The sequence below is a fragment of the Balaenoptera physalus genome (assembly GCF_965194825.1).
Source record: "Balaenoptera physalus genome assembly, chromosome: 10".
Taxonomy (NCBI): Eukaryota; Metazoa; Chordata; class Mammalia; order Artiodactyla; family Balaenopteridae; genus Balaenoptera; species Balaenoptera physalus.
In genome coordinates, this window is record NC_138889.1 from 39,950,252 (window position 1) to 40,071,287 (window position 121,036).

General features: G+C 36.2%; 1 protein-coding gene across 14 annotated transcripts; it reads left to right on the forward strand.

Annotated features, from left to right (window-relative positions):
• The first annotated feature begins 8,084 nt into the window (after positions 1-8,084).
• Positions 8,085-116,105, forward strand: MTMR2 (myotubularin related protein 2). 14 transcript variants are annotated; one of them, XM_082409933.1, is made up of 18 exons: positions 8,086-8,458; positions 9,623-9,699; positions 16,394-16,525; positions 16,938-17,008; positions 45,995-46,100; positions 70,730-70,805; positions 76,887-76,981; positions 77,136-77,246; positions 79,691-79,792; positions 80,865-80,948; positions 88,561-88,710; positions 89,473-89,661; positions 100,451-100,636; positions 103,334-103,540; positions 107,795-107,887; positions 111,550-111,663; positions 113,800-113,976; positions 114,702-116,105. In XM_082409933.1, the coding sequence occupies exons 6-18, from the start codon at positions 70,760-70,762 to the stop codon at positions 114,861-114,863; spliced, it is 1,716 nt and encodes a 571-aa protein (XP_082266059.1). In that variant the 5' UTR covers positions 8,086-8,458; positions 9,623-9,699; positions 16,394-16,525; positions 16,938-17,008; positions 45,995-46,100; positions 70,730-70,759; the 3' UTR covers positions 114,864-116,105. The 14 variants fall into 14 exon arrangements, 12 of the variants coding, with proteins under 12 accessions (XP_082266055.1, XP_082266059.1, XP_082266057.1 ...); XM_082409931.1 differs by lacking the exon at positions 16,394-16,525; XM_082409930.1 differs by lacking the exons at positions 9,623-9,699; positions 16,394-16,525 and adding an exon at positions 32,408-32,480.
• Positions 116,106-121,036: the final 4,931 nt, after the last annotated feature.

The following is a 121,036-nucleotide window of genomic DNA, read 5'->3' on the forward strand; positions in this document are numbered from 1 at the left end:
ATGGGGGTTCTTTACAATTTCTACCCAGCAGGATTTCATGACTTCTGTAGATCTGTGACTATTTCCCATCCTTTCCTCTTCTGAATGTGAGTTTTTATTGTAGTTATCCTTTCCTGATCCACCATCATATAATGGGTATGTGTATGTGTATGTGTGAGTGGAGAGGTGCATATAATATTTTAAAAAAATCTTATAGGATGCCAGACCACAGGAAGCCATATCTGGAAATGATGAAGAGGAATGCATTTCACTCACAAGTAGAGGACCTTGAGCTGTATAGAGTTACTAATGAGATTACATTAGGAAAAGAAACATGTTCTGTGTGTTATTAAAAGAGAGTACACAGGTTTGGGGGTTGCCAAAAGGGTGGATTGTATTAGAAACTATTAGTTGTTCCCAATATCCATTTCCTGCTTCTTCCACAATTAAAAACAAATTTTTTTAGTTGGACAAACAGGCAAGATAGACAGAATTCTAAGATCACCCACAAGATTCTTAACACTAGTGTACATACCCTGTATAACCCCTCGCCCTGAGTACGGCAGGATTTGTGAATGTGATGGGATTTCACTCCTGTGATTAGATTGCATTACATGGCAAAGGTGCAGGTATTTTGCAAGAACCTGAACCTGAATTAGCTTGGAAGCAGATTGTTCCAGTCAAGCCTCCAGATGAGAAGAGAGCCCAGCCAACACCTTCATTTCAACCTGGTGAGATCCTGAGCAGAGGATCCAGTGAAACCTTGCTAAGACTCCTGATCCACAAAAACTGTGAGATAATAAATATGTGTCAGGTTACGCTACTAAATTTGTGATTATTTGTTACACAAAAATAGAAAATGAGTAGAGGTACATATTTAAACATTATACTTCTAAACTTCTCTTGCAGTAGGTGTGGTCTGTGACTAAATTCTGGCCCATCAGACAGGAGCTGAATTCAACTGTGCAACTTCTGAATCATTATTGTAAAGGTAAATAATGGCCATACTTTTAATTCTTTTGAATATATACCCAGTGGAATTGCTGGATCATATGGTAATCCTATTTTTATTTATCTATTTTTTCTGGTAAAAAATATATAACATAAAATTTACTATCTTAACCACTTTTAAGTAGTGTTAACTATATGTACCTCATTGTGCAACAGATGTCTAGAAATATTTTCATCTTGCAAAACTGAAACTCTATACCCATTGAACAATGATTCCCTTTTCCCCATCCCTCCCAGCCCCTGGCAATCACCATTCTACTTTCTTTTTTTTTTTTTTTTTAATTTTATTGCATTTTTATTTATTTATTTTATTTATTTTTATTTTTTTTAATATTTATTTTTGGCTGTGTTGGGTCTTCGTTTCTGTGCGAGGGCCTTCTCCAGCTGCGGCAAGTGGGGGCCACTCTTCATCACGGTGCGCGGGCCTCTCACTATCGCGGCCTCTCTTGTTGCGGAGCACAGGCTCCAGACGCGCAGGCTCAGCAGCTGTGGCGCACGGGCCTAGGTGCTCCGCGGCATGTGGGATCCTCCCAGGCCAGGGCTCGAACCCGCGTCCCCTGCATTGGCAGGCAGACTCTCAACCACTGCGCCACCAGGGAAGTCCCACCATTCTACTTTCTGTTTCTAAGAGTCTGACTACTTTATTTACCTCATTTAAGTGGAATCATACAGTATTTGTCTTTTTGCGACTGGCTTATTTCACTTAGCATAGTGTCCTCAAAGTTCATCCATGTTGTAGCATGTGACAGAACTCCCTTCCTTTTTAAGTCTAAATAATATTCCGTTGAATATATATACCACATTTGTTTATCCATTCATCTGTCGATGGGCATTTGGGTTGCTTCTGCCTCTTGGCTATTGCGAATATTGCCGCTATGAACATAGGTGTACAAATATATCTTTGAGATCCTGCTTTAAATTCCTTTGCATATATACCCAGAAGTGGGATGCTGGATCATATGGTACAGTAGTTCTATATTCAATTTTTTGAGGAACCTCCAATGATGTTCTCTACAGAAGTTGAATCATTTTAAACCCCACCAATATTGCACAGGATTCCAGTTTCTCCATATTCTCACCAATAGTTGTTATTTGGGGGAGTTTTTGATAGTAGCCATCTTACCGGGTATGAAGTAGAATCTCATTATGGTTTTGATTTGCAGTTCTCCAGTAATTAGTGACCTTGAGTGTCTTTTTCATATGCTTGTTGGCCATTTGTATATCATCTTTGGAGAAATGTCTATTCAAGTCCTTTGCCCATTTTGTAATAGGATTATTTGACTTTCTGTTGTTGATTGGTAAGTACTCTTTATGTATTCTTAAAGTACTCTGGATATTCTTGTCCGTGGTTTTGAATTCACATCCAGGAAAACATTGCCATTTCTTGATGCTAGCCTAACACATATTTTCTGCCTTGCAGAAATGCCTGGAAGATGGTGATCCACTTGTTTTAATGTATAGGAAAAAAACACATCTAATTTTTCTTCCCTCACTTTTCATATGGACTGCTGTTCTCCATGCACTGGAAGCCAGTCACCTTCTCTTTCTCAAAGGACTTCTCACAGTTTTTTATTTTCTCAGGACCCCCAATCTCCTTCCTGCTCCTGCATGACTACAAGTGTTGAGCTGGAGAAGGAAGACAGAGTCCATGTTAGTTCACCATTTTGTCAAGAATTGGAAGTCCCGACCCTTTTTATTACTTTCTTTGTGGTGGAAATAATTTGGTCTGATGGGATCTAATCACAATTCCATGGGTGGGTTGGAGGTTAGGGGTTAATATGCTATATGCTCTCTGCCCTTTACAAGCAATATTAAATAGTGAGTAAGAGTGCTGGGAGAGAGAATTCTTATTAGAATTTTGCAGGCATATTGTATTGTGATAAACTTGTGAAATACAGCTTTCTTAGAAAAAAATTGTAGAATGATTTAATGAAGAATACTAGTATAATTTGCTGATCCCATTTGCCTCCTGGAAAGCTGGGGGAGAGTCATTATTTTTAGGGGACTTCCAGAGCAAAGAAGAATTGGACCAAGATTATAGAAGTATACTAAGCAAAGGAAATTTTGTTACCAGTCCTCAATGAACATTTAACTCAAAGGCTTGTTGTGAGGATTATATGAATTATTCATGAAGAAGCACAGCACAGTGATTAAGAAGATAGGCATCAGAGTTAAGTAGACTTAAATTGTACTTCAGGTGATCTTGAAATATTTAAACTTACAAAGCTTCAGAAATGTTTTACTCTGTAAAATAGGGATAATAATAATACCTTAACAATAAGATTCTTTAGAATTTTTTGAACCACTTCATGGAAAATACAGAAACTTTGCAATTACATAGTTCTATTTACAATGAACCCTTGACAGCCTTTATGCTCTGATTTTCATATATATTACATCTACATGCATTACAAACTCCACCAGAAAATGCTGTAAGTTTTGCTTTAAAAAGTATTATGTATTTTAAATAAATTAAAAGGGAAAATAGTCTTTTATATTTATCCAGATAGTTCCCATTATTAATCTTCATCCTGAAAGTCCAAGTTTCCCTTGTTATCATTTCTCTTTAGCCTGAAGAATTTCCTTTAGTGTATCTTGTCGTGTATGTCTGCTGGCAACACATGCTCTTAATGTCCTTCATCTAAAAATGTCTTCATTGCACCACCATCCTTGAAAGATGTTTCTGTGATATATATATATATATATATATATATATATATATATATATATATATATATATGCAGTTTTACCGTTTTTTTTCTTTAAACACTCTAAAGATTTTGCTCTGCTGTTTTCTATCACTCATAATATTTGCTGGGAAACCTGTGACCCTTAGAATTGTGCTTCCCTGTATATTAATGTGTCATTTTTCTGTAGCTGCTTTTAAGATTTTTTTGGTTTTCAGCAGTATAATTATGATGTGTCTAGGCATAGTTTTCTTTGAATTTATCCTGTTTTATGTTTTCTGAGCATCTTGAATCTGTAAATTTATGTTGTTGGTCAAATTTTGGTAAGTTTTTTTGGCTAGTTTCTTTTTAAAAAATTTTTTTTTATTTATTCATTTATGGCTGTGTTGGGTCTTCGTTTCTGTGCAAGGGCTTTCTCCAGTTGCGGCAAGAGGGGGCCACTCTTCATCGCGATGCGCGGGCCTCTCACTATCACGGCCTCTCTTGTTACGGAGCACAGGCTCCAAACGCGCAGGCTCAGTAATTGTGGCTCACGGGCCCCGCTGCTCCGCGGCATGTGGGATCTTCCCAGACCAGGGCTCGAACCCGTGTCCCCTGCATTGGCAGGTGGATTCTCAACCACTGCGCCACCAGGGAAGCCCCTGGCTAGTTTCTTTAAATAGTTTTCTCTGCCTAATTTTTTCTACTTCTTCTGGGCTCCAATTATTTGTATATTAGACCTTTTGATATTGTCCTACATGTCCCTTGGGCTCTGTTAATATTTTTTTCCTCATGCTTTTTCATATTGGATAATTTCTATTGATTTATTCATTTCTGACATTTTTCTCTGTTAAGTCCATTCTGCTGTTAGGCCCAGCCAGTGAATCTTTTTATTTCAGGGACTGTATTTTTCTTAAAATTTCCATTTGAATCTTTTATATTTGATTCCTCTGCTGAGTTTTACTATCTTTTCATTGATTACAAGTGTATTGTCTTTTATTTCATTGAACATAGTTCAATATTAGCTGCTTTAAAGTCATTGTCTAATAATCCTAACATTTTTGTCATCTGGAATTTAGCTTCTCTTTACTTTTTCCTTTGACACTAGGTCTCACTTTCTTGGTACTTTTAATGTCAAGTAATTCTGAATTGTGTGTTTGGCATTTATGAACATTGTTTTAGAGCCTCTGGATTCTGTTTTATTTCTCTGCAAAGTACCAAGGCTTTTGTTTAGCAAGAAATTAACTTGGTTTGAAACAAACTGAAGATTCTGTTTTGCTTGTAGTGGGTAACAACTCAAATCTTGCTTCAGTTCTTTTAACTGGAAGAGTAGTAGGTTTTTTATCTGAGCTGCTTGCATTCTGCCTTTATGTTATTCAAATCAAAATAGGGTTTTTAAAAAACTTTTGTTTTTATTGAATGATTTTTAAAATTCTATAGTGCTTTACAATTTTCAAAAGTTTCACGCAGATGATTCCATATAATAATATCATAATAACCCCCTTTTTTCCCCTACCCCTATTGCCCCTCTCCCTTCCCTCTCCCCACTGATAACCAACCACGAATTTGTTCTCTATATCTGAGTCTGCTTCTTTTGTTGTTTTACTCACTAGTTTGTTGTATTTTTTAGATTCCACATATATGTGATATCATACAGTATTTATCTTTCTCCATCCGACTTATTTCACTTAGCATAATGCCCTGCAAGTCATCCACGTTGCTGCAAATGGCAAAATCTCATCCTTTTTTTTATGGCTGAATAGCATTCCATTTTGTGTGTGTGTGTGTATATACCACATCTTCTTTATCCGTTTATCTGTTGATGGACCCTTAGGTTGCTGCCATATCTTGGCAATTGTAAATAATGTTGCTATGAACATTGGGTGTATGTATCTTCAAATTAGTGTTTTTGTTTCTTTCAGCTATACACCCAGGAGTGAAATTGCATATGTCTGAGTTTTTATACAGAGTTTAGAGTCCCCCTCTCTGGTTCTCTGTTTTGGAATTCTTGCCTCATTCTCTAGCTGCCCTGGGCTTCTCAGGCCAGAAAGATAGTGGGCTTTCTATGATAGTTTTTGCCACTCTGAATTGCACCACAATTTTGATCTGTCCATAGGTCAAAGCCACCAGAAAATGGGAAACTCACTCTCTGTTGGTCACTAACTCCACATTTTGACTTTGCCTGCTTCTGTTCACTCTCTTGACCCCTCAGGGTTTCGTTTTTTCTTTTTTCTTTTTTGGATTTTTTCTAGAGTTTATAGTTTTTATCTGTAGAAAGGATACTATACAATCAACTGTATGTAGAGAAAAACAACCCATTGTATGGGTATTTTTAATGCCATGTTAGAAATGAGAAAACTGAGTCTTGGTGAAGCATCTTAATCAAAATCACAGAGCAAGTAAGTGACAGAATCAGGATTCCAATTCAGATTTTTCTGGGTCCAAAATCTGTACACTTAACATTACTGTTCTTTATTAATCATCAAATAGACTCATATATAAATTATTACATCATCAGGCAGATGGTTTCAAGTGCTCTATTAACACAGTGCTAAAAATGAACTGGGTAGTAGAAAGTACATGGGTCTCCCGTTCAAGGATTCATCAGTTTCTACTAAACTTAGCTTGGAAAATCTATGTCAAGCTTTCAGGTGACAGTGAGCCAGCATTTTGGAAGGCAGGTAGGGATGGAGAAGCAATAAGATTTTTTTAATGAATCACTGTAGATGTTTATTCTTGTCAAGTGTTCCTGACTACGTATTCTCTCTGCCTATCAGGGGAGTACAGTTCTCTTTAAAAATTATAGAAATAAAAACCATCAGTTACCATCCTGTCCCTGCCAAGCTGAAGAATGGAACAGAAAGGCCAAGTCTTTCTGCTTAAACACATATTCATTCATTGTAATAGGTACTATAGTTTATACTGAACACAACTAGGCTAGTTGTTCCTCTGGGGAATGTACTTGCAAGTTAATATTTCAATTTCACTGGCCCTATGCTTTAAGATTTTCTTAAAAACATCAGTTGTCAGTATAAATTAAATATAGTTTAAATGAACATAATTCTATTTATCCTAGCAAGGAAGTGTTTTTTTTTTTTTAAATGACTCATTGTCTAATTTTTTCACAGAAATAATCTTTGCATACTTTTAAACCACATACACGAGGTGACTGGGATTCAGTCTCTATCAGAAAAATTCATTTTATGGTATCCTTCCTATGGCATTCCTTTGTCCTCTGTAACAGAAAATTACCAGCAGAAGCATTTCTCCTTCACCCAGTTCTGGTTCTCTTATCATAGTTCTATCCCTCTACCCTCCCTTCCTGCCCTGCTTGGGAATTTGAGAGGACAGGGAAAGATTACTAAAAGTTTGCCCTCTGTCCAACACCACTGCATCCAATAGTATATGTCTCTAATCTTTTCACACAATTAACAGGTCCTTCCCCATTTCCTCTTTCATACTGTTTTTGTGTGGACAATGGATTAATGCCAAAAGTGATTTTCCCCTTCAGACACTTCCAGACCACAGAGACTTTAATCCAACTCACAGTAGGACTGAAAGTTTCAGCTTCTGTTCTAGTGCCCTTTCTACAATGCTGGGCCAGGGGTGCAACGGAAATAGAATGATAAACATTAACTTTTTCCCTACCTGTTTTATACTTTCTCTATTACCCTTCCCATACCAATCACTTGCTTACTTCTCAGCCCTGCTTCCTATATCTTCCCCTCCTACAGCCACTATTTTTGAAGTTGTATTAGAAACTGTTGATATACATTAGTCCATTCCATCCTAACAACCCTTACGGAGACAGTAGTAATACTACTTACATTTGACTATTTACTATGTATCAAGCATTATTTTAAGCATTTAACATGTATTAACTCATCTAATCTGTGAGGCTATTATTATTCCTATTTTAAAGATAAGGAAGCTGATGTTCCATGCCTTGAATTACACTGCAAATAACTGGCAGAGGCAGGATTTGAATCCATGCCTGACTAACTCTAAAGCAGCCTTTAATTATGAGTTAATGAACAACTATTTAATCATTATTATTATTTTTTAATCATTATTTTCAGCCCCTAATCCGGTGAACATTTTGCCATCTCATCTCTCATATCCTTATCCTTTACGCGTCCCTACGTTCTCTTCCTCCCTTCCTCATCCCCCACGTCCCTCTGCCCCCTCATCCTACTGTTTGCCCACCTTCCTTTATTACCCTGTCCTCCCACTTTCCCTGACCTCCACATTCCTGTCACAGTCATCCCCGTCCTTAAGGTCCTTGTCTCTTTCTTCTCTTGAGACCCTCGTTCGTAATATTCCCTGTTTCCCCTCTCTTATTTTTAAAACGTCCCCTCCTGCCGCAGACTCCTGGTCCCTCCTGCCTCACGGAATCCCCTCCCCTCCGGTGCCACCCCCTCTCTTTCCCATCGACCAGCGGAGGCACGGCGGTCACAGCGGGTGCGGCGCGTGGGGGCGCAGGGGTCACAGCGTGCGTGGCGCGTGGGGGGCGGGCGTCTGAGGGCGCCGCGGGGTCCTCCGGCTCCCCGGCAGCCCCCGCGCGCGGTGCAAGCTGGGGGAACATGGCCGCTTCCGGTCTCCTTCCTGGGCCGGCGCGGGCCTGACCGCGGCCCCTGCCTGTCGTACTCCGCCCTGCGTTTCTCCAGCCCGGCAGCCGCGGAGGTCGCTGCAAGCTTTCTCTCCCGCTGCCTCCGCCGCGCCATGGAGAGGAGCTCGAGTTGCGAGAGTCTTGGCTCCCAGCCGGCAGTAGCGCGGCCACCCAGCGTGGATTCCCTGTCCAGGTAACCGGGACGCCCAGGGCCTCGCCCAGCGTCCGAGGGGGATGACGAGGGGCCGGGGCCACGCTGGATGGTGCCCCAGCTCGCCGCCTCTGGTTCCAGAAGACTGCGCCGGAATTCCTTCCCTAGGACTGGGAACGTCTTCTTTCTTCCTCTCTGGGGGTTAGAGGCTGGGAAAGAGGAGGTTAAAACTCACTGCTTCTTTTTCGGCTCCTCTACCTTTTGTATTCCGGGGTCGTTTTATCCGCGGTTGGGGAAGCCCCGGTTCATTACATTCTCTAATCTTTCATTACTTCTTAATTCATTTTTTGGATAGCCCTCCCCCCATTTCCTCCCTGCCTTTCTCTCTTGACCACTCTTTCCAAAATCATCCTCCAGTGTTTTTTCCATCCGTCTTTAAGTCTTTGCTTTTCGGTTTCTTGCCGACTCTTTCCTCTCTTTCTCTTCGCTTCACTTATCTCTTTTACTATTTTCCTTACATTCTGATCTCCACCCCCGCCCCCGCCCCCGCCTCCCCCCACAACTTTGCTTTAAAATGTAAGTAAAAATACCCACCACTGTGCTTCTCTGGTCTGAATCTTCCAGCTTAAAGTCGTTATTCCCGAGTAACTAATGAGTGGTAGTTTTCTTCCTTCTTGGGCTACCGGTTCTCCAGGTTATTTCTCTTGTACCAGATGGGATTTTGAGGAGGACTTTACTATGCAGCTTTGCAGAGAGCTGTTGTGAATGTTAACTACACGTGTTTCAGACGCAGTTTTTTCCTTTGGTTTTAAAATAGTGATTTAAAATTTTATTAAGAAATAATTGGAAGACCTGTATTTGTTATATGGCCACAATGAAATCAGGTTCTTTTCCATTGAAAAATAGTCTAGTTATTAGAGAGTTATTAGATACTAAACCGCTGTGAAAACACACTATTTTCATTTTTTCCTGTGAATAAATTGAAGTTGCTCTGTCTCTTTTAATTCATTTTGGATTCTGCTAGATATGGGTGATACTGCCATTTTTTTTCCTGTTGCTGTTTGGGACCTCATTGGGAAATCATTAGCTGATCCCACCGTTCTAAATTAGATTCTCTTAAATGCGTTCATAGCAACCTGCCCACGCTTTTTTCAGAGTCCTTAACAAGCACAGTGTAATTGTTGGTTTAATTGTCTTCTCTACTAGGCTATAAGCTACTTGAGGACAAGGATCGTATTCATCTTCATATCACCAGCATTAAACAGAGACCCTGCCTGTCAGAGGTGCTTAATAAATGTTTTTTTTTGAATTTGTATATTGAGTTATCCAGGAGAGAAGAACTTTTCTTTGTGTTTGGTTATGTACAGTGTACATTTGTTTCAAGTATTTTTTAGGTTTATGTTTATTACTTGGAAATTTAGAAAGCTGGGGATTTACACTCAGCTGTAAAATCATTCAGAAAACAGGTTGGAAAATTACAATTTTATGGGAGAATTACGAATGACAACTATGGCTCAGGATAGAATGTAAAGAACACAAATGAGGCAACTAGTAATCTCATCCAAGGGAGAGGATTTGGAACCACAGGAGGCAGCATAGTGTTGTTAGAAAGAAAGTACTGGAAATCAGGAGGCTCAGGCTCTTTTAAAGTCCTAGGCTCAGCTAGTGATTTGGCCTTTATCATTTAACCTTTCCAGTATGCAGTTTTTTCATCTTTTGAAATAAGGGGGTTGATCTAGAAAACCTGTAAGGTCCTTTGGAGCTCTAAAATTCTTTATCTTAATGATAATACTTGATGATGATAACCTTTGTTATGAATTTTTGCAATTACACTAAATAAATGTCTGTTAGTATTACAAACTAATGTACCTACCTGTGCCACTTAAGCACAATTATTTTCTTAAAAAAAAAAAAAGCCCAGCATCTTTAAAGCTTATACATATATATATATATATTTAACTTCTTAATGAAACATTATGTTATATATGAATTTGAGAAGATTAAGAACTCCTTGAATTTTGACTAGAGTATGTTAGCTTCATCCTCTCCAGACAAAAATATAAGTATGACTCTACTTTCACAGGAAAATGCCAGCTTTCATTCCTCTTCTCTAGAAGGTGGAAAAATAACGTTTATTGATTGTCTACTGTATACAGTCCACCCTGCTAAATTCTTTCATATCTTTTATTTCATGAATCATAACACCTGTTTGTGGCATTCTCTTTAATCAACATTATAGAAAAGCTGCATTGTAGACAGTTGTTAGAAAGCTTAATTTTAAACTTAATTTAGGGTAACAGTCACAGATGATTCTAGTACATGGGGGGCGGGGGTGGACAACTGTGGTTACAAAAGCAATGTTAAGTGGCTACCCAGATTAAGTTTATTACTTTTGTTAGCCTATAATAAAGCAAAATATTGGTGTTTGAACTGTATTATCTCAGCCTTTTGCAGAAATCTCACCCTTAAATTGTAGTTATGCTTTTGTTTTATACAATTAGGAAATTTTCATTTTCAAATTTTCGATTAGGAAATTGCCTTGTGAAATTGTTTTGATATCTCCTGTAGAATAATAGTTAATACTGTTCAGTGTGTTACAGATTGTCTTTTACACATTCGATTAACAAATTTCTGCTGAGTTTAGTTCAAAGGAAAATTGTTTATGCAAAAAATTATGTATATTTCCTATTTGTTTGAAAATGGAAACTATTAACGCATCTTCAATTTGGCAAAAGACTTCAGTCAGATTTATAACTGAAGTTGGTAGTATACTCATCTTTAATTTCTTCAAGTACTTCTATTAGATGAATTCAGTTTAAATATTATGTTTAAATGTGTTAATTTGTAAAATGTTTTACACTCTTCTGGGAAGTAGGAAGAATATAAATCTGAAAAATAGTACTGTAACCTGTGTGGTTGCCCATTGTTTTTTGGAAAATGACACACTCCATTTAAGTTGGGTGACTGGCTCTTGTGGGATCTGTAGTTCACACTAAGCATATATTGAGTCTTGATATCTATATATCTACTGTCTGTATGTATCTATAAATCTGTAGTCAGCTCAGAATTGCTATTGCTCTAGCTTTGCCTTCTAGGTCATCTTAGGCCTGATATCTTTGATCACAGAAGAACAGTTTCATTCTTAATATGATGTTCACATAGCAGTTTCCTAATCAGCTGTATATGATTAGGAATTATGTCATCTTGCATCCTTACAAAAAGTAATTTTCTTTGGTGAGTCCTGCTTGGTATTGTCTACTTAAGTGAGCTGTTCAGCAGCTCTTGTATATCCTGCTATTGTCCACTCATCACACGTGTCCTGCCCCGCAGAGAGAGAGTTGTGAAAAAATTCACTTCAGCACACTGTTTATCTGGCTGTATTCCATAATTTTCTTCTTGTTGGTTTTGCTCTGATTCTTGTGTAGGATATTGATAAAACAATACTGTAGGCTGGATATGGTAGCTAGGGTAGGCCTGAGCCTTAGAATTGTAGAAGTTATACAGCACAATTTGACACTATATTGGTACTATTCTGCCTTCTTAGTCTGGTTTTCCATTTTGTACACTGTTATAAAATGTACTGCTTAAGTGAGTTTCTTTGATTACTTTTTGCATTGCATAATCACATGCTAATATATCTAATGCTGAATATGTGCCCAGTGAATGACTGAATAAAGAAATGTTGACTGAATGTTCACCACTTGTCTTATTTGCTGTTTCTAGTCAAAGAATTAAAAAGGGTTTTCTTATGTGGAATTTGGCCTGTAAAGTCACAACTTCAGGTTCAAGCTGGGAAGTTACCCTTGCATGAAGCCTCCTGACACCCTGAGCTATTTTATTGGCTGCATTATCTTTTCTGTGCCCACTCCTATATGTCTTCATAACCTTGTTTCCTTAGCCTACCGGATTTTCCATCTGCCTTGATTACTTTGGTCTCTTTCTCTCTAATTTATTTTGTCAGTCATTTTATTTAATGTATATTTCTTTCATCCTATATATATCCTCATTTTCTAATTAACTCTGGGCACCACTTGTTTGTCTCAGATGATTTTGGGTTATCAGTTGATTTCTAGTCTGTATATTCATTAGTGTTTATGAGCATTCTGTATTTACGTTTAGCTTAGATTAAAAAAAAATCAGAGGGGAGGTGCACATAATGTAATCAAAAAAGTAGCTCCAACTAATTAGATTTTTGAATTGCATGTCTTCCTTAGAATTATCATCATTCGAAAACAGTAGATCCTGGATTTCTGTTTCCATGAGTTCTGATGGTACTTATAGCCTGAAGAGGTAGGAGAGTTTTTAAGATTTATAAAATACATTTTGTCATAAGGTCTCATTTCTAGTTTCAGCCCCAAGGTTACTTAGAGGTGATGTAAGTAGGAAATATCCTTTTAGGTTGTTTTTTCAGTAGTGGTGATGGATTTGTATCCAGTCACACGTTCTTACCAATACTCCTTTTGACTCTTGGCATGTCTTCCGAGGCAGCTGGCCCGATTGGTGGTAGAAACTATAGCTACAGAACAAAGTGAAGCTGATAGGTTGAATCTCCAACCTTGGCCTTAATATTAACACCTTGCATCAGACATGGAACATTTTGGTAGCCTAAAAATTACTTATTTTGGGTTTCATTATAACAGGACCCTAAAAGAACCTTAAAGTTCTGTTAGATAATATCCAGTATTCTTGTGAACTAATCAGTAATTGTATATATTTTTCTGGAAGAACATTTAAATTACTTACCAATCAAAAGTGTACAAGTTAATACTAAAGCCGAGACTGGGTCCTGTGTATGTTTTATCCATTCTTCCTTATGTTATCATCAATAGTCTATTAATATAAGTCAGTAGTTCCAGGACAGTACCATCAGCATCCCTTGGGAATTTGTTAAAATACAGATTTCCTGGGCCTACCTCAGATCTAACTGAATCAAAAACTTTGAGGGTGGAGACCACAGTTTGTATTTTAGCAGGACCTCCAGGTGACCCTGATGCATGCTGAAGTTTGAGAACCATTGTCTTGGGTCTTTTCCTGATTGTTGCCTAGTAACTCCATCAATATTAGTTGAAATGGACTAGGTTAAGGTCTGTGTTAGAACTACTGTAAGCCTATTACTTGAGAGCACTTTTGTAAAAATATCGACTGAAGTAGTGAGAGGTAAAAGTCATCTCTTGTGGATTTATTATATCTCGCTCTTTGGAAATTTCCTGAGCTCTTTTCTTTCATAGTCACAAGAAAGAACACCAAATCAAGAATATATGTTTTAGGCTTTTCTTAAAAATAGATCCTTGGTGAGATGCATTATTGGTAACATACATATTAAAAAAGTGTTATAAAGAATTCCAGGAGGCCATCACCTGAACCAATAAAGGATTATGCCCAAGGGAAGGAAATAACCCAGATACAGATGTTCAGTAAGCAGTGAGTTTATTTTGGAAAGCTGCCAGTTAATGCTATTGTATTCAGATTCATCAGGGACAAAGGTTGCATGTGATTCAGGACTTGACCATTCTCTAGATTAGTATAGAATATTTTCTCTTTTTAAAGGAAGTTAGTTTTGAATAGATAAAGCACTTGCCGTCTCTTGGCCTACTCTATAATTTAGTTAAATCAGTGGATAGGATTAAAACTACTGAGAGGTGATATGGGTAGGGAGTGATTTTATAAGCCTGCATTCCACAGGAAGTCAGGTTAAAAACGGAACTATATAAAATGAAAAGATTGATACAAGGTTCTTAAAATTAAAGGGACTAGAGAAGATGCCCTCTTAATGAAAATAATAACCTCAGTTCCCTTTCCTGTAGCTTTATTACACAGAACTGACTGTGCTTATCCCTCTTAATGTGTTTCTCTATATGTACCAATGTTGTCATCACTATAGACCACTAACGAGCAAGCTTCATAATTCTTCCCCTGGCCAAGTACATAGTACCCATGCAGTAATTGCTGATGAACTTTTCTTCTTTCAAAGACTCTTTACTGGGTGTGATTAACTCTTGGCCTCTTTAAGTACTTTTTAGTCTATATTAAATAAGGGCAAATGCTATGTTTTCAATATAATAAAAATTAACTTTTAAAATGTTTCAACCTATACACTTGAAAAAACCTAAATACACTTACTTGGAAAACTCTTCTTCTTTATTATTTTTTTAAAGTTAGGATTTAGGCTTAGAGTATAACAGAAAACCCAAACTAACAGTGGCTTAAAACAGATAATTTTGTGTTTTTTTCCCCCCACGGTAAAAGCCTGGAGATAGTTAATACAGATCTGATATAGTGGATATAAAGTATCAAGGACACAGACTCTTTCTAACTTAGTGTATGTTACATTCCAGTGTTACCTCAAAAACTGAAATTGCTATTGCAATGCTTTACCCATTGGATCTTCATTAGTCGAAAGGAAGGAGGAAAGGAAGAAGAAAGGCATGTTCCTCTATGTAAAGGATACTTTTTTTGAAATCACATACTGCCTTTAAGCTTACATCCGGTTGGCCAGATCATGGTCCCATGGCCATACCTAGCCACAACGGAGGCTAGGATACGTAGTCTCTTCTGGGAGGCTTTATTCTGAGCTGGAAATTGGAGGTCTATCTTTAAGGAATAGGAGAGAATGGGTATTGGAGATAGTCAGCAACTTCTCCCATGTATACACATATCTCATCTTAAAGCAAGGAAAATATTTTTCAGTTCAAGTGTACAACACTTAACTTATGCCAAAGGCATTCTTAGATTTGCCTGCAATGACCATAATAGAAAATGCTTGGAAAGAGAGAGATAATATATTGTAGCCGACCGAAAAAGAGAACTGTATCCTGGAATGCTCTAAACTTTTGAGTTTTTAAGCTTTTTACTTTTTTTTGTTTGTATTATCTTGGGCCAGATTTTTATAATCTTAATCTAGGACTATAAAGTAAAGGGGATAGACTTATTAATTGCCAGGTCATTAAGTGAAAGGCAAATAGAAATCAAATGAGGAATGATCAGCTATGTTATTTCATTTGAAGAGCTCAAGGAGTTGCCTGGTAAAGTAGTGGTGGTATGAGGATGATGGCTTGCACTGATTATTCCTCTGCAGTTTGGCGTTCATTCCCAAGCCATGTGTCCATGTGTTTTATCTCCCCCTAGAATATTGCATCAGGTCATACTTAGGTATTTTCTCTCATTTCAGTTCAAAAGCTTTGGTCTTCATAAGAGAAATAAAGCAGGCCATTTTGGGCCATGTTAATTTATGAATGCTTTTGCCAGTATCTTGTGTTTATTTTTACATCATCGACCTAAAGGTTTGATTGAAAATTCAGAGAAATCAGTGTTTTATACATTTTTGTGTCATCTAACTTAAATATTAATATTTTAAGCATGTAATGTCAAACAGAAGGAGTTTAATCATTTGGAGATAAGTAGAGGAGGGTAGAGGAGTCTCTTCTGGGTTGATACAGCATTATTCATTGTGCTCATAGGGTTTAATAGGCATGAGTTACAAATATATCCATCTCCTTTCTTAACAGAATTGCTATTACTGAAAACAGCAAGCGAATAGTTGTTCAACTAGGACTTTGTTAGGAGGTTGTGTATCAGCAAAAGGTGTAATAACTTTGGCTGATGATAGGCTAGTGATGATGAGCCTTAATTTTCTTGAGCCAGGAAATGCAGCAAAGGTCAAAAATAAAATTTTAATATGATATGAATGTCCTCTGTTACTAGTATTGGATAATACTCCTCCATTATAACCAAAGGCAGTACCTAAAAATATGAACATCTGAGATAAGCTTTGCTTTTCAAGTGGTAGAAAGTTGTTGTAGTTAACAATTAATAGTATTAATATCAACAGTCCCAATAATAATAATATAAATAATAGCACTTAACATTTATTGAGTGCTTACTATATGCTAGGCATAGTGGTAAATCCCTTATATGCATTTTCTCATATAATCCTCATAACTGTATAAAATAAACAGTATTATTGTTTCCATTTTACAGATGAGAAAACTGAAGATTAGGGAGAGCAGTTTGACATTTGAACCCAAGTCATGTTTAACTTCAGCATCTTCTGTGCTGTAATGAACTCATCATACCTGACGATCTGGTGCCCCAGCTCCAGGGCAAAACTTGGTAGTTAAGGGCAGTCCCAGGGCAGGTCAGTTGGGTTGTCTTGATGAGGAAATGAGTTTCCTTGACCAGCTATACTGCTGAGCAGGAGAAGGATAAGGTACACAATACATTAGTGAATTCAGAATGTCCATCTTTGGAGAGAATTTTCTCTAGCTTTGAATGTTTTTTTCTTCTGACAGAAAATAGGATTTTTTTTTCTTTGCCTGATGATTAAGAGGATAGTATCATTTTCATTCAGAAGAATAGTTTTACATTTTGAACATCAGATAAATAATAAAGCAAGTAAACATGATGCCAAAGCCTCTTCCCAACCCTCCCTCCCCTGTAGGCTTTACAGAATACTTTAGAATACTTTACTGTAGGGTTCCTTAAATATCTGAATTCCCCTAAGTTCCTTTGTGTTTATTTACAGTTAATGTGTTAAGAGCCATTGACATTTGAAGATCATCAGAAGTGAAGATAAAACATCTCAAAAATTATAATGTAAGTGAATGGGAAAATGGAAATAAAAAATGGACAGAAGGGAATATTGCCAACAATATTTCTGCAATTCATATATTACCCCAAATGCAATTTATGCATATGACTAACCAGTAACTTCAAACTTTAGTCCCAGTTCCAAGTCCTAGTTCTTAAAATTCTATTCTCTTCTACCTAGGGAAAACAATCACTAAGTTTTAGTCATCAGTAATTTTCCATTAGGATTCTTTTGGCTTCCATGTACTGTTTTTTGCTTTTTTCTCCTTAGTACTTTGCACTTTGACAAGGGCTGATGTTATATTTAAAATTGTATGTGTGTAGAGACTGAGGTCTTCGCTTTCTAGCTGCTGATGTATGTTTTGCAGAGTTTTAATTTTACTATCGTTCTGTATGTTTCTTAGGCAGAACTATGACCAGTAAGCTAGCTAGCCTCCTCCCTGCCTTCCCTTCTGTCTTTACCAGCTCCCTTCCTTCCTTTCTTACTCCCTGTAAGTATTTGTTTAACATAGATTATGTCCTGAACATTGAGCTAGATCCAGAATTCCTAAGACCTTGTTTCTGAAATAAGTTATGTCATCTTGCTATGTCATCTTTTTATACAGTTGGTGCATTAGAGATCATGTAGTTAATTTCTCAAGTGTGGCTGAGGCCCGCCTGCACATTTCAGTCCCTTGTGGTGCTTGGTGAGCACCTAGCTTCCTGGGTTCCAGGCCAGACATTCTGAATCGCTGGGAGTGGGCCCAGGAGTCTCTACTTAAAGTGAGAACCCCACCGATCCAGTTACTGTTTGGATTCTAGCACAGCTCTGTAAGTTTGCAGTTGAGGCAACAGACCTAGAGAAGTTTAATAACTTTACCCAAAGGCACCATAAGTGTTAGAAGGCCAGGAATGGTTGGTGGTGTTTTCTCCAAAGTCACGGAGATATTTAGTGCCAGAAGTGATCTGCCGACTCCTAGACTTCAAGTCACGTTGTGGGTTTTATTAGGCCAGACAGTGTATATATATATATAAAATCATAGGCAGTTCATCACTGTTCCTGAAAAAAGTAACTAAAAAAATAACTGAAGAACATCAACTGTTTGTTTCTTCATCTTTAGTCAGTTATATGACTGGTTCTAACTTTGAAATCACTGGGGTTAGGGGGGAACCCCTGGTAGTCCAGGAAGAGGAAAAAAACCTTTTATTCCCCCCATGGCACTATCCCTACTTGGTCTTTAAATTTTATGCTTCTGAAAAGGAAGGATCTGATTTCCTTTTTGAATGATGGTAGCTAGCATAGTGCTTTGCAAATAGTAGGTGCTCGATAAATAGTATGAACAGGTTACTGTTAAAACTTTGTTTTTTTCCTTTGTATTCTATAAGCTACTATTAGGAGTGGTTTTATTTGCTTTGTACAGAAGCTGATACTTTATATACCAAGCCAGAGACCTTAAATAATTGAAGTCATTTATATTTATGATACTCCATTGTTGTAGTTGATATTCACAATATCTCTGAGGGACTAAATTATTCTGAAGTATTTTCTGAACTATATGTATTTGAATTAATTTTAGTGTTGTATGTGTATTTTATATTGTATTGTGTATGGTATATTGATAGTTACTGAATTGTAACCTTACATTAGTAAATGTCGTTATCCACTTTTCTTTGAAATATTCTGTAATTCTCAAATTAACGACTGAGTTTAACTATAAAGTGCTATTATTCAATTTTCCGGAAATTTTGGTACATATTTTAACTGTAAGATTTTTAAAAAGACATTTTAAAATCACATATTCATTTCTAATAAGCTGTATTTTTGTAATTTAAAATTTTCTTCCCATCAAATATTTTTTTTTGCTCTTTTTGTAACCAGACTTAAAATTGTAAATATGGTGGTTCTAAAAAGGAGTCTAATTATGCAGTATAATTCCTTCATTGTATTCCTTGATACTTTCTTAGGCCTGTGTTTTTTAGTTCGGATTCTACTTCTTAACTATGACTCTGGATGAGTCCCTTGATTTCTCTGAGCCTGATTCCCTTATCTGGAAAAAGGGTAAAATGATTCTTGCTGTCCTATTTTTACAGAATTGTTGTGAGACCTAAATATGATGATTTATGTTGATGACAATAATTTAAAAGAATAGTTAATGCCTGTGTAGTGTGTACCATGTAGTAGGCACTGTTTTAAGTATTCTACATATTATTCATTTAATTCTCATAACAATCCTGTGAGGTATAAGAATTATCATTATCCTCACTTTATAGATGAGGAATCTGAGGCACAGAGAGGTTATGTAACTTCCTTGAGGTCACAACAGGGTGGTAGAACCAGAATTTACTACCAGGCGATCTAGCCGCAGAGTTGGCAATATGTATGGAAGATAAATGTGTATGAGAGCTCTTTGACATTTGTAAAGGGCTATGCTAATGTTAAGTATTATTATTCTAAAAGTACTTTAAAAGAGAGATGTTTTCCTCATCCTTTTTATACAGATAGACGAAAAAAAGGCAAAAACAAGCAAGAAAAAACAACCAGCTTAATCTGGTAAATAGCGAATAGTATTCAGAATTAAGGAGGGATAAATCGCGGAATGATGCCAATACATTAGATTTTTAATTTAACCATTGCAGGCTAGGAAGAGGAAGAGACGTTGAATGCTCTTATTTTCCTACAAAATGTTTTAGTGAGTGCAGGACAAAACAAAATAAAACACCTATGTCAACTTCACTTATATGACTGAAGTTTGTGCAGAAAAGTTGTATCTCATTATGCTGATGGGGTTGTGACCAATTAATAGTAATAATTTGTTTTTCTCTGTCTTGGGAAAACAAAATGTCTGTCTAGATAGCCTAAAGAATGGATATGTGACTTCATGGTTTTAATAATGAATTCAGATTTGCATAATGGAATGAGAAAATTACATGCAAGGTCATTTATCAAAGCATGAATTCCCCGTGCGTTTTCTATTGTTTGTCCAGGTAAAAGTGTTTGTTGAGCAAGCATTTACAGAATAGGTCAACTCTCCTCTTTCTAGTGTTTCTGCCCTTATACTTCAATTTGGATGGAAGTGTTCGTTTCTAAAAGGAAATGCAATTTCAGTGTAGTGCGCTTTGAGCTCTATTCTTACCAACGTTCAGTTTAGTGCGACATTTTTCTCAGCTAAATTGCTCACTTTTCCTCTCTAGGCTACTTATGAATCCATGTGAGTTTTAATTTCAGCTCTCATCAGAGTTTGAATCAGGATTTTTGAAGGGGTTCTTAGAAACTCTTTTAAGAAGTTGCTGAGGGTGTTGGGATTGGTGCTGGGACTGAAAGTCCCTCCTCCTCTCCAGTTCTCACCCCATTCCCCGTGGACACACTCCTTTTGGCTAGAATACTTTGGCTTTTACCTATTTATTTATATTTCTAGATAAGATCTTTGAAGAAATAATACTCTGCAGAAGAAAAACATGTATGTAAACCATTTTCTATACAACCTGGTTTTTCACACTTTCTGTTGCATTACTAAGTAATAATGCCCTAACTTTTAGTTAGGGAAATGTAGCTGATAGACCTGAAAATAAAATAATACAAATTAAACTGTATCCAAGGTCATGTGTACCTCAGAACCTAGGGATTTTCCAGACTAAGTGCCAACATGCACTGCACCAGCTGTCTCAGAGCTCAGATCCCCTTTGTTTCTCTGAAGAATACAAAATGTAGGCTCTCATCTGTCAGTCAGATGCCATGATGATAAGATCACTTATGTCATCTCTTTTATACTATAGATTGGTTAAGTTAAGAAATTCAGGTTTCTGGTGTAGCATTTAAAAAAATAATTACTATAAGCTGTAATTAATTTGTTTGGGGGAGTTGTTTTTCTATTTTGGAGATCCTGCAAATATTCTGACAATACGTCTTTTGTATCCTAAGTGCTTTATACACACTGCAGGCCTTTTTTTTTTTTTTAATAAAATTTCCAACAGAATGACTAATAGAGCATGAACAGTGCTTATGCACTGTAGTCCATTGTGTAAGTATTGACAGCAAAATTTGCATTTCTAGAAAAGCTCGTTCACAGTCAGAATACATTCTTTAATGTTCTTGGGCAAACATGCTATGTATGTGCTCAGGACATTACTTACAGGAGAATACTTTTTTGAAAAGAACCTTTTCTTTCCATGGAATACTGAAGAAAAATTGAATTGGCAGTAGGAGTGAAGCAGTTTAAATAAGGCAAGTGATTTAAATCTTATTGTAATGATTATAATCAGTAATGACTGGAAATAAAAGAAATTAAATCCTCGGGAGGCATTTGTTTACTAGGATATATAGAAAGATAGGTGACTTGTTTCCAGGTTGTTTTGAATTAAGAGTGTAAAATGTTGGTATGTTTATCTGCATCCCTAATTTTCAGACACACTTTTTCACTTTTGCTAGAAATGTTTTTATGGGATTTTAAAATGTTAAATCAGGAGAATTAAGAGGAGTATAACTATACTTTTGGCATCTTTTAGTGCTTGAATTTTATTTTTCTGTTCATTATCGTGAAATACCACCAGTGTTTGTGCAATTGACAATAAAGTAATGTTAATTCCATTAACAGTCCAGCAAACCAACAGAGTCAGAGAGGGTCAGTGCTTTGCTAACAGTTACATTGAAAAATACTGGTGATGGAATTGGTTTTGTGATTGAAGCTTTGGGCCAGTCTTCTGCTTGAATCTATCAGAAGTTACATAGGATGCATGTATGCATGTGTGTGAGGGGGTGTGTGTGTGTGTGTGTATGTGTATAATATGTACCTATTTATATATATTAAAAAATTTTCCTCTTGATATTTGTGCTTAGTATTCAGTGATTCATCCGTTAACTAAAACTTTTTTTTTACGTTTAAAAGTTTATACGTTTAGTTATCTTAGTCAAATGAGGACATTTTACAGTGTACATCTGAGTGAAAAGTACTTTTAGGGCCAAGGGCTTTGCTTCATTTTAATTTAATTAGTGGGTTCCTTTTTAAAAGGAGACCCTTATTTCTGATTTCATACTGTTTTCCTTTCTGACAAGGGTACTCTTGTATTTCCACGGTGCTATTCGTTGAACGCTTTCTACCAGTTAAGTATTTAGTACGAATTGCTTTCTACAGGTCATGTTTTTTATCCTTACTATGGTCTTAATAAGATATCATTACCTTATTTTATAAAGAAAGAAGTTAGATTAAGTAACTTGCCTGAATTATTATTTGCTAAGCGGGAAACCAAGTCCTTGTGACCCTGCAGCTCATATTTTCAGCTACTGAGCACTTCTGCATCTGTGCTCTATGCTTTGTGTTCTCTTCTGTGTTTCCATTGCGTCCTTTATATCCTTTCAGTCCCACATTTTACTATTATGAGATACTTAGATATCCAGCATCTTTCTTAGACCATAAGTCCCTTGAAGAAAATGAATCTGTTTTCAACACTGTCCCCAGTACATGATACATTGGTGATGTCAGTAAATGTCAATGAGAGGGGAGGGTATGAAATAGGAGACTTAGGAAGTTCCTGCCCTGCAAATGGAGGGGAAGAGTGTGAAGAGCCAGAGGGAAGATGGCTAGGAGGCCTTTAGTGGAGGTAGAGATTCTTAGTCTCCATCCTTGAAGAAGCTGAGGGGTACTTTGAGGCATGGGAATATTTGGAATTGATAAGTGACCCCTGCTATCTGGAGACAGGTTTTTCTGCCTTTGCAGCATTACCAGGGATGCATGTAAGTTCACTAGTATTGAGGCAAGAAATACTTTGGTGGTAGGGACCAAAATTCATTTGTTTAGACATAATTGTCATAATTAGCAAGTTTTTAGCCTGATTAATTCTCAGGAATAAGTATAACTTAAAAAAAAAATCTAACTGAAACAAACAAAAAAATTGAAAAGTAGAGAGTACCTTATTTAATACTATATATTTTGAAAAGCGTATAAAGAGTAATTTCTATCTTCCTACCAATAATTAGTTTGTATAACTCTGTTCGCCTAAATGCTACACTTTGAAATAGTAGAACTTTTGAGACCAGAAGGGTGGAACATTGCTCTTAGGAATAGTGTAGCAAGGGAAAAAGATATTCTGTTGCAATAACAGCAGACCAGTAAATGTGTGGGAATGACTAAGAGTCAGATGATGGGATTTCTGTTTTGATCTTGTGGTGGAAAGAAAACTGCATCACTCTGGCTGAGATAGTGGCAGGACTACTGAAAAATAGTATGACTAGTGCTGTCCTGTATTATGCCTCTCTTAGTCACTATAAAGCTAAGTTCTGTTCTTTCATAGGTATGTGTGTATGTTCATTTGGTTATTTTGTGGAGCCAGAAGTTAACATTTAAATAATATTGACTTGATTCCTTTAAATTAGGAATAAAGAGAATAATGTAGTTTAGGGTAGAATAAGAAGTAGATTAAAGAGGGGAGTTCTACTGAGAATGGTTTCCCATTTACAATGATCATGGCTCTGCAAATTTGGATAAGCACATGTGAGAATGTAAATTGTTTGCATGTTCATATAATCTTTAACTGGTCTTCCAAAGGATTATACAATGAATCAGAATTTAGAATATAACACAGTTTTATTCTGAGGTATTTTGAGCCTCCTGAGAAAAGCAGTCTACATATGAATAAGTATAAAGAATAATTAGTATTAGTAACAAGAGTATTCCTCAGTGCTGGTTATATTTTTATCAGTTTTGTAGCTTTTGAGAACATATTCTGTCTATAACAACTTTATTAATTTCTAAAATGTGTGTTTTATTTATACTTTTTTTTTTGACATAGCACACTTTTCTAAGTACAGACATTACTGCTCTTGAGGGCAGAAATTGTTTGGCCTACCCTTGAGGTATTATGATTGTTTTTGTTCCGAAGTACACTTACCTCTCCATTATTCTGAACCTTATTAATAACTTGCAGGTTATCCAGGGCCAGGGAATGTTGTATTTATTTATGGCTTAGGTATTTGAACCTTGTCAGTGGTTTTTTGTACCTCCATTAAAGGATTTATAGGAACAGAATGATTATAATTCGATACTATTTCTTAATAACAATTCTGATAAAAGGTTTGGGCAGAAAAGTGCCCACACTAATTGAAAATGAATAAAATTTCACGATGTTGCTGCTGTGTGACGGCCTTTTTATGGGGAAAGTTTATGCAGTATACGTAAGAAATAATGTTGACGGAGAAGTCTTTGAATCACATTTTCATATGGGACAATAGTTTATTTCTATGTATGTATGCATCTGTGTGTATAAGAGGGGAGAGTTGGCATTATGACTATCAAGAGCTGAAAGGGATATTAAAAATGGTAAGATCCAGTTTAGCAAATATTTCCAATAGTTAGAACCATAACTCTTCATTTGTAATCCTAGAATTTTATCTCTAGGATTTTTATGCTCTGAATCATAGAACCTTAGATTTGAACTTTGAGACCATCTTGTGTAGCAGCTCCACCCCTCAAGTCTCCCTTATGACTTGAATGTCATCATTCACAAAGCCTTCATTTCCTCAACACTTCCTGTTCCATTTTGGAGATTACTCTCATCAAAGAAAAGAGGCATTGGGTATAGGAAATGACCCTTTTGGTAGCCTGTCAATTAAATGGAATATGGATAATGGAGAGTGATTGCTTAGTTTGGAACCATAGTTGTATTTCTCATTTAAGCATACATTTGGAAAAATCCTTTTTGTCATTGAGGGCAGGTGACATTTTGTGATTAAAGCGGATACTATGGAATGGTTATAATTTAATTTGAATAGTAACACCAAAATTCTTTTCATCTTGACTCTTTGAAATCACTCTGTGAAACTGTTATGAAACTAATGGTCATTAAAAAAAAAGTATTTGGACCATGAACCTGTGACTCTCTATGTCATCTTTTCATTTGCATGCCCAAATTCTATCCAATTTGGCTTTTGTCAAAAATAAGATGATGTTTTTTTTTTTTTTTTTTTGGACATCTGGTGACTTTTCCACGAGTCTTTTACTGTTGGTCATGATAGATTTGATCATCTCAAATATTTCTTTATTTAATGTCTTTTCCTATAAATCAGTTATTCCTTTCCATTATTTTAGTGAAAATAGGTCTGGCTTACTATTTTATTGCTGTCATTTTAAATATAATGGATATGTCCTAAATGCTAATCTCCAAGGAGCTCTGATTTTTATTTGGGAAGTTTTCTTGGTACATAAGCATTTATTTTGTACATTTTACCTAACTAGAAAACGTAAGCTTGCTTGAAAACATGAGCAAAGAACTGTAAGAAATAGCTGTGACTCAATGATGAATGTGATGAGGGGGGTATATATCCAAGGAGTCATCCAGAAGGAATGGTGTTAATGTGGAAAGTCTTCCTGAGAAGATGCCTTGTTTCTTAGATAGCCCCATGTGTATCTTAAACATTTTAACGATAACTTCATTTTCCATATTTTAGTACATTATCAGCTGTTGGATGCTGGTCCCTCCCCGCCCCCCCTTCGTAGTGGTGTTTATATATAAAAGAATCTTAATGCTTAGATAGCATTTTCACATTATTTTAGAATTATCCAGTGAGATAAGAACAAGTATCAGTATTTTTATCCCTACTTTGCAGTATGAAATTGAGGCTCTGAGAGGCTAAATGACTTTCCATGATTTACGAGACCTAATTTTCCTTTCTTTTCTTGTAGCTTAAACTTACATGTCCTAGTTGGGGTGAGAGAATAGTTTATGTGTTAGCATCCTCCAAAGTGTCCCATGCTTCATATTGTGAAGGTGCTTTGCAGTATGGTTACTTATAATAATCCACTATTAAACGCTTAATGGTATACATCCCTTTTTGGTCATGAAATGACATAGTACACAGCATTTGTGTTGAAAGTAGAAAGGATCTTATGTTTCCAACAGTGATTTAATAATTGGAACTGGTTGCTAGAGGGGAAATATGAAATCTCCTTTTCCAGAAGTTATTTTTGCTTTCCTGTTATGTTTTAAATAAATTGTATTACATTTTCTCTGGCAGAGAATATCTGATTATGGATAATTTAGCTCCTTGCTTCTTTAAGGATAAAATTGTTAGAGTTTCATTTGTTTTAATTCTCCAGCCCTGTGTTTAACCTCATTCTGTTAAACTGGTGTTCTCTGATGACAGTAGGCGGCATCCCATTCCAGCCTCCATTAGATAAAAATAGTATTTTACATTGTTAAGGTGTTTCTGTCAGGTAATGTGCTAAGCTCTTTGCATGCATTATTTTATTTAATCTTTATCAGTATGTGAACTGTTCCTGGCATGTGGTAAGTAAGTACTCAGCAAGTATTAACTAAATGGAGAAAACAGAAAATAAATAAGTAAAACAAAAAGTATGTCAGATAGCAATGAGTGTTTTGGGAAAAATAAAGCAGGGAGGATGAATAGAGAATGAGTGGGTGGGTCTGGAGTTGTTTGCAATTTTAAATAGAATGGCCAGGGAAGGTCTCACTAAGTAGGCAACATCTGAGCAAAAAAGCTGAAGAAAGTAAAGGAAGAAACGGAATATTTAGGAGAAGAGAGTTACAGATAGAGGTAATGGAAGATATGAAGGACTTGAAGTGGGAGCTTGCCTGGTGTGTTTGAGGAACAGCAAGGGCTCCTGTGTTGTTATAGTGCAAAGGAGCGGGGGGTGGGGGGTGGGAATAGTAGAAGATGAGGTCAGGGAGGTAAGGGTGGGGGCAGATGTGAAAGCCTTTTGGGCCGTATTAAGGACTTTGGCTTTTGTTTTGAGTGCGATGGGAAGGTAGTGGAAGGTTTTTTGCAGAGGAGTGACTATGTCAGATGTTTCAGAAGGATCACTGTGGCTGCTGTATTAAGAACAGACTAGGATGCAGAAGCAGAGAGACTGTTTTTTAGGGAATTGGAATCATCCAGGAGGGAGATGATGGTAGTAGCCAAAGAAGAAAGAGAAGTGATTGGATACTGGACATGTTTTGAGGGTGCAGCCAATAGGATTTCCTGATGGATTGAACATGTAGTGTAGGAGAAGAGTCAAAGTTGACTCCAGAGTTTTTGGCTCAAGAAAGTATAGAAGGATAGAATTAACATTTACTAAGATGTTAGAGCTGGTTTCAGGAAGAAGAGCAGGAATTTGGTTTGGGGCATATTGTTCACCTGGAGGTGTTACATAAATAAGTTATTGGAATCTGGAATTCAAGAGAAAAGTGTGGGATAATGCTATACATTTGGGTTCATCAATTTAGAGATGTTAAAGTTGTGAGACTGGATGAGATTATTAAGGAGGGGAGGTGTACACAGAGAAGATAAGAGTTTCAAAGACTGAGAGTTTAGGGGTACTCCAGTGTTAGGAGGTTCAGAAGTGAGAAGGAATCACTACAGGAGACCTGAAAGGAAGAAGGGCTCGTGAGGTAGCCATAAGAGTACAGTGTTTTGGAAGCCAAGGATAGAAAGTATTTCAAGGAGGAAGGATCAGCTATGTCAAATGCTGCTTATAGATGAGGACTAAGTATTGACAATTGAGTTTAGCAAAGTGGAGGTTCTTGATGGCCTGACAAAAGCATTTTTGTTGGCCCGTTGGAAGTGGGTTCAGAGAGAATGAGAAGTGAGGAATTGGAAGCAGTGAGTAGACATCCGTTTCAAGGAGTTTTGCTGTAAGGAAGCTCAGAGAAGCGAAGTGGTATCTGGAGGGTAAGTTAAGAGAAATAATAACATGTTTCTATGCTGACTGGAATGATTGAGAAGAGAGGACAATTTTTGTGATACAGGAACCAGAGGGAAGAATTGCTGGAGAGATTTTCTTGTGAAGATGAGGGGAGAGAGTTCAGTGGAGGAGCTTTAGATGGAAGTATGGATGCTTTAGATGGAAGTATGGATGCTTTAGATGGAAGTATGGATGCTTTAGATGGAAGTATGGCTGCTTTAGATGGAAGTATGGCTGCTTTAGATGGAAGTATGGATGCTTTAGATGGAAGTATGGATGCTTTAGATGGAAGTATGGATGCTTTAGATGGAAGTATGGATGCTTTAGATAGAAGTATGGATGCTTTCCCTACAGTAAGAGAAAGGAAGGCAGAGTACACATGCACTGATGCAAAGAGGTTGTAGTTGAGGGAGCCTGTGAAAGATCTTTTTTGATTACTTCTATATTTTTCAGTGAAATGGGAATCTAGATCACCTACTAAATTCAAGACGGAGAGGATGGTAGAGGATGAGGACAGAAAAGACCATATGAAATAGCTGTCTGGAAGAATGGGAGAACATATGGATTAGGGAAATGTAGTGTGTTTGCTGGGCAGTATTAAGGGCTTGGTTGAGGTGAGTGATCATGTATTCAAAGTGAGTCCAGGCCGTATGGTTGTGTGCTTTTCTCTACACTAATCCAACTGTATGGGTACACATCTGGAGTAGGCAGAGAGTTGGCTTAACTAGCATTTGGGTGTTGCCAGGTAAGTACCATGAAGCAAGCAAGGACCAGAGATGATTGTAATTACAGGCTATAGAATTTAATAAGTTGGGGAAAGAGAAATAAGGTCATGAAATAGAGACAGTGAAAGGCAGTAGGAACAGTGGAGGCCTTGGTGGAATTGAACAATTAAAAGATGTTGGCTAGGGTCCTAGAGAGATGAGCTGGTAGTAGAACGTTTGAAATTTAAATTATGGAGGTCAGTTAATTGGGAATGCCAGTGTTTTAGGGTGTGATCCTGATCTGAGGTAGAGTGGAGGACAAGATCATTGGTGAAGAGGAGGTAAGGCACTGAGAGGCCAGGGTGTTGGAATATTCATTTATATGGCTATTGAAATCAATAAGAATTATGGCGATTGTGTTGATATTAGAAAGAGTCAGGGTGAGCCTGAAGCTAATTCTTCAAGGAGTGAGGGAGAGTGAGTTAGAGACTGGTCGTTGACCTCAGCAGGGAAGGGTAGAAGGTAGTGTAGCCTGATGACATAAGATTGAATGATTGGGGTTTTTAGACATGGAGAGGAAGAATAGTCTGAAGGTGGCAATGGAGAATAAGGCCTAATTTCCAGGCCCAGCTGTGGGAGAGAGATATTGGTGAGAAAATAAGAGGGCTTATTTTTCCATTTGAAAGGGCTGTAGGGAGAGCAGTGTTCTCAGGGGGAAAAACCAGGCTTTAGTTAGAGTAAAAGGTAAAGAGACCATTTAAGGGAGAGGAAGGTAGAGGATATTTTGCTGATGATTGACCTTGAAATTCAGAAGCACAGGAGTTGTGGGGGGAGTGAATGGAAGATGAGATGAGAGGAGGGAATTAGTCTGGTGGTGCTGACTTTTTGTGGGAACTGTTGTAAACAGAGATAAAGGGTATAATGAAGTTAGTCCTTACAGTTTTTAAGATGGGATGATGGAATGTAGGGAGACTGAGTACTGAGGGGGAGGGAAGGGTGAGGTCCTGTAGAGATCATTCACATTTCTGGGATCTACTCTTCACTTGCCAGTGATGTTGGGGAGGCTATGGAGAGATGGAGGCACACAGTCTTACTCTTCCAGAGCACTTGGATTTCTGATGTCCTTTCATAACTCCTACTGATGGGGGCTGGGGGCTGGGGGGAATGGGTGGTCTTATTTGGAACACAAGGAGCTGAATGAATGATCAATTATATGAGGTAGAGTTTATCATTTCCATTTTACACATAAAGAAACTGAGACTTAGTGAGGTAGAGCATCCGGCCCACAGCCACATGGCTGCTGAGTAGTGGAGTAAAAGGAGATGAAGCAGTCTTAAACAGTAAAGTAGATGAGTCAGGGAACAGTAACATTCTGAGATAATAGTAGATTGTCACTGGAGCTTTCATTTACTTTCAAGATCCTACAGTATCACTTGGATTTATACTGAATTCTTTTTTTTTTCACCTCATTATATATGTATATTTTATTTTTTAGTTTTGTTTTTATTATCACATCCTTTTCATACTGAATTCTAAATGGGAGATTTAATGAACAATCCAGTCTTCTCATATTGAATATGTTCCTTGTGTTTATTGTCCAGAAACGTAAAAAAAAATTATGGGAAAGAAACCCAAAGAAACTGCTTTCTGGTTGTTTTATTCTTAACCCACTTCTAAATCCAGTTCAGCTTTATTTTCTCCAGGGAGCATTCCTTGATTGGTCTCAGCTGAACTTCATCTTCATACAGTGAGCTTATGTGATAGAAATATTGGTGTGTGTGTTTGTGCGTGCGTGTGTGCATTTGTTTCATGTCCCTAGTTAGATAGTAAACACCCTGAGGGTATTTGTCCTTTTGGTTCTGTACTCCGTATCAGAAGCAGTGTGATTTAGTCAAAATGGGACCTGATGTATCTGGCTCTGCCACTTATTCGGTATCGTATTTCAAATCATTCACTTCACTTCTCTGGGCTGTATTTTATCTGTAAATGAGGGGAGTTTCACTAAAATCTTGGAGGTCCTTGAAAGTTATAATATTCTTTAATTAACTGGCTAATTATCAGAATAGTTGGCTAACTGGTGCCTATACTTGCATTTGAAAGGAACAATTAAAAACTATTATTTGGTATAACTGTGGTTAATTACTGTGCAGCTTAGTGTCATTGTAAGGTGTGGGCAGTAGCCAGACAGGATCAGAGTGAGAAATAGGACTGGAGAGAGAGAGGGTGGGGCCAGATAGTACTAGTTGTATTTGTAAATGTGGGACTGAGAAGACTAAAGATGTTTGAAAATCATTGGCACGGAGGTGATAACTGAAGCTGTGGGAATCCATGATATTTCAGAGAGAGACTGAGGACAGAGAACAGAGCCAAGGTCAGAACTTTCAAGAGAATCTATATTTAGGGGGCAACTGGAAGAAAAGAACCTGGAGGAAGCCAGTAAATTTTAATGACAGCGGAAATTTAGAGAGGAAAAGAATCCCAATAGGGAGGCAGTGCCAGGAGTGTCACATATTGCAGAGAAGTTAAGGAGGGCAAGAAGTAGAGAAACTTCCTGAAGTCACATGACATCCAGAGAGCAGTAGAGGGTAGAGTTATTAATGAACCTGACATAGATTCAGCAAATCATTGTTGAGTTTCTGCTGAATATCCAGTGTTGTATAAAGTCTATGCATGTGTATGCATGCACACACACACACACACACACACACACACACACACACACACAGACACACACACACTCACTCTCCTCTCCTGAGGATGACTGGATGGGGCAGGATGAAGAACGCAGGAGGAGGGACTTGCCTTGAACCTGAGAAGGGATGTGTTATCATCTAAGATAGGAAGAAAGAGTGGGTTTGGATACAGTTACATTTACTGAGAGAGAGACAATATGCCTTATTACCTCAATTTTTCATTCCTATTAGATTATTGTTTCTAAAACATACAGATCTTGTTGACATAGTAATTTATTTTACATATCTTATTAATAATTCCATTGGATTTTTCTCTTACTTTCCTTGACCTCTTTGTAGTATTATTATGTACTATGAACTACCAATTTAGAACACTCTTTTTGGCTTTCACTAAACTTTTTCTCTTGTTTCTTTCATCTCTCTGACCATTTTTTTCTGGACTTCTACCTCCAGTCTGTATTCTGTGAAAATGACTGTAGTTCTGTTCACTAAATCTCAAATCTCTTATTGCTTTATACATCCTGTCCCTGGGCTACATGATTCAGTTTCATGGATTTAGCTGTCACCTAACTGTAATCTCTCCAAAGAACTTCAAAACTGGAAAAGTTTTGTACTTCCACTTACTTAATGAACACTTGGGTACTTTGTAAGAGCTTCAAGTTCAACAACATCAAAATCTACTGCATATTTTCACATACCCCATTCAAATTTGCTCTTTCTTCTGTATTACCTGTCTTTGTCATTGTGCGGCCTGTTCCAAATGTCTATTAATGATTTCGTTCAATAGCCTGTTAACTAATCTGACTTCCTCTAGAGGTTTTCCCCCAGTTGGTGCTCCATCATGCCAGCAGACTCTCTCTCTGCACATAGAACTGATTATGTAACACATGCTCAGAAATGTTTGATGGCTCCCCATTGCCTACAGGATAGAATCTGAACTCTTATTATGGTATCCTTCATAGAACCACAATTTCTATGGTTTCTTCATAGAACATAGCTCAGCCTTTCTTGCCTCCACCCCTGCCATGATCCACAAAGCCCAGTCACATAGGTTTCCCCAAGTAATCTATTTACTTCTGCTGTTCTCTGTATGGAATGTTTTTACTTTTCCACTCTACCTTCAAATCCTATTAACAGGCCATTGTCCATAACAAAATGACACATTTTTCAGGTCAGCCTTAACCTTTCCCAGTTGCACTCAGTCCTTTGCTCTTCTACTCTATAGTATTTTTTAAACCACTCTTATAGCATTTATCACAGTCAGTTTCATAGATAGTTGAATAGGAGTCAGCCTCTCCCATGACGATTTAATTTGGGAGCACATCTAATGTTACCATATCGCATGTATCTTCACAGTGCATTCATCCAACACAGTGTAAGCAGTAAATCAAAATTACCTGAATGAATGGATGAACAAATGCATGACCAGGTAAAATATAAAATCCTTTGGCCTACTGCTGCATGGGGTGCGTATGTTTCCCTGTGGATGCCTTGATGCCACCTCAGTCTTAAAAATTCCAAGATGAAACTCATTAGCTCCCCAAACTACCTACTTTTCTTGCTCTCTAATTTGGCACACTGGTTTCTCAGTCAGCAGTACTTGGGTTCATATTTTGACCCTTTTCTCTCCTGCTCTCATCATGTCAAGTCAGTTGCCAAGTTCTATTGATTCTGTCTCCAATGTGCCTTGCATCCAGTCCTATTTCATTTTTCTGCTAGTTTAGGTCCTTAGTACCTCTGACTTGAGGAGGTCTCCTAATAGTTTTCGAACAGATTTTCCTGCTGTTGTCATCCATTCTTTGACCTATTGTTAAAATGATCTTCCGAAAGCACAGAAGCTTTCAGTGGCTTCTCACTGCTTTCAGAACTAAATATCTAGATATCAACTTATTTTTTAGAACTTGTACAGGCTAATCAAAACTTACCTTTTCTGGCATATCTCTGATTGAGCCTTACAAGTATCCCACACTTCAACCAAAGTGGTCTGCCTCTTATAATAGCTTTAATATGCCCTGAATTTCCTAATTCTTTCTTTTTCTTTTCTCTTTTTCATATTGTTCTTTTGCTTAGTGAAATTGTTGAGAAGGTGTTGAACCTCTTCTATAGTCTAACTTCAAATGCTACCTCTTTCTTAAAACCCTTTTCAAGCCCCTAAGTTAAAGCTGTATGTGAGCATTCCAATTTCCAAACCCCTAAGTTCTTTATTTCATTCATTTTTCATATTCTATATTGTGTTGTGATTTTTCTGTACTTGTATTAAGTACATTGGAGTGAAAGCTCACTAGGGGCAGCAACCCTATGTTATTTATCTCTGTATCTTTAGTAGTTCCTAGAACAGTAGTGTCTTGCATATAGTAGATGCTCGAGTATTGATGAAATTAAACTGAGATATGGGATAACCAAAAGAATATGCTAGTGAAGAGAGCTGAATTTACAGTATCAGAACTGAGAAAAGACCTTTTTTAAAAAAATAATCAGGTCATTAGCAACTATAGGAAGGAGCCATTTTAGGGGCTTGATAGAGGCAGAAGCCAGATGGGAAGGAATTAGGGAACGAGTGGGTACTAAGAAAATGGAACCATTGAGGATAGACCATTTGCTGTAATGTAGAACGTAGCTAAACTCTTAAGAAATGGAATATGGCCTTCAGATTTGGAAAGAGACTTGTGAAGGAAAACCACATGCGGTGTTTGAAAGAAAAATGAGTGTGCTGTCAGAAACGCAAGTGCCAAGATTACTCCAAGTCATGCGTTTTTGTTTTTCACCTTGGCAGAGGAGAGGCAGTCCAGTGAGTCAGGCCACTGAAGCTAATAACAAGTTCCAGTGTCCTGAGGCCACAAGGTTAGATTAAGTGTACGAATCACAGAATAAGAAGCCTTGTAACATAACCATGTTGGGCATTGGCAAGGGTGATGTTCCTGAGTCACTGAGTTTATATTCTTGTGTTCCAGTTCATTCTGATGAAATTATTTATTTAGAAGAGTTATTGAGCCAACCGTATGTGTATTTTTAAGGAGGTATCGCCCCCTAATTATTACAGGTATGTTTTGAAATGTATGACGTTTGAAATAGAATCATTAAGCTCAGAAACCCTAATGGTGGAAGCTGTTGATAATGTATGGTAGGGCCAGGGAGGCAGACAGTGAAGGTCTTTCCATTGTACTTGAAATGACATTATGGGGGAGACTTCTGTGGCCCATCTGTAGTTAGTTAAAAAAAAAAAAAAAAAGAAAAAAAGGGAAAAAGAATCATTACTTAGCTAAATTAGAATATTTTTCAAGTGTATTTTAAAAGATAGATATAGCTTCTGATAAAATCACTTAATATAAAACCAATGAAAATATTTAAAGAAATTGTGGCTTATATTTCTTTATAGGGTATCGTTTCTATTTATCTATAATCAGGGGCGTTGAATTTACACAGTGATAGCCCAGAGTTCCTGAAATAAGTATAGCTATTGGATTTAGTTTCCTTTTGACTCTGTTGTATGAAATACAATATTGGAATATTTCTATTTAGTTTATGAGTCTTAACTTCATATTCAAGACTGTGATTACCTAATTAGAAAAAACATACATATATATACACTTACATACACATATACCTTTTGGACAATCAGTTTAATTTTTCAGTATTTATCTAGATACTGTGTGAATATTTCAAAAGGCAGAATACTCATTTCTGAAGCTCTGGACTATGTTAGAACTAAAAGGAATAATCTAGGCCACGGTTCTTAACCTTAAAGTCCCTGACATTGTAAACAATACAGGGAATAGCTTTCATGAGATTTTTCAAAGAGGGATCTGACCATCAAAAAGCTAACCATTAAAATAGTCTAATCGGTACTTTTCACAGATAATGAAACTGTAATGGGGAGTGGGGATTAAGTCACTTAGCCATGGATACTGCTGTTAAGTATCCTTGTTTCTTAATTCCCAACTTTTTCTTTAATCATTCCAGTGGAAATAACAGTCAAAAAACAATTCCCACCAGTTGTTTAAGGATCATTTGTCGTTCACTTAAGACATAGCCTCCTTAACAAAATATTTGCTCCAATGTCCTAAGAAATTTTTCAATGGAAATGGAGTACTACATATGGTATATAAAGTAACATATGCACAGGAACTCCAGAAGGAAAATGAAACTTTCTGTTTATCTTCCCCTGCCTTGTTCTGTCCCCCTCCCCGCCCAGCCCCCCTTTGCCACATTTCTTTTTCATCTTGTCTTATGTTCTAGTCATGGCCTCTGATGAATTTGATTAGAATAATTCAATCTTTTGATCATTCTTATTTTTTCACTCATTAATTAGTTTGAGCAGTATTTCTTGAGTGCCTGTTCTATACCAGGTACCATGCTAGGTCTTAGGAATAGAATAGCGAGCAAAATTGACAGTTCTTCCTTCTTAAAGTTTGTAGTCTTAGAGGAACTAGTCAGGGAGTTTTGCAGAACTAGGCTCCCTGCAGAGGTGCCAGCTTATTTAAGGATCTCAAAGAAGGCCACTGTGGTTGGACAGAAGAGCAAGGAGAGAGAGAGATGTACAAGAGGAGGCTGGAGAAGGAGGCAGGGGCAGATCATGTAGCTACTTGAGGTTAAGGTAAGTAAGAGCAGTGGGGAGCCATGGAAGGATTTCAAGGAGGGGGATGGCATGGCGCATTTTAACTGTTTGGCTATTATGAATAATGCTGCTGTGAACATCCGTGTGCATTTGTGTAGTTTTTTAAGTAGGCATGTTTTCATTTGTCCTGGATATATGTTTAGGAGTGGAATTGCTATGTCATTTGGTAACTCCATTTCACCTTTTAAGGAACTGCCAGACTGATTTCCAAAGTGGCTATACCATCTAACATTCCCATCAGCAATGTATGAGGGTTCCAGTTTCTCCACAATTTTGCTAACGCTTGTTATTGTCTTTTTGATTTTAGCAACCCTAGAGGGTGTGGAGTGGTTTCTCATTGTGAACCCCTTGCCTTTTCCTAGCAAGGTTTTTAAGCCTGGCATTTAGGATTCTCAGTGTTCTGGTACCAGGCCTTTTATCTATTTTGTTTGAGTCAGTGACTTATTATTCACGAAATACGCCCTATACTTTCCAAAACTCTTTTTACAAATTTCTGTGTGTGTGTGTGTGTGTGTGTGTGTGTTGGGGGAGGTGGGAGGGGGTGCTTGTGATTTGCAAAGCCTTGATCTGTGCCTTGCAGTCCTTCCTTAAAGGCCCAGCTGAATTTCTTTCTCCTGCATTTGACCACATCGAGCCATGTGGAATAGTTGATATTTGACCATTTTACCTACAAAACAACAATTTCAAATGGTTCAACTTAATGTATTTCTTCTTTTCTCTAATCCTCAAATTATTACCATTTCCTTTGAGTTTTTTCTCCTTGTTTGTACCTCTCATGGTATTATTGATATGCTTATGTGGTATAATGCCTCTTATCGGGCTGAAATCTCAAGGGCAGAGGCTGTTCTGTAATCTAGTATTTTGTACATAGTCAGGGTTTGGTAATTGTTAAAAATTTTTTAAAGGTATATGTGCATTATACAGTGAATCAATATGGACAAAGATGAATCAGTATAAACATAGTACATCAGTGTAAACATAACTGAATACAAATGCAAAGGTGTTGGAATGACTAGACTTATTCAAAGGAATCAGTAAGAATAACTTAGGACTGGTTTATTGTGGAAAATGCACCTTCAAGATAAGTTTGAGGTGGTTAAAAACCAGAGTTGGTCAGAAGAGAAGACAGTTTGGAGACTAAATTAAAAGCTGTTCAGAGCGGAAACAGAGAAGAGTCTGATTCTCATGACCAGTGGCAAGGAACAGGTTTGTCTGGCTGGAGTGAAATGTAAACTTGAGCTAGAAGTAGGTATGTTGGAGAGCCTTGGCACTCTGAAAGCTATTACGATATTTAATTTGATTTGGAGGCAGTTGGGTACCAGTAGACGCACTTTCATCATAATGAATACAAGTGCTACAGGATTGTTGGAGTGATGCTTGAAGGACATTATTCTTGTAGATTTGAATATTATATATTACAAAGTGATGCGACTAACATCCCTGAGGGAATCCAGTTATGAGCTGATTCCAGCTTTTTTCAGCAAAAGTGTATTGAGCTAGAGTGAGACATGAAAATGGGAAATAAAAGAAGGGAAGAAGAAAAGAAAATATAAACTGTTTCTTGATGGAAATGACTTCATACAGTTGGAGTGTCTATCAAGTTGGGGTGAACAGTTTTGGGCAAGGTAGTTCTGTGGAAAACATAATAGGCAACGTAAACATTAATTTTTACTCATATTTTTCCCAGAGAAAGGTTATTTCTGATGACATAATTAGGTCTCTTTTGGTAGGACTGCCATGTCCTTTTTAGTACTTTTCAGAACTTTTGAGCTTTTTTTTGTATAAAAAAAAATTTATTTTATATTATCAATTTCAAATTGGAAATCTTTCACTTCTATCAGTATATCCAAGAGAAACTCCTTTGATGACTTTTATTCTCTATGACTGTATTAGTCAGCTCAGGCTTGCATACAAAGCAATACTATAGACTTGTGGCTTAAACAACAGAAATTTATTTCTCACAGTTTTAGAGGCTGGGAAGTCTGGGATCAAGGTGCTGGCCGATTCAGTTCGCAGTGAGGACTCTCTTTGACTGGCTTGCAGGTGGCTGTCTTCTTACGTGGCCTTTCCTGCTGTGTGCTTGCAGAGTCAGGTAGGGATGGGGGCAATGATAGGCTTTCTCTCTTCCTCTTCTTATAAGGCCACTAATCCTATTGATGTTAACTTATACCCCACCCTTATGACTTCATTTAACTTTAAGTATCTCCTAAAAGCACTGTCACCAATTATAATCACTTTGGGGCTCATAGTGAGCTTCAGTGTAAGAATTTGGGGGGGGCACCATTCAGTTCATGGCAACGACAGACTTCATTTTTAAATTGCGTCCACAGTGCCAACACACATGCCCTTATAGTGGGAAAAATAATCATTTTTCTAATACTTCTAACATAATGTTGTCCAAAAGACATAATTCCTTATTTTGTGAATACCAGGTCTTTAATTGTAGTTCTTGCTGTCCCCTCCGCTCCCCCAGTAAATCTGTGGGTGCAGTCACTAGGGGACATTTGTATTCTGACTTGTAATATGTCACAGCTGAAAGTAGTATTAATGAGAGGTGAAACAGCAACTTTGCTATTATAATTTTTAAATTTCTGCAGCTAATCTTACTTGGGGTGGGGTAATTTCTGTGTAATAACACTCATTTGTCATAAATAATTACAGCTAATATCGATACTTACACGTGGTGCTACATTTTTTTAGATGCTTTACATATTTTATTGCGAGCAAGATAGGGAAACGATCTGTGGTAAAGGATCTTGGAATAGTAAACAATAACAAAGTGTCTGAGAAGAGGAGCTCGTAGATGAGTAAATACAATACAGTGTTACAGGTATTATGATAGAAATATGTACAGTGTACAGTGAAGGAAGAAGTAGTCATGTTTACAAGATGGATGGGCAAAGAGGGCATGGAAGTGTATGAAGGACATTAGAGGCAAAGACAGCAGGGTTAAGCAAGGTTAGCAAAGGTGCAGATGCATGAAATAGCTAAAGAACTTAGAGAATCTGAAAGCCATTCCCAATGGGTTCAGATGAATAAGAGCTCCAGCTAGATGTGTAGAACAAAGGCCAGATCATGGAAGACTTCAAGTGTTGTGCTAAGGAGTTTGGGCTCGATTCTGTTGGCAGTGAGTAATCACTGAAGATTTAAGCAGGGAATGCAAGTTAAAACCACAATGAGATATCACCTCACACCTGTTAGAATGGCTCTTATCAAAAAGACAAAACATCACAAGTGTTGGTGAGGATGTGGAGAAAAGGGAGCCCTGATAAACTGTTGGTCAGCATATAAAGTGGTACAGTCGCTATGGGAAACAGGATGGAGGTTCCTCAAAAAATTAAAAATGGAACTCCTGTATGATCCAGCAATTCGACTTCTGGATATTTATCTGAGAAAAACAAAAACACTAACTGAAAAAGATATGTGCACCCTCATGTTCATTGCAGCATTATTTACAATAACCAAAATATGGAAGCAACCTAAGGGTCCACTGATGGATGAATTGATAAAGAAAATGTGCTACACACACACACACACACACACACACACACACAAAACGGGATATTATTTAGCTAAAAAGAGGGAAATCTTGTCATTTGCAACAACATGGGTGGATCTTGAGGGTGTTATGCTAAGAGAAATAAGTCAGAGATAGACAAATACTGTATGACCTCACTTATATGTGGAATCTGAAAAACAAAAACCGAACTCACATAGAACAGATTGGTGGTTGCCAGAGGCAGGGGATTAGGGTAGGAGGGAATGGGTGAAATGTGAAGGTGGTCAGAGTACTTCTGGTTATGAAATAAAGTCATGGGGATGTGATGTACAGCATGGTGACTATAGTTAATAATACTGTATTGTATAGTTGAGAGTTGCTAAGAGAGTTGATCTTAAAAGTTATCATCAGAAGAAAAATTGTAAATATTTATGGTGATGGATGTTAACAAGACTTAACTGTGATTATTTCACAATATATACAAACATGGAATCATTATGCTGTACACCTGAAACTAATATAATGTTATATGTCTATTATATATCAATTTAAAAACAAGTTTTAAGCAGAGGAATGATAGGATCAGATCTGTCTTTGAAAGGTCACTTTGGTATTAGTTTGAGATGATATATTGGATGAGTAGTTGAGGGAAGAGGTGTCGAGCTAAGACAGTAAAAATTAGGATAGAAAAAAGGATGCATTCAAGAGATGATAGGGAGGTAGACTGTACAGGACTTTGGATTGATTGGATGTGATTGGCTTGGGGAAAAGATAGTGATGGTTTAGAAAAATCACTTGGTAAGTGGGAGTGTTGCTGAGCACTGCCCAGGGCCTAGCTAATATTTTCTAACCATAAGTTTTAAATGGCCCCAATGTGAAGATTTATTCCATTAGCGCAGGAGAAGGTAGATAGTTATTCAATATATTGATCTGAATTTAGGGATTAGTTAGGGAAGTGATGGTCAGTGGATAAGGATATAAGGATACTGAGTGTTTGGCGAGAGAGAGTATAAAATGATACTGTGTATTCCAGGTTGGATGGGGAAGGAAGTGAAGGGGGATAGAGAGAGCAGTAAAGCATGAAGGATAATAATGACAAATGGAGGAGTTGAGGGATGAGTTGTCACCACCAGGTTGAAGATTAGATGAAGGGAAAGTTAAGAAAGTGAGATATTTGGAAAGAATAGCATCTGTGGTCAGATATTGGTTTCCTTAAGTTTAAGATTACAAAGGCTGGGTAGTTTCCAGAAATGATAAAGTACAGTGTGTGACTACAGAAGCACATTGCTAAGGTGGGGATATAGATGAGGGATGTAGGAAGTGAGGAATTTTGAGCTAGGTTGTTGCTAGTTTGCCCTTATGGGCATTAAAATTCCCATGATGAAGGCACTTTTGGAGTAGAAAGAAGCTTTAGAGAAGAAAGTGAGCCAGATTAGAAAGTTCTTACTGAGTGAGGAGGAGTAATTAAAAGGTGAGTGGATGATAGTTACAGAGAGGTTTTATACCCAAATCCCATGAACCTCAGAGGAAGAAGGCTTTTATATATGAAGATGGAAAAGTAATACTAGTGTAGAAGCATGAGAAAGGAGCTGGGGAAATGCTGGCTTCACCTTTGGGCTTTTTAGATGTGGAACAAGAAAGTTTTCTCTAGAAAAGGCTGCAGCGAAGTGGATTCCTGGAAGGAGATCTCAGTTGAAGCAAAGAGGTGGAGGGGAGAATTTGGTTGAAGATGTAAGAGAATTTATTCAGTATGGAGTAAAAAGTCTAGTATAAAGGTTAGGAAAAGTTAGGAGCTGAAGGAAGACTTGGGCAGGGAAAATGGATGGAGAAAACACATAGTCGGACTAGAAGGTCTGGCATTTTTGAAGAAGTTCAGGATGACAAGGATAGCAGGAATGTTTGGATTGAAATTTATGTAGTGAAGTTTATGGGCCTAGGAAAACCAAAGTGGCACTGGTTACTTAATGAGATTAGCAGACTGCAGTCTTTGCTCTGAGTTCAAATGCCTTGCCAATTACAAGATTCTTATTCTCTAGCAGTTTATAATTTAAAAAGGAGGAGGCTGTGTAACCAAAGAGCTCTAGTCTAATGTGGAAAGTGTTAAGTGCCATTATAGAGTATAGGCAGAAGTGTAGTCGACTGAGAGTTTTGTTCCAGCTGGAAGACCTGGGGAAGATTTCTTGGAAAAGCTAGCCTTTTAACCGGGTCTTAAAGTGTAAGTAAGATGTTAATAAATAGATTGGGATAAATGGGCATTGTTTTTGGAATGGCATGAGCAAAGGTATGAATTCAGGGAAATACAGAGCTTGTTTGTGGAACAGTTCATAAAAGGTCAACATAGAGAGCTTGACCTCAAGATGAGCAGTGGGGAAATGGAAGAGAGCAGTGGAAATTAGGTTGTATTATTGTAGTAGCCATGGTGATCAGAAGCATGCATAGAGCCCATATGACAGGAGAAAAATAACTGCTGAAAAAGAACTGCATTCTGTGGCCACCTTCAGTCTGAGTAGCCACTTCATGTTTATACCAGAACTTTCAGGGGTTCTGGTGGTGGTGGTGCTGTGTGTATTTGTGTTTGCTGTAATCACAAGTATTCCCACCCTTGTCCCCTCCAGCCCCTCATTGCCTGCCTGGAGTTTAAAACCTTTTAGTGCTTATTCAAATACAACAGTGTAGATCACAATATCTACCCATGTTTATGTGTGTCTGAAAAGAGATTAATAATTAAAGGCTGTTTTCCACACTTTTGCTTGGAAGACTGATTCTTTGAGACTGCAAAGTATTAGTTGCAAGACCTGATTTTGCTTGTTATTTTATTTCTCTTAGATTTGTTTATTTCATACTTTGGCTCTCAAGAACTATTTGATGTCTTAATGGTACATGCTATAATATTCCTATCGATACTATTATTTTTAGGTATACACTACCCATAATTCCAAATTGTGTTTTATTGCCTTTACATGTTTTTTCTGTTTTCCCAGAAGGTCATATACATAAAAAATAGTACCATGCATTTCAGCTTATTCAAAATAGACTTTGTGAGGTGTGTTGATTGCTGTAACACTTAAAATTGTGTTTGGCTGTACAGAATAGAAAACTCCATTACAGTGATTTTAAAAATTGAACTTCATTTATTTTACATAACCAAAATTCCCAAAGTAGGAAGTTGTTGGTGTAGATTCAGCTGCTCACCAGGAAAGGACTTTATGCTCTTTTGTGTCCTTCACAAGCCAGCATTTGCTCATGTTTACAGGATGGCCACAGTATATCCAAGCTTTACATTCTTGGTCCAGGCAAGAGAAAGTGGGAAAGGTTAAGGACCGCCTTGCTATTTCTGCTCCCCTTTATTAAGAAAATAAGAGGCTTCCATAACAATTAACAAACCGCCCCTTAAATCTCATTGGCCAAAATTGTGTCACATTGTTTCCTAGACACAAGGGAGCCAAAAAACAAGCATGTCATCTTGGGCTGGCCACAAACTGTCCTCACTAAAGTCAGGAAAGAAAGGGGTGTGTATATATATGGAGCAGGCAGCAAACAATATCTGTTAGAGCACTGTGCCTGAAGTTTGTCTGTTTTACTTGTTATTTTAATGCACATGGAATTTAATTACTCAGAAATTGGTACAGGAAAAAAGGAAGAAATCATTCTCAGCCTATCAATTTCTCTTTCCTTGCATTATAAAACTAGATAATAGAATTCTTATGACTGCTCCTTTGTATAATATAGATTCTTGGATACAAAAAAAATTACACAATTATACTTTGAAATAGTTAATAAAATAAAGAGATGTTTGTATTTGAAAAAACAATTTTGAAGTGTTCCCAGTGGAATGCCATTTTCATTCATTTAAGTGAAGTGACAGTTTATTTTGGGGGAGATGATTTTCACATTGTATAAATATATAAAAACATATTGTAGATAGCATGATCTTATACATGGAACACTAAAAACTCTACCAAAAGAACTGTTAAAACTAATAAGCAAATTCAGGTTAAGTTACAGGATACAAAATCAACATGCAGAAATCAGTTGTTTCTATATGCTAGCAATGAACTTTCAAAAAAAGACATTAAGAAAACAAATTCATTGCAATAACATCAACAAGAATAAAATACTAAGGAGTAAAATTAACCAAGGCGGTAAAAGACCTGCATGAAGAAAACTATAAAACAATGATGGAAGAAATTGAAGAAGACACAAATCAATAGAAAGTTATCCTATGTTAATGGATTGGAAGAATTAATCTTGTTAAAATGTCACTGCTGCCCAAAGTGATCTACAGATTCAATGCATTCTACATAAAAATTCTAATGGCATTTTTCACAGATAGAAAAACAATCCTAAAGTCAGTATGGAACCACACAAAACCTGAAATAGCTAAAGCAATCTTGAGCATGAAGAACAAAGCTGGAGGCATCATGCTTCCTAACTTCAAACTATATTACAAAGCTATAGTTATCAAAACAATATGGTACCAGCATAAGAAAATAGACACATAGACATTAGAACAGAATAGAGAGCCCAGAAATAGAACCACACATGTATACAGTCAACTTGCCTTTGAAAGGGCACCAGGAATGCACAGTGGGGAAATGATAGACTCTTCAATAAATGGTGTTGGTAAAAATAGATATCCACATGCAAAAGGATGAAATTGGACTCTTGTATTACATCACACACAAAAATCAACACAAAATGGATTAAACATTTAAAAGTAAGACCTGAGTCTGTAAAACTCCTAGAGGAAAACATAGGGAAAAAGCTCTTTGGTGTTGGTCTTGAGAATGGTTTCTGGGATTTGACACCAATAGTGCAGACAACAAAAGCAAAAATAAACTATTGGGACTACATCAAAAACAAAAAGTTTCCCTGTAACAAAAGAAAAAATAAAACGAAAAAGTGACCTACCGAGTGAGAGAAAATGTTTTCAAATCCTATCTCAAGAGGGAAAAAGTGGACATACTGATCAAAAGGGACAAATTTTCAGTTATAAATTAAGTTCTGGGTACCTAATATATAGCACGGTGACTGTAGTTAGTAATACGGTATTGTATACTTGAAACTGCCAAGACAGTAGATCTCAGATTCTCTCACCAGGAAAAGAAAGGTAACTCTGTGAGGTGATGGATGTTTCAGTTAGCTTAATTGTGGTGATCATTTCACAATGTATACATATGTCAAAACATGTTGTACACCTAAAATATACACAAGTTTTAGTAATCAAACCTCAATAAAGCTGAAAAAACCAATAAAAAAATGAACTGACAGTTTTTTGAGGGGAGATGATTTTCACATTGTAAAAATAGTTTAGTAATCATTATACACAGGTTTATGATGGACAAATTTTAAAACAAAAATATGGTTCTTAAATATTATCACAACCTCAAGGTGGATTATTACATCAGAATCTAATGAAAAAGTTTTGACTTTTCATGTGAGGGAGACTTTTAATATGTTGGGAATGAAACTTTAGAAAAATATATTTTTTTATCAGAACTTTAAGTTTCAATTCAAAGTGTCTGAGATTTTTCTACCATTGATTTTTCTTCCTTAAATAATTAAAAAATTTTTTTACTGATAAAAGGAAATGATGTAAATCATTTCAGTTTGTGGCATAGGTATATTGTCACTATAATTTTTGGCCGCAGGGCATGTGGGATCTCAGTTCCCTGACCAGGGATTGAACCCATGGCCCCTGCGGTGGAAACGCGGAGTCTTAACCACTGGACCACCAGGGAAGTCCTGTATTTTTGAATTTAAGAAACATAATACATGTTAAGTATATACACAGACACTGAAGTCGATTTTAAGGAAAGTAAAGACACGGTCCTCCCTCTTGGGGTATTTAAATTTTAGTTGGTGAGACTAAATTTACATACCTGAGATCAGTAAACAGTAAAAGGCAGTATGTGATCAGGTATCAAAAGTTCTATAAGAATTTAAGAGAATAAAAGTAACTCTAGAGTGTGATTCCTTATTGTAAAGGAAGAAGTGGATATTTAAGACAGGCTTGTTAAAAATATAGCATTTGGTTTGGTGGAAAGGTACAAGGTACAAAGACAGGCTCAACTTTCCATCTTCTGCTCTTCTGCTCATCCAGCACTGTCGAGCTATTTGTAGTTTCTCAAGTGTTCTGTGCTCTTTGATAATTCTGTACTTCTGTAGTGTTTTTTGTTTGTTTTTGGAATTCCCTTACTTGTTTGTCAGCCTGACAATTTCCTATCTTTCAAGACTCAGTTCAGATATCACCTCCTCTGTGATGTCTTCCCTGAACTTTCCTGGGTAGAGTCAGGTGCTTTCTTTTCTTTTCTCCAAGTTTGTAATCATAGTCCTTCTTTCTCTTTCTCTTTCTCTCTCTCTCTGCCCTCACCCCACCCCACCCCGTGTGTGTGTGTGTATGTAGTTAGAGTTATCACATTGCACCATTATCTACTTGTCTGCCTCTTTCACAAGCTTGTGAGCTTTATGAACATGAGAGTTTTGCCATATTTATCTCCAAATCATAGTGCCTGGTGTAATGGTTTTGCACATTGGCCTGATCATTGGATGAATAAATGGATGGTTGGATAAAAAGGAAGAATTAACCTTGAGTGTATTCATGAGTACTGGGGAAGCCTGTCCAGAGGGAATGTGGATGGTAATAATACTTAGCCCTATTCTTACCACTAGAGCTTGCAATTTATCAGTATTTGGAGGTAAGATTGAATAGGCAAAGTAGGACTGGTTGGCAGTGGAAGTTTTAAGAAATAATAGAGTTAATAAAATTTCTGAAATTGGTTTTTAACACGCCCATTTTTCAAACACACTGTGCTTTTGTATCTTGTAGTGCTTCCACTTCTCATTCAGAGAATTCAGTGCATACAAAATCAGCTTCTGTTGTATCATCGGATTCCATATCAACTTCTGCAGAGAACTTTTCTCCTGATTTGAGGGTACGTATACTGTTTCTAAGTTCTAGTGAAGTATTTTCTGTTAGCTGTTTGTGGCCACACTATCAATATAACCTTTAACTAATTAAGAAGGAGACACTGATGGAAGTCTCAAAGACCTGAGTCTTTATGTAATATCCCAGAACAGGCCATTCTTATTTATTTGTAAAAGAAAAATGTGTAATTCATCTCTGGGTTTGATATCTTTAAGATAATTAATGAATTTTGTTGTGATATAAAAGATTTTCATGAATATTCCCATAATGCTTTACTCCCAATAATAGCTAATATTTTTTGAGTACTTACCATGTGCCAAGTATTGTTCTAAGTGCTCTAATGAAATATCTCTTGTAATACTTTTAGCAATTCTGTGAGGTAGAAATTATTACTACCATTCTACAGATGACAGTAACTCAGAGAGAGATTAAATAACATGTCCAGGGTCTCATAGCTAATACATTTAATTGTCAGTATTGCAGCTCATGTAGTCCAGTTCTGGAGCTAAGTCACTTAAATACTGTGCTGTAGTTGCTACATACCTCATTATAGTATGTAGGTATTCCTCTATTTATTAAAGGTCTTGTTGCTATGAAATTAACCATATCAGTGATATCCTGTAGCACTTTGTACATTTTTGGATTCATCTGCTTTTCTACTGCTGATTGTCTATGAATGATGGGGAAAATGAATTTCATATGTGGTGATAACCTTTAAACCTTACCTCAAAATCTTTTTATTCTGATGAAGTGACTGCCTTCTCAGTGGCTATACTTTCACAATTTTAACTAAAACGTTGTTTTCATTAATGAAGTCATTTGCTGTTGAGAATATATTGAGACTATATCTTTTTCATGTATTTCATTTTCAAAACCAGAATCCAACAAATGTAAGAAGACAGGTTAGAAGTGTGTGTAAAGGCTTCTGCATATTTGCCATTATCTCCTGTGAAATGTCATAAAATACTAAATTGTGTATAGCAGGACTTTAAACATTGCTACAAATGATAAACATTTATCTTTATAATCTGAATATATGTTGTGCTGGTTAAAAAGGCCTCATAATATCATTAGCTCTTATCTTGAAGCATAGCATACATTTAGGGCAGGTTTTATCATTAATAATAGTGGATATAAGTCCACTGTTGCCTTTCATTAATATATTACTATTTAAAAATACATATTTGATATATGTATTTAACCTTGGTTTAGTCATTACATTAATAAAAATACATTAAAGGCCTCTAGGCCTTTTGATAATTTTGAAATTTTTTGGCCTACTTCTGGTCAGATTTTATTAGTTAAATACATCATTGTTTTTAACTTCTTGTGACTGATAAAGAACTCATTAGGAATGGGAGAAATGTTGCTTTTATTTCTAGCCTGTGCTTATATTATTAATATTATATTTTACCTGCTGTTTCTTGCCTAAAATATGTTAAACTATGTGTGTATTCTTGTGAGGGTTAGCTTAGTTAAACTACTTAACTAGGCATGGATGTGAATTGAAGTACATTGTAGGATGCTGAAAGGAGGCCTCCACTGTCAGCTTCTCTGTGTGCAGACCCCCTTTATTTCCTCAGGATGTCATGTATACTGTAATAAGAGTGACTGGCTTGCACTGGGACAAAATAAGGGTCATAATGTTAATCTGCAGACTAAATATTATAACTTATTTCTTACTTTTATTAGGTAAAATTTTAATTTTAGAACAGGTTTAGATTTACAGAAAAAATGCAGAGATACTACAGAGTTCCCAGATACTTGACATCCAGTTTCCCCTATTATTAATATCTTACATTAGTATGGTACGTTTGTCAAAATTAATGAACCAATGTTGATACATTATTATTAACTAAAATCAATGCTTTATTCACATATCCTTAGTTTTTACCTAATGTCCTTCTTTTTGTTCCATGGTCCATCCAGGATACCACATTGCATTTAGTAGTCATGTCTCCTTAGGCACGGCACCTCTTGGCTGTGACAGGTTTTCAGACTTTCTTTGTTTTTCATGACCCTGTTAGTTTCGAAGAGCACTGGTCAGATACTTTGTAGAATGTCTGATGTTTTACCCATTATTAGACTGGGATTATGTCTTTTGGGGAAGAAGACCACAGAGGTGAGGAGCCATTTTCATCACATCATATCAAAGGTACATACTATCAACATGATTTGTCACTGTTGATGTTAACGTTAATCCCTTGGTTGAGGTAGTGTTAGGTTCTTTCACTATAAGATACTCTTTTTTCCCCTTCTTATCCTTATACTGTACTCTTTGAAAGGAAGTAACTATGCACAGTCCCTGCTTAAGGAGCCCAGACTCTACCTTGTTAGAGTGGAACACCTTTTATTTCTTTTGCATGAGAGATTTGTCTCTTCTCCTTCATTTATTGATTTATGCAATCATTTATTTATATCAGTATAGACTTATGGATATTTATTTTATATATTACAGTCCAGTACTACTTTGTTGCTCAAATTGTTCCAGCTCCAGATTGGGATTTCTTTCAGTCAGATCTTGTGTCCCTTTGACATACTCCCATCATTATGGTGTTTTGCTGTTGTTGTTGATTTTCTTGTTTGTTGTTTGTTTATTAGCTCTTCCTTACTTTCTGTCACTGCAAGATACTCCAAGCTCATCTTGATACTTCCTGCCCCCGTCCTAGAATCATCATCCATTTCTCAGGGAGCCAGATTTCTTTTATTGGAGAATGGTATGAGAAACCAAGGTCTGGGCACTACGTGCTCCCTCCCTTCCTTCCTTCCTCTCTCCTTCCCTCCCTTCCCAAAAAAAGGTAACAAAGTACTTTTATTCTCCTTCTGAAGCAAAAGATCATTTGCATACATCCTATTTGGAGATAATGAGTCTGGTGATCATATATGTTAAGTTTGTCTGGAGTAGTCTTATTTTATGCTGTTGTCTCTTCAGGTTTTACATTAGACACAAAAATGTCCTGAATTACTGACTCTCTTAGCACTAGGATACTAAGGGAATCTGTTAAATTTATACATCAGGTCCGTGACTTAAGGAATTGTCCCCATTAGTGCCTTGTCAATTCAGCATCTTTCACAACTTCTTGGGGCCCTCAGATAATTTTTAATAGACAAATGAAGAGACAATTGTTAAATGTTAAATTAAGGAGAAGATGGTTTTGGGCAACCAAAGGTTAACCATACTTTCCACGGTAGAGTGCCTGAAAGGACAGAGAAAAAAGGAAACTAATATGTTTAGGCTGACTGTTTTCCTGTTTCCTCATTTTAAAAGATATCCTTGATTATTAGATACAATCTTTACCTGAATCACAGTCTTTTTTTCAGTTGTGGAAGGGAAATGAATGAGTAACATTTAATATCATTTAAAAAACGCAGCCTGATTTCAACTGTATGTGTAGGGTGGAGGAAGAACATACTTCTAAGAATTGAAAAAAATGTAGTGTGCTACCTGGATAAATATTTATACATGCTTATCTCATTTAACTTTCACAACAATCCTGTGAGACAGATATCACTACCCCGTTTGACAGGGAGCAACCTGATATTCGGAAGAGCTGAATTAAATCATGTGCTTAAAGGCACACAGCTAGGTGTTGCCCTTTTATTGATATTTGGTCTCAGATCGGTCATATTCCTGTACAGCATATTATCCAGAGAGACTATTCTCCCAGGATTTTGTTGCTAAGTTTTTTCAAATGTGAAGTGCGATTTTCTTAATTAAAAGGAATAACTTTAACACATTTTTGAGGTAGAAATAGCAGTTTTCAATATTCCTTAATAAGTGAGAATTGCTTTTCTAATTAATCATAAAAGATGGTTTTTCTAATAATATCTGATCTCTCCCCCTTCTCAATTTTGTTAGTTATGATATTTTGCTTTTATTATGTATACCTTTAGTGGCTATAAAATGGTAGTGTTCTAGTAAATTATAGGCGCAACTAACTGCAAACAGCTATGTTGTTCTTTGACCGTGGGTTGGCTCTATTTATGAGATGAGGGGCTTGGTATGGTAGTTTGAACATCATTTCACAGATGATTTGAAGTTGGTTAACCTCTAGGCTTTGAGTTCTCCACATAGCCTCACTGTTTATCTCTGCTCTGAGCCTCAACATTTTAGAAGCTCTGTTAGTAACAACTTTTAAATAGAAGTGTAAAGAACACAATGCATTGAAAAGCTAATCCTGCTTCATTAAATATATTAAATCGAATTGTATAGGTTTTCTGCTGTAGGCACCATGAAGTGACACTTTCCTGAAAGGATAGTGTTGTAGTGGAGTAACAGCTGTGAAAGTTTCTGTTATGAATTTCTTAGTCAAGCAAGATTCTTTGCTCCTACATCAGTAAAGCAGAATGGAAAATCACTGGGGGTAGTGGACTATTCTAGATATCTTGAACTTATATTTACTCAGGTGGAATTCTATTTGTGGTACTTTTTCACCCTGTGAGCCTTGTTTGTTGTGGAAAAAGTCATGTACAGATTTAATCCAGTAGATGTATTTCTAAAAAGTTGAGCACAAACTTAGGTTTGATAAATTGAATCCTCGGTGACATTAGTGTTTTCTCTTTGCTTCATTTATTCTTCACTTGGTAGTGCAGCCTATTGAATTTCATTTAAAAACTTAAAATCCTTTCGTATAGAATTTTTAATAAATTATTTTAAAATAAATTTGCAATTTTTAAAATCAGACTTTCTTTAATAAGAACATATTTTTAAAGTTTGACAGTGGAATTAAGAACCTAGGGAACTTGTGTTTGGTTGATTTATTTGCTCACTGAAGACTAAAATCCCATGAAATACAGGATTTTAAAATTCAAATGCACAACTCTATTTATAAATAGTATAAATTTTAATTAGTATAGTATTTATACTATTTAATAGTATAAATAGTAATTAGTATAGCATTGGGCTTTAAGCGAAGTATGTTCCTTAAATGGTGGTGATTAAAAGATAAGTTAAAAGTCAGGCTACGCAGTATCCCCTTTCCTTTGTTGATGCTTGTGATATGGTGCTTATACTGATGTTTGTCTACAATTCAAAATCAAATATTAAAATGAAATTGTATTCTGTGTTTTTTATCTCTATTTTAGAAGGCCTATTTGATCTCAGAATATATATATATATATATATATATGTATTTATATAGTTTATATATACATAAATATATATGAGATAAAAGTTACAATATTTTGGGTTTTGTTCTTAACCATCTGCCCTTGAAATATTTAATGGGCTTAAATCAAGCAAGTGTGATTATCCTTTCAAAATTTGTGTTATATTGTTCATATTTCTTTATGAACCAGAGGTCAGAGATAATAGGATTATTTCTTATCTAGAGTGTGTACATGAATGTAATATTGACATATTCTGTAAGTATGCAAATCTAGTTGGAATGAGTTAAGGCTCATAGAGCAGATGTTAGGTAAACAGAGAACAGTGTCTATTATACATAATTATTTCAATAGCCAGAGCAAAAACTGATTGAAGTTAGCACTTATTACGATTAATACCACCACCCCGCATACCAACATCAACTCTTGAGAGCCTAGGAATTGAAAAGAACATCTTAGTGAAATAAAGGATACCCACCAAAACTCCACAATAAGCCTCATACTTAATGGGAAGATGTTAGAAGCATTTCCTTTAAACTTAGAAACATGATGATGATTTCTATCACCACTTTTATTCAACATTATGCTAGAAGTCCTAGCCAGTAAAATAGGAAAAGAATAAATAATATAAGAAATGAAAGGAAGAAACAAAACTTTTATTATTTATAAATGATTGTATATACAGAAGACTTAAGAAAAATCTATATGTACACTACCAGCACTGGTGCTGGATACAAGATAATTAAAAAAAAATCATGCTTCTGTACCTTAGCAAAAATGTTTAGACAGTGTGATTTAAAAGATATTCTAGTCACAAGAGCAACAAAATTACAAAGTCTAATAAAAGATATGTAACAACCTCATGGAGAAAGTTATAAAACTTTATTAAAGAGCCTAAAACTAACTCAAATATGTAAGTAGACACAAAAGCCTGGGAATGTCAAATATTTTCAGTATGTCTGTTAACTCTATATCATTGCAAACCAGATTCAAGTTTATCCTGAAGAACTTGGCAAGCTGATCCTAAAATTTATATGAAAAGGTAAAAAGGTCAAGATTACTTACGAAGAAAAATGAAGAGGGGGGATTCATTTAGTCAAATATAAAGCTAAAGTAATTAGAACAGAAATAGATGAATGAGACATGGCAAAGTTCAAGAACAGACTGATATTTATAGGAACTGTGTATTCATCTCGGAGAAGTGGGAAGAAAACTATTTGGTAATCAGCACTAGGTTCGCCATATTGGGGGAAAAAAAGTTGGGTTCCTAATTCACACATACACAAAAATTGAATTCGTTAAACTAAGCACTTAAACTTGAAAATCAAAATTTTAAAAATTTAAAAGAAAATACAGTATCTTTATGACTTCTGTCAGGAGGGAATTTTAAAATAATACCCAAAAATATTAACCATAAAAGAAAAGATTAAAAGAAAAGATATAAAAAAACAAATTTTAAAAGTTTCATTTATAAAAAATAAAAACAAAGTTTTATTGTGCTAGAAGGGTAAAGACCTTTTCCTGTTTATCTGATTACTGTTCATCTGACCTCTCTCAAATTAAGCTCTACAAAGGCAGGAGCCTTGGTTATTTCCCTAGTGCATAGAATAGTGCCTGAATCAATGTGACTTAAAAGCTATTTCACACTTGTGGCCAGTTGCAAACTAAAGCTCCTTGGGACACTGGGAATATTTGTCCTCTCATTTGCTGTATTTAATTGGTGGAAAAGTTTGAGGAGCACTCCTCATTGACTGAAACTTGAAACCACCTGTCAGCTACATCTGGGAAACTAAAGAAGGAAATTCTGTGTTTCATTCATAGTTCCCGATAAAATCTATGCATTTATTCACTAACTCACTGCACTCTCTTGAAATTTCCTGAGTGTTCCGGGGAAAAAGTATCCAGTAAGACATGGCCTCTGCCAGCATGAAGCTTAGACTCATGTAGTGGAAAAGGAGGTAAGCAAATCCATGATTATTATATGATAGGTACTATGACAAAGGTATACCTTGGGAGCAGAAAGGGCAGAGCATTCTAAAGCAGTTTACATTATAAGTAAATAAAGTACTACTACATTTAAACATACTTAAAGAAAAAACTTGGAGGGCATTTACAAAAACAAGAATTTAAAGAAAAATAAACTTTCTGGAAAGAAAAAGAGAATATACTATAAGATATATACAGATAAGATATATCTGTTGTCCTGTCTTGTATCCTTAGAGCTCCATATTTGGAATGTGGGAAGGTACCCAGGAAAAGTGTTTTGACTAAATCAGTTGCAGAGAATGAGAAATACGAAGTTACTTTCTCTTTTAACAGAATGTCATATATTTTGAAAAATGCTCATTTCCCCTTTACTTTCCATTGTTAACAGTCCCCTAGTTCTTACGTCTGATAGGCTTGTCTTTGTCTGATGCAGCTAATGCACTACCATAAGGCTAATCTTCCTCTGACATCACTTTCATATGTGATACCCTGTTTAAAAATTCTTCAAGGGGATCCCCGTTTCTTACAGTAGTGAGTGCAGACTTCTAAGCCTTGCGTTCAGGGTTCTTTGTGATTGATCCCATCACAACTATCACACTGTATCTCCAACTGTCCCCAAGTGTAATCCCACCCTGATAGATAGGGATTCTTCTTTTAGTCCCTTACACAATATGTGCTCATTCTCACTTCCATTCATGATCACTCACTCACGCGTCTGGAATGTACTTCTGCTCTTCAGTGAAACAAATCATGGTCAGCCCGTTTATCATAGATTCAGTCCCATCTCTGACCCTTCTAGCTCATTATGATCTTTTTTTTTCTGATGGGAGATATTTAGATAAAAATCAGAGAGAGAACAATGTTGAAAAAACTTTGAAGTTATATGAGGAAAATTTGGAAGAGAGACAGTCACTAATTCACTTCCTTCATCACACTTGAAAATATTCACAGTTGTCTCATTTCCATGCTTAATAGAGAAATGACTTCAGACCACACCTTCATGATTTCCATTTTACTGAAACTTTTCTCTCCAAAATTACCTGACTCATATTTGTAAAATTTTGTATCTTTTATAATAACCTTGAGAGTTTTTTTTATTATAAAAGTAGTACAGTGTACTAATTTGTGGGAAATAGAAATAGGATTAAGGAAAAAATAAAAATCACCAGTGCCTCTACTACTCTCACCATTACTCTTAGTATTTGGTACACAAAACATCTTCCTTAAAAGTTTTACGTAGAACTTCTACAGTTATAAGATTGGGTATCAGTAAAAGCTCTTCAGCTCTACTCACCACAAGTTCATGATGTCAGCAGTTGGCTAAGCTATAGTAAGTAGGGTCTTAGATGCTATACTGTTGTATAGCATGTTTATTGGGTTTGTAATTATTTTGATGTGATTTGCAGATTATATTGCAGATATTATTAACCCCTTTAAGGGTTAAAAGAATAAAAGCTCTGAATGTGTTAAGAGTTTTAGTAAAAGGAGCCAAATAATTATAATAGAAACATATATAGAGATTATTAAAAAATTAGAATGTATGGAAAAACTGACAAACATAAAAGTATATTTAACATAGTCATGATGCAACAGGAATAATAGTGACTATATTCAGTTGATAGTAAGGAGATAAGGAAAAGTGTTTGTGCCTGAAGTATATTTAATTAGGTGGAACACTTATTAAAATGATCCTGATTCTGGAGTAGAGACTGTTTCACACTTCAAAGCTAAGCATAGTAAAAGTGCTGCTGATATCACTTCTTTTACAAGACAGAGAGGGTTCCACATAATTATCTTTATATATGCAGAAAAGGCATTTAATAAAGAGTATTTGACCAAATTTAACCTGTTTCAGGTTTTTAGAACTTTTAATTAGAAGTGAATAGGTAAATACTTATTAAGCACTGTGCCTAATATTAAAACATTAGAAGTAGTCCCATGAAAGAACAAGACAAGGTACCTACTATCATGCCTGTGTTACTTAGCATTCTTTATAAGTACTGTCTGATGCAATTAGATTAGAGAAATATAGTCTGCCCCCTGAATCCACAGGTTCCTTATCAGCAGATTCAACTAACTGCGGATTGAAAATATTTGGGGAGAAAACTAACAGAATTTCCAAAAAACAGAACTTGAATTTGCCACTCACCAGCAACTATTTACATAGCACTTACATTTTATTAGTTTTTTTCAGTAATCTAGAATTGATTTAAAGTATGTGGGAGAATGTGCGTAAGTTATATGCAAATACTACGCCATTTTATAAAAGGGCCTTGAGAATCCTCAGATTTTGGTATCCAGTGGGGGTCCTGGAACCAATCCCTTGTGGATACCAAGGGACGACTGTACATGGGAGGCATATTACTGAAAAGGAGCATGCTTTTTACCTGGAAGTTAAGAAAATCAAATGAAAATTTTTAGAAACAAAAGACTAATCAGGTGACTGGTTACAAAAAGAAGCTTGGGGGTCATCTGTCCTAACAAACAAGTAAAAAGCCAAAAAGTTGAAATTCAGCTCTTCTTAGATCCATCAGAGAATTGAGATCACAGGACAAATGGCTGTCTCCCAAATTGGAGAGACAGGCAGAGCAGAAACCCGTCAGCAGAAACTGTCTCTGGAACCAGTAAGGGGCAGGACAACTTAAACTGTAATTGATGAATTGCTGGCGGGTCAGCGTGGACAAGTCTGAGAGTTAAATGCTCAAGGGGGTCCCAGTCTTAGGGGGGCCTTCATAGTTTTGTGAGTTTTACCTATAGGAGCCCTACCAGGTTCTCACAGTGAAGACTGAGAAAAATCTCTTTTGCTTCTGGCAGAGGGAGGGGAAAAGCAGCTATTTTGAAAATGTCGAGAACATTCTGTTCTTCTTAACAAGGCCTGCCCTCAAAAGAAACTATTTTACTAGCCCAGCCTACGGGCTTTGTGAGAGCCTAACTGACCTGGGGGAAGGGAAATACCCAATTCCAGCCTCCTCTAACCTTCCCCATGGGAGAAGAGAAATACAGACTTCAGCACCCTCTAGCCAACCTGTCCTGTGTCTGGGGGTGGGAGGGGCGGGGGGACAAAGAAGCACTTGTAAACATCACAGTGCCGGGGCACAAGCTCATTAAAAGACAGAGGACTATGGGATTCAGTCATAGGACTATAGAACATTTCCCCTCCCACCTCCTCACCTCACTACGACATCATTAGGGGCCTGTTTATCTCAGCTCTTTTTACCTGGTGCATCATGTCCAACTTTCAGCAAAACATTACAAGGCATACTAAAAGCCAAAATTGATATGTAAGGATCAACAGCTTTCTATGATAAAAATACTTATAAATATCAGGAAGGGAAAGGTCCTATTTATAATAACAATTAAAAATATAAAATATCCAGGAATAAACTTAAGATACAGGAAGAAACTATATGAAGAAACTTTAAAACTCTGCTGAGTAATGTAAAAGAATACTTAAATAAATGGAAAGTCATACCTTGTTTTTTGATAGAAAGGCTCAATATTGTTCAGATTTTAATTCTTGCTTATTCTGTAAATAATATGGTTAAGACTTGACAAGCTGATTCTCACATTTGTAATGACAAAAGTCTGGAAACAATAGAAATGTTTTTTGGTTAGGGGGATGGTTAAATAAATTATGTGTTTACAATTGAATACTATGTGGTATTTGGAAAGAAGAAATGGATCTTCATTTATGGATATGAAAATATGTTCAAGATAGGTTAAAAAATTCAGGAGAGAAGAGTGTGTTTAAGTTTCCATTTGCTGGGAATTGTTGGGGGAGGGCTAGAAGAAGCCGCGGATACATAAACAGGTGGTATTAATTAGAGGCAGGTGGAATGAAAACAAGGAGATATGTTTGGAGGCTGTTTGTACAATTCCAAGTAAAAATTGATAAAGGGCATACACTAGGGTAATGACAATGCAGAGTAAAGGACAGGTTTGAAGAAATATTTATGTGGACGTAATGTGTTTAAGCTGCCTGAGTATTGAAGATTGGGGGAGAGAGGAGTCAAAGATGATGACTCCAGGTTTCAAACCTGGTGACAATTTATGGCTTCACTTCTTTTCTATCAGACTGCCCCTCCTTTGTGTACTTGCTGTTCCTCTCTCCTCAGCTAAACAAGGTGACCCTAATATGTCCTTCATCCCTTGCTCACTCCCAAACTCCCTACTCCTGTCTTCCTTATGCTCTTTCTTTCTCATAACTTCAGCTATCGTCACTTTATGGATGACTCCCATATCTTTACCTCTGGTTGTGATCTCTTTCTCAGCCTCTGATCCATCATATCACTTGCTTGCTATACAGTTACAGTAGGATGCTATTATGTCATGGTCATAGTCTTAGTTCAGTCATACATCTGTTCAAGTTCAGCTGCTGTTGTGAGGTATATGTCACCTTGGAAAAGTTGCTTAACTTCTATAAGGGTCAATTACCCCATTTAGAAATGGGAATAAAAACACTACTTCTCTTTCAGGGTATTATGAGTAGTAAATGAATAATGATCTTCTAAAAGCAGTGCATTAACCAGGTCAGGTCATGATGATATCTTCTGTGTATGAGGTAAAATGAAAGTAATGAGATAATATTTTATCTATCTACTTCTGTTTTGTTTTTGGCAGAAATTGATATAAGCCATCCTTTACTGGGAAGAAGTGTTCTTTATCACAGGATTATATCATTCTAACTTCTTGGTTTTAAAAGTCTCCTTTCTTGGGGGCTTCCCTGGTGGCGCAGTGGTTGGGAGTCTGCCTGTCGATGCAGGGGACACGGGTTTGAGCCCTCGTCTGGGAGGATCCCGCGTGCCGCGGAGCGGCTGGGCCCGTGAGCCACAATTGCTGAGCCTGCGCGCCTGGAGCTTGTGCTCCGCAACGGGGGAGGCCGCGGCCGTGGGGGGCCCGCGCGCCGCGGTGAGGAGTGGTCCCCACTTGCCGCAGGTGGGGAGGGCCCTTGCGCAGAGGCGAGGACCCAACACAGCCATAAATAAAAAATAAGTAAAAGTCTCCTTTCTTTTATGAAATGATATTGGTCATAGATGGTAGTTTGTGTTGTTTTTTTTTAATTTTTAAAATTTATTTATTTTTGGCTGTGTTGGGTCTTTGTTGCTGCGCGCGGGCTTTCTCTAGTTGCGGTGTGCGGGCTTCTCATTATGGTGGCTTCTCTTGTTGCGGAGCACGGGCTCTAGGTGCACGGGCTTCAGTAGTTGTGGCACGTGGGCTCAGTAGTTGTGGCTCACGGGCTCTAGAGCGCAGGCTCAGTAGTTGTGGCGCGCAGGCTTAGTTGCTCTGCGGCCTGTGGGAACTTCCCGGACCAGGGCTCGAACCCGTGTCCCCTGCATTGGCAGGCAGATTCTTAACCACTGTGCCACCAGGGAAGTCCCAATGGTAGTTGTTTTTGTGGTTATTTTAATGTTCTAAGTTATTTTTAAAAAAAAAGTTGCAGCCCTATGTTATTCCCCTCCTCAACCTCCACAGTTTCTCCTATTTACATATTAGTGTGGTGCATTTGTTATAATTGATGAACCAATATTGACACATAATAATACTAATTAAAATCCATAGTTTACATTAGGGTTCAGTCTTTGTGTGGTACATTCTATGGGTTTTGACAAATGTATAATGACATGTTTCCACCATTACTGTATCATACAAAGTAGTTTCACTACCCTAAAAGCACTCTTTACTCCACCTATTTGTCCCTCCCCCTTCTCCCTGAACCCCTGACTACCACTGATCTTTTTACTGTCTCCATAGTTTTGCTTTTCCAGAATGTCATATAGTTGGAATCATCTAATACATAGCCGGATTGGCTTCTTTTACTGAGCAGTATGCCTTTGAGATTCCTCCATATCTTTTTGTGGCTTGATAGCTCATTTCTTCTTATCACTAAATAATACTCCTTTGTATTGATGTACCACAGTTTGTTTATCCATTCACTTACTGAAGGACTTTTCTGTTGCTTCCGAGTTTTGGCAGTTATGAACACCTTGCATTTTAAGATTTAAACTTGAAAATTTTTCTTGATATTAGGTGTGTTCATTCCTAGGGCTGCTGTAACAGAATACACAAACTGGGTGGCTTAAAGCAACAAAAATTTATTCTCTCACAGTTCTGGAGTATGTAATAAGAAATATATATATATATATTGGTCTTCATCCTTAAATCTTGGTCAGAGCTCCGAAAACTTTTGTCATTTTCTAAGTGACAAGTGAACACTTTTGAGGTTCTGGGAGAGTAATATGCCCAGACAGGGCATGGAAATTCCACACAGCCTCATACCCCATTCCTTGCCCTATGTAGGTCTTCCATCTGGTTGTTTCTGAGTTCTGTCCTTCATAATAAACTGGTGAATGTAAGTAAGGTGTTTCCCTGAGTTTTGTGAACCATTTTAGCAAATTATTGAACCCAAGGAGGGGTTGTGGGAACACCTGATTTATGAACGATTGGTCAGAAGTACAATTGGCAACCTGGGACTTGAGATTGGTGCTTGAAGTAGGGGGCAGTCTTGTGGGACTAAGCCCTTACAATGTGAAGTCTGCACTAACTACGGGCGATAGTGTAGTAACTGAGTTATAGGACACCCCATTGGTATCCGCTGAGAATTGGAGAATTACTTGGTGTGGAAAAAACCACACATCTGGTGTCAGAAGTGTTGAGAGTAGAGGATAGAAAAACAGTGATTTTTCTTTCTTTCTCATAATCTAAAATCAAGATGTTGAGAGGGTTGGTTACTTCTGAGGGTTCAGAGGAAGAATCTGTTCGATACCTCTTTTCTAGCTGCTGGGGAGGACCAACGATCCTTGGTGTTCCTCGGCTTGTAGATCCATCACTCCAATCTCTGCCTCCATCTTCACATGGCATTATCCCGGTATTTCTGTGTCTTCTAGGGATGTCTTCTTATGTAGACGACAGTCATATTGGACTAGGGGTCCACCCTATCCAGTATATCCTCATTTAACTAATTACATCGGCAGTGACCCTGTTTCCAAATAAGGTCGTGTTCCAAGGTGCTGTCAGTTAGTACCTCAGCCTATGTTTATTGAGGGGCACAGTGCAACCCATAGCATGAAGTGATGCTTTCCAGACTGTTCCTCTGTAGATACTCGCCCTTTTTTTGTCGTTGTTCAATCATTGATGGTGATGTAATATTATCCATATCTTACTAATTGTGGTTTCAGCTGAAAACCAGTGTCCTTGGCAGTGTTATAGAAAGAACGGGCTTCCTTGTGCTTGAATTTGGATGTGCTTTCAAATATGTAACCAGTAAGATCCATCCCAGACACCAGTCTGTGCCTCTTCAGATTTTTGTTTGTATGATTCATTTGCGTACTTTGTGGTTTGTCAGTGAAGTATAGAAATAGAATAAAGTGAAATTGATGTAAAATAATTTTCTTTAATAGAATTATCCAATGGAGAGTAAGTTCATTATTTTTTTCTTCACAGTTCTAGTACATAAAGAAGCTGTGAGAGATAGTGTATAACTTCTACAGACTCATTTTTCCCTTTCAGGTGATTATAATTTAGTGTTTTGCAGATTTCAGAAAAATTCTTTCCTCTCTTTCTGTCATCTGACATTCCATGTGAAAACTGACCCATAAACTTGCCAACTTCCAGATCATCATTGTAGACAAGATTTCTGAATTTCCTTTATAGTAATTTCCTGATCAGAGAGAAGGAGAGAAAGGGAGGTAGGTTAGAGTCGCATGGAAAGTTACTGAGCACTTTGAAAATAGTTTGATAAAGAGGGCATGGAAGAAAATGGGGGGATAAAAACATGGTTGGGAGAGAGCAAAACTGAATTATGTTTTAGGAATAAAAAATTATACATTTCAATCTGTGTGTTTTTTTCCACCAGTAAGATTTTAATGTGATCAGTACACTTTTCTTGATAGTTAAGAAAAGGATTAAATATTGTATTAAGTGCTAGTATAGAGCAGGTTTTATATAATCTTATCTATTGATATAGCCAGAGCTCTTGAGGCAGGCCAGCATCTAATACATCTGATAGGAAACAGAATGGATAGCCACTTAGTAACATGACTTTGGTCCAGTATGAGAAAGTGTTTTATGTATTCCAGGGGGTTTCTTCTGGGGGGAATTTCTCTCTTCCTCTCATATCTGAGGGTTATATAACTTTTTCTCTGCTGAAGACAGTTCCATGTGAATGCTGACAAACCTAATGAATCAGTCTGGCTTTGCTGTCTTAGTTTCTCTACTCTCATTTTAGGAAGGTAGGACCCTGGTGTTTTTGAGTTGACCTCTTGTTTTGACCTTAACTCCTTTCTTTGTTTAATCTGCATTTCTTTTTTCATTACTGACATATCTGAAATGCAGTTCTCTTCAAGTAAAAAGCATCCTGTATTACTCAGTAATTGCTTGTATTTTTTTGTAAACCTAGGGTCAAATTTGATCACTTCTTCCAACAAGCTATTTCATATGCATCTTTATTTCTCCTACCACAGACTAATCCAGGATTCTGATATTTCTGTCCTAGATTATTATCCTTTCATCTTTATCATATACAGTTTTGTGCACCTTTATGACCATGCCGTTTACCTCTATCAGAGACCTGCAGTGGTTTTCCTTAACATGACTGGTCAAGTTTAAAATCCTTACTCTCCCCACTCCCCCCATATTTTATTTTATTTTATTTATTTTTTTTAACATCTTTATTGGAGTATAATTGCTTTACAATGGTGTGTTAGTTTCTGCTTTATAACAAAGTGAATCAGGTATACATATACATATGTTCCCAAATCTCTTCCCTCTTGCGTCTCCCTCCCTCCCACCCTCCCTATCCCACCCTCCCTATCCCACCCCTCTAGGTGGTCACAAAGCACCGAGCTGATCTCCCTGTGCTATGTGGCTGCTTCCCACTAGCTATCTATTTTACGTTTGGTAGTGTATATATGTCCATGCCACTCTCTCACTTTGTCACAGCTTACCCTTCCCCCTCCCCATATCCTCAAGTCCATTCTCTAGTAGGTCTGTGTCTTTATTCCCGTCTTGCCCCTAGGTTCTTCATGACCTTTTTTTCCCTTAGATTCCATATATATGTGTTAACATACAGTATTTCTTTTTTTCTTTCTGACTTACTTCACTCTGTATGACAGACTCTAGGTCCATCCACCTCACTACAAATAACTCAATTTCGTTCCATTGTATATATGTGCCACATCTTCTTTATCCATTCATCTGTTGATGGACACTTAGGTTGCTTCCATGTCCTGGCTATTGTAAATAGAGCTGCAACCCCCATATTTTATTATAAAAATTTCCAGACACACTATTGAGTTGTATCAGTTCTCTGTATATTCAATATTAACCCCTTATCAGATATATGATTTGCAAATATTTTCTCCCATTTGGTAGGTTGTCTTTTTTTGTTGTTGATGGTTTCCTTTGTTGTGCAGAAGCTTTTTAGTTCGATATAGTCCCACTTGTTTATTTTTGCTTTTTTTGCCTTTGCTTTTGGTGTCAAATCCAAAATATCATTGCCAAGACTGATGTCAAGGAGCTTATCCTTTATATTTTCTTCTAGGATTTTATGCTTTCAGGTCTTACATTCAAGTCTTTAATTCCTTTTGAGTTGATTCTTGTGTATGGTCTAAGATAGGAGTCTATTTTCACTCTTTTGCATTTGGCTGTCCAGTTTTCCCAGCACTATTTGTTAAAGAGACTGTCCTTTCCCCATTGTATATTCTTGGCAGTTTTGTTGTAAATTAATTGACTGTAGATGAGTGGTTTTATTTCTGTGCTCTCTATTCTGGTCCATTGATCTATGTGTATTTTTTTATGCCAATACCACACTGTTTGACTACTATAGCTTTGTAATATAGTTTGAAATCAGGAAGTATGCCTCCAGCTGTGTTCTTTCTCAAGATTTCTTTGGCTATTCAAGATCTTTTGTGGTTTCATACAAATTTTAGGATTTTTTTTTGTATTTCTGTTGAAAAATGCCAGTGGAAATTTGATAGGGATTGCTTTGAACTTTTTATGTTTTTAGTGTTAAAATTTACCTCTTTTTGTATTGTGTATTCATGAAGAAATTATACTGGCTCTAGTTATTTTTAATAGTCTTTTCCTTTAAACTATATAATGTTTAAAGTTAAGTGGTTAACACACCATCCTATTACAGAATTAGAATTTTCTGAACCTCACTGTATATTTACCTTTATCAGTGAATTGTATATTTTCATGTTACTATTAGTGTTTTTTCATTTCAGCTTGAAGAATTCCTTTCAGCATTTTTTGTAAAGTAGATCTAGTGGTGATGATTTTATATGGCTGATCTAGCTTTTATTCATCTGGGAATGTCTTCATTTCTGAAGGATACCTTTGTTGGATAGAGTATTCTTAGCTGGCAATTTTTTCCTTTCAGCACTTTGAATATATCATTCATTCCACTCTCTCCTGGCCTGAAAGGTTTCTGCTCAGAAATCTGCTGATAGCCTAGTGGGGGTTCCTTTGTAGTTTACCATCTTTATCTTACTGCTCTTAGGATTTTCTCTTTGTCTTTGATTTTTGACAGTTTGAGTATAATGTGTCTTGGAGAAAATAATTTTGAATTGAAACAGTGGGGGATCTATTAGCTTTATGAACTTGGATGTCCAACCTTCTCCCCAGGTTTGGGAAGTTTTCAGCCATTATTTTTTTTAATAAGCTTTATTCCCCCTTTCTTTTCTCTTCTCCTTCTGGAACTCCAATGATTCTGCTATTGATTCTTTTGATAGTGTTCCATAGATCATGTAGGCCCTCTTTATTCTTTTTCATTCTTTCTTCTTTGTTCTCCTCTGACTGGGTTATTTCAAAGTTCCTATCCTCTAACTCATGGATTCTATTTTCTGACTCTTCTGTTCTGCTGTTGATGCTTTCTCTTGCATTCTTCATTTCATTCATTGAATTCTTCAGCTCCAGAATTCATGTTTGGTTCTTTTAATGATTTCTATCTCTGTTTATTTCTCATTTTGATCATGTATTGTTTTCCAGATTTTGTTAAATTGTCTCTTTATTTTCTTGTAGATCATTGAGTTTCCTCAAGATGGCTATTTCGAATTCTTTACTGGATAAATCACAGATCTCTGTGTCTTTGCCTTCAGTTACTGGGGGGATAATTATGATCTTTTGGTAATGTCACAGTTCCTTTATTCTTCATGTTCCGTGTAGTTTTTTTTTTTTTAAAGAAATTCACGTTCTTTTATTTATTTATTTATTTATTTTATTTTATGACTGTTGAGTCTTCGTTTCTGTGCGAGGGCTTTCTCTAGTTGTGGCAAGTGGGGACCACTCTTCATCGCGGTGCGCGGGCCTCTCACCATCGCGGCCTTTCTTGTTGCGGAGCACAGGCTCCAGACGCGCAGGCTCAGTAATTGTGGCTCACGGGCCCAGTTGCTCTGTGGCATGTGGGATCTTCCCAGACCAGGGCTCGCACCCGTGTCCCCTGCATTGGCAGGCAGATTCTCAACCACTGCGCCACCAGGGAAGCCCCCTTGTAGTTTTACACTGCTGTTTTGTCATTTGAAGTAAGTTGCTTCCTCCAATCTTTACTAGCTGAGAGATACTTTTTGTTGATCCTACTTGTGTTCTGGGACTTTCTGTGACCTTGTATGGGTACATCAGCTCCACACTTCTTGCTCCCTCTGGTGGCAGAATTGTTAAGCTTGTATGTCTTCTCTAAATCTTACTGTGACCCAGGCTGGCTGTTGGTTAACCTCTCTTTCATTTTCCAGAGGGTGGTGCTACAACTCAAGATTGTGGTTTCTCCCTTGCCCATAGACCCTGGCTTGTTTTCTGTGTACACTCCCTGTCTACCTGAGCTTACTCTCACTGTTGTTGCCCTTGGAAATGTGAACAAGGAGCTGGCTGCAGAGTGGGGAGGGTCTGGATGTGGCATTTGGGGCATTGGGAGTTCTGGTGGGTCAGATTAGGGGATCTTTGGATGAAGTTTTTCCAGTGACTCATGGTGGCCTTCCTCCTGGAGTCTAGAATGCAGAGAACCACATCCATTTAATGCCCTCTGGTATTCTTACCTACCTCTTTCCTGAACTCCTCGCTTCCCCCAGTCACGGAGCTCTTGCTTTAATAATGCTCTGAGGCTGTGGGAGAGAGGTGGGTTTCTTTAGCAGTGTCCCCACAACTGGGAAAGCTGTGTGCTCACTCACTGTTTTCCCTTTTCCCCAGAGGAATTCCAAACCTTTTTCTCCAGGCTGTGCCACCTTGGGGGGAGGGGTGATACTGGCAAAGGTCCTCTTACTCTAATGGGTCCAAACTTGTTATTTTTTTGTTGTTGTTCCAACTGGAGTGCTGGAACTTCTTTAGAAACCTGAACTTCCATAAAGGCTTTCTCATCTGTGGGTATTTGCTCAAGTCATTGTTTTCCAGGTACTGCAGTTAAGAGGGGTTGGAGTCAGTTCACAGGCCCCTGCTGGCTCCACAGCCTGTATCAGGTTCTGTCTGCTTTTTACATTATGCAGTGGTGGGGGAGATTCCTTCTAGGTCCCTCGGCATATGGTGCTGGATTCCATAGCTCCCATGGGGACACTTTTGTTCATGGATAGATACAAAATTTTAGATGTTAAAGGACAATGAAAATGAGGGATGCCTTATGCTACCATGAAGCTAGCATCACTTCTCTTGCTGCTTTCTTTAGAATAGTAAGATGCTTGCTATTCTGTAGCTAAGTCTAGAAGTTAGTAGGTCAAGAGTTAGAGAGATATATGGTTCCCTTTATGACATGCTGTCTCAAATATTAATCCCTGTGTATTTTAGAGCAGAGGAATAAAGCACCATGTGAATAAGCCATTGTGAGAAGAGACAGTGCAAATTTATGTTGATGCTTCTCTTAAGTGAATAATAAGTATTTCTTATATTTTAATAGCATCTTGCAAATCCCTTTATGATGCAGCTATCTCATTTCATATTCACAAACCTGTAAGGTGGATATTAATATTACCGTAATAATATAAATGATGAAACTAAGACTCAGAGAGGTTAGTATGGTGGCTACTGCCACCAAATGGGTTTTCTTTTGTTTGTTTTTTTTTTTGGCTGGAAGGCAGTTAGGATATAAAAAACTTGTCTTCACTGGGTACCACAAATTTCTTATATATAAGTTTTAATTTTCATTCCCCTTTTTCACCTTAATTACTGCCTTGGGTAGTTTTTTTCTTTTTTCAAAAGCAGGACATGTGGGTTACATTTTTGTTGACTTGGCATATCTGAGAATGACTTCCATATTAGAGAGGTCACAGCATTTTCCTTCAAGAATCTGATAACATTTTCTTATTGTCTTCTAGAATACGGCTTTACAGAGAAATTTGAAGGTAGCCTGATTTTGCTTTTGTATGTAAATTCTCTCTTTCTAAACATTTTTGTCTATATTTTCATAGTTTGTCTTTTAATTACAGTTCAAAAATTTTTGCTGAGATACACCCATATATGTCTGTTCACTGATTTTTATGTGGAACATTATAAATTATTTTGATCAGCAAACTTAGAAAATCTTTACTCATTTCAAAGGCATGTTCTTCAATTACATATTGGATTGTTGCTTCTATGCTGTTTTAATTTTTTCCTTTAGGGAATAGAATTCTTTTATTGGTTATCATCTTCTCTCATGATTTTTATGTCTGTTCTTTTCTACAAATTGTTAGAGGATTTTCACGTTTGCCCTGTACATAAATGCTGTCTTCTGAATAATACATTCAGTTCTTTATTAACTCCAGCACAGATTTTATTTCTGCTGTTACATTTAAATTTTTTTGTAGTAATTCCTTATTTTACCCACTTCTCTTAGTTGCAGTCTCTCCTTTCTATTCCTGTTTCCCAGGGGATAGGCTGGTTTCCTTTTGGGTATGCCATATAGTTTTTACATTGTTTCTACTAATGCTTATAGGAATATTTTCAGAGAACTGCTCTTTTTTTGAGCTTCAGGCTGATACTACTTTTTTCTTGTCAAACAATCTCGTTTTTAGGCCCTATTTTTTTTTCTCTTCTGTTTCATTAAGGATAGATTGGTTCAGAATCAGTGTTTGCCAGTAAACAAAGGGTCTGGATTGCCCTTGGCCCTGCTTTGTGTACTTGTTTGAGTTCCTTTTTGTATCTTGAGCTCTAAAGTGAGTTGTTCATGTATAACCTCCAGTGTGTGCCTATTATTAAAAGTCTGTCATCTGGTGCAGATTTTCCAAACAAAGCTGCCTATCTTGCTTCTCTTCATTGTCTTGCTCTCTGACCTTCTAGTCCAAGAGTGTAAGAGAGCCTATGATTCTCAACATGCACTACTTGCATGCGTTTCCCTGTGTCTTTTCTCACTTTGCAAAGCTTTACTTATGAAGATTGTACCTCGTCATACACCTGTGCCTCTGCCAGAACTGCCTTTCTCTCCACACCTGTCTACAACACACATATTTTCTGGGGTTTGCAGCTTCCTTCTGAGTATAGAAATATAGAAAGAGAGGAAATCATGGGGAACAACACTATAGCAACTATAAGAAGGTATACCTGTGCAATAGAGAACTAGTGCCCAGCTTTGGAAGTGACATAATCTTTGTATTTCCAAATCAAGTGGTAGACAGTGGGCAAAGGATAAAGCAGATTCCCTTTATGTGATCTTTCACATGTGTAGCCTTGTTTGGTTTTTTCAGTATACTGTGTGTTAGTTATTATTCATATCTTTTGATCTAATTGTTTTCATAATTAGTAGAAATTCTTACCAGATTCTGGCAGTCTTGTTAGTCTAAATTTTTACTATTATTATTAATTTTACTCTTATTATTTCTATAAATAGAAAATACTTATTAAGTATATATTTTGTGTCAACACTGATATAAATGCTTTAAGTGTATTAACTCATTTAAGTTATAACAGCCCTTTTGTGGCATACTGTAATTATCACCATTTTATAGGTGGAAAAAATGAGGCATAAAGAAGTTGAACACTTGTCTAAGAGTACTTAGCTAACATGTAGCACAGTCAGGATTTGAAGCCAGGAAGTCTATATATTTGCATAGTGCAAGTTTTTATCCTGTTTTTCTGCATCTTCATGGGCCCGCCCTTTCTCCTTCATTCCCTACTTCTCTCTCTTCCTTTTTTCTTAAGTTTCTTTTATGACTACATAAAACACTATATCAGGAACTGGCAATGAGATACCATTCAAAAATATGACCTTTTTTGAGTTTTAGAATGTGGAATATTAAAAAAGTATGTATGTGTGTATATATTTCAGTTCTTTAGGTATTGCACTAAGGTGACTTTCTGAAATACATTTTTAAATTTTCAAAAGTATGAATTTGTTTAGATTGCAAATTTATTGAACAGAAGTAATTTGTTCTTTGTAGTTCTTCCTTTATTGGCCTTAGGTGAGCATTGGGCTGTGGAAGTAATGTCTAACCCTTTTGTGTAATCCTCCCTAAGCACCTAACTTAAACTAGGGAATGACTTGACTATCAGTAAGAATTAGATTCATTGGATTAGTGCTGCCAATATGGGCACCACTAGATAGATGGCTATTGAACACTGGAAATGCGGCTGGTCTGGTTGAGATGTGCTAGAAGTATAAAACATACTCTGGATTTTGAAGGCTTAGTATGAATAAAAGAATAGAAAATATCTCATTAATACTTAAAAATATTACATGTTGAAATGACAATAGTTTTGACTTACTAGATTAAAGTATATTTTTAAAATCAAGTTTTGCTGTTTTTTCTTTTTCTAATGTGACTACAAGACAATTAAAAATTACATATGTGCCTCGTGTTATATTTTTATTGGGAATTCAAAATTGTATAAGGTATGGTACCTCTTCTCTAGGGGTCTAGTATGGAAGAAAACAGACAGGCAATTAGAGAGGTGTAGTAAGTGCCAGATAGGAGCTCACGCATGGCAGACATCTAGCTCAGTTTTGACAGCCTGCAGAAGGTGACCTTTAAGGCAGTGGTAATACCTTGTTTTTTCTCCCTTTTACCTTCTTTTGAGGACTCTAAGTCTACTTTTTGGATGGAAGGAAATAAGTCAAAAGCTATTTAAAAAAAAATTGAGAATCTTTTTTCTAGTAGTATTGGTTCTTAGTCTAATGAAACAAATTGAGTTGGAAGTAGAAGGCCTGAGTCTGCTCACAGAGACCACTGCTCGGCCCTCCCCCCAGACAGGCTAGGACAAACAAATGGATGGTAGTGCCTCTTGCTAAGTATGGAACACAGTTCAATTTTAAATCTGTTGAGTTCAGAGTGTCTGTGGGAAATCTAGATGGAGAGGAACATTTAAGCAGTCGGATGTATGGAACTAGAGTCCAAGAAAAATCTCGGCTGACAATGTAGATTGAAGTTAGGTAATGTCATAGATAAGGTATGAAATCAACAGGAAGTGAGTAAAGTGAGAAATGGACAGACCTTGAAGAAATAGGGAGGGTTGAGAAAAGGGCATATAAAGGTCATTGAAAAAGAATGGCCAGAGAAGGAAGAGTTTAGCCAGGAGAGTGTACTTTCAAGAAGCAGGCAAGTGCAGATAGTATCACATGTAGCTAGGAGATAGAAATAAAGACTGAGAAATACCTATTGTCTTTAACAATGAGGAGGTTATTGGGGAGAAAACAGGTTCCCTGGAAGGGGTTGGGTTAGGTGGCAAAGCCAGATTGCAGAAGGTTGAGGAATTAATGGGAGGTAAAGAACTGGCGACAGTGAAGGTTATTGTTTGGCAGTGAAAGAGGTGAAAGGGGAGGCATTTGGCAGTTAGCGGGATGTATTTAGCATATGACAATTGAGATATTTAGCATACGACAATTGCGATATTTAGCATATTACAATTGTGATATTTAGCATATGACAATTGCGGTATTTAGCATATGACAATTGCGCGCGCGTGTGCCTGCGTGCATGCGTGTATGTGTGTGGTCTCTGGGTTGTAAATCCATTAGAACCATGATTCTGTACCTTTACATTCTTGGAATCCAGTGTAACATCCTTCATAAGGTAACTACTCAATAAATGTTGATCTTGATTTTAATTTATTAAATATCTCTTTTTCAGTAAGATTCTTTATCAACATCATTTCCAAATTCTCTAAACATTAAATCTACATAAGAGTTGGATTTCATCCAAGTCTAAATGCACTAAGGCATTTGAGCATGGCTTAAGGGAAAGAAAATGGGCTTCCTAGTCCACCAAAACTATAATTCACATCTAGGCTCTGACACTTTTTAGCTATAGGATCTTGAACAAGTTAATTCTGGCCTCTTTTTCCTCATCTAAGAAATGAGGATGATAATACCTACCCTTATAGGGCTGTTGTCGGAGTCAGTGAGAAAACGTAGTGTTTTGTGTGGTACCTTATACAAAGTAGGCACTCAGTACATGTTTTGTAGAAAAACAGCAACTTCACATGTTACACATGCCAGCATTATAGTCTTTATAATTTGATTTAAAGCAGTATATGTGATATAGTATTATAACTTTAAATAAGACCAAGCATACACAGTTGAAATTTGAGTAAAAAATTAGCCTTTGAATAAAAAAATGTTTCTTTTCTTGCTCTCTCCTCCCCTTTCCAATCCAGGTCCTGAGGGAGTCTAACAAATTAGCAGAAATGGAAGAACCACCCTTACTTCCAGGAGAAAATATTAAAGACATGGGTCTGTAATGGTATTTTTTGTCGAATTTCCTCCTCCTTTGTGACTGTACAGACTATTCAGTACTCTCAGTGTACAGAGAACAGGTTTACTGCCTAGACACCTCCTGTTTGGTGTACTCATGACTGCCAGCCTTCCCAGCATCCAGTGTGTTCTGTAAGCTTATGTCTAGACCTGTTGGTTGTGTTTGGATTTGGACTACTGGGAAACATGCAAGTTGAATGATATTCTGCTGCTTTTCTGGTTTGCTTTACTTTCACTGAAAGTAGGTGACTTATTTTAAAAACTGTTGCTGAATTTCGTGAAAGTAAATTTCATTATTTTTGAATTACTGCAGTAAGATAGTGGGTTGCATAGATAAAAATTTGAATTGTTACTTTGTACAAGTAATTTTTCTTAAAGCACATTCTCTCTTTTTGCTTCTTTATTTTTTCCTACTCTGAATAAATTTTTCAGTTTTGGATAAATATATTTCATCGCCATTGCAAAGCAAGCCGTTTACATATAGGTGCCTTTCTTTGTCCAGCCTAAATAACTAAGCATTAACTTATTGTATGGACTGGAAACTGGAAATGCACTTTTAAGGTATTTTTTTGTCCTCATGCTTTTACTTTGTTTCATTTGCGTGGTGATCTACAAAATACCCATAGCTTTTTTAATTTTTAAGATATTTATTTATTTATTGAAGTATAGTTGACTTACAGTATTAGTTTCAGGTATACAACATAGTAATTTGATATTTGTATAGATTACACATCATGCAAAGTTGTTATAAAATATTGACTATATTCCCTGTGCTGCACATTACATCCTTGTAAATTATTTATTTTACAATTGGTAGTTTATACTTCTTAATCCCCTTTACCTATTTTGCCCCTTTCCCCACCCCTCTGCCCTCTAATAACCACTAGTTTGTTCTCTGTATCTGTGAGTCTGTTTCTGTTTTGTTACATATGTTCCTTTGTTTTTTTAATTCCATGTATACATAAATAGTATGGTGTTTGTCTTTCTCTGTCTGACTTATTTCATTAAATATAATACCCTCCAGGTCTATTCATGTTCTTGGAGATGGCAAGATTTTATTCTTTTCTAGGTGTCCATTTACAGAGGAATGGATAAAGAAGATGAGGTATATATAGAACTACCATATGACCCAGCAGTTCCACTCCTGGGTATATATCCAAAAAAAAAAAAAAACCCCAAAACACTGATTCAGAAAGATACATGCACCCCAGTGTTCATAGCAGCATTATTTACAGTTTCCAAGATATGGAAGCAACCTAAGTGTTTGTCAATAGATGAATGGATAAAGAAGATGTGGGGGGTGTGTGTGTGTGTGTATAAAATGGAATATTACTCAGCCATAAAAAGGTGAAATTTTGCCATTTGCAACAACATGGATGGACTTGGAGGTCATTATGCTAGGTGAAATAAGTCAAAGAAAGACAAATACTGTATGATATCTCTTATATGTAGAATCTAAAAAGTACAACAGACTAGTGAATATAACAAAAAAGAAGCAGACTCACAGATATAGAGAACAAACTAGTGGTCACAGGTGGGGAGAGGGAAGGGGGGAGGGGCAATATAGGGGTAGGAGATTAAGAAGTACAAACTATTAGGCATAAAATAAGCTACAAGGATATATTGTACAACACAGGGAATATAGCCAGTATTTTAGAACAACTATAATGGAATAAAACCTTTAAAAATTGTGAATCGCCGTGTGTACACCTATAGCTTACATAATATTGTACAGAAACTGTACTTCAATTAAAAAAAAAGAAAAAAAATTGTATGCTTGTGTTCGTAAAAGAACTCTGTAAAGAAATAATGTAAGATGATTGAAAAAAAGTTGTGGTATGTTTATATATTTATATATATATACAGTGGAATATTATTCAGTCATTAAAAGAAAATACTCATAGCTTTTGAGAAATAAAGTAATATATAGGAGAATACACTAGATGGTTTTTCAGTCAAAGTAAACACCACCTTTCATTTGATTATCAATCATAATTTTAAAAAGCACTTAATAAATGCCTAATTTCCACTGGCCACATGTCATTTCCTTGTGTAAAAATAAGCAAGCCAAAGAGGACCTATCCCCTAAATGTGTTGTTATTGCCTGCGGTACATTTAGTTCCTCACACTTAGCATTTCTCTCTTCTTACTTTTAACTCTTGATTGAATACCTCCACATTCCTTTTTTCCTCCCTACTCACCTCAGGTATCCTAAGCTTGTTCTGCTGAGTTACCTACTAAGTTAGGTGTTATGTATTATTACCACTGGATATCATATAATAACAGTAGTTATCACTATTAAGTGCTTACTGTCTCATTTAATCATCCTCACAGTGATCTTCTGAGGAAGATATTAATCCCATTTTGTAGATGGAGAAACTAAGGCATAGGGAGACTACCTAGCTAGTAAAGTTATAGCTAGCATTGAGACAATTTTTTTTCCCTCTTCTGAGCCTAAAGCATATGCTATTTCCGCTGTGATAAATGACCTTATAAAAGATTTTCAAGTTACCACTCAATCTCTTTTGTTGTCGTCTCCTCCTTTAGATAGCAACACTCCAGTTAGGACTTCATCCTTGGCTCATTTCCCTTTTCTCTCCTATTTACTCTTTTTAGTTGATCATATCTAAATTAGTAGCTTTACCTACCATGTATTTACTGATGACTCCAAAATTTGTTACTTCTAGTGTGAACCTCTGTCTTAATACGTATAAAACAAATGCCTGTGTCTTAGACACATGCCCTTGGATATTCTGTAGATATCCCTTATGCTCAGCATCTCCAAGACTGTCATCACCTTTATCTCCAAATTTACTCCTTTTCTTTTATTCTTTCTGTCGGTTAATATTAACACTGGTTGTCCGTTCACTCAAGGCAGAAATCTGGGAGTCATCCTCAGCTGCTCTTTTTTTCTGAACTCTGCCATTCAATCAGTTACCAGATCCAGAGGAGTAATCTCTAAAAATTTCTTGAATGATACCTTTTTCTCTCATTTTCATGAGCCCTTGGTATAATATTTATGTACATTGAATTTCAGGTACCTATGAGAAACTTGTAGGAGTTTGGGAGAGAGAGCAGGGCTGGAAGTGCATATTTTGGAATCATGAGAATATGGGTATTAGTTGAAAATGAAAGGAGGAAAATAACCCAGAGAGTGTATGGAGTAAAAAGAGGGCCAAGAACATAGCTTTGGTAAATGGTAGAAGAGGAACCAGGGAGGGAAACTGAGAAGGAATGAAGAGAATGTGATATAATATAAATTAGAGAGATCCAGACTATATACTTACCTTGTCCAAATAGTTACTTTACCTTCTTAATGCTGTAATTTAGTTTAGGTTCTTCTCTGCATTGAGTGCTGTATCAACATCTCTACCCATTAAAAGGATACCAGCCACTGGGGCACAGCTCACATGGCTGTGTTCCTTGAACCTTCTCCGATCCCATAGCTTAATGGACTTTCCTTCTTTGTATTACTTAGAGTATGTTTTTGTGCCTCTCTTTCTGCACAGATTGCATGCTCTCATATATTACATTTATTTGTATATATTTTACATCCTTATAGATATGTATTCTCAAAGTCATTTTGGTCTGCCTCATGGAAACTATTATTGATTCTTTGTGAGCTCAGGGAAAATTTGAGAGGATTGGTAAATCTAAGGTCTTTTGGTAACCACTAGGCAGTATCAATATTGCGAAATTTAGAGGAATACCTAATATATTAAGTAAAATATTCGGATTCAAAGTCATCTGTATAGACTTGATTATTCTTCAAAAAATTAAATGTAATACAAAGGATAAGGCTGGTAACCTTGAGTGTATTACTTCATATAGAAAAGACACTCTTAGTTGGTCTAAAGTAAATCTGCAGTTTAGACGTTTTTTAAAAGTTAGAGTAGTGTTAGGAACATCAACAGAATGCTTTAACAGTAACAGCAACAGTCTCAGGGTATTGTGGCCTGCGCACATCAGCAGTAGAGGTGGCCCCAGACGGCAATATTTCATCCTTTAACACAGGAGACAGGCTGTGCTACTTGAGTGGCTTAGCTTTGCGTGATGTGATGGAAGGAAATTTGAATTTGCAGTCATAGGAATTGCATTCAAGTCCTAATCTTAGCAGTTACTGGTTCTGAAACATTAGACAATTTGTTTTACTTCACTGAGCCCTGGTACTCTCATCTAAAAATTGTAGGTAATTAGAGGTTTTATATTTAAAGGTTGTTTTGAAGGTTAAGGGAGGTACTCAGGTAAAAAGTACTTCATAAATTCTGAAGTGCTAGGCTGTCAGTGCTGGTTGTTACTATTGTCCTTCGCTCTGGTTAAGATTCCTAATCACAGTCTCTCTTCTACTTGGTACAGACTCTACTGGGCATAAATTCTCTCTTCAGAGTGACTTAGCTGCCACCAGCCTGAGGAAAAAGGATAAAAGGGACAGAGCAAAGCCAAGCCTAATGATGATAATAGTAACATAGCTATAAACCCTTGTATTGGATTGGCCAAAAAGTTCGTTCGGCTGTAAGTAATTTTCATCAAGAACTTTATTGAATAACGTATTCATTAACCAAACGAACTTTTTGGCCAACCCAATATCTAGTAGAGTACTTTCAATTTTGGAAGCACTTTCATGTATATTATTTCATGATTTTAGAATAAAGGGGAAGTTGTAACAAAACCTTTGGGCTGGGACTAAGAGGGACATATCCTGTAGTAGAATATAGAATAATAAGACTGATTTTCTTGTGTGAGTGAAGAAAATTGGCTCTGGAAAAAATCAAGAAATGTTTTTAGTAACATTGACTAAAGCTTTCCCAGTTGAGATAAAAATTCATAAGGGCAAGAAAATGTCTGCAAGGCAAGTTTATGTATCTTTCTATAATGATTAGTTTATTTAATTATAATAGCTTCCCTCTAAATGAAATATTGGAAATGCATTGGAAACAATGATTCAAATAATTCATCTCATATTTGAACATTCCCAAGGGAGCTATTTTGAAGGTTAGAAATGTTTGTTATAAGATCGGTCTCATTTCAAATTCCATACAAAGCGGTCAGTCCTTCAAAGTGAGGAATAGAAAGCAAAGTCAGGAAGTTGCAATACCTTATTAAACATATTTCATGTTCCTAAGTTTTCCCAGAGGCCCCTTGAAAGGTTCTTAGAAATTTTTTGCTCCTAATTGTGCCTTAGTTTCTTGGAACAATGAAGATGTTCCTTTATCTGCTGCTTTGCTACAATAATGACATAGCAGGGATTTATGAATATTTTAAGATACAAAAAACCTTTGTATTGGGCATATGAACTTTATCATATTAAATAGTATTTTGAGCTGGTGGTAGCTGAGTTACCCTGCTTAATTAACATGTTTTAAAAAGCGATAATACTGTATAGATTCATCATTTATCATTTAATTAAACAATGCTTGTGATTATTTCTCTACAAAGTTTGACATCTGTTGCTCGGTCAAGAATATAATACCCTCTTGCTGTACTGTTATTTTTTCTAAGAATCTATTTCATATATGTTTCATTTTCTGTACAGTATTTTCCATATAAATATAATCAGGTCAGGAGTTTCTGTTATTATGTTTTAGGTATTGTATAGTTAGAGGAATGGTGACACACTAGACTGTGGCCGGAAGAAGACCAGCAGATTGGGGAGATGATCTAGGAACTATGATTAGATGATTGGTGACTGTGACTTGAGACATTTACTGTTGTTCCCACCTTTACCACTACTCTTCCACTCACTACTCCAACTGCCACACCTAGTCTGTCCATCAGGGAGAGTGGCCATCTTTGTTTCCTTGTGTCTGTCTCAGGGTAAAGGATGTCCCTCTGCTTCTTCAGTCCTTCCCATTTATTCTACATTCCTTCCCCAGATTAGTGTGTGGTTAGAAGCTTGGATTTGGCATTTGAGGTCTCTTTGAATCACTGATTCTGTGATTTTTTTGATCATAATTTAGACTAGCAGTCAGAATTCTTTTAAATTTTGTTTGTGAAAAGATGATAGTGCAGTTTTTAATAGTGCACAATGTATAGTAAATTGTGGGCTCTTTTCCTTTTCAGCCAAAGATGTAACTTATATATGTCCATTCACTGGTGCTGTACGTGGAACTCTGACTGTTACGAATTACAGGTTATATTTCAAAAGCATGGAACGGGTAAGGCTTGTTGGATTAGATTTTTATATGTACATCTGTGTGTTGTTTGTTCATCTTTGGTCATTGTTAATTAAAGCATTTCTAGTTAATATTTTTCTCAGCTATAATTGTACAGTATCAGTTGCTCAGTTTTAATTTTTTTTCCTTCCTTTAGGATCCCCCATTTGTTTTAGATGCTTCTCTTGGTGTTATAAGCAGAGTAGAAAAAATTGGTGGTGCTTCTAGTCGAGGTGAAAATTCTTACGGACTTGAAACTGTGTGCAAGGTAAATGTTGTAATATGTATGCAATTTTTTTTTTGTTTGAAAAGCTTTGTATTAAATAGATATTTTAGAAATTTCCAAAATATCAAACGGATTTCATGCTAGAAGAGTCATTCTAGTAGAAGAAAACAACATTTAGGAGTAATAAAAAGGTGATTGGTTGTGAATTAGACTTGAATTTTTTGGACTCAACACAAAGTACTCTCACATTCATTATTTCATTTTTGAGCCTCATAAAAATCTTGAAGTAGGCATGATGGACATTATTACCTTTAATTCACAAATTAGAAACATAAGTCTCTGAGCAGTTAAGGCTCATAGTACTTTGTAGTGGAGGAACTGATTATGATACAGTCACCTCTCTTTCCTATTTCTAGTTCTCATAATTTTTCTGCTTCTAAAACAATGGTGAGGAAAACTTCATGTTATAGACCTGTATTTTCTTATCTAACTGGTATTCCTTAAGTGCATTGATACTTGAATGAGAGTTAGATTGTTATAATCTTAACATTCAGTCATAAATATTTAATACCATTGCCACTTCTAAGGTCACTGTTCTCCTTACTATATAGCCTAATTAACAGCTGTGTACGTCTCACTGCTAGATCTTTTTCCTTTCTTTTGCTGTTCTGCGAGTGCCAAAAAAGTAAAAGCAACAGCACATGTGTAACTTTCAAGATCCTTTCTCATGCCAATCTTAGAAGCTTTATGAATCTAGTATTAAAGCTAATGACTTAGTAATTATTTGTGTGCTTTTCCATTATAGTTGGAAGGGCTCTAAGAGTATAATAGCTGTCAGCTGTGTGACAGGCACGTCTCCTGATTGCTATTCTGTGGTCTAAGAGTAAATAGAGCATAGAATATAAGAGGACATGAAAGAGGGTGACTTTGAAATTTTGATCATTTTAAATATAACTTTTTCCATAGAACAAGACCATTATCAATAAACCCAAACATTTGTAGGGCCCCTGCTATGGTACTTTTGGAGAGCTCTGTTTAACAGAGTGATTATGAATATCTCTATTAGTTGTAAAGGTATTTACTGATGAAAAACAAAATATCAGCTTAGGTTCTCACACATTTGTTTTAAAAGGTGGTAGAGCTGGCATTCTAATTTTGGATCAGATTTATAATAAAATGTTCTACTTGTTCATGTTCTGTAGGTGCATTGTTGTGGAGGGTCTATGTGCTCAGTTTTACAGAATACAGTGGAATAAAGCTATTTTGAATTCTGTCTAGATGAAACCACTTAAATAAAATGAATAGTCTTGAAATTATTCTTAATCCTGTTTTTTTTCTTAGTGCTGTTAAGACCTCAGTAAGTTGGAACATGAATATCTACATTCAGCCTGAGCATAGAAAACTGCTTGAGAACAAATAAGGGAAGGGAATTTTGCTCTTTAGATCTGACTTTAGAGCCTGGATGATATCAGTCAAACTATTCAAAGTTTTTGCTAGTAGATAGTTGAAGACCTTGGGACATGGACTGGAGGAAGACCTTTAGGCAGGGTTGGGTTCTATCAGTCTAGTAGCAGGAGCCTTATGAATTGAAGGTCCAATGGAAGTGAGTCCTGGCAAGGGATTATAAATAGGCAAATGATCACCAAGCATAATGGGAATGAAGACATTTATGAAATATAACAACAGCTAATCAGGTTTTTAATAGGGAAATTCATAACAGACTTTGGGCTTTCACAGGGAAAGGACATAATTTTTTTTTAAGATTTATTTATTTATTTAATTTATTTTTGGCTGCGTTGGGTCTTAGTTGCGGCATGTGGGATATTCGTTGAGGCGCGCGGCATCTTTTGTTCCGGTGCGTGGGCTTCTCTGTAGTTGTGGTGTGCAGGTTTTCTCTTCTCTAGTTGTGGCACGTAGGCTCTGTAGTTGTGGCGTGCGGGTTCCAGAGCGCGTGGGCTCTGTAGTTTGCGGCAAGCGGGCTCTCTAGTTGAGGCACGTGAGCTCAGTAGTTGTGGTGAGGGGGCTTAGTTGCCCCGTGGCATGTGGAATCTTAGTTCCCCGACCAGGGATCAACCCGCGTCCCCTGCATTGGAAGGTGGATTCTTTACCACTGGACCACTAGGGAAGTCCCAGGACATAATGTTGACAGTGTGTATCAGCCATGTAATATCATGACTTCAGACATAGTATCTCTAATCTCCAGTGCCTACATCAGATGCTGGCTCCTTCAGTGGCCTATCTTGAGTTCATAAGCAGAGGGAAATTTTCTGTCCTCTGAATTCCGCCTTGTATCAGAGTGTCTTGTGTTTATTTTTGTTTCTCTCAATAAGGCATTGTAATTTCCCTGCCTCCAGGAGCTGTTGTCTATTTTTGTATCCCACATTCATTCACTTTTTATTTAAGGAACAAATAAGTTGCCTTATTTGTTCCTTAAATAAAAAGTGAACAAACAATGATAGGTGACTTGGATCCTAACTCTTTTCTAGGATATTCGGAATTTACGGTTTGCTCATAAACCTGAGGGGCGAACAAGAAGATCTATATTTGAGAATCTAATGAAATATGCATTTCCTGTCTCTAATAACCTGGTAAGAGGTTTCTCATCTTTGAAAAAGCTATATTATAATTATTGGTGTAGTGTCAAGAAACTTGTCTAGGCTATTTAGAATCTCTCTGTTTACAATCCCACTTTGCCAGATGTCTAGTTTAGGTTTAATCTATAGGACCAGCTTTTTAAGGTATAAAATGAGGAAGCTGGACTAGCTGATTTCTGAGGTCCATCCCTGCAGACTGACATTCTATCATTATATGATCTTTCTATCCAGGGTATTTTCATGATGAAACGCTGTATGTGGTTTTCATTAGGATGTGAAATCTTTTAAATTGAGAGCTGAGAGTTAAGTCTAGCAATTTCAGGAGGGAAGGGTGGATAAATACTTAGAACCGAGTTCCTACTGTGTGCTATTAACAGTACTAGGTTTCCTCATTTATTTTATATAATCTAACTTCTACAGTAGCCCTATGGTGCTAAATATTATTTATCCGTATTTTAAAGTTGAAACCAGGAGCAGGTAAACAATTGACTCAGTGGCATAGTTAGTAAGAAGTAAAATTTAGAATCAATCCTGGTCTTCTGACTCGAGTTTGAGTGTTTATCATCATAGTTGTTCCTGCTATTCCGTCTACATTAATGGTAAATTAAATTTTCTCTTTTGGTACAGATTGCATGTCCCAAAATAAAAAGTTTATTCAGTATGTTTTAGAAAATGTAGCATAATCTTTAAAGCTGCTTAACTGCTGATATCTGTGATGTCAAACTAATTAATTATATCAGAAGATGTCTTTTTTATGTAATATCTTTCATTATTTAGAAGTAAACCTAAAACAGCTACCAAAGATATCTGAAGGAAACATGGTGATATGTTAGCATTTGATAAATCTTGGTGGCAGACCTTTGTGCTTTTCTGTGCTTGAAAATATAAAAAAAAGTAAGTTTTCAAAATTATAAAACTAAAGCTAAAACAACAATATAAAGAAGAATACCAATACAAAATATCCTTACAGATAAGTAAATGAAAACTTGGGGTATGATAAGGTTACGTTTCTGATTCATTACCTTCTTAAATGTCTTTTTAGCTATTAACTCTTTACTTTTTGTAGCCTCTTTTTGCTTTTGAGTACAAAGAAGTATTCCCTGAAAACGGGTGGAAGCTATATGACTCTCTTTTAGAGTATAGAAGGCAGGTAAGTACTTTTTTTTTTGAATTTCAATAGTCTGTATTCTTTTCATTACAACAAAACGTTCATGGATAGAAGTGAACAGCTTTATATAGTTTTGTGGTTTTTGTTGTTGTTTCTTTAATAAAGGCTAATCTTGATTTTTTTGATTGCCTTTCAGTTTCTTTAAACAGCTTTTCAGACTATGCCAATGATCTTTCATGAATCTTTACTTATCTAAGAGTTTACAAGTAAATCAGTTTATTTAAAAAATGTTTAATAATTTTAAAAATAAAAATAAAATTGTAAATATATTTACATTTTAATGTTTTTATATGTCATTCGCATTATTCACTCAGATTTTTCTTTTTGGGTATCCTATAATTTAATTCTGATAAAATAATCCTAATAATTCTACTGCTTATAGTTTAGCTCCACATAAAATTTTGGAAGTTCTACATTTTCAGAGGACACACTTCTACATAAAATGTTAACACATCAAATCTGATAGTATACAAAAGAGATAATACATCATGACTAAGGTGAGTTTGCTTAATATTAGAAAACCTAAAAATGTGATTCACCACATTAGGAGATTAAAGCAGAATTCAGTCTTGAAGTCTGTGTTACAGTGTATCAGTCTCCCTATTCTTCCTCAATATACCACTTCCCAGAGTTCCTATACTGCAGTACTTAAACTCTACCAAAAATAGTCTTTACTTTTAACTTTCCACATGTTCACTGTGCATTCTTGAGAATTTTTCAGACACATTGATTGTTTCTTGGTAATTATTAGATTTGATATTCAAATTATTCTAGAATTCAAATATGACAAACATTAGGCTGTGATTTTTGTATTTAGATTTTAAACATTGCATTTTAGTTACTATAAAGCTTCTAATTTTTTTAGGTTTGTTTCAGAAAACCAGGAAGAATAAAAAGCCATCACCAGAGAACTAAAGATATCCAGATGGTTTGAAACTGATTTTGTTGCTCAATTGCATGTGGCAAGTAAAATTTAAAATTAGTTATAAAACCATCAGTTATAAAACCATTCAGTTATAAAACCGTCAGCTGGCAAAATATGAAGCAGAATATAAAATAAATGGATCAGCTTTTAAAAACCAAGAGTCTACAAGTAACATTGCAAAATTTTTGCTACACGAAAAATCCAGTGTCAGAATTAGGTGGCAAAGGAATCAGAAAATCTAACAAATGTCTGTAGAATTGTAAAAATGAAGAATATTCTTTGGGAATCTGGGCAAAAATTGCTGTCTGTTGTAGTAGCATTCAACATAGAACTTTGGAAAGGAGATGAGATAACTGTGTCCAGCGAAAAGAAAGAAATTAATATGAAAAAGAATAAGTTGAAAAGTGAGTGTGAAAAAACAAACAACCCGATCAAAAAATGGGCAGAAGTGAACATTTCTCCAAAGACGTGCAGATGGCCAACAATCACATGAAAAGAGGCTCAACATTGCCAATTATTAGAGAAATGCAATTCAAAACTGTAATGAAGTGTCACCTCACCCTGGTCAGAATGGCCATCATCAAAAAGTTTACAAATAAATGCTGCAGAGGGTGTGGAGAAAAGAGAACCTTCCTACGCTTTTGGTGGGAATGTAAATTGGTATAGTCACTATGGAAAATAGTCTGGAGGTTCCTTAAAAAACTAAAAATAGAGTTACCATGTGATCTGGAAAAGATGAAAACTCTAATTCAAAGAGATACATGCACCCTAATGTTTCATAGCATCACTATGTACAGTAGCAGAGGCATGGAAGCAACCTAAGTGTTCATCAACTGATGAATGGATCCAGAAGATGTGGTGTGTACACACACACACACACTCTGGAATATTACTCAGCCATAAAAGGGAATGAAATATTGCCATTTGCAGCAATGTGCATGGACCTAGAGATTATCATACTGAGTGAAGTAAGCCAGGCAGAGAAAGACAAATATATAATATCACTTATATGTGGAACTAAAAAAGTAATACAAATGAACTTGTTTACAAAACAGAAACAGACTCACTGACATAGAAAACAAACTCATGTTTACCAAAGGGGAAAGAGGTGGGGGGAGAGATAAGTTAGGAGTATGGGATTAACAGATACACACCACTGTATGTAAAATAAACAACAGTGATTTACTGTATAGTGCAGGAACCTATATTCAATATCTTGTAATAGCCTATAATGGAAAAAAATCAGAGAAAATATGTATAACTGAATCACTTTGCTGTACATTTGAAACTAATACAATATTGTAAATTAGCTATACTCCAGTTGAACAAAAAGAGTAAATGAACAGCTATATGCATTCAGAAAGAGAATTATGAGATTAGGAAATGCGGTAATCAGAATACAGCATTGAACTCTACACTGAATGATACAGATGCTTTATGGTCTTTGACTTACTAGATTAATTTGTTGGCTTTTTACTGCAGAGTTAGACACTTTGTCTCTGAGTCAACTAAGTTAAAGTCTAGTGGAGAGGACACTGTATTTGGTGTAGTTAGAAGACTCTTTTTTTTTTAATTTAAGTTTATTACTGAAGAAAATGAAGATAATCTCTTTCTTCTGTTTCTTTCCTTGTTTTCATTGAGGTATAATTGACATACGACATTATATTAGTTTCAGGTGTATACCATAATGATTTGATATTTATATATATTGCGAAATGATCACCACAGTAAGTCTAGTTAACATCTAGACAGTGTCACCAAAAACAGTTACAGGATTTTTTTTTCTTGTGATGAGATCTTTCAAGATTTATTCTCTTTGCAACTTTCAGATATACAATACAGTATTAACTATAGTTACCATGCTGTACAGTATATCCCTGTGACTTACATTTACTTTATAATTGGAAGCTTGTACCTTTTGGCTCCCTTCACCATTTTGCCCACCCCTGACCCCCTGCTTCCAAGCTTCCAACAACCAACCATCAGTTTGTTCCCTTTATCTATGAGCTTGTTTTCTTGTTTTGTTTTGTTTTTTTTAAAGATTCCACATATAAGTGAGATTGTCATACAATATTTGCTTTTTTCTGTCTTATTTCACTTAACATTGTGCACTCAGGTTCCATCCATGTTGTCACAAGTGGCAAGATTTCATTCTTCCTATGGTTGAATAAAATTCCATTATATATAGAGATCTCTCTCCCTCTTTATGTATATATATATACCACATTTTCTTTATTCATTCATCAGTGAGCACTTACGTTGTGTCCATATCTTGGCTATTGTAAATAATGCTACAATGAATGGAAGCATATATCTTTTTGAGTTAGTGTTTTCATTTTCTTTGAATAAATACTCAGAAGTGGAATTGCTGGATCATATAGTAGTTCTATTTTTAATTTTTTGAGGAACCTCCTTACTGTTTCCCACCAACACTGCACAAGGGCTCCCTTTTCTGCACACCCTTGCCAACACTTGTGTTTTCTTGGTGATTAGCCGTTTTATTATATTATTTATTTATTTATTTTAAAAATTATTTATTTATTTTTTAGTACATCTTTATTGGAGTATAATTGCTTTACAATGCTGTGTAATTAGCCATTTTAACAGGTGTGAGGTGATATCTCACTGTAGTTTTGATTTGCATTTCCCTGATGATGAGTGATGTTGAGCATCTTTTCATGTGTTTGCTAGCCATTTGTATGTCTTTGGGAAAATGTTTATTCAGATCCTTTGCTCATTTTTAATCGGAGTTTTTGTTGTTGTTTTTAAGTTCTTTATATATTTTTGGATATTAACGCCATATCAGGTATATGGTTTGCAAATATTTTCTCCAATTTCATAGGGTGCCTTTTCATTTTGTTGATGGTTTTTCCTTTGCTGTTCAGGGTAGTCTCTTAATATAAATGTTGAGACTAAAGATAAAGCATCAGAATATTCCTTTTTTCTTCTTTTAAATTAAAAAAAAAATTGGATGCAGTAATACTCACACTCTGTATAAAATGCTTAAGGTATAAAAGGGTATACTGAAAGGAAGGTTTCCCTTCTGGCCAGCATTGTTCCCCAGCCATCCCAGTTCCTCTCCCTTTAGGAAATAATGTTACTCATTACCCATATATCCTTTCAGAGATTTTATGCTACACAGCTTGTATAATGTGTATACAGTATTTTTTTAAAGCAGATAATAGCATTCTGTGCACACTGTACCCTTCTTTTTCATCTAACGTATTTTGGAGATTATACCATCTCAAAACACACGGCGTCTCTATTCTTTTTTTTCTTTAAAATTGAGATATAATTCACATACCATAAAATTTTCTACTTTAAAGTGTATACCACTGTTTTTTAACATATTCATAAGGTTGTGCACCTATCACCACAATCTAATTCCAGATCATTTAGATGACTCATTGAATCCTAGCTCTAGCACTTGCTTAGCTCTCACACTTAGATATGTGCTGTTGAATGAGTCACTCATGTCACAGTGCCTTTATTTTTTACTTGGTAATAGGAACTGCCTTATAGGATTGTTTGAAGGATTAGTGATATACAGAAAGGCACATTATAAACCATAGAAATCGATCCAAATCATTATTATTATATTTATTACATTGTAAAGCTCTAAAAACAGGAGTCATGATTGGTTGGCTTTTTGTGTGCTGCCGCTGAAACACAAAAGGAAAGCCACATTAAATTTGTAGACCTATACGTTATAGTGCCTGAAGAAATTAGATTATATATTTTTTAAATGGGCAAAACTGTTAGTAACCATTTGTTTGTTATATAAGAGAGTATTTCTTTAATTTTCTCTTGACACATGTAGTGATTATATAGAGGACCCTGAAATTTGTGGATAAGGTCAAGAGAAATCATCAAGTTGCTAAAATAGTAAAAATCAGTATATAGAAAATGAGCATGGTCTTCTGCAGAAATAATCATATAGTAGATATCTTCCTTAACAAATTTGGAGAGCACTCAAGTGCAGTAAAGGAGAACAGAATTTATCCTCAGAACTGGAATGTAAGTAACTAGGGAAAGCTATAATCCAGTTAATTTGGTTGTAAATTGACTCTGACAAATGGATACATTAACTGAAGGGCAGTGATTTGCATGGAGAGTAGAAAGATGTATGCCAGAGATCAACAGTTGTCATTATATCTTTAGCACTGTCTACAAAGGATGTATATGCTGACTAGCCAACTCCAGTTTTCTGCTCGGAAGGCAATTCCTTTAGTGGAGATAGGTGTGTCAGCTTCTCTAAGAATGAGGAAGACATTAGCCATTAAGGTAATTTAAGTCAATGATTCTACTCCCACCCATCCATTTCTCTGAAGAATATGACACAATCTCAGTGGTAACAGTTCTCCCTGGTAGTGATTTTTCAAGGATATGGGAAGGCAGTGACAGAGAGATGGGAGTTACCTACCTGGGTTAAAGATGGTACACTAGGATCTCAGGAGACCTGACCCTCTCAGCTTTGACACCATATTTTCTAAGAAAACTTCAGAAACTAATTTTGCTTCTTGTAGAAGCTTCCTTGTGGTTCATTGATTTTATTCATTCATATATTCATTCATCAAATTCATGTAGCACCTACTATGTACTAGTGGCTAAAACAGAAGGACACAATCCTGACTCCCAAAGAACATATGTTTAATGGAGGATTCAAAGAAGTAAACTAACAATCAAAATCCACAGTGATGAATATTGTGAATAATAGAGCAAGTACTCCAGTGATAGAATATGAAGCCATCTGGAAACTGAAGGTGTTTGGTATAGGCTAGACTAGAGTTTAGAGTGGCCAGAGATCAGTCTGGGGAAAGCAGGAGTGTGAAGGTCTTTGCTAAGTCCCATAAAGGGTTCTATACTTTATGTGAAAAGGAATAGGTAGCCATTGATAGCTTTTAGGCAGAAGAATGATGTGATAACTTTTGCATCTTAAAAGAATTTTGAGGCAGTGTGGAGAATGGATTGCGGAGGGACAGAAGAGAAGTGACAATGGCCTGAATTAGGGAAGTGACAGTGAAGATTGAGAGAAGTGCAAACTTTTTTCAGGCACTTTTGGAAGAAAAAAAATCATAAAAATTAATCATTCATTGGAAGTAGAGGGTGAGGGAGAGTTAGAGGTGGTATCCAAGTTTCTTGGTTGAGTACCACCTCTATAAACTTACGAATTCATTTTTTTTCATTGTACATTTTTTATTATAGCATGAACATTTATTTTAAACATCTCTTACTTAAACCTTTTTTTTATTTCTGGAAATAAGTAAGGATCTTACCTGAACAGTTAATCTAGAAAGTTGAGGAAAGCAGGAGGGAAGGAGAGATGTAGATCATAGGAAGCAAGTTGGGACCAGGCTAATTAAATGGGGTAAATAGTATGTAAGGCACTAATGAAGAGAGACCTTGGCTAGGGATAGGTGGAAACTCTATTGATAATATTTATCACATGATTACTGGAAGGGAATTTTCCTTTCCTAATTTTAATATCCTCCTGGGTGTTCGGCAACAGCTTTAGAAATACCCCTTTAAAGGAGAGTACCTCCTGCCCTTTGATTTCAGATATTTATAACAATTTTGTGAACCAGGATAGTAAAATTTTTCTTGAGGCACAATGTACTTTTTTTATTAAAAGGATAGATTTAGAATGTACATGGAATTCTTGACAACTTCCTTTGGTCAAGTTACAGTTTGTGCCACAATTTCTTCATCTATAAAATGACAGTAATGAAACCTGAATACAGTAATATGTGTGTGGGGGGGGGCGGGAGGGGGAGGGAGGGAGGGATAGAGAGAAAGGCTGCTGGCATAGTGCCTGCACATAGTAGGTGCTCAATAAATGTATTTTTTTTTCTGTAATTTGGTTTCTTTCAGTTTTGTCTTTTTCTGTTTATTATGAGTTATCAGAGGTAATAAAATTAAAAATATATGTATTTTCTTAATTCCAGCCATTTAATGTAATGGCTTTATTTTCTATGGAATGGAGGATGGAAATTTTAAAGTGTCTTATTAAGTAATCCTATATGTGAAGTGGTATACTAGTTATAAATATGGCAAATATTTAAGGACCAAATGAGTTTAATAATTGGTGTGTTTTTCAAAAATTGTTTTGTTTCCCTTGCCTCTTCTTTTTTTTTTTTTTTGGTTTTGCCTTCCATTACTTCCTTGTTTTTTTTAATATGTTTTACATCAGCAACATTTTATTAATACTGTAAAATTCACTTTAGGTATGTAAGTGATAAACATGTACATAGCATTCTGGTGGACACTTGGTGTCTGCCCTCAGAAATTTCTTTGTATAGATGAATGGCAACAGAATCACTCACCAGTCAAACTGTATGAGATTGTGTTCTTTTTAAAGACAAGAACATTTTCAGTCTTACTGTTTCCTTGCTTTTCATTTGATGTGCTTAGGACAGACCCAACACTCATTCAGTATTTAATGATTTAATAAATCTATTAACATAAAATTGAATGCCAAAATGAACACAGATCCCTGTGTTAGAATATCTCATCCTAAAAGCCTGGTCACCACAGGCAGACAATAACTATTCCAACAACTTAAGTGATAGATAGTGGAGAAAAGAGAAGTTGAATAGGAGGCTTCTGTTCTGATGTTTTAAAATATTTTTGTTAGGCAGTAATTTGTCTTATGTTTTATTTCACATGCAGGGAATTCCAAATGAAAGCTGGAGAATAACAAAGATAAATGAACGGTATGAGCTTTGTGATACCTACCCTGCCCTCTTGGTTGTGCCGGCAAATATTCCTGATGAAGAATTAAAGAGAGTGGCATCCTTCAGGTCACGGGGCCGTATCCCAGTAAGTGTGAAGCTGTGCTGAAACTTTCCCGTTGCTTTGTACTTTACATAATGATGAGGATGACAAATGGGAGAATGGTTGCAGGATTAAAAATAGCTACAGCAGCAGGTCTTCTCTGGGGATATTAGGGAATGAGTTATTTAGTAAAATTAAAACCAGAGGAAAGACGTAGACTAAAGACTTTCTGGAGGATTTGAGATGGATATTAGAGAGCTGCACAGAATTGCATGGTTCTTAACTCGAAAACAAAGTTGGCTCTGTATTCACTATTTCTTTATCTTATTATACATCTTTGGTCATGGTGATAAATGCCTTTTTTCCTTTAAATCCTAGAAAGAAGAAAACTTTACAAATTTATGATGAATTACTGTGTTCTAGAAAGATAGCTCAAATAATTTTAGGTACAAAAATTCAGATTCTGAAGACTTTATAGTTGGACAGTTTTGCTGATACAGTACTCAGACTTTAAAAGTGGGGTTTACTTAGCCCCCTTTTAATGTATTTTTTTTCTAGAGACAACACTTCCAATAATCAGTGACTTTCATAAATCAATATCTGATTAACGAATTAGACCAAGTTTTCCACATGCCAGAACTGGCTTGAAAGAAAGGTGATGATTTTTCACAGCAGCCTCGTATATCCTTTTATGGCTAGGCTTTGAATCCAGTTAGAAAGCAGAGTTTTATAGAGTAATGGTTTTCAGAAGAATTATAAACAGAGAAGCATGTAAAGGGTGTGTTGCCATTTTTTCCCCCCATTAAGGTTTTATCATGGATTCATCCTGAAAGTCAAGCCACAATCACTCGGTGTAGCCAGCCCATGGTAGGGGTAAGTGGGAAGCGAAGCAAAGAAGATGAAAAATACCTTCAAGCCATTATGGACTCCAATGCCCAATCTCACAAAATGTTTATATTTGACGCCCGGCCAAGTGTTAATGCTGTTGCCAATAAGGTGAGATCGTCTTCCAGTAATTAAGATTATAGTTACAGTTTCATGAGTTTGGTGGGAGCCACAGAGCACTAGAAAAACTTCAGGGTTTTCAATGATAAAAATGTAGATTCTAATCCTGGCTCTTCTACTTGATAGTATAACTTTTTAAAAAAAATTTTTATTTTATATTGGAGTATAGTTGATTAACAATGTTGTATTAGTTTCAGGTATACAGCAGAGTGACTCATTTATACATATAAATGTATCTATTCTTTTTCAAATTCTTTTCCCATTTAGGTTATTACAGAATATTGATCAGAGTTCCCTGTGCTATACAGTAGGTCCTTATTGGTTATCTGTTTTAAATATAGCAGTGTGTACATGTCAATCCCAGTATAATGTGGAGTCAGTTATTTAATCTTTTTAGTAACTTTAATTTGCTTATTTGTGAAATGAGAATCATAATAACTAACAGGGTTGTTTTAGGGACAAAACTCACCTGGTAAAAAATAGTGCATAATCCTGCTTACTTACGTAAGAAATAGGTATTCATCAATTACTAGTTTCTCTTCCCCTTCTCCAAACTGGACAATAAACTGAGCTTGTGACTGACAAAAGAAGTCTGCACAGCACTGTTGTAGAAATCATGCAGTGTTCTCAGTGACCAGTGCTGCCCTCTTCTGGCAGCTCTCCACCTGTACAAGCTATTCAGACTGAAAACTTGCAGTTAGCTGGCGCAGTGGTCCTGATTTCTGCTGTGGAATAAGTATTAGCATTGTGGAAATAGAAATTCTAGTCCAGTTGACAAAATCTACCATAGGAGAAGGAAAGATAAGAGATATAATTTAGCTTTAAAAAATTACCTCACATATAAGCAGAAAAAAACCCCAAAAGCCCCCCCAAAACTAAAACACCCCAAATCCTATAACTAAATAAGAGAGAAACACCATTAAATCTTGGTTATACTTCCAGACCTATGTGCAGATGCGTGCACACATATATTTGAGACAGAATGGGATAATTGCAACTTCCTTTTTTTAATTGGTGCTGTTTCTTTCTATGACAATAAATATCTGTAACATGATAATTATTAACACCAATTGTTTTTGGATATTTAGGTTATTTCTGGTTTTTTTTTTTTTTGCTATTATAAACAGTGCTGGGGTGACCATCCTTAAATTAAATTATGGAACATGTACCTAATTATTTCTGTCCTATTTAGTGTTTTGAGGACATTGTGAATTTCAGACATTCTCTGTTAAACTGTATTTCCCCTTAAAGGAGAAATGAGACAATGTGTATATGAAGCCGGTACCCCAGAGACTGGCATGTATTTTTCCAGTAAAATGACTTGTTCCCTTCCGTAAACCTTATACCATGAATTAGCAGGAATGAGACTTAAGATGTTGTCTAGGATGAGAGAAGGAGAGAGGCATATAAGGCAGAAAAGGGGGTAGAGCAAAATGTACATTCCTCGTCTTTTTTTTTTTTTTAACATCTTTATTGGAGTATAATTGCTTTATAATGGTGTGTTAGTTTCTGCTTTATAACAACGTGAATCAGCTATACATATACATATATCCCCATATGTCCTCCCTCTTGCGTCTCCCTCCCTCCCACCCTCCCTATCCCACCCCTCTAGGTGGTCACAAAGCACCGAGCTGATCTCCCTGTGCTATGTGGCTGCTTCCCACTAGCTATCTGTTTTACATTTGGTAGTGTATATCTGTCCATGCCACTCTATCTCTTCATCCCAGCTTACCCTTTCCCCTCCCCATGTCCTCAAGTACATTCTCTATGTCTGCATCTTTATTCCTGTCCTGCCCCTAGGTTCTTCAGAACCTTTTTTTTTTTTTTAGATTCCATATATATGTGTTAGCATATGGTATTTGTTTTTCTCTTTCTGACTTACTTCACTCTGTATGACAGACTCTAGGTCCATCCACCTCACTACAAATAGTTCAATTTCATTTCTTTTTATGTCTGAGTAATATTCCATTGTATATATGTGCCACATCTTCTTTATCCATTCATCTGTCGATGGACACCTAGGTTGCTTCCCTGTCCTGGCTATTGTAAATAGAGCTGCAGTGAACATTGTGGTACATGACTCTTTGAATTACAGTTCTCTCAGCGTATATGCCCAGTAGTGGGATTGCTGGGTGGTATGGTAGTTCTATTTTTAGTTTTATAAGGAACCTCCATATTGTTCTCCATAGTGTCTGTATCAATTTACATTCCCACCAACAGTGCAAGAGGGTTCCCTTTTCTCCACACCCTCTCCAGCATTTACTGTTTGTAGATTTTTTGATGATGGCCATTCTGACTGGTGTGAGGTGATACCTCATCATAGTTTTGATTTGCATTTCTCTAAAATGATTAGTGATGTTGAGCATTCTATCATGTGTCTGTTGGCTATCTTTATATCTTCTTTGGAGAAATGTCTATTTAGGCCATCTGCTCACTTTTGGATTGGGTTGTTTGTTTTTCTGATACTGAGCTGCATGAGCTGCTTGTAAATTTTGGAGATTAATCCTTTGTCAGTTGCTTCATGTGCAAGTATTCTCTCCCATTCTGAGGGTTGTCTTTTCATCTTATTTATGGTTTCCTTTGCTGTGCAAAAAGATTTTAAGTTTCATTAGCTCCCATTTGTTTAGTTTTGTTTTTATTTCCATTTCTCTAGGAGGTGGGTCAAAAAGGATCTTGCTGTGATTTATGTCAAAGAGTGTTCTGCCTATGTTTTCCTCTAAGAGTTTGATAGTGGCTGGCCTTACATTTAGGTCCTTAATCCATTTTGAGTTTATTTTTGTGTATGGTGTTAGGGAGTGTTCTAATTTCATTCTTTTAGGTGTAGATGTCCAGTTTTCCCAGCACCACTTATTGAAGAGGCTGTCTTTTCTCCATTTTATATTCTTGCCTCCTTTATCAAAAGTACGGTCACCATATGTGCGTGGGTTTATCTCTGGACTTTCTCTCCTATTCCATTGATCTATATTTCTGTTTCTGTGACAGTACCATACTGTCTTGATTACTGTAGCTTTGTAGTATAGTCTGAAGTCCAGGAGCCTGATTCCTCCAGCTCCGTTTTTCTCTCTTAAGATTGCTTTGGCTATTCCAGGTCTTCTGTATTTCCATACAAACTGTGAAATTTTTTGTTCTAGTTCTGTGAAAAATGCCATGGGTAGTTTGATAGGGATTGCATTGAATCTGTAGATTGCTTTGGGTAGTAGGGTCATTTCCACAATGTTGATTCTTCCAATCCAAGAACATGGTATATGTCTCCATCTGTTTGTATCATCTTTAATTTCTTTCCTTAGTGTCTTATAGTTTTCTGCATACAGGTCTTTTGTCTCCTTAGGTAGGTTTATTCCTAGGTATTTTATTCTTTTTGTTGCAGTGGTAAATGGGAGTGTTTCCTTAATTTCTCTTACAGAGTTTTTATCATTAGTGTATAGGAATGCAAGATATTTCTGTGCATTAATTTTGTATCCTACTACTTTACCAAATTCATTGATTAGCTCTAGTAGTTTTCTGGTAGCATCTTTAGGATTCTTTATGTATTCTCATGTCATCTGCTAACAGTGACAGCTTTACTTCTTCTTTTCCGATTTGGATTCCTTTTATTTCTTTTTCTTCTCTGATTGCTGTGGCTAAAACTTCCAAAACTATGTTGAATAATAATGGTGAGAGCGGACAACCTTGTTTTGTTCCTGATCTTAGATGAAATGGTTTCAGTTTTGAGGACGATTTGGCTGTGGGTTTGTCATATATGGCCTTTATTATGTTGAGGTAAGTTCCCACTATGCCTACTTTCTGGAGGGTTTTTATTGTAAATGGGTGTTGACTTTTGTCAAAAGCTTTCTCTGCATCTATTGAGATGATCATATGGTTTTTCTCCTTCAATTTGTTAATATGGCTTATCACATCGATTGATTTGCGTATATTGAAGAATCCTTGCATTCCTGGGATAAACCCCACTTGATCGTGGTGTATGATCCTTTTAATGTGCTGTTGGATTCTGTTTGCTAGTAGTTTGTTGAGGATTTTTGCATCTGTGTTCATCAGTGATATTGGCCTGTAGTTTTCTTTCTTTGTGACCTCTTTGTCTGCTTTTGGTATCAGGGTGATGGTGGCCTTGTAGAATGAGTTTGGGAGTGTTCCTCCCTCTGCTATATTTTGAAAGAATTTGAGAAGGATAGGTGTTAGCTCTTCTTTAAATGTTTGATAGAATTCGCCTGTGAAGCCATCTGGTCCTGGGCTGTTGTTTGTTGGAAGATTTTTAATCACAGTCTCAATTTCAGTGCTTGTGATTGGTCTGTTTATATTTTCTGTTTCTTCCTGGTTCAGTCTCGGAAGGTTGTGCTTTTCTAAGAATGTGTCCGTTTCTTCTAGGTTGTGCATTTTATTGGCATATAGTTGCTTGTAGTAATCTCTCATGATCTTTTGTATTTCGGCAGTGTTACTTGTTACTTCTCCATTTTCATTTCTAATGCTGTTGAGTTGAGTCTTCTCCCTTCTTTTCTTGATGAGTCTAGCTAATGGTTTATCAATTTTGTTTATCTTCTCAAAGAAACAGCTTTTAGTTTTAGTGATCTTTGCTATCATTTCCTTGATTTCTTTTTCATTTATTTCTGATCTGATCTTTATGATTTCTTTCCTTCTGCTATCTTTGGGGGTTTTTTGTTCTTCTTTCTCTAATTGCTTTAGGTGTAAGGTTAGGTTGTTTATTGAGATTCTTCTTGTTTTTTGAGGTAGGATTGTATTGCGATAAACTTCCCTCTTGGAACTGCTTTTGCTGCATCCCAAAGGTTTTGGGTGTTCGTGTTTTCATTTTCATTTGTTTCTAGGTATTTTTTGATTTCCTCTTTGATTTCTTCAGTGATCTCTTGGTTATTTAGTAGTGTATTGTTTAGCCTCCATGTGTTTGTATTTTTTACAGATTTTTTCCTGTAATTGATATCTAGTCTCATAGCCTTGTGGTCGGAAAAGATACCTGATACAATTTCAATTATCTTAAATTTACCAAGGCTTGACTTGTGACCCAAGATATGATCTATCATGGAGAATGTTCTATGAGCACTTGAGAAAAAAGTGTATTCTGTTGTTTTTGGATGGAATGTCCTATAAATATCAGTTAAGTCCCTCTTGTTTAATGTATCATTTAAAGCTTGTGTTTCCTTATTCATTTTGGATGATCTGTCCACTGGTGAAAGTGGGGTGTTAAAGTCCCCTACTATGATTGTGTTACTGTCGATTTCTCCTTTTATGGCTGTTAGCATTTGCCTTACATATTGAGGTGTTTCTATGTTGGATGCATAAATATTTACAATTGTTATATCTTCTTCTTGGACTGATCCCTTGATCATTATGTAGTGTTCTTCTTTGTCTCTTGTAATAGTCTTGATTTTAAAGTCTGTTTTGTCTGGTATGAGAACTGCTACTCCAGCTTTCTTTTGATTTCCATTTGCATGGAATATCTTTTTCCATCCCCTCACTTTCAGTCTGTATGTGTCCCTAGGTCTGAAGTGGGTCTCTTGTAGACAGCATATATTCGGGTCTTGTTTTTGTATCCATTCAGCCAGTCTATGTCTTTTGGTTGGAGCATTTAATCCATTTACTTTTAAGGTAATTATCAATATATATATTCCTATTACCATTTTCTTAATTGTTTTGGGTTGTTTATTGTAGGTCTTTTCCTTCTCTTGTGTTTCCTGCATAGAGAAGTTCCTTTAGCATTTGTTGCAAAGCTGGTTTGGTGGTGCTGAATTCTCTTATCTTTTGCTTGTCTGTAAAGGTTTTAATTTCTCCATTGAATCTGAATGAGATCCTTGCTGGGTAGAGAATCTTGGTTGTAGGCTTTTCCCTTTCATCACTTTAAATATGTCCTGCCACTCCCTTTTGGCTTGCAGAGTTTCTGCAAAAGATCAGCCGTTAACCTTATGGGGATTCCCTTGTATATTATTTGTTGTTTTTCCCTTGCTGCTTTTAATATTTTTTCTTTGTATTTAGTTTTTGATAGTTTGATTAACATGTGTCTTGGTGTCGTCTTATTTTTTAAGTCATTCCCATGTGTATTTCACTACGGAAATCTCTCTTTTTTTAAAAGACTCTGATATAGTTTATCTATTGGGACATTTTTCTGATATGTAATAGACAACAAAAATCTAGGAAGGCATAGACAAAGCAAAGAAATAAAAATCGCTTATAATCACCAGTCTTTGATATATTTTCTCCCACCGTTCTGTGCATTTATGTATTGTTATTTTTCATTGTTTTTCCTCTTTACATGAATTATTTCTTTTCATGAAATATTCCTGAAATAACTTTAATAGTGCTCATCATACAGCTCTATCATTGTGCACTTAATCATTCTTCTAATATTAGGTGTTTAAGTATTTAGTATTTTAAATATAGCTAAAATAAGTATCTTTTGTTGGCATCTTTATTTCCATAAACTAGTTTCGTAGATATACCATTACTATATCATAGTTTAAAGTATGCATATTTTTAAAAGTTTTGTTACATATTGCCAGCATTCTTCAGGAAGGTTAGTTTACCAGCTTGATATATTTTTTCCTGCCATTTTATTGAGATATAATTGACATAGAAAAGTGCGTAAGTTTAAGATGTGCAATATAATGATTTGATATATGCATATATTGTGAAATGATCACCCCCTAAGTTTATTTAACATCCATCGCCTCACACAGTTACATTTTTTTCCTTGTGAATTTTCACAGTGTACTCTCTTAGCAACTTTCAAATATACAATGTAGTATTGTTGACTATAGTCATCATGTTGTGCATTACATCACCACTACTTACTTATCTTTTAACTGGAAGATTGCCCTTTTTTACTACCTTCACCCAGTCTCCCCACCATCTCCCTTTTAAAATTTGCAAAAGTATACATCCTTGTTGCAACAAGTATTTTTTTACCTTCATAGTAAGAACATTTTTTATAGCTTTGTCAGTGTGAATATGACAACTGCTTTTGCACCATGAGCCATACCAAGAATTAAAACTGTACTAGCCACTAAGTCTTCCATGTGTGCCCTACCGCAATTAAATTTACCTTCTACCCCTGCTAAGAGTAACCACTATCCTAACTTTTACAGTAGTCTTCTTACATTACTTTATACTTTTATTACTGAAGTGTATACATCTCTAGACTCTTAGCCTTGCCTTTTCAAGTATTGTATTTGATATGTCTTTTAAGTCTCTCTTCATCTACAGTCTTCCCCTTGCCTTTCCTTTCTCCTTCCCTCCCTCCTTCACTCCAATATATTTTATTGTAGAGTTTTCCACAGTGCAGATTTTGCCAATTGTATTATGGTATGGTTCAACTTTCTTCTGTTCTCTGAATTTCCTTCACATGAATTCAGAGGTTTATTCAGATTCAGGTTCAACTCCTTTTGCAAGGCTATAGGGGATATATCAGGAGGCACATAATTTGTGGCTGATTCTTCTTTTTGGGATATCAGCAGCTGTTCATGCTCAGTACCGAGATGTATTAATTCACTGGGGTTGCAGAAATGGTGATATTCTAATTTCATGATTTCCTTTTCAGCTTAGTTGAACTCTTTCTGTAAAGAAACGCCTTCTCTTATCTAAATTTTGGTTAACCAGCAGTTCAGTTCATATAAGAAAGCCAGGATAAATGCTTGATTCTTTTTCCTTATTTATCAGTTTTCCCAATAATGAATTTACTCCCTACCATCCCATGAGGGTGACTAATTTTTTTAAGGGTCATTATGAATGCATGTATTTATATGTAGTCAACAATTTCTAATTCATTGCAGATGGTATTTTTTTTTTTTTTGAAAAAAAAATATTCCCACCTTTGGTCTGAGGGACACCTTTCAAGTTATCTCCTGAGTTCTTTTGACATAACCATAATAATCTTTGCTATCTGGTATGACAAGGTATACCAGACTCATCAGGAAATCTTGTATGTTTCCTGCCACAGGCTTAGAATAGCCATTTCTCTAAGAAGTTCTGGTTTCTGTTAGTAAGAAGTGGTATTTCAAACCATAATCTGGGTGCTAAGGATAATTATTTGCTACTGGGTTGGTCTAATTTCTAAGTCTTTTCAGTGGATAGAGCTTGGAAACGTTTGTTTATATGTTTTTAAAGATAAAGTATTATACCTCATGAGTTCATACTGGTGCTTTCAATTTAAAGTCAGTGCTCGAGTTTTTACATAACTTCTTCTAAATTACATGCGTATCTCCTTTCTTCCACACCAGAAATTCCGATTCTCAAAGACAGAGGGGATAATAACATTAGTATGCTACATAATTACTCATTTGCTTTATCCTACTATGGTCTTAGAATAACAGTATTAATAGTATCATCACCAGTACATTTACTGAAAAGTTAAATTTTTTTCCATTTGCTCCCATTTTAAAATGAATTGTATTTACGTCATCAGAGCATGTGTAGTCTTTACATAGTCTCCCTTTTGTACACATACTTTTTGCCTTTTACTTCTGACTTCTACAAGTAGCTAAATATTTTGTGCTGGCAACCAATTCTTATATGGATGTCTTTCTGGTCTTTTTCTTTTGTCTGGAGTTGTTCTCTTGTAAATATTTCAGCAAGGCTCATAAGAACTATATTCTGAGTATTTGTATGCTGATAGCAGCTTTATGTCCTTTATATTTGAGTTAGTTTTGCTGGGCATAAAATTCCTGGCTTACATTTGATTTTATTGAATGTCTTAAATATGTTGCCTTTTTTTGGCATAAAGTTTCAAAGTCTGATGATAAACTAAATTTCCTTTCCTTTTAAGTCACTCTTTTTACTTGGATTTGTGAAAGATTTTGTTTTTTCTTTTTCTTTGAAGTCCAGTTATTTTGCCAGAATATGTCTTCATGTTTTGTGTTCTGGGTCTATATTATCAAGTATGCATGTATGCTATTTTGATTGGTAATTTCCAATTTAAAAATTTCATGAATGTTTTCTTTAATCATAGTTCTTAGTATTTGTTTCATTTCCATGTATGGCTTGCTTCTTCTGGACTCCTGTTACTCCTGTGCTGGCTCTTCTTTGCCTATCTTCATCATTTGCCACTTTCTCTTGAATCCTTTTTATGCTTTCTATTTCTGTTTTGGTTTTATATTTTGCTTTTCACTGTCTATTTCTTTTAATTTAATATCCATTGTATTTGTTTGCTCTTGAGTTTCTTCTAATTTAGTCTTTATTTCTGATTTTTTTTTCTTTTATTTCTAATTTGTTCCCAAGTCTCATTTCATTTCTGAGTTTCTCTAATAACTTGGCTGTTAGACTGGACAGAACCCTTCTTGGTTTCAGTGGTACTTCTTAGATTGATCTGTTGTTCTTTACTGTAGTTCTGGAGGAAGAAAGCTAAAACAAGGAAGCAGAACAAACACTACAAATTATAAGACTCTCTTGTGAATCTCTTGTTCTCCGGTCCATCTTATATCCATTTGTTCCTTCACACATTCGCTGATAGCATCTAGATCTTGTGACTATTGGTGGTTTTGGGGTTTGATGGAATGCTTTGTCCTCCAGTTCTGTCTTGAATGATTTTTTTGTGTTTTTGGTTTTACTATCTAGTTGCTCTATTTTTAAAAATATCACTTATGTTGAAATATAATTCACATGCCATAAAATGCACTCTTTTAAAGTATGTATTTCAGTGTTTTTATTCTATTCATAAAGTTGTATAACTATCTGATTCCAGAGCATTTTCATTCTGTGTGTTTTTGTGACAGGTTCTGTGTAGTTGCTATTACTGCCATGTTTCTAGGATTTGTTGCAACAAATTTGAACGTCCCTTTACCCCTTGCCTGTCCTATCCCCACTCTCCAGAAGTAATCATTGTTAACAGGTACCTAATGAAACACTGTTAATTTTGTACCTGTATCATTCTTAACTCCAGACTATTTCCCAGACTATCAGTGTCAGAAAGGAAACTTGAACTTCCTTTGGTAATTTGTTGTTGGTTAAGAGGTGAGTTTTGTTGTTTTCAAAGGTGTAATCTCTTAATTTTGTATAACTACAGTGTCTGCTCCTGTATCTTCCTAATTTTTTTTCCATTAGTGCTCTAAGAAGCATGATTTTATACATAAGACAGGATGTATATTTTATACATAAGGTAGGAGAATATTTTATTCTTAAAATAGAGAAATATTCAATCCAGAAAAATTTATTTCTCCAGCCATAGCTTATTGTGAACACCAAATATTTCTCATTCTGTTCTGTACTTGTAGATTTACATCTTTGAAAATAGTGATAGTATTATACTATAGTACTCTGTGCTTTTATACTTGTTCTTTTTGTTTAATAGTAGTTGTGTGGTTATAATAGAAGCCAGTCACTATGATTGCAAAGCACTTTGCAAATATTAAGATTAAAATGAGGTGAAGAGGAAGGGAGGTGAAGAAGCATGAGCCGGGGGTAAACTAGACAGATGTCCCTGCACATGGAGCTTGCTAGTCTGGTGACTTCAGTCTTCTTTATGAAATTATGTTTGAGTAGGACTTGAAATATGGATAGGGAAATTTTACCTTCATATTTGTTATCACATATAATTTTAATAATAACAACAAAAGGAAGTCAGGGTGAGAGTATATTCTTGTTTCATGAAGAACATGTGATAGAGCGTGGTTGTGTTAAGTTGCCTTGAGCCAGCCACATTTTCGCATGGAGTTTTCCTATCCATCAGTAATGCATGTCATCTTTGATTCTTTTGGATATTTTGTGGCATTCTTGGGGATGTCAACATTACAATGGATGTGCATTCATTTATGATTTCCTGTGATGTTTGCTTTATTTTTTCCAGGCAAAAGGTGGAGGTTATGAAAGTGAAGATGCCTATCAAAATGCAGAACTAGTTTTTCTAGATATCCACAATATCCATGTTATGAGAGAATCTTTACGAAAACTTAAGGAGATTGTGTACCCCAACATTGAGGAGACCCACTGGTTGTCTAACTTGGAGTCTACTCACTGGCTAGAACATATTAAGGTGGGTATGTTATTATTTCTTTAAACTATCATAGAATATCAAACAAGGACTTTCTCTGCCCTTTTGTCTATGTTGGCTCTTTTCTTACAATTGAAATCAAGATGAAAATACCTTTTTAAACAGTGAAAAATTGATAACTGCTTTGATAATTAGAACTACTTTTAAGTTTTGGTGCCTGAATGAATTAGTTTTCTATATTATGCATTTGGGTCAGTTGTACTTCTTTTTTTCCCTCTCTTTCCCATCCTGTCTGAATTCTGCCAATCCTTCAGATCCCAGCTCATATTTCATTTCTTCCATAAAGTCTTCCCAGATTGCATTCGTTTTCATTTTTTCTGAACTTTTCACTTTACTTTTTCTTTCCAGCTAATCAGGTGTTACCATGCACTTGATTTAATTACTTTTATGTGTCACCCAACATATATTGCTAATTCATGGAGAGTAGGACAGGCTAAATCATATTTCTTCTTTGTCCTCTCAGGAGCCAGGGCAGCACTGTATGATATGAATAAAGCACTCAGTAAATAATTGTTGCATGGCTTGTGAAAACCATTCTGGTCAGGCACATGAGGTGAAGTAGTTAAATGAAGGATACCATTTGAATGCTAAATGATTTGGAGACGACCATGTGAACCCTAGCTTGCCTAATATGTTAATATATATAATGTTTGAAGCACCAAATGTTATTTCAGTTAATATAGTTACAAATATTTTCAGATAGTATCTGAATCTCAGTAAGATACCTTACCAAAATATAGATTTCTATAATATATATGACCACATATATTCATATTATGAAATAAATGGCAATGAGATTTTTCATGTTAAGAAGGCGCAGATTGTACTCACATTAAATCCTCTAAAACTAAGACAGAATTGAAAGCTAAATTGACCTAATGACAATTATAGACTATTTTGATTACTGTTTCTCTTCTAGAAACACAGAAGCTTGAATGTAGCAAAGTGTATACACACTCTTCTGTTAAAGAGCATGGTCATGGGACCATCTATTACATTGTATGATGTATAAGTAGCAAACCATAGGACTTGATTCAGAACTAACATAAATTGCAGCATTCTGTAAGTTCCAGGTCAATTTTTAGCAGGTACAACATTCTCTCCAAAAATCTGGCTATAACCGAAATAAGTTTCCTTAGAAGTTTAAGAGGTGCAGTTGTGTCTGGACCACTTTCTCCTACCCCAGTCCTCACACCTGCAAGGCTTACCCACTTACTTTCTTTAAATCTCTGCTCAAATATCACTTTCTCAAAGATGCCTTTCCCAACCACTCCATATAAAATAGCAGTTCTGCCAGCACTCCCTAGACCTAGATGGTGCTTCTTCACTTACTGCCCTCTGACCCACTGTATATTTCTTTCTTTATTTGCACCTGGCTGGCCTCACCTAAGTAGAATGTAAACTTCGTTAAGCCAGCACTTTGTTCTGTTTGCTGCTCTATTTCCAACACCTTGAGCTGTGCCTGCCACATGGTAGGGGACTCCGTAAATGTTTATCTTTTGAATGAAGGAATGAATCAATCAGTCAATGAAGGTGACCACTTTGGGATAACTCTTTCTTGTCAGTCTTAACTCTCCAGCTGTTTTAATCCTTTGGGTCAGTGATGTGTAAGTTTGGATATACATTTGAATTATAGGTAGAAGTTATTTAAAATAGTGACTTAGGATTAGTGGAGAATGGGGACCAGGTGTTTGTTTTTGTTTTTTTTAATGCTCACAAATGACTCTGATGCATAGTCAAGATTGAGATTGCTTCAGAGTACCTCACTTCCAGAATATGCCTACGGTTATAATCAAAAGGAGGTCATCATGAGATTCTCTAAGCCTAGTATATCTTTTTTTTCTTTCTTATCTATGTTTGTGTAATCATGCTGTTCTTTAAGTATGATTTGGCCATTGCAGAGAAAAATGTGGCTATATTGTTCATTTTAAAGGATATCATACTTTGTGTTTCTTTTTTGGTTACATCTAATTCTGTCTAGTTTTAACTCAAGATCAGCTTCAGAAAAGGTAAATTATTTTGCAGAGTCTCTGCATATTTAAAAAAAACCCTGAAATTATTTTAGATACCAGTTAAATTGACATGGTAATATATTGGTCTGATCAGAATTTTCCATTCATACAGATACAAAAAAAGCAGCTTACTCTGAAGTTTTATACTGTGCTTGCTGTGTGCTATATGATGTATATAAAATGCTATAGAAGCTGTAGAATATTTTAAAATATCCAGCTTTATTGCTTTCATATTCTAATTTGGTTAAGCATCATTGTTTTAAAATAACAGGTGAGACTAAAGTTGGTGTATTATTTTTATTTAAATGGATGATGGAATATTTGAAGATTCTCAGAAATAGATCTCTTTAGAACTTAATCTCTTTAGAACTTAATCCTTCTTTCCTCCTACTCATATTTTTGATTTGTTTAGAACTCAAAGGCACCTTTTGTTTGAATATTTCATTGTGCGGATTAATAGGAGTCTGCATTTATGAGATTTTTTTTAGTTTTAAAAGCAAAATTTATGTATCTTCTACCATTCACAAAAATTCTTTTTAGGGAAGGGACTGATTTTTTTTCTCCACATGATATTGAGACAGTCATCTCTAAACAAAACTCTATTAGTAAATTTTGAGGAAGGAAGCATTTAATTTTTTAAAAAATTAATTAAAAAATCTGTTTGCAGCTTATTCTCGCAGGGGCTCTTAGGATTGCTGACAAAGTAGAGTCAGGAAAGACGTCTGTGGTAGTCCACTGCAGTGATGGCTGGGATCGCACAGCTCAGCTGACCTCCCTGGCCATGCTCATGTTGGATGGATACTACCGAACCATCCGAGGATTTGAAGTCCTTGTGGAAAAAGAGTGGCTAAGCTTTGGACATCGATTTCAGCTTGTGAGTAAAGAACCGTGACTCAGTGTATCATATATGCATCTCACGTAAGGCGTGTGAAAATCATGCCTTTACTCACTAGGTATTCGTCTAAATCTGATCCTTTGTTCTAATGGGTAAACTTCCCACGAGAACTTTGGGCTTGTTTTGGAAGCAGTAGGTTATCCTGCTGTGGCTCTGCAGTCTGGAGCCAGGGTTAGCTGTTTGTCAGGCATCTGGCCCAGTTTCTTCCATACTCTCTATCGGGAATAGGAGATACCCTTCTGTGACTTCCACCTTCAAATGACAGTTCAGAGCAGCATGGACTGTTATGGAGCTACAGGGCGCTTCTAGCTTTTCCTGTAAACTTAAAAAAACGCGAGACTGGCCTATTATTCTTAATTTAAAGTAGCCCTACAAAGTAGCACTACTCACACAGGATCAGGGTCTAAAACAATTTAGACTGGGACTAAAAGAAATAACGGAGAAAAAATAATTTAATTTAGAGTTGGGAATAAAATAGCTTTTCCATTACCCTTCTTAATGACCATATATATGGAAAGTATTGCAGTTAGTTTTATGGAAATGACAAATTTTTGTGCCCTCTATATGACTTAAAATTTATTTTGATGTTGTCATTCGTATCAAATCTAAAAGTTGGAAGGGCCTCAGAGTCCAGGCATTAACTGTTGAATGTCTTCTCTGGTGTCCCGTGAAATGGTTGTTTGGTTTCTTCATTAACACCTCCAGAAATAAGCAGCAAGTCCCTTCCTGAGGCTGTCCAGTGTCACTGAAGAAAGTCTACCTACTAGAAACTTTTTCTTCATAGTGAATTAAAATTTACTTCTCATTTTCTTACATTCCACTTTGGAGATAAGAAGAACAAATATGACTACTAATCCAAATAAGGTAGCCCTGCAAATATTTGAAAGTAGCTGTCTTCCTGTGTCAGTCATAATCCTCAGTTCTGGCAAAACGTCCGTTTTCTTCAGTCTTTTCTCATCCTAATCCCCTCACCCTCCCCTTTGTCCTCTGGACTTTGCTCATGGCTTTCTACAAGTGTGGTACCCAAAACTGTAGTAGTTCCTAAAATAGAGGAATGGGGTTATTATGTCCCTTTTAAAGGATGCTGTGCTTTTGTATTTGCTTTTTGTTACAACATACTTTAGATTCATGTAGCTTTTAATTAAATAAACATTCAAGTGGTTTTTATCTGTGTTTCTGCTAAACACTAAATTTGGAATCAGCAAACTTGAGAACAGTTACCTTGTAGGTCTTGGTTCTCATGTACGCCCATCCATGGTATATGTTGGTTGTAATCATAGAATTTAGAGAGTGAGGAGCAGGAATATTTTCCCAGGAAAGAGGAGCAGGGTGAGCAAATGTCTGGGTGGGACTGAGTGTGGCTGGAGTAGAGTCGAGGGAGGGGCAGGTTTAGAAAATCATGGAGATGAGAGTTAAGATTGTTCAGAGGCCTTGAAGCCCCTGAGAGTGTGATTTTTGGCAGCATTTTCCTGGATTAGCTGAAAGACTTTCTGAAATACGTTTGCTCAGATGCTGTCTCTAATGTTAACCGTTAGTATCCAGTAGCTACCAGCAGTGTTTATAAAAAAACTTGCAAGAAATGGACATTTAAGGTAGTCTGCTCTTTTGAACTTGAATTGTTAAATAAAATTGGTCATCTGGAGTATCTATTCAAATAGCTCATGTTTTTCCGTTCTCTATAAAATGTACTTACCATGAAAAGACCATTAGAAAAAAAAGAATGACGTTTTAGTCAGCCAGAGCTGTACGTGTTCATGTAAATGTAACCAAAATCATAAATATTTCAAACTGTTTGAAGTTGCAGTGGATTCCTAAATTGTTGACTCTGGTTACCTACTCCATTTTTTCCCCCTTAGTTGTTATCTGAAAGCAGAATTTGACAGTTAAAGGACATCTGATCAAGAGGGTATGCTCACATGGTTAATACAGGGTAATGATTCTCAAACTTTTTGATTTCTGGACCTCTTTCCTTTTTTAACAATTATTGATGACCTGAAAGATCTTTGTTTATATCTATCAGTATTTACCATATTAGAAATTAAATTTTAAAAATTTAAATATTATTTAAAGAAATAAATCTGTTTTCTTAGTCCGTTTGGACGGCTATATTTCTCACAGTTTTGACGGCTGGAAGTCCAAGTTCAGAGTGCCAGCATGGTCTTCTGGTGAAGGCCCTTTTCCGGGTTGCAGACTGCCAACATTTTGCTGTGTTCTTGAATGGTGGAAGAGGGCTGGGGCCTCTGTGGGGTCTCTTTTGATAAGAGCATTAATCCCATTCATGAGGGTTCCACCCTCATGACCTAGTTAGCTCCTAATACCATCACACTGGGCATTAGGATTTCAACATGTGAATTTTGGGGAACACAAACATTCAAACCATAGTACTATTATATATTAACATAAATAACATTTTAAAGAAAAATAACTGTATTTTCCAAAACAAATAAAGAAGTTTAATGAGAAGAGTGGCATTATTCTACATTTTTTGCAAATTTCTTTAATGTCTGGCTTAATAGAAGATAGCTGAATTTCATTTCTCCTTCTGCATTCAATCTGTTGCAATATGTTCTGTTGGTTGAAGAAATGAGGAAAATCTGACCACACACAGATATGTAGGTTGAAAAATAGAGAGTATTTTAATTTTTTTCAGGGAATTGTGGATATTTTTCTTTGATACTGTGCCAAAACTCGACAAATGGTAGTTTCTTAGCAGTTAATTGTAATGTGGAATCCAAAACTAACTCAATGAATTTTTCGTTGTTTGTTCTATTAAATTCCTTTGGTCTGTCTTGCACTTTGAATAAATAGATCTCTTACCCATGCATGGTTTTGTAACATCAAGTGTTGGTAATTTGGAAAATACTGGCTTACTGATTTACACAGCCCTTCCAATATTAATGCATTTCATTATATAATGTCATATAGTCACATTTGTTAATACCGCTACTGATTTTATCAGAAAAGTATTATCAAACTCATTGTAGCATATAAAAATTTCCCCCAATCTAATTTTCACTCAAAAACTTGAATTGTGTCATGGGTAACAAATACTGTCCATTGTTTTCCTTGAAGTGACGTAGTCACTTTTGTACATTTTCAAAAAAATGTCTGCAAGATATTCAAGTCTTAATAATCATAGTTCATATATTGTTCTTTCAAGTCAAAATGATGTTCCATGAAAAAGCCGTGTTTCCTACCATCCTACTTAAGTCTGCAGCAGAAGCATATTATGTATATTTCCCATTTTGTTAATAGGATACTTAAAAAATTTGTACTCAATTGGGGAGATTTAATAAAGTTAATAATTTTTACTGCTTCATCAAGGAAACTGGCTTAAGAGATTGGCTTTTTTTTTTTTTTTTTTCTTCTTTAACTGCAAGTGTTTGGCAGGGAAGAATATAATAACTGCTAGTATAGATTGATTTCAATGCCTTGCTTCCTGATTCCTCCTAAGGTACCAAAAGTTTTCATCCTTCAGCACTTTTACACCATTAGTGCAAATGTCAACACGTTGAAAAAGGCAAAACGTGTCTTAGTAATATTATAAAAATAGTTTTGAACTCACAGACCTGCCCTGCTGCCGGAATTCTGTGGACCATACTTTTAGAATCACTGTTTTAGGGTACAGAGTAGAGGTTTATCTCAGTCATTGGGGGCAGAAGTCCTCAGAGGAGAAAAAAAAATTGAGAAAGTAGGTGAGAGCATGCTTGAGGGGAGATGTCAAGCATTTTTTAAAAGTTTTCAAAGATTGTGCTAATGTAATTCTTTTTGAAAGACAGTCTGGAGCTCAGATGCAGCAGGTCCCCTTCATGCACTGGCCAAGGTGTTAAAGGAGAAGGGTGCTTCCTGAAGCTAGTGTACAAGGAACTGTTAATATTCAGGGCAAAATAAATCTCCAGAAGAAAAATCTGGGCTCTGAGGTCTGACTGCTTCTGTGTCCCATTATCAGCCTTTTAGGATCTGAGTGTTATTTATTAAACTGAGTTGTAATTCCTGTTACAAGTGTCTCATGTTAGGAAATAACCTGGCAGTTTGCACATTGAAATGTTAATAGAGATTTCTGCTTGGTGGGATTATGGTGATTTCTATTTTCCTTGCAGTGCCCTTTTAAAAAGATTTTCTGAATTTTTAAAAGTATTGAGCAAATATTACTTTTCTTGGAAAATAAAATTACTTTCATTAAAAGCTGAAAAATCCCACAAAGCTCATGTAATATTTCATTCTTTGCTTCAGAGACTTGGCCATGGAGACAAGAACCATGCAGATGCAGACAGATCACCTGTTTTTCTTCAGTTTATTGACTGTGTCTGGCAAATGACAAGACAGGTAATTTATCTGGGATATCCATTCTTACATCTCTCTTTTAAGCTGTCCAGTCAGAGTTGGATTTGATCACTGATTATCTTACATTTCATGTAAAATGGAAATTCTTATAAGTTTTCTAGGTACTAGAACTATTACCTATTATTACATTATGAATTAAGTTAAAGGATATTATTTGGAGGTAGTATTAAACACCTGACAATTTGATTCCATTAGCATTTCAATGCATGGCATTGATAATAACCCCTGAGAGGTTTCCTCTTTTGTTTTGGACAAGTAGTGTTAAATAATGGCTTTATATTCACCCAGAAACTCATCTGTACGTTGCTAAAGGAGGTAAAGAAATGAAATAGGCTAGGTAACTCAAGCGAAATGAAATCCTGTTTTAAGCACTTTTGATGGAAAAATGTATTTAGATGGAAATTATGGCAAGGTATGTATGTAATAGATTCAGTTCTTTTTGTTTTTAGGTATGGAGAGAGAGAGAGATTGTTTTTTTAGACTTAATCCGTCAACATTCTAGCAAATGATTTGAAATATTACTGTAAATAGATTTAGTCTTTTGGAAAGATACCAGAGGAGATTGAAAAACACCTGATTTATTATGGGATCACTTCACTAATGAGGCAAGGAACTGGTGTCTTAAAAATGTTTAACTCAGGAAAAATAATCTCAGAACCCAAAAGTTAGATACAGTTCATTGGTGTATCAGTTAATTTTTTTTTTTCAGTTAATTATTTATCCAAGAGTTTTATTAGACCTCACACAACTGGGAGCCTGGTTGGTTTTTCATTAGACTGCCACAGGAATATAAAGTAGGGCAGTTGCTGGCTCTGCTTGGCTTTAGGATTGTGTTCTAGCTTCAATAAAATACTCTTTATTTCATTAAGAGAAAAATGGTGATCCTCAAGTGAAATACATTAATTACATATCGAATATTTTTCCCCCATAAGCATTTCAATTTGGGTGGATTTGTTTTGAAACCTGCTGTCTTAAATGAAGTGTTGTAATAGATATGACTACCGTTTGTTGAGGCTGGTATTTTAACACATGTGGTGCAAATGTGTATACAATTCAGTTTTGTTCTACAAATTAGGCCCTTGGCGTGTTGGGGGGAAGGGAGATACAACATGCTTATTAGTTTAATAATGTTTACTGCTTCTTGGAGTAGGTTTGAATTTTTCCTTTGGAACTGCCTTTGAGATAGTGTTCGATATATTAGCTATTACAAAGCCTTATCAATCCTTTTTTTTTCTTTTTTTTTTTTTTGGGTGTTTGACCAAAAACAATAGGACCTACTTTTGACCATTATCAATCTTTAAGTAATATTTGACAATGTTGGCAAAAATCAAATATGCCATATCAAAGGACTACAAAGTCATCATTGATGGTTAAGTGTACTGCTTTCTGGGGAACATACCTTGAAGGGAGCAATGTGTGTGAACTATTAGTTCTGGTATATTTGTTAGAAAAACAAAATCAGTCACATTTACCAATTGTTCACATAGAAGAGTACATGACAAATGCATTTCTTTCTTAGTAGTTGTGTTAACTTTTTATATGCTGTATATCTAAAAGCAATTTAACTCTAATTTTGAGCTTAAGTTAATAAATAATGTAATACCAGTTTAATCTTGTGTTTCATTGATAGAACTTAAAACACCCCTATAGTTGTGAGTCTTTATTGTAAATGTCTGCTTATATTTTTCTGTATGATATTTTCTTCCTGAGCATTGAATGTGTTAGATAGTCATAATGTTTATTGGCAATCATCAGTTTTATGAATAATTGAATGTGCAGAGATTTAAATAGCAAATTTGTTAAAATGGGACCAGTAATGTAATTAGCCAGATTCTACATCTCCTTCTGCCCTCATCCTCATCCCCTCAGTCCTGGGATCAGGAAGCAGTTGATAAAGGGCCCTTTAGATTTTAAACATGTAAGGAGGCAAAATATTCCTCCTGCTCAGAATTTTAAAAACAACAGCAGCAGTTAGTACTCTATTTAAATAATGCTCTAAAATAATGCTATTTTAGTTTTGTTGTGAGGAAATGCTCACTGATTAAGCCATTTTCTCATAACTGAGATAATAGTTTTGCCACAAAGATGAAAGACTAATCATAGGCTTAGCTCCTTTGGCTTGCTATGTAATAAAATGAGTCAGGGTGCATTCATGGTTGGCTAATAAATAAGGCTGTTAAGAGCGTGTAACAGTACAGGAGATGGGGGGACTTCGCTGGTGACGCAGTGGTTGAGTCCGCCTGCCAATGCAGGGGACACGGGTTCGATCCCTGGTCCAGGAAGATGCCACATGCCGTGGACTAAGCCTGTGTGCCACAACTACTGAGCCCGCGTGCCACTACTGAAGCCCGTGCGCCTAGAGCCCGTGCTCCGCAATAAGAGAAGCCACTGCAATGAGAAGCCCACGCACTGCAATGAAGAGTAACCCCAGCTTGCTGCAACTAGAGAAAGCCCGCACGCAGCAACGAAGACCCAATGCAGCCAAAAATAAATAAGTAAAAAATTAAAAAAAAAAAAACAGTGCAGGAGATGGGATTTGTTCTGTAAATGAATGAATGGGATTTGACAGTTTCTTACAATTGATTGGCTTTATGTTGGCATGTGCTTTATTACCTGCTTCATTTGCTTCACAGCCACAAAAATTATTATTCAAGAATGAATTGTTCAAGAAGATACATTGTTTGAGAAGATAAATTTGCCGCGTCACCGTGCTTATAAATTTAGGAAACTTCAAGGCAAAGTTGTTTTCTTCCCTGTGCCTTTTGCATGCAGTTCATACTGTTTTCCTCCACTATGGGGTAGGGATCATTCTAAGAAAAATTTGGCACCAATATTTATTTCCCAAATCCACAATCCCAATATTCATGGAATTCCTTTTCACAGTCCTATAAATGGTACAGTCCTACATAGAAGCTTTCAAATAATTCTTGAAACATTAGGTGGATAGGATTATACTAAATCCCTTACCCTCCTTCCTGGGATCTGTTATTGGTCCTTGATACAGTCACCCAAAGTTGTATTGTTTGTGTAATAGCAAGATATCCAGTCAAGCACTTGTCCTAGGTTAAAGAGACAGTGAATTTTCTTTTTTTAGAAAGAGGCTGCCAAAGTACTGGATTACAAGATATCCTGGTTTGAGTGCATGTTCCTTGAAAAGATAAGTAGGTTGGCTTTTAAATGATCTGCATGTCTGCCTTGGAATTTATTTTTGTGCATTGCTGACATATTCTGGAGACGTTGATTTTTTTGTGTGTAATTCCTAAAAACAAAACTATGTTGTTGAAAATTTAAAGAAACATTTTACTATGTTGCTTATGGTCTTTTTTGGCAGAGAAAGACAAGTCAGAATTTATTAGGCTCAAGTTGAGGGTTAACTGATATAAACGGATGCAGAAACATCAAGATCAGACCATTCAAACTCTTACTGTACAAGAAAAGGAGATATTAGGAAAAATCCTCTCAGAAAATAAATTTGAACAGAAGACCAAGCAGATAATACCATAATGGCTTAGAAATATATAGTCTTGAATATTGTTTAGCCTAATTTTAAGAAGTATTACAAAGGATCCGCCAGTATACAGGGATGAATATGCTTGAGAAAATTTCTTAATAATTTTGTGCGTTTGTGGTGTTTGATTTTGCAGTTTCCTACAGCATTTGAATTCAATGAATATTTTCTCATTACCATTTTGGACCACCTATATAGCTGTTTGTTTGGAACATTCCTCTGTAACAGTGAACAGCAGAGAGGAAAAGAGGTAAAACATGAGCCCTGACCCTCCCCCCTGTATCCCTAATATGTGCTTTCTCTACTAGAGTGCATCCTCTGATGGATTTCAGCTGAACAGTTGTTCTTTTGGATGATTCCTTTAGCTATATTTTATTTTATATGCTGTAATATGCTTCTTTCCATACATCTGAACCTGATCTATTTTAAAGCACCTCTGTCACAAGGCTGAACATGCTAGCCAGCTGTCAGTTGAGTTTATGGGTAGGAAGCAGTGTCTCCTAAAGAGAACTGAAGTATGTGGAGTCTTAGGAGTGCCCATGTACCTGTTACTCCCGCAGGATGGAAAACCATCAAAACAGGTGCAGAAAAATATAATTAGCAAAAAAAAATGTATTTGAATGAATGGACAGCTCACTTCCCCAAATATATTCTGCATATGTATGAGCCATTTTAGTTTTTTTTTTTAATTGTAAAATAATACCATAAAACATTCGAATACTGAAAAGATATTAAGTAGAAAGTTAAAATTTGTTACCCCACTTCCCCAGAGTTACCACTTTTAAGTGGTTGATATTATTTAGAAGAAACCTTGTAAGGATTACATTTCAAGTTGTCTTCCTCAAAATACATCTATCCTATGTATGAAATTCTAAATTATCTTGATTAGTGTCTCCCTCTGCTTCAATTTTCATTCTAAAAAATGTGGCTATAAAATAGTTTCTTCATGCTTTTCTATAAAGCCTAGTGGCAAAGAATGCTTGCTCTGGGGCCAGGCTGCCTGGGTTCAAATCTTGGATCTTTGACTTACTGTGTGAAGTTGGGCAAGTTAATTTAGGCTTCTGTAAAGTAGGGATAATAGTACTTATTTACTTAAGTACTTAATACTGCTTACAGTTGTGAGGATTACATAAAATAAACCATACAAAACACTATAATAACTGCCATGTAGTAAGTGCTTCCTAGACTAGAAATTCCTTGACGACTGATATTAAATTTTTTAATTCACCGTTACATCTTCAGTATGTAGCATGCAGTAAATATTTCCGTGCATAGTAGGCAACCAAGAATTTATTGAATGTCTCATAAACAGTTGACATTTGTATATAAAGCTATGCATTTACTTACCATATGACCTGGTAATCACACTACTGGGTATTTATCCTAGAGAAATAGAAACTTTTGTTCCCACAAAATTCTGATTTTCTTCCCACAAATGTTCGTACCAGTGAACATTTATTTACAGTGGCTGAAAACTGAAAACAACCTAAATGCCCTTCACCTGTGGTATTTCTATATGATGTACTACTACGCAGCAATAAAAGAAACAATTATTGGTACAAAAAAAGAGAATTTCTTGCATGTTAGGTAATTAATAGATAACTTCCAAAGATACTTTCATTTTTTGAGAGCCTCAAATAGGATTCACTGTATCTTTAAAAACAGAAATGTTTTTAAAACTGAGCTATAATTTGCATTCCATAAAATTTCACTCTTTTAAAGTGTATAATTTAGTGGGTTTTAGCATCTCTAGAGTTGTATAGCCATCACCACGATTAATTTCAGAACACTGAAAAGAAACCCCATACCTATTAGTAGTTGCTCCCCATTCTTCTCTCCTCTCAGACCCTGGCAAACACTAATCTGTCTCTTGATTTGCCTCTTCTGGGCATTTCATATAAATGAAATCAGTCAGGGTGTGGCCTTTGTGTTTGGCTTCTTTCACTTAACATAATGTTTTCAAGGTTCAATTTGTAGTGTGTATCAGTACTTCATTCCTTTTTATGACTGAATAATCAATTGTATTGATATACTGCATTTTATCTATTTATCAGTTGATGGTCTTTTGGGTTGTTTCTACTTTTTGGCTACTATGACTGATGCTTCTTTGAACATTTGTGTACTGGGTTGTGTGTGCATGTGTTTTCACTTCTCTTGGGTATATACCTAAGAGTGGAATTGCTGGTATGGTAACTCTGTTTAACTTTTTGCGGAACTGCACAGTTTTCCAATACCCTCTAATTTTAATCTAAGTGGGGCTGTCACCACAGTGTCGTGAGTTCTCTCTCCCTATGAAACAATTTAAATGAGCACAGTATACCTCTTTACAAATTCCATCTAAAGTATAATTAGCTTATGTAATGGAGACTCTTTTTCCTTCTTATAGAATCTTCCCAAAAGGACTGTGTCATTGTGGTCTTACATAAATAGTCAGCTGGAGGACTTCACTAATCCTCTCTATGGGAGCTATTCCAATCATGTCCTTTATCCAGTAGCCAGCATGCGCCACCTAGAGCTCTGGGTGGGATACTACGTAAGGTGGAATCCACGGATGAAGCCACAGGTATATGCCCTGCAATATACAATGAGAGTTTTTATCCATGCAGTTGTATGAATTACATTCGTCCCCTTTAAAGCATCTAGAAAAATTATCTGTGCATATTTAAAGCTTTCACTTTTTCCTGTTAACAGTTTTAATTGTGTAGTAGAAAAAGCACTACATAGGGATAATCAGTACACTTGGTTCTTATCATGACTCGCTTGTTTGGCCTTGGACAAGTCACTTCTGTTTTGTCTTTTTTCCCCTCTTCTATAAAATGAGGGTGCTGGACTAGAGGTCTTGTCTTAATAGGCTGGAGAAAATAGCTTTAGGAAAGTTAAAAGCCTAACAAAATTCTGGTTGATTTTTTAAAATGTTATGGAATATTTACTGCTTAAAACTGTTTAAAAGACTAAAAGGTCTGCAACTAAATGACAGGAAATCTTTGAGTATTGGCTTTTAGATTACACTGTTACTTAATTATTTATTGTATTTGGCTAAGTACCAGTTTCAGGGTACTCTGTGGAAACACTTGGGGGCACTAGGGAAGCCAGTGAAAAGAGCAGTGGTGTCAGAGGAGTCCCTGAAGTTAATTTTCACTGATGTTCTGGAAAGGTGGGTGTGGTCCCCATAGCTGAAAACACACACATTGCAGCATTTAGGGAAGGAGCTCTATACTGGAATGACTTGACTTTGGGTTTGTTTAGGATTGCCCAGTTAAATAATTTTAGGGTGTGCTGCTCTTGTAGGAGCCCATTCACAACAGATATAAAGAACTTCTTGCTAAACGAGCAGAGCTTCAGAAGAAAGTAGAGGAACTACAGAGAGAAATTTCCAACCGATCAACCTCATCCTCGGAGAGAGCCGGTTCTCCTGCACAGTGTGTCACTCCTGTACAGACTGTTGTGTGAGAGGACTACTGGATGGGGCCATCGGTCATCGCCATGAACTCTGATTACAACGGCAGCTTCATGAGGAGAAAGTTTCTGAATACAGAACCCATCTGTGAGAGAACTTAAGTCACTTTATTTATTTTAAATCTCTCTAGGATGAGTTTAGAACTGTAGCAGTGCAGGTGGTTTAAGTGAAATAACCCCACATGTAATTACATGATTATGACACTAATCTTATAAGTCACCCAAAGAATATTACAATGCTTCAGTCCTGGATCCACAGTGGGAACAGGTTTCTGATTTTAAAAGGAAAATGCTGTCTCAGAAATTTTGGTGTATGGTAAAATCAAACCACAAACTACTTCAGAAATACACTTCCTGATGGAAGAGCACTCGTTGCACAGGAGGAGGAGCACCAGTTTTCAAGCCAAACCAGTACTGACATTTCATGGCATTATACAGCTGGGCCTCAGTGTCAAAATCAAGATCATCTGATGCTCCTTTCCCCATCCTGGGTTTTTCCTTTTTGTAGTAAGTGATTTACTTTCACCATTCAAAACTCGTGTTCTTCATGTAATAAGGCAAAGTCTTGAGGATATTATGGTGTAGTAATAGTTGAAAATTATTGCTGTCATTATTTATGTACTTAATTTAAGATGTATTAGATAGCTGTTCCAAAATGATGCCTTACAGATGTGCTTGGGAGGAGGATGGAGAGGAGAAAGTGGTAGCCGTCCAGGATTTCAAAGAATTCCACATCCTTCAGATTAGTTTCCATTTGCACAATTACTAGAAACATCATGAAACATATTTAAAAAACTCATTATCTGCCCTACTTTATTTTAGTTACATTTTTTTTGAACACAGAGAAGTTAACTGGCAAATTTTGAGGCAGTATTTAAAAGTTTAGTAGGATTGACTTTTTTCTGAAGTCTGTATAAATAGCATATGGTGAGAAGTACTGTGCTCAAATTTTACATGAAATATTTTACGATTACTTTCCTTTGCAAATTCTGTAATTCCACTGAATGATTAAGTCTACCAAAGAATTTATTGCATGTAAAAATGTATTACAGTCTCAATGCCAGTAAAGGAAATCCTGCTTCACTTTTTGGCTGCTACAGTAAGAATTCAGCGCTGGTATAAACACTTGACTCCCTGGTGTCTATTTTACTCTGTATAAGAGCCATATGTTATGTACTGTAACACAAAGGAGCTTCTTGTCCCTTGGGTCTTTAATTAAAAGAAAATTTCAACTGACTTTTAAACTTTGTCCTTGTTCTAAGTTGTTTGCCTGAAGTTTCTTTTGCAGAAATGTTATTTGGAATTTTTTGAGGAAAGGGGTGTTTCATAGCAGCTGCTCTAAGAGAAATGTTCAGTTTGATCAGATAAATCAAATACTAAAAATCAGTGTTTTTTCACTTAACTCACTAGTCTGAACCTTTTGCCCTGCTCTTCGTTTTGCAATGAGTAAGTATAATTTCCGTTATTAGTACATCCAATATTAGCAAAATTGGTACCAAAATGATTCGATCATTGAAATTTGTTACAAGAAAATTTATAACAGTATTTAAGTGACCAGTCTGTCAGTATTAAAGCTAAGTTTTCTATTCCAAATATTTTATAAATCCATTCTCTCTGTGCATTCTACCATTTCCCTCCCTTAAGCCTTTATCATCTTGGTCTGATGCCACATAAAAGAATGTAGATGATTTAACCGGTTCAAGAATTTAAAACTTCTAGTCTTAATACCCTCATATTCACTTTAAATTCCATTCAAAGCAATCTAATTCCATTCAGAATCTAAATTCCATTCAGAGCAATCTAAGTGCAAATCTGTCACTTCTCCTTTCAAAACTTTCCAGGGGTTTCCTTTTACCTTTTGCAGGAGTCTCCAAAGTGGAGTGCCTTTAAGATGATCCTTTAGTGAAGACATCAGCATCATGGTGGCACCAGTGCTTCCTTTTCTCTCCCTTTGACTTCTAACGAATCAGACATCCATAACTGGACACAAATGCCTCTGCACAGCATACCAGGACACCTGAGAGAGATTCATCCGTGTATCTGAAATTGGGTGAATGAAACCTCAAAGGAGGCTAGGGAGCCAAGGGAGATGTGGTGACACTGGCTGTGGCGGCAGCAGCAACCTGTCCAGCAGAGGAGGTGGGAAGTGAAAAGGGTAAGTGTAAGTCTACTCAGCTTGTGGGCTGCAGTTGGAGGGTCCCATTGCTTTTCAGCAACACCCCAGATTTCTGAGGAGAGATCTCCATGACAGACCAGTAATGAGTAAAGGAACTGAAACAGTAATCAAAAAAATCCCAACACAGAAAACTACAGTACCAGATGACTTCAGTGGTGAATTGTACCAAACATATAAAGAAGAATGAACACAATCTTCCTCCAAACACTTCCAAAGTATTAAGGAGGAGGGAACTCTTCCAAAGTCATCTACAAGGCCAGCATTACATTGATACCAGAACCAAATGAGGATACAAGAAAACTACAGACCAATATCCCTGCTGAATATAGATGCAAAAACTCTCAACCAAATATTAGCAAACCAAATTCAAGGACACACAAATAGGATCATACACCATGACCAAAGTGGGATTGATCCCTTGTATGCAAGGATGATTTAACATATGCAAATCAATAAATGTAATAATATATCACATCAATAAAATGAAAGAAAAATTACATGATCATTTCAATAAATGCAGAAAAAGGATCTGACAAAATACAATATCCTTTCATAATAAAAACCTTTAACAGATGGGGTAAAAAAAGAATATACCTCAATATAATAAAGGCTGTGTACCATAAACCCACAGCTGTTAATGGAGAACAATTGAAAGTTTTTCCTCTAAGATCAGGAACAAGACAATGATGCCCACTCTCACCACTCATATTCATTATAGTATTGGAATTCCTAGCTAGAGCAACTAGGCAAGAGAAAAGGCATCCAAATCAGAAAGGAAGAAGTAAAATGTCTCTATTTGTGATGATTTGGTTTTATATATAGATAATCCCAGAGTCAACCAAAACACTGTTGGGACTAAACAATTTCAGTAAAGTTGCAGGATACAAAATCATCATACATAAGTCAGTTGCATTCCTTTACACTAATGATGAAGCATCTGAAAACAAAATATTGATAAAACTATCCCACTCAAAATAGCATAAAAACAATATACTACTGAGGAAAGGTTTAACCAAGGAAGTGAAAGATCTGTACAATGAAAACTACAAGACTGCTGAAAGAAATCAAAGAAGACACAAATGGAAAGACATCCTGTGTTCATGGATTGGAAGAATCCAATGGAGGACTTTCCTAGATGTCCTTACTACCCAAAGCTATCTACAGATTCTGTGCAGTTCCCATCAAAGTGCCAAAGGCATTCTTTTACAGACATAGAAGAAAGAATCCAAAAATTTTTGTGGAACCACAAAGAAGCCCCAAACAGCCAAAATAATCCTGAGAAAAAAGAACTAAACTGTGGATATCATGTGTTCAGATTTCAAACTATATTACAAAACCACAGTAATAAAAACATTATGGTACTGGCACAAAAATAGACACATTGACCAATGGAATAGAATAGAAAGCCCAGAATTAAATCCCAGTGGTCACCTAATATTTGACGAGGGAGCCAAGAACACCCAATGGGGAAAGGATAGTCTCTTCAACAAATGGTGCTGGGAAACCAGAGAAGAACACATGCAGAACAATGAAATTGGATGCCTATCTAACACCATTCACAAAAATTAACTTGAATAGTGATAAATGCTGTGAATAAAATAGGCTAATCTGATAGTAAATGAGGAGATGAGGGGGCAATTTTTGATAATGTAATCAAATAAGGCCTACTTTGAATATATTAACAGAAGTCATACATTAAAAAAAAAACTTGAAATGGATCAAAGACTTAAACATAAGACCTGACACCATAAAACTTCTAGAAGGGGAGAAGCTTCTTAATATTGGTCTTAGCAATGATTTTTTGGACCTGATGCCGAAAGCACAAACAACAAAAGCAAAAAACAAATGGGACTACATCAAGCTCAGAATTCTGCACAGCAAAAGAGACAAAAAATGAAAGGATAACCTACTGAATGGGAGAAAAAAATTTGCACACCATATATTAAATGAGGGCTTAATGTCCAAAATATATGTAAACAATACATACAACTTAATAACAACAAAAAAACCCAATCCAACGAAAAAATGGGCATAACTAAATGGACATTTTTCCCAAAGAGGACATCAGAATGGCCAACAGGTACATGAAAAGATACTCAACATGCCTAATCTTCATGGAAATGCAAATAAAAACCATAATAAGACACTTCATACCTGTTAGAATGGCTGTCACCAAGAAGTGACATAACGGGTGTTGGTGAGGATGTGGTGAAAAGGGAACCCTTACACAGTTGACACTTAACACAAGTTAGAACTGTGCAGGTCCACTTAGATTTTGTTTCAGTAAAATCTGAGGTTGGTTGAATCTGTGAATGCAGAAATGCTGTTGTTCAAGGGTCAACTGTACACTGTTGGTGGGAATGTAAACTGGTCCAACTAGTATGGAAAACAATATGGAGGCTCATCAAAAATTTCAAAATAGAGCTAACATACTTCCAGGTAAATACCCTAAGGAAAATAGAATTTCAAAGAGAATATATGCATTCCCAGGTTTACTGCAGCATTATTCACAATAGCCAAGATATGGAAACAACCTAAATGCCCATCAATAGATGAATGGATACAAATGATGTGGTATATATACACAATAGAATATTATTCAGCCACGAGAAAGGAGGATATCCTGCCATTTGCAACAACATGAAGGGAACTTGAGCACATTATACTGAGATAAGTCAGAGAAAAACAAAGACTGCATGATCTCATGTGTGGAATCTAAAATAGTCCAACTCAAAAAACAGTAAAATGGTGGTTACCAGGAGATGGAGCTTAGAGGGATAAGATCGATGTTAAGGGTACAAACTTGAAACAAGTAGCAAATAAGCCATAGAGATAATGTACAATATAATGAATATAGACAACAATATTATAATTATATAATGTGATATCACTACAGTGGCAATCATATTACAATATTTAAATGTATCAAGGTAACACACTGTACACCTTGAATTTATACAATGTTACATGTCAAATTTGTTCAATTAAAAAAAACCCTTATAAATAAAGATGTTTCTAACACAGCTACTTGCAAGCTGTGTTCAGCACAGTGTCATTTCAGGGACTGGAAGTGATACCCACCCATTTTGTAATGCATGTAGTTAAGTATTTAAGAAGACATAATAAAGATACTTCCAACAAAGCTAGCTGAAGCTGTGTTCAGCAGTGTTATTTCAGTGCATGCAAATGATACCCATTCTGTAATGCATGTAATGAAGAAAAACACTTGTAATAAAGGTGTTTCTAACAAATCTAAATCTAAAAGAAAAAAAAAAAGATAATCCATTGAGGTGTGGTGTGGAAGCCTGGGAGGGTGGTCTTAGCACTTTTTATATATTTACACAAAACTTTTGAGTGCAGAGTTCTGTTTTATAACTTTATATTTATCTATGAATATTGGTTGCATAGGTGTACCTTTTCCTTTATGATCAGGGATATACAATTTAGAAGCCTGTGTGGTTAAGTTGAAGCCCCTGAGCCTCCTGTCACTTGTCTGCTTACCCTTCTATTCTCATCGGCATACCTCAACTTTTATGTACTAGTAATGTGCAACTAGTCCCAATTCTCCCGTATAAAGGGCAGATTCCTGCCTCCTTGCTTTTGTTCATTTTACCTTGTTGACCTGGAACTGTTCTCCCTTGGAGTTATTCCTGTTCTGTAGAGTTGAGGCATCATTTCCTCCTCCAGGAAATGATCCCTGTTCATCACTCCCTTCTCTGCCATGCCTCACCTCCCTCTGTGCCACCACCTCTGTGGTGCACATGCCACCACCACACTGTACCGAAACGTGTAATTCAGGTGTCTACAGCCCGCTTGTAAGCATACCTTGCTTACTAAGGAAGAAAACTGTACATGTAAGCAGAAGTGTACATACAATTTTAGGAGATTCACAAATAAATACCCCCAAATCTAAGGACACTTAATTAAAAACTTTGTAGACAATGAATTCAGTAAAAGGCCTAACAAGCTTAGTGCCCAGACAGCCACTACA

Coding starts and splice junctions, on each gene's coding strand:
- MTMR2 (XM_082409929.1), top strand. CDS start 8,379: ATGGAGAGGAGCTCGAGTTGCGAGAGTCTTGGCTCCCAGCCGGCAGTA. Junction 46,101..70,729: donor ACTTTTCTCCTGATTTGAGG/GTACGTATACTG, acceptor TTTCCAATCCAG/GTCCTGAGGGAGTCTAACAA. Junction 111,664..113,799: donor AACAGCAGAGAGGAAAAGAG/GTAAAACATGAG, acceptor TCCTTCTTATAG/AATCTTCCCAAAAGGACTGT.